This window comes from Thrips palmi, unplaced genomic scaffold, assembly GCF_012932325.1.
Source record: "Thrips palmi isolate BJ-2018 unplaced genomic scaffold, TpBJ-2018v1 HiC_scaffold_10, whole genome shotgun sequence".
NCBI classification, from domain to species: Eukaryota; Metazoa; Arthropoda; class Insecta; order Thysanoptera; family Thripidae; genus Thrips; species Thrips palmi.
The window spans coordinates 16,734,784-16,870,661 of NW_023144621.1; the positions used below are offsets into that span (position 1 = coordinate 16,734,784).

The window sequence follows — 135,878 nt, forward strand, 5'->3', positions numbered from 1 at the left end:
GGATGCAGCCCCGGCTTCGGCCCGTCACCCACCGCCAAGAGTGAGTACAAGACCTCCAGGACTTTGTTCCTCAGAGAGGATATCCTTTACAAGCGCGCGGTCGGTCCGCCCCGGAGGCCGGGGACCCGCCGGGGAAGGGGTGTTTGCAGAGGACTCAGTCGCTCTCTGTAGTATTGACACCCCCCACCCCGGGGCGGGCCGCACCGCCGCGCGCCGCCCCGCGCCGCCCCGCGCCGTGCTGACATGGTGGCCCGCGCCGTGGCCCTTGCAGAGGACGTGCAGGTGGAGGTCGCCGACAAGGGCTACAAGTCTTACGTGGTGCCGACGCCGTCGCCGGACGAGCTGACGGGCTCCGAGGACAGCGACGACACCGCCGCCGAGGACGACGCCGTCCTGGACGTCCTGGACACGACGCCGGCCGCCGTGGCCGCCACCGCCTGCCCGGGCGGCGCGGGCGGCGGCAGTGGCGGTGGCGGCGGCGGCAGCGCGGTCGTCAGAAAAAAGCGCAAGAAGCACAAGAAGGCGCGGAAGGAGGTGGTAGTGGCGCAGACGCCGTTCCAACCCGCCCTGGACCCCGAGAGGGAGACCTGGGGCCGCAACGCCGACTTCCTCCTGTCCATCATCGGCTTCGCCGTGGACCTCGCCAACGTGTGGCGGTTTCCCTACCTGTGCTACCGGAACGGGGGCGGTAAGCACAAAACCACAAAAAATGTCCTGGGGATTTGAACCCGCGGCTGAACCTTCATTCCCTTTCTCCAGGCGCGTTCCTAGTGCCATACACCCTAATGCTGGTGTTCGGCGCCGTGCCGCTCTTCTACATGGAGCTCATCCTCGGACAGTACAACCGCCAGGGGCCCATCAGCGTCTGGAGAGTGTGTCCGCTCTTCAAGGGTGAGTTCCTATGGTTCAGCACCACGCCAGTGCCACTTTTTTTTTTTTAAAAAATTGTTTTATATTGTTTAGGGGTTTGTCTACGGGATTGTCCTTTTTTCAGGTGTCGGCTTCTGCGCCGTCATGGTGGCCTTCTACGTGTCCTTCTACTACAACGTCATCATCGGCTGGGCGCTGTACTTCATGGCCGCCAGCGCGGCGGTGGAGCTGCCGTGGCTGCACTGCAACAACACCTGGAACACGGAGTGGTGCTGGGAGTCGGGCACCGCGCCGGCCAACACCTCCAACCTCACCGGCCTGGTCGTCGGCAACCTCAGCAGTTCAAAGTCAGTGCGGGCTAAAACCTCACTTTACCTCAAGTCAGCTCGTCTGAGTTCGCCTTACCTCCCTTGAGTTGACCTAACCTCACCTGACCCCGTCGCTGCAGGCTGCACCACTCGCCGGCCGCCGAGTACTTCCACCGCGGCGTCCTGGAGATGCAGTGGAGCGAGGGCCTGCACGACGTGGGCTCCCCGAAGTGGCAGCTGGTGGTGTGCGTGGGGCTGGTGTACTGCATGCTGTACCTGTCGCTCTTCAAGGGCGTCAAGTCCTCGGGGCTGGTGGTGTGGGTCACCGCCACCATGCCCTACGTCGTGCTCACCATCCTGCTCATCCGCGGCCTCATGCTGCCCGGCGCCCTCACCGGCATCCAGTACTACCTGCAGCCCGAGCTGGCCCGTCTGCAGGACACGCAGGTGAGGGTTCGACTCCCGCCGGTGCCGTTGTTTTTCCGCTGGTTTTCACTGCCGCCTCCGCGCCTTGCGGCGATTGGGATCATCGAAGGGCATTAAATTTTAACTTTTAATTGAACAAAAACTTGGCGGGGCTTTACCGCCGCGTCGAATGCCTCGTTCTCGTTACGATGCAAATGGACCGGCCGGGATTATCTCGACCGTCTTGCTTCATTTCCCTCGCTTTTTATTTTTATTTTTTTTATTCCGTCGGTTTCCCGCCTTTTCTTCCCTTCATTGTGTTGCGATGCCTCGGCTCGCGCTTCCGCAGTGTCGCCACTTCTCGCTGATTGCGCGTCGCCTCATGAGGAAGACTGAGACGAAGACGGAGAGGAAGACGAAGACGAAGACGGACATGAAGGCGAAGACGGAGAGGAAGGCGAGGACGAAGACAGGCTCGTGGAGGCAAAGTCGGTGCGGCAAAGCCGGTGCGGCGGTTCGCACCCGTGCCGGGCCGTGTCGGGGATGGGGAGGCTCGTGTGACGAGTGAGTGATATTCGATGTAGTGGGCGGAGTGCAGCCCGCTCAGGGAGGCTCTGGTCTATCCGCCCGTCCCCGCCCCTACACTACTCACCACGAGAGTCCCCCCCCCCCTCCTCCACCAATTGACTACGCCCTCACTTTCGCTCTCCATCAGCAGCAGAGCGACGGCAGCGCGACCGACAAAGTGATCCGCTAATTAAAATTCACCTCGTCGACACAATCGCGGTGGCGGGCCATGGGCCGCACCGCAGACTCGTTCCGGTCGCTCTGTCTCTCTCGCACCTACACGGCACGTCCCATGAGTGCGAGAGAGACGCAGCGAGGAAAAGGACGCTCTGAATCCGACTCCTGGCTGTTCCAGAAAGCGACCCACTAGTTTGCTACCTGTCGGTTTGGCCAGCGGGCGCGCTGCAATGACTCGATCTTTGCGAGTTCCACTGCCCCAAACTGGATTCCAATGGGGAACGTGGAGATAATACCAGTGTGCTGCCCTTGCCCTTCGGACGAGGAAGTGCCCTCATGTGCTCGACGCGGGCCCGTCTGGCTGGGCGGCACACGAATACAACACAAGGGTACCTCCGGACTGCCCTCCGAACGAGGAATCCATCAGTGCCCTCACACGTTGTATTTAGTCCCTTTAAGGACTGCGCAGCTCAAAGCGCGAGTCAGCCAAAGGGCCGCGGAGGGGCAAAGGCGGGCAAAGGCGGGCAAAGGGCATGGCGGAGCGAAGGGCCGAAGGGCAGCACAATGGCCTGTTGCTGGCCTCGGTCTTGATGGGGGTGCTTGTCAGGGCTCTGTCTCTCTCGCACCCCTGCGGGCTCTGGGCCCCGCTCCATGCGTGTGACAGAGACAGTAGCGACAACCAGTCTGCGGGACGCGGCGACGCGGCGTGCAATCAGGCGAGGCGTGACAGTCCGGAGGTTCAACTCCCGCTTCCGGACAAATATTTTGTAGTGTCGCTGCCGTTGTGCCCCTTTCAAAGACGGGCTTTGTGGCCGTTTGCCCGCGCAGAAACCACGTCACGCCGCAGTGGCGGATCCAACGACGGCCTGAAGGGAGTGGGTCCAAGTAGCACTTTTTGCTTACTTACAGGAGCAAAGTGTTGCTTTTTGACCCGTCCCGTGTGCGAGGACTTCCCGTGGTCCGATCTTCACCAAATTTGGTATGCAGCCTCCTTGGGTGACCCTAAGAACCCCTATAGGGGTATTTTTGGAATCAGGGCGGCGAGACAAATCCAACGGTGCCATTTTCGATCGAATCGGAGAAGTTTCGCTCAAATCCCAGTGGGGTATATTTTGGACATTCTTTTTATTCAAGTTTTTGCATTGTTGTTGTTGTTTCTGGGGCGCTGGTTACCAAATTAACATCTATTTTGACCCCAGACTCAGGTTCATATCCCGTTCGGGTTAAACACAGGCGAAATTCGCACATTTCTAGATGTACTGGACGGGCCAAAGTTGCCGATGTATATCGCCACTTTTCCTGTTTGGCTACCTTTCAGGCGGCTATCAAGGGATCAAGATAGGGGCAAGTGTCCTTTTGCCGCCCCCCCCCCCCCCGATCCGCGCTTGTCTCGCCCACGTGGGCTCCTCGGCCCAGCTCGAATCCACTGCACTGGATTCCTCATACTGCTCTTAATGTCAGCGCTGCGGACAGGCAATAACACGGCAGCAGTCGCGCTGTCTCTGTCGCACTCGCGGGGCGCCCTGTAGGACCTGTGGGAGGTGCGAGAGAGACAGCGCAACGAAGCTCGGTCAGTCTGTTTACCTGGCCTGGCCTCTGCCGCCACTCCAGTGGCACGGAAGTCCCCCCCCTCTCGTCACCACCACTGCCATTGTGTTCTTGACCGAGAAATTCGTTTTCTTCCGCGCAGACCGAACACGGCGCACGTGGGCAGGGAGGGAGGGGGTAGCGACGGCTGAGTGCCGCCACGTGCGCATTTGGCGATACTCCACGTTTATATCTGATGGATGTCCGTCCGTCCGCAGCGCGGCGATACTCCACGTTCGTTGCGCGTCCGATCCTCCGTCCGCAGCGCGGCGATACTCAACGTTTGTTGCGCGGGCGAACCTCCGTCTGCAGCGCGGCGATACTCCACGTTGGTTGTGCAGGCCATCCACCATCCGCAGCGCGGCGATACTCCACGTTGGTTGCGCGGGCGATCCTCCGTCCGCAGTGCGGCGATACTCCACGCGATTCTTCCGACGCGCACTGAAGGGACGGGGACAGGCCTTCGCCTTTGTGGAACCTCGTGCCAGCCGTCTTGAAGCATCTTTGAGTGTTCCGTCTCTGTCGCTCTGCGGCGCGACTGCGCGACTGCGCGGCCCCGACGTACAGCGCTGCCAACTTGACAGTTCTTTTGTCTAGTCTCTGCAGAGCTCAAGTCAGGAGGGGAATCCGCCACGGCCCGCCGCAAAGTTTTGTTTTACAGATATCTATCAGCGTGGCAGCCCTGGTGGGATGACGGCCGGGGCAGGCCGAGGGACCGGGAAAAGCTTTTCCCGCTTCCCATAGCTTCAGCAGCTTGGATTCCCGCGCTTTTTTTGTAGTGTTGCGGTACCTGGTTCGAGGGGCTGGTCCGCCCGGTTCACCGCGTCGCAGCGCCTTTTCAAGCCGAACTACACCGTATTGGTGACCGCCGCCTTTCAGCCCCGGAATAAAAGATATTGCTTCGCTCCAAACAAAAACAACAACAACAAACAACAAGAAAAGCGTCGTGGCCTGGCCGACTGGCCCGTATTGGCGGCGGCCGCCAAAAAGGGTCCAACACGGTAGAAGCAACTTAGGTAGGGGGCTGTCTTTGGAATCTCTCATAACCGAGGGGCAGGCCGTCGACGGCAGAGGCAGCCTTGACCGGCACGACATTCGACCTCGGTCAGGTCAGGTCCGTTCGGTGCGGCACGATGGGCCAGAAGACCAGTGGAGGCGGCCGAAATTCTAGACGCGTGTTGAGCTCCGCTCCAGAGTCGCTAAATGACCCCACCAATCGATTCCTCGTGCGGACAGCAATCCATAGGTGGGGTCACACGTTCGGTTCGAGTCCCATGTAGCGACTCTGGAGCTACAAACACGTTCGGGATTTTGACCGCCTCCACCGGTCTTCTGGTCCACTGTGCGGGGCTTCGTCCGCCGATTCATGAGATGAGCAGCGGGGCGGCCTTCCTGGCCTTTCAGGCCGACACCCGGACCAGCCAGAGGGGAGGGAGATGAAGAAAGAAGTAGCGGCGCCGGGGATCGAACCCGCCGAAGGCCGAGGATAAGTTTCGAAAGTGACGGCGGGCGCGTCTGCGCACCGCGCGCCCGCAGACCGGCGGGTAGGCCAGCCCGCCGCGCTCCGCTGTCCGCCGGCGGCCTGCCTCGCATTACCATTACCATTACGGGCTACAGTTGATCGCGTGCCGTTTCAGCCTCCCTGCCCGAGCAGCCAGATTCCGCTGTCTCTCTCGCACCCGGGCGGGACACCCCATGAGTGCGAAAGAGGCAGAGCGACAAAAAATGAATCAGTCTGCTGTCCGACTCCTGGAGGAAGAAACCGACCGCGCTTTCACCGCCCACCGGAACAATGGCGCTTTCAAGCTTTCAAGCTTTTCGAGCATTCAAGCTTTCGCGCCTTGCCGCGCACAACAGTTGGAGGCGGCTAATCACGTCATCGCGTCACCCGGCCCACTGGCCCGCGTCATCGGCTGCCACTAGTGCTGCCGCCCCGCCGCCCGCCCCCGCCGCCCCGCCGCCCGATCGGCGCGCCCTGCAGACTGAGAGTCGCGTTCGTCGCGCTGCCCCCGCCCCCACCCGCCCCCGGCGAACGCGCCACGCTGTTTGCGGACGGAAGGGGGGCCAGAGCGACGAAAGCGACTCTCTGCCGGCAGCACGCCAGATTAAACCCCGGCGCCAAACGGACGGAACGCGGCGGGCCGGACTAAACAGCCGGCGGGTCGTGGCTTGGTCTAAATTTTGCGAAATTTTATCGTTTTTCGTAAACGGCAGGCGCGACGAGTGTCACGAACAGGGCGCAAAAGTCAAGAAAGGGTGTCTCGAAAACGAGTAGTCGAATGCGCCGTCGAGAGCGGCCTGGTTTTCGAGATGCAGACGCTTTAAGTGTTTGTTAAGTTGGCACACCCGGGAGTCCCTGCAGACTGATTCCGAGAGTTCGTCACTCTCTCTCTCTCTCTCTCTCTCTCTCTCTCTCTCTCTCTCTCTCTCTCTCTCGCATAACGGGGACTCCCCGCCGTGAGTGCGAGAGAGACAGAGCGACGAACTCTCGGAATGTGGACGGATGCCTAATTGCTGGGCTGCGTCGGGCGGGACTTGCGCAGACTTGCGGTGACCGCGCACACTACACTGTGCGCCGCTGTGCGCCCTTTGATGTGACAACAACGACGCGTGCGGCCATAAACAACCAACTATACACTTAGACCGCCTGCTCCGTGAAAAAACCGTGAGGCTGTCTTACGCAGCTCCCTGATTGGTCGGAATACTACACGCTCCCCCCCGCACCCACAAAAAAGTGAACGGCAAACAAAAAACCGTATACGGCAAATCAAAAACCGTATACGGCAAACAAAAAACCGTATACGGCAAACAAAACCGTATACGGCAAACAAAATCCGTATACGGCAATCAAAAAACCGTATACGGCAAACAAAAAACCGTATACGGCAAATCAGTTGGTTGTCTATAGCGCGGCAGTGCGGCGCCCCTCCACGAGTTCCACGTGTTCCAGGTGTGGGTCGACGCGGCGGTGCAGATCTTCTACTCGGTGGGCGCGGGCTTCGGCGTGCACCTGTCCTACGCCTCGTACAACCGCTTCGACAACAACTGCTACAAGTAAGTGCAGTGCGCAGTGGGCCAAGGCCGATTGAGGCGGCCGCAATTGGCGGCTCCAGAGTGGCCGAACAGGACTCGTACCGAACGTGTGGCCCCACCAATGGATTCCTCGTTCAGAGAGCAATCCATTGGTTGGGTCACACGTTCGATCTGAGTCCCATTTAGCGACTCTGGATAATATGGGCGAACACTGCACCATCGCTCTGCTTGACGTTCCTCAGCGACTGCCTCATCACCACCGCCGTCAACTGCTTCACGTCCTTCTTCTCCGGCTTCGTCATCTTCACCTACCTGGGCTTCATGTCGCACAAGCAGGGCATCCCCATCAGCAACGTGGCCACGGAGGGTGAGCCAAAACACGCGTTTTGAGCTCCAGAGTCGCTAGGACTCGAGTCCTCGAACCGAACGTGTGACCCCACCGATGGATTCCTCCCTTGGAGAGCAGTCCATTGGTGGGGTCACACATTCGGTTCGAGTCCCATTTAGCGACACTGAAGCTCAAAACCCATCCGGCATTTTAACTGCCGCCACCGGTCTTCTGTGGATCTCTGTCCGACTGATGCCTGCGTGCCGCTGCGTGCCCACAGGCCCCGGCCTGGTGTTCCAAGTCTACCCCGAGGCGGTGGCCACGCTGCCCGGCTCGCACTTCTGGTCCATCCTGTTCTTCTTCATGCTCATCATGCTGGGCCTCGACAGCGCGGTAAGTGCTGAGATAGCCGTGAGGTCAGGGCTCCGCGCCGGCGAGGGTAGGGATGGAAGTTCGATTCCCTGTGGTTACTCTATTTTTTCAGATGGGCGGCATGGAGTGCGTAATCACGGGGCTGATGGACGAGTTCCACGACTTCTTCCACGGCCGGCGCTACGCGCGGGAGGTCTTCACCTTCTGCGCCATCTGCGTCAGCTTCTGCGTGGCGCTCATCAACGTCACGCCCGGCGGCATCTACATGTTCCACCTGTTCGACAACTACTCCGCCGGCATCTCCCTGCTCTGCTCCGCGCTCTTCGAGGCCATCGCCGTGTCCTGGTTCTACGGTGCGTCCTGGCAATTCTTGCCTACATGCGTGCGGCAACGCACTGTGGATCAGAAGGCTGGTGGAGGCGCGTTTTGAGCTCCAGAGTCGCTAAACAGGGCTCGAACCGAGCGTGTGACCCCAGCAATGGGTTCCTCGTTCGGAGAGCAATCCATTGCTCACACGTTCGGTTCGAGTCCCATTTAGCGACTCTGGAGCTCAAAACGCGTCCAAGTTTTGGCCGCCTCCACCGGTCTTCTGGCCCACTGCGCAACGCTGCCGCAAAAGGCCAGCCACCCCTCCTGCTTTCTGGCTTGGATAGGTAATATCAAGTCACAATCGCCCACAGGCCTGGAGCGGTTCTCCCAGGACGTCCACGCCATGCTGGGGTTCACGCCGGGCCTCTACTGGCGCATCTGCTGGAAGTTCATCAGCCCGCTCTTCATCATCGTAAGTGCACTCCATACCAACCTCGCCGAGCGAAACTACGCTGCAACTTGGTGCCTTGCGTGCGTTGCAGGGCGTCGTCATGTTCGGGCTGCTGTACCACCAGCCGCTGCAGTACAACGAGTACCACTACCCGGCCTGGGCCGAGCTGCTGGGCTGGGGCCTGGCCATGTCGTCCATCATCATGATCCCCCTCGTCGCCACCCTGCAGATCGTCAAGACGCCCGGCACCTTCAAGGAGGTCAGCCAAGTTCTTGTTCTTAATGTTTTTCTTTTTTTCCCTTTTTTTAAAGTTGGCTGCATTTTTGTGCCCCTTGCAGCGGATCGCCATCAACATCTCGCCGGTGGAAGAGCACGAGCACATCCGGCGGACCAAGGAGGTGACGCGCTTCAAGGCGAGGCACTGGTTGTACGTGTGAGCGACGAGAGCGCTGCGAGCGGACAGCGGCGGGCAGCCGAGGCCGCATATTCACTGCATTCACGTCGTTCAAACCGGCCGAGGCAGGCAGCCAGGCGGCCAGGCTCAGCCCTGCTCAGCCTGAGGTTCCGGCCGTTCCGGCACCCCGTGCAGAGGTAGCAGGTCTGCCAACGCACGGCGCGGAACCCACCAACCGGCCGCACTCAATGTAGGCGTGCGATACAAAGTTTCGCCACAGAGTCGTTTATTTAGTCGTAAATGTGTGCTTTATGTTCTGGCCGACTTTGCTTTGGGTTTGAGAGACGCTAGGCGGTGCTATATTGTGTTTGCTTTGTTATTTGGCTCCCTTCAGGTAAGGACAATCAGTCATATCAATGAAAGGGTATCGAAGGCTCGGAACGATTTGAGATGCAAGTCGAAAACTGTTTTGGAGTTACGGGTGTGGTATACAGGCAAAGTTCTCTCGTTGACTTAACTTTGTACATAATCAAGCGCTGTCAGAAGTCAAGCCCAAACTTCGTCAAATGCCGCATTGTTGGGGTTATCCCATCTTTTGGCGAACTTTGGACTAAATTTTTAGCAGTGCAGTTCTTTATGAAATCGAGGGATGTAGGACCGGATCTCATATGTAATAATAATAATATAATAATAATAATAATAATAATAATAATAATAATAATAATAATAATAATAATAATAATAATAATAGTGTGGAAAATGAAAGAATTGGCGTGTGGCAAGGGCCCTCAAAGGAAAGAAGAGCAGCCACTTTCATTTATAAAGTAATAGGAAAAGTTGATTTCATTCCAGAGTGACTTAGGCTAAAAAAATCTGTTATGTTAGGGACGGGTGTATGTTTGATCCCCTGCAGGTAGGTTTGTCCATTGCCACTGCTTAACGGGTTCAATTGAATGAAAATAAATATTTTGATGTTTGCTCCGCTGCGGTGGTGGTGTTTGAGGTGGTGGTGGTTGTGGGCAAACCTGTCCTGCAACGGGCTTTCCGCCGCTGTAAGTACTCGGGATTTAGCAAAGCCATTTAGACCAGTTCCCTTTCCGCAAAACATAAATAAATAAAATAGAAGTAACTGTAGAGCTTCGATGTACCGCAGTCGTACTTTGAATTCGCTTGTAGAGTCGTAGAGGTGGCCCCCCTGCGGGCCCTGCGAGGGAATACCAGCCTAGGAAGACTTGCTAGCCGCTAGCGCCACCAGCGTCGCGGGCGCGAAGTACGTCAGAAAGTCGAGTCGAATGGGTTGCCTACCTTCTGGGCTGCGGGCAGCATGAGGAGCTGGCCTTCTTTCGTGGTACGGCTGTCTCAGAGACGATGTCGTGAATTTTGTCAATGTTGATGAAATCCCTCACTTCCAAGATGTAATAGAGCGTAATTTTTCGTTTTTCCTGGGGGTGAGTTGGGCTTTGGTTTTCCAGAGATGGCAGTAGGGAAGGCGCGTGCACGCGTGCACCTGGATGCCCCTCTCCCTCCGCCCCTTCCCATTCTCCCCATCGCTTGCCCCTTCACTCTCTGTTCTGGTCTTACTCACCTGCACTTCCTCAAAATGCTTCAGTTGTACAACTATTTTTTTCGTAATTTCTATTTTTTCTCTTTTCTATAAAAAAATAATTAGAAGCAAATGAAATTTGACATTACCTCTTTGTGGTGAAATGAATCAGAGGGGCTAAAGTTATGTTTTAATGAATTGTACCTGATGCAAACATATTAATAATGAAGCGTTTTAATTGATAGCTCTATTTTGTTTCTGGTAGAAAGAGTATCGTCATGTGAGAGCAAAAGGCACCAACAGATTACCTTATTAAGTTTGTGCCCACATTTTTGTAGCAAAGAAAAATGCTCTGACTTGATAAACCAACTTAAAATCGAAACAGGCTATGTGCGGTAATCTAAGTGAATGATATGAATAAACTTGAGAACTAGAAACCTGCTCAATAAAGAATGGCCAATATAGTTTCTAATGTGCTTGGTGCTCCATGCTGTGTCCACAGCCTAATATTTGAATTTTGTTTTAGTTAGTCTGCCGGATATGCTCATGAGCGTGGTGCGTCTGTATACTAAGAGACCAAAGTGTAGGCCATCACATATCACTATTTTTCAAATACGTACCCGCTCATCTCTTTCGCTTGATATGCTGCGTGCCAAATTTAGAGTTGATTGTCTAATCTGTTACCTAAATTTCCAAAATCAAAATCTTTTGTCATCTGTGAGGGTCTCTAGCAAATGATAGGACTTTGAGCCTACCCATTTCTCTACATACTCCTCTAAAATATGATGCAATAGTATTTTTTCTGAGTAAATGTGTCATTATTGCATTAGACTCTCAAATTTTCTACAAATACAGATGTATACAAATGCTACGAAGCTTTTCACAAGATGTTAGTAAATTATTTATTGTCAAAAGAGGTTAAGTTAGAACAGCTAGAAAATGTTGCCTAGGTTTTAGGAAAGAGAAATGCCAGCCCACTGGACAATAAAGGAGAAACAAAACAGACCCTTAGTTGTTTAAGTTAAAAATTGTTTGGTTTTTTTTACTCTATTGCCTTTTGTTCTCCCCCCACCCCTTTTCCCCTACTGCCGCCTACTGCAAAAAGAAGAAATTTCCAAGTAGTGAAGACACAGTGATGGACAGGTATGCTGATTTAAATGTGCACTAGTACAGTGGAGAACCGAAATTAGCATTTATTTTTCTGTGGATAGTACATTTAATTAACAGCTAAGATGGTAAACTGCAAACAAGTTTTAGGTCTTAACAAATGTTAAAAATTTAACACAAAAATAGTTTGATAGAGACAACACGTTGTCTATTTAGAGGAGCCAAATGATGCAATGAAGAAAGAGCTAGTAAGTTAAAATGGAAAGGAGATGTAAACAATGATGTTCACATCTCAGGCATGAAAACCAAGGGAAAGGAAGGAGGGGAAAAGGTGAACTTGTTAATATAAGAGACTAACGTTTTTGTATCTGAAGGTACCTCACATCAATCCTCAGCCATCTCATTTAGCAATGCAATCATCCTTGTTTTGTTTCTCTCCTATTCAGAAGGACATGCAAATTAATAGAAAACAAGGGAATACTACAAGCATAACAGCACCAAAAAAAAATCTAATACTAAACCAAAAGATTTTGTGCTTTGTCTTGAGCCTTGGTAAAGTCTGCACAAACAGACAGAAGAGACCTGTAGACAGTATCCTTGGAGAGGCTCGGATAATATTATTGGTGGAGTTAGCCTCTTACTTTTGAGCAAACAATTTTCCCGAAACTCTAGATGCTTGATTCTTTTTCATAGAAGATGGTACTTTAGACTCACAGGAAAGAAGAGATTAACACCTTCAAAACGGGCACAGATTTTTTTTTAACAACATGAAAAGAAAAATTTTAATTCTAGGCAATATTAAAAAGGGCTACATGCACCAGGGCACCTCATATTTTCAATATTCTTAGGGTAATAAATTCATACATTAATAAGTGACTAGAACCTTGACAAAACCTTTGTTAAATGTACACAGTAGAGAGACAATGTTTGGTGTAACTTATGAACAACAAAACGGATCTGGAAACAAACAGTTAGCAAATTAGTCTTGCAGACTCAAGTGCCCACCTTGTTTAACTCAAATAGAAACCTAATATTGCTGACAAAATTTTTGATGAACCAGAAACAAAAATTTGATTCAAGGTAATTTCAAAACCTAATGTTAATTTTGAAGAGAAAAAAAAAACACATCAAAGGTATGCCTCCATTTTTAACGGGTTAAAGTCAATCTTGGACAACACTTCGCATGTTCACTGAGAAATACACCTCTTCAAACCAGAGCCTCTAAAAATCTGCTTTTCATTAATCTTTCTCTTGTATGTAAAATAAGCTCTGAAAACTACTTGTCGCTCCAGCCAGCTTAACTGTTCATCATACCGAAAATATATCATAGCCTGCAGCAAAACAACTAGATGTTTATACTGATGATTTTAACATAAAATCTTTTAATTATAAAATGAAATAGATACACAAATATCTTGGAAGCTAATTTGAGCTTACAAATAAATAATAATAATAGTGTAACAAAAAAATAACTTAAAAGTCTGGCATACACTTAGCACATATCCTCACAATATATCACATAATACTTCAAAAGAGACCATTTAAAGGGGTTCATTAAAAATTGGCTCCAGTCACTTTCTTCTCCAACAACATTCCGGACATAACAGTCAACCCTCCATTGCAGAATTTAACACTTTAAATGCACTGTAAATCCGTTCTACCACAAAATACAAACGGAAAAATTAGATGGTAAACTAGTAACTTGCCATTAGCCCTGCTGATGGCTCCCTGACTTTACATTGTTCTTTTGGAAGTTCTCTGAGCTAAATAAATATGATAGGCATTACATGACAGAAACATTAGAAAAGTAACAAAACAGTTCTCATTAATATCTATCTGCATACTTCTTGTGGATGGACTTAAGAAACCAGCATTTAATAAAGAGGAGCTGGTTTTTTATTCTGCAGAAACAGTGTGCCTTTATTCACACACCTTACTGTTAACTAAGTGAGACATTGAACTTTTTTTAGGAAGAAATTTCAAAACAATGATGACAGACCGATTTTGTATATTATATGAATTTATAATACATCATTCAAAAATTAGTCCAAACAACCCCAAGATACTACCATTATTCAAGAACATATCCCTTAATTTCCTACCACATATCTTTCCTAGCATAAGCTGAGATGCTGCCATTAGATGGTCTTTAGTTGCCCAGCCTCAGCATCCTCAAATTACTTAAACCAGAACACACAAAGTAGTGTTTGGTAGTTTAGGACTGAAAAAGCACCTGCATGAGTAAAAACAAAGAAGATTTCCATCAAGGGTGATGTAGAAGCAAAACTTACTCAGCACACTCACTAAAAAAATACCATGACTATTTTGTTGTATTATTGAGATCTTTAACACTATATTTGCTGTTCTAAAAATCCAGAGATCAGAAATGAAGACTGTTTCAAATCCATATCCAATAAAACAAATAACACTGAGGCGAAACAAGGAACAAATGAGTTGCCAGAAGCAAGCTGAGATTTCTTGCATCACTGTCCAACAATTTTCTTATTTTAATGGCAGGTTTAAAACAAAATCCTAGGGACACCTTTGCTACAAACATGTAACACTTCAATGCATAAAATTACAAATAACACAATGCTTAACAATTTCCACCAAATTTTAAAAAGGGAAAGAAACTAAGAACTTCACTTTTCACACAAATCAAATGACCCTGGATTGAATGCAAAATTCAATTGATCGAAGGCAGAGATGAAAGTGAGAATGATGGTTTCTACAGACTGAAACGGATCCTATATAACAATAGAGGACATGTGACTGCTGAGTTGGATTGATTAGAAGTCAACTCATGGAAGTGAAATAGAAAAGCAAATACTTATGGAATTGTGAGTCACTCCTTGATTTTAACAATTGGTTCATTAGTTCGGAATAATACTGTACAGAGTCCAACCACCGGGTTAGATATGCATAGAATCTTTAAAGCATACAGATTCCCAGCTACATTCAGATATGAACATGAAATACAGAGATATGGAGACTAGGAATAATAATAATAATAAGGATATGGATAGACACCTTGCATCATCATATACTGGCTACATTCTTCACATGGGCATATCATGGGTTGCGCCACATGCGTATAATAATAAGGTATACTTCCAAAATAAGGTGTCTCTGTCATAAGTTGATATGGGTTTGGATCGGAAACATACTGAACATTGGTGGATTCGAACGAGGGAGAATGTGTACTCAGAGGTGGCTGCAGCTCCCAGTTAATGTGGTTTGGTCCATTTTCTGGCATTGGGGGGTCCTGATATGTGAAATTTGTGTCCATTTGGTATTGTGACTGCATTGCTGAACAATCAAAGCATTCCACTTCATCAGATCTTTCACAATCAATTGAAGACCCTTGGCACCACTCATAATCATCATTCTTTGGAACCATACTCTTAATAAATTGGATATTTTCCTCCAATGTGGAGCCCGGTGGACTGTAAGCATAATTATCACTTGCACACAATGGGTAAGTTCCACAATGAACGTCATCATATGGAGAGTATCGGTCTGCAAAATATGGGTAATTATCAGAGAAATAAACAGATGGTACAGAATGCCATTTCCTCACAGAATCAACATCAATTGGGTTGCCAGGCTCTTGATTGTCTGATGAAAGCTGGTGGTGTTCATTACTGATGTGTGGATGTGTGTGGGATTCATTGTAGTAGTGCCAGGCACTCTCAGGTAACGAATCAACAGTTATGCACAATGGTGTGTTCATTCTCAAATAGTATTCCAAATACTCGGAAACAGGTCTTCGACGGCGAAATTGAGTGGCATTCGAGCTAGGCAATCTTGGTCTAGGTGTTCTAGACCGAATATTACTAGTCATGTGACGAAAAACAGCATACCCAGGAGCTTGTGAACAATAATTTAACATACTATTACCAGTAACAAACTGTTCAAATGTAAAATTAGCAAGTGATGTGTCAATAAAGAGAGGACTCAACTCTAGGCCTGGACCAATTGCAGGGTGGGCACTGAAGGATGCTTCGGCATCATCATTGTCAAGGTCAAGAGAGATGACTGTTTGTGGAGAAATTGAAGGATTCGAGCTTGTCTCAGAGTTCGAGTCATCTTCACACGCATACGGTAATTCACATTTATTAACATCTATGTCCATATTTGAAATTTCACTTATATCACTTCTGGGAGAAAGCAAATTGTTCTTTTCTCCAGAGAGACTAGTGGGATTTTCACTTTCTGCCACCTGGCAGTTGAACAAACTAGCAGTCTTTGGAGAACACTGAGCACTTTCTGAAAGATTCTCTTGATGGGCACCAAGTACCAATTGATTTCCATTGTCCTGGTATGCCTTAATATCATGTTTTTCATCGGAGATTCGATCAGACGGTTCAGGGTAGGCCGTACAGGACTGGAAGAGCTCGCAATCCAGATCTTCGCAGCATCAGGAGGTCCTCATCACCTGCATAAACAAATAAAGAGGAACATATTAGTGACTATAGCAAATCTTCCCCAAAACTACATAAACTGAAAAATTAAAAAAAAAAAAATACAATAACACAACTAATAATATGACATTCTATTCTAAAGAGGAGAAATTTAAGCTTGATTGAAATACTATTTCTGCACACTCAGGTTGAATTTGCATTCACTCTTACAAGAAAGAAAACAAATTTTGTCTTCCAATGTGGTACAATCAGAAATATGGAAGAAATGAGCCACCACCACTATACAGTAAAATCTGATCAAAGCACCAGTGGTTCCATTTGCCATCAACAGATGATGCTTTCAGCAAATTTTACTGTGGTTCATTCTCCTTAAGTTTATTGCCAAACAAGGATTAGAAATAGTAAAACAACAAAGACAAAACTAAGCACATTTAGCACATAATCAACATTGAGATGCAACAAATCAGAAACAAGCCAGAGCTTGGAGTAATGCAGTTTCTGTAAGGAAGAATGAGATAAAGATCAGGGATGGCAGCGGCCTTGTGGATAGAAGCAAATACACCTCGTCAAAGAAAGGGATCGGATCAAAGAAGGTTTACTGCTATGACCCAAACATACAGTAAGAGTTTCGAAATAAAAGTATGTACCCATCAGTTCAAACAATGTCTACAACAATAATTAAGAGCCAAGCACCAAATACATGCGTTAAAAAAACTGATTGGCTTATGTTTAAGAAACAGAAAGCACATCAGAAATGGCTGAGAAAACAAACAAGCATGAAAGTATGTCAGAAATTTATGACAGATTATGGAAAAACTCATGAAATAGCGAATTGGGTATGAGAACACAAATCCTGCCACATTGAACCAAATGAATGTGATGGAAAGCATATGAATTGATCAAATAGGTTTCAATCAGCTTAATAATCCATGACAAAGAAACTAGAGTAGTATCTATGTCTCTTGAAAAAATGAATGATGGTCCATGAAATATTGTATGTTATGAAACATTGAATCTAAACTAACACCATCACTTTATGAAACAGAAAGCAACACACACCCATGGAAACCCATTAGGTGCACTTACCGCTGGAGGCTTTGAGTAAGCATTGAAATCCCTTCCAACAAAAGGACCTCGAGCAGGGCTTCTTGCTTGTGGGCTGCCGTCCAAAAAACAGCAGTCATAAGCATGCCCTAATGCAACTACAATTCATTTTTCCTAATTTTTTTGCATTTTCACTGTGATATTATCACAGGATTACCTTGAAGTTTGGGAAGTTTTAGACTTTAAAATCCACCTGAGAGGTATTATACTGTACTTATGCAGACTTTGTTTAAGCATTCTTGCAGTTATTCTGCCTATTCACAGTTGGATGTACTGTACTTCCCATCTTTGCAGCTATCAAAGGACTCAATTCCTACATACACTACAAGCTCTAATCTGGTAATACGGTACTGGCTCTAATTTAATTTACAGAAGGAAAAACATCAACTCAGGGTTGTCGGAGCAACAAATTTTCCTTCACTATTAAATTTGAATAAAATTAAGAAAGCTTTTCCTACTACTATTATACCCATTACAACGGAAGTACATACTTGAACAAATTTTTAAAACAACGTGGGGTAGTATGAGAGCGGATGCGTGTATGCATGTTTACTTGTGCACCCCTACAGTAAAAATCAAGCTGTGATTGAAGTACAATTGAAGTTTGCAGAAAAGCATGCCAGGGTTCCTGCACCACTTTTTAACCCCTAGCAGAAGAAATATTTGTAAAGAATCCTGGTGGGCATGGGAATGGTAAGGAATACTGAACAACTCCGATTACAAGAAATTGCAATCGTGGAGGACAGCATAAACCGAAAACTAACGAGTAGAACAAGTAGAGGAAAAAAGCTCTACCTAAGTCTGAAATATAAATGGGCCAAGTGTTAAAAAAAATAATTTAAAAAAAAGTTCTGCCAGCGAACCAGCTGCACGAAGTTTTCAGTGTGACTGAAGCCAATGCCAATCTGGTGAAAGCGACCTGGAAATAGAGAGCTTTGCACCTTCAGCTGCTATATCTCAATGGTTAGAACAATATCTTGCAAAGTACCTACAGTCATCATCTGTAAGGCATTGCAACCATTGGCAACTATGGAAACTGAGCGTATTCAAAAGCCAGAAGGCTACCCATTAAGGGCACCACTAGTACGATTAGCTCTTATACACTCAAACACCAAATTCTATCAAAGAAACCGATGAAGATAATGGCTCTCTAATAAGGGACAGCAATCTGAGCAACCATGCTTTCTGCCTCACCAAACAGACTCATGTTAGTTGAACCACAAACCATAGCTCATGAGTAAAAGATTGTTTGGGGGCAATCAGCATCCGGTATTGCATTCACACAGTACACTGTCAAAATAACCTGTGACACTTACGTTGGCTTCCGCACTCTAGGTGGCCGAGTTAAACCTAGGGCCTCCCCTGAGGGTTGGCTGTGTGGTCGAGGGTAGTAAGAAGTTTGGAAGGGACGAATAGCTCGATGATAGGAATTGGTAGGTATGGAAAATGGAAGGCGCCCTGCCATATACCTCATGTCACCTGGCAAACAAAGTTGTATACATAGTTAATGTGGGATGGTTTAGTGATATTTGAAGCACTAGATTGTGGCACTTATTCATTCCTCAATGCAGCAGATAGAATTGAAAGAGCACTAAGTTTTCTAAGAGAGTCTCACAGTGCCAACTGGAATCACTTTACAAACCTGTCGACATGTATCTTGAGGCGGCTAAATTGTACATAGGCATTGAATATGGCTGAGAAAAGCGAATATTATCCCCTGATCCACCATGGTCCTTTCGAGTCCCTGGACTTTGTCCTCGAGGAAAGCCTTTGGGTCCGGCAGTTCTCGGAGGAGGGCTAGACTGTAAGACATAATCAAATCAAATAAGTTTCATATAAATATGAAAAAATTTAATCAAACAAGAGAATTTTAAAAAATAATTTACCAAATTGGGACGCATCATTCTTTGGATCATAGGTGACTGGTGCGGTGCAACATTAGGGTAAGTGGCAGGCGATGTCGGACCACCAGGCCCATTAGCAGTTTGTGAATACATGCCATATACATATGGATGGACGCCATAGGAGGTCTATGAAAAAAAATTAGTTAAGAAGAAACACAGAGAAGGTAAAACTGAGTGTGAGAGGAAACCTTACTTGAGTGATAGGGGGAGTGCCTGGTGCAGGCATGTAACCTTGAGGACCAGCATAGGGGTTCATTGGCACCAGGGGTTGTCCTTGCGGCTGGCCTGGCGCCTGCGAAGGACCATCCCCAGCCCCTTGGTAATATGCTAAAGCTCCTGGCGGTGCGCCACTGCCACTCATAGCTACATTGGCATTAGAGTATACAGACGGTTGATAAGACTGCGTTGGCACGCTAGAAGATGAAATTCATACAAATTAGACATTCCCTTGGGCAGGGTGGAACACCTCCTTCCAAATTTTCAGAACTACTCACGTGCTGGTATGCATGGAAGATACAGTGTAGACAACTTGCTGCTGTGGAGGGGCGACTCCTACACAGTCATTTGGATATCCTGGTAAATGATACTATGTTAGTCTCAGATTGAAGGGACCAAGAGGGATCACAGAAGGAAAACAAAAATGACCCACCATTAATCACAGTTCGATCTTGAGTTTGTGGAGCCACACCCATGTTTGGCATTGAGTATGCTGGAGGCTGGAAGATAGCTGCACCTTTTGCATAGCTTGCAGCCACGTTACGACTGTAGCTGTTGCGATTGTTATTTCCAGGTGAACTTGATGAAGTAGAGCCAGTTGAATTTGAGCTGTTCTTATTATTACTGTTTTCTCTAGAATTAGTCTGTGGGCTTGTGCCTCTGTTGTAATTGGAATTACTATTGCTGCCCGAAGCAGGTGCAGACCCAGCTGCCACTCCAGTGGGATTCTGTGGACTCGTCACGTTGTTAGGAGGGTAATAATACATGACAGTGGGTGGGTAACCCTAAAATTTAAAGAAACAGAAAAAGATGGGAAAACAGAACAAATTAATAGGAAGAACCAAAAATATGGGTAAACAGGGACAGTGAGAGTGAGACGGCAAGCAAGGCAAAACAAAAGGCTTTGGCAAAACAACATAAAAAATGTGTAAAGGTCTGCAGACTGACCTGGTTCTGACTAGAAATCTGAGGTCCCCAGTAGTATGAGCCGTTGCCAGCCACCATGATGTGGGGTGTGGGGGGGCCTCCAGGCCCAGGTCCTTGGAGAGGGCTTTGCCCATCATTGCGTGCAGAGCCAGGGCCTGCATCACCACCGGCCCGCTGGTCAACCACGGGCCCGCCTGGGTTCCCGTTCAAGGACATGCCTATCATGTAGCCCGTCACCTCGTTCACCGCTTGGCCGGTCACATCCTGCAAAGCAAAGACCACCATTTATTTCTCGCTGTCAACTTTTTCTTCCCATGTTGCTTCGATGTGAGTGGGCAACTGACCGAGCCACGGTGGTCGTAGCCGCTGTGGGGGCCGGGGGGCGGCGGGCCTGCTGTGGGGGCGGCGTACATGCACGGGTACCCCGGCAAGCAGCAGGGTGGCGGGGCCGGCCCCACGGGGGGCGGCTGTCCCGCGGGCGGCGGGGGCTGCTGTGCCTGCTGGGGCTGCGCCACGTACGACCCCGTGGCGGGGTCCAGCGCGTACCCGCACCCGCCCACGTACGGCACGCCGGGCACGCCGGGCACGGCGCCGCCGTAGTACGCCTGGCCATCCCCGGGCGGCGCGGCGGCGTAGGTGTAGCTGCCGTTGGGGTAGTGGGGCGGCTGCACCGGCTGCACCGGATACGCCACCATGGGCAGCGGGTAGGTGCCGGCCTGCGGCTGCGGCGGGGGCGGCACGGCTCCCCCGGGGGCGGCGGCAGCGCCTGGGGCACCCACGACGAGGGGCAGGGGCAGCGGCAGGGGCCGCTGCGGGCTGGGGGCGGCGTTGGAGGCGGTGCTGGAGGCGGCCACCAGCATGGGGGACGTGGCCGTGTTGGTGACGGAGCGCTCTGGCACGCTCAGGCTGGAGGACGACGACGATGACGTCGACGAGGTGGTCGTACTCGTGCTGGTGCTCTCGCCCTTGCTGCCCTGGTTGCCGCGGTGGTCCTCTCGTTCGCGCGCCTGGTTGTTGTTGTAGTAACTGCGCTTCTCCTGCTGGTTTTGGCTCGTCTTGGACTGGTCGCTCGCGCTGGCCGCCTTGTCTGTTTGGGGCTTGTCAAACTGTGATGCTGGTTTGTGCGGCGGCTGCTGGAACCCTGGCTTGCTTGCTTCTAACTTTGGAGAGGGTGTGTTTGATGTCTGTGTCACTTTGGGAGATTGTGATGACTGGTTGGCCCAACTGGTCTCTTGTTCAGGAGTATTACCTGCAATGAGGATTATAAAAATACAAAAGCTGCGTGCAAATTACTTAACAAGATATATTTCATTTTATTAAATAGTCCTTCAGGGAAAACCTACTTTTAGCACAGTCATCACTTAGCCTACCAGACTGGCTGGTTGGCGGTGACTTTGCAGTGCCCTCCGCTGGAACATGAAGAGTCAGTGGATTCTCAGGGTCATATCGATAAACTGACCCATCCGCATTACATATGGGTTGACCAGTCTGTAACAATAATTAACAATTATTACTACAAGCGCCATGTTGAGAGACGATATACATGTGTGAGGCTAATTACACACCGCTGGATTGATGAGTACACTCCCAGGGGGAATATTGCCCATGGAGGTCATGGGCCAAATCACAGGCGGCTCTGGAGAAAGGGTATCTTGACTTCCTTGGCTCGACATCTAAGGTGAAAGTTATGTTAGACAAAACCAAAATAGTTGCACAATCACCATAAGAAATATTTGAGGCATAAAGATTCCTACAGGCAAAAGTGAAAGCGGAGTCGCTGTAGGAGAAGGTGTTGCAGAGAGTGTTGCATCCGACTGTTGTGACTGAGATTTGTAACCAGAGCTTGAAGGACTCAATCTAGATGATACACTGCTCCCAGAATCTACAAGAAAAAAAAAAGAACCATTCAGTACACTGAAAATTGAAAGGATAATAGCCACACAGCCACAGATGTGCACCTTGCTTGGCCAACACGCGGGACCCTGCACTGAGTGAAGATGCATTGCTGTCGCCTCTGGGTAATGCAGCGAAACTTTGTCCATGACTAGGGCTGGGGCCTAGCCGACCATTTGATGAACCATTTCCAGTGTACCCACCAAAACTGTAGGACTTTGATACAGCAGATCTTGACGAATTAGATCTCGAGGTGTCTCTGCTCTCATAAGATTCTGTTTTCATCAGACGACCAGGCCTGTAAATTTTTTAAATTTTTTTTTTTTAAAGCGATAAAGGAAGAAAATAGGGGGGAGGGGGCTGAACAGAAGACGGCTCTACTCACTCACCGATCATTAGGTCGTAGATATCTGCCTGGAGGCTCAGGCTCATCACATGGCCACGTCGCACACTCACTCCAACGGACGTCTTCCATGCTGTCTTGATTGGACTCACTTCTTTGGCAGCTTTCCGTACTGTCCTGAAAATTAAGAAAGAGAAAGGGTAAATAAAGGTGTGCGTGGGATACATTAAAACTATGCCAAGCAATCAGAAACAAAAAAGTTTTGTTTGTAATCTTTCATAAATAAATAATGTAGCAGAATATGAGTGGATGAGTTTATTCACCATGCGTTGTTAGCGCAGGCAAAGTAAGAAAAGATTATGTAAGCATAAGTGGTTGAATTATCTATAGGTAACAACTTGTGCAAAATGGCAACGGAGAATTATATTAAATCCACTATGAAGCTATTCATCTAACTAAAATTAAGGTGAATTCTACATAGTCTTACACCTAGAGTAAAATGAGGTGAAGGCTTGTGACAAAATTAAGATCAATGATTGTTCATTGCACCTGTTCATGGTTAGTGGGAGAGAACAAACACGTGATTGACGCTAATGGTGAAGCAGTGTGGGAATGTCACTAGAGGTAAACATGCAGGCATCAAAAAGAAAAAGAGAACTTAACAAAACACAGTTTTATTTATTTAATTCATAATGTTGAAAAATAAAAGAAGCAAAACTAAAACGCATACAATGGCACACAAACACAAATCAGGAGAACAAAGGAAAACAAAAGAAAACAATGCAGTGAACTGGCAGTATATACAGCATGAAATCAAACAGCCATTCATTTCATTCAGTCATTCCCACTTTTCTTTGGCGTACTCACATCCCGGCTAAAGATGCGTCTCCTTGCCCTTTCATATTCCTCCTCCCTTTCTTCAAAACTCTTACTGCGACGCGATTCCAAACTCAGCTGTTTTTCATCTGACTGCAAAAGCCAAACAGACGCGTTTCTATCTTTTGCCCTTTTTCCTTTTCTTTTCAGTAGGGTATCAATGTATAAAGTTACATGCATGGAAGCATCAAGCAGGCCTCATCACCCCCTTTCCCCTTCCCTTATATCCATTCAGAAAGTTTTCCTTTCTCATCTTGCAAGCCAAACTTTGAGGCAATTTCCTACATAACTATAAATACAGTATAGCATAAAAAATTGCCAAATACATATAGGTAACAGTAAGAAGCCTCATCACACAAATAAATCATTCCTCTGGTTGTTCTGTAATATTTCCACCAAGAAGAGTGTCATCAAGGTAAGAAATACACATTTTTTAAAAGGAGATGAGAGAGGAGATTACTACATGATGCACATTGCATTAGAAGAAAAAAGGGAAAAAAAGGTTGAGGAGAAATCCTTAAAATCCGCGAGTGTCAAACAAACTGACTGTAATCATAGCACTGAGCGACAAAATATCAATGGTTGGCTAAAGCAGTTTTCCAAAGCACTGATGATGACCTAAACTGCATGAAGCAAACTACAAATTGAAAATCCAATCCTGGCAAAACTACAGTCTTCAAAACGCAGTATTCAATTTGAATTTGAAAAGACTCCTGTCTTTACTAAATGCTTATTCAAAATGGCATTCTTTAAAATGCAATTACTGAGGGGGATTTGGAAGTTTGTCTTAGCACAAGTAAAAGATTAACAGTATCACTGTCTGTTCCAAAAAAAAAAAAGGACTATTCCTACCTTAAATTGATTGTCCTCGAATGAAGCATAGTCCCGTTTCAGAATGGACTTGCGAGGCTCTTCACTTGAATATGCTCTGGCACTGAGACCCTTCATGTCTTTCATGACTTGAAAAAAGGTCCTCTCAGGCATTCTGGTGCTTTTATTGCGATTCACAATAACACAGGTTCCAGATGCATCCAAGTTGTGGTCCATTTGAAAGTATGTGGCTGCCCTATGGACGAGCATTCGATGAAATGAAGTCATTTGAGGAAATCTGAAGAATATAGGCCTGGAAGAAGGATTTAAATATTTAAATTGTGGCTGGAGTGCGAGGCTCAGTCACTTTTTTTCCTGACATTTAATATGAAGGATTTTCCAACCTTTGATCTTGAACAAGTTGTTTAAGTTCTTCCTCCACTCTTAGGAGAAGGGGTCGATTCTTGGTAGTCATTTGAGCGGCAATAAAACCAAGTAAATCTGCTTTGGCTGCATCTTGACACTGTAAGGTAGTGCTATAGTCCTGACTTAACAGACCACCCCAAGCTTCTTGTGGGGAGCTTATGTAAATATAGTTCTTGTTCTGTGGAGCTCGATGATTACTAGGTCTATTTGAAGAAATATTCTGATCCTTGCTAATTTTGTTGTTGCCATTTTTGTTTTTGAAATTGTTGTTATTGCTTGTGTGGTGGTGATGGTTACTGCCACTATGGTGGTTGTTGTTGTTGTTGTTAGCTTTACTTGCCTGGCCATTACTTTTGCCATTGGTGGTATTGACTACTGATGCAGGGGTAGATTGTTGGTTGCTGGTCGTTGACGCCACCTGTGTGGCGGCTGTACTTGAGGCTGATGAAGACATTTGAGCCATTGCTGCAGGATCAGGAGGCGGGCTTGTTGCTTCTCGCATTGCATGACTTCTCGTCAGCATTTTCATTTTAGCATTTGACTGAAACAAAGTTGATAATTTTGCTACAAACAACAACTACTATGGTAAGAACATTTTAACAAGTTAGAAGCTAGCTTACTCTAGATCGAGAAAGCTGAGGTTGAGGGCCATTGACAGCTTTATCAACATCTTCACTTCTTGAATTTGTCCCTCCAGGACTGCCTGGTTTACAACTAGCTCCACCCCCTGATGAAACATCCGCTTTGGTCTGACTGATGTTGCTACAACTCGAAGTGCTGTTTGTGGGACCTGGACCACCGGAATCAGACTTTGAATGGTGGTGATGAATGCAGCCGCCTGCTATTGCCTCTCCATCATCAATAGATGATTTCTGAAAGAAACCAAGCATCAACTTCAAGCTTTCTACAGGCCGCTGACAAACTTAGGTAAAATTCATTTAAATTTTATATTAGATGGGCAGGTGACAAAACAAAAAGCCTTTTACCTGTTTGCGCAATTGAGGTGTCTGTCTAGCGGTACGTTCCATGCTTACGCCAGGTACACTTGGTGATCCACTATGGACAACTATGCTCGGAACTGCCAACACACAAAGATGCTGATATAACAGAGCTTCAAGCAAACAACTGGCTCCAGCAAATTCAGCATGTGTGATTGACTAGCAGCATGAGCATATTACACTATCTAAATTTGCAGTTGAAAGTCATAACAAAGCAACCACAAACAGAATTACCACTAATTTTTTCCAAAAATTTAAAAGAAATCAAAATAATCAAGCATTTTAAAAAAGGGGTAAAGGGGTTTTTACATCAAGTTAACAAAAATGTAGAAATCAGTGTATGATAAAAGAGGGTGTAGACACACGTAGGGTATACGTTGATGTGACATGCTTTAAGCGCTTTTTTCTCCACAAAATTTTACAAGCCATACAACGAGTAACAGAAACAAATGCCGCTGCTACAGTACAAATTTGAAAGAAAACTTCAATGAATAGGATTTGATGAGAGCAATTCAATTTAAATTCAGGAAAACCAATGAAAAAAATGATACTTCCATATTGTAGCTTTGCAGTGATAGACAAAATCAGTGTAGTAAAGGTGAAGTAGATCTAGTCAACAGCCTCATGTTATGCCCATTGCGAAAGGACTGCAGTGATCTAACGAAATGCCACCAAACTGACTACCAATCAATGCCAGTCAATATACTCACTTTCCAGTTTGGCCATGCTCAGGAGCGGCACACACAGCTACAATATTATCCCAAGGAACCAAATGTGTTCCTTAACAAAGCCTGTCTGTCCGCAAACTCAGTAGGACATCCTAAGACCATCTTGACCATGGCCAGTGGGGGATGGTATCTAATAGCAATCAGAAAAAAAAGGCGGATGCATTTCAGTCAAATTGCCAAATTAATTACAACAATGACTCAAACTGACTATAGTACTTATGAGGAATTAATTCTTTTTTGAAACATCACAATTCATAACCGAACTGAGCAATAAGAAATGAGTATGTATACACCGCAGAATGAGATAGGTCGAGGAGGGGGTGCGGGCGAAAGGGTTGGTGGACTCAGGGCACGCGGAGAGAGAGAGACAGACTGGGAAACAAAGGGACGAGGTCAGTAAACCCAGCTTTACAGTCTGCCAACATCATCTCATGCACTATGAAAACGGAGAGAGGGGGCAAAGGGGGAGGGTTGTGACTTGCAGTGGCGCCCACCCACCCGCCCTCCAACCCCTTCCCTTCCCTTCCCTGAACGAGGAATCAATTCTCCAGCATCCACCATCCAGCAGCACACGCCGCACGCTACGCCACGCCACTGTAGGGCTCTACGCCACGCTACGCCACGCGAGCCGCGCTTGGCGTGGAAGGGCAGGGTGGGTAGGGCAGGGGGGCGGGGCCGTCGGTGTTGGCCTAGGGTTGGCTTGGCAGCCAAGCCTAGGGTCTCTAGGAGCACGGCGAGTCGTTTCGTCGCTCCCTCTCTGTCGCACTCACGGAGCTCTCCATAAGGGCGCGAAAGAGTCAGAGCGACAAACTGGGTCGCTCGGCAGACCGGCCACGCGGCGCACACTGGATTTGCCAGAAGACCGGTGGCGGCGGCCAAACCTCTAGACGCGCTTTGAGCTCAAGAGTCGCTAAATGGGACTCGAATCGATCGTGTGACCCCACCAATGGATTGCTCTCCGAATGAGGAGAGGTGGGGTCACACGTTCGGTTCTAGTGCTGTTTGGTGACTCGAGCTCAAAACGCGTGTAGAGTTTTGGCCGCTTCCACCGGTCTTCTGGCCCACTGTGCGGCGCCCCCTGCCCTCCACCTCTCCAGTCTCTCCACCTTGCTTTAGTACCACGAGGACGGAGAGTAATGCATCGCACTCTGGACCGGAAGGTCCGCGGTGTGGGTGGCCCCGAAGTAGGGCACGGCGGCACGGCGCAGGGGGGCGGGCCTGGCGTAGCCAGCGTAGCCCGGTCGTCGTCTGATCCACAGCCTCACGCCGTAGTACGCTACCGCCCCCGCCCCCCGGGTGGACGGCAACCAGCTACGCGCCCCCGCGCCCCACGACCCCCAGCCCTGCCAGCCCCCAGCAGCAGCCAGCGGCGGGCGGCGGGCGCAGGCGCGGGGGGTAGAGGGTCGGGTTTTGATGGGGTAGGACCACAGAGCGTAGTACTACGTTCGGGGGGCGTTCGGCGCGTGGAACGCGTAACGCGCGGCGTAACGGTAGGGTAGGGTACGGGCGCTCCCCTGACCGCGGTGTATAGCACTACGATCGGGGGGCGAGCGAGTGCCTCGCTGGGGGAGGAGGAGGGTGGGGGCGCTCGGCTCTCCTTGCCACGGATACCAGCACTCTGTTCTGAGAGCGGTGTGCCACCATGGTGCCACCATGGTGCAACTCGGGACGCTGGGGCACTACGTAGTGGGCCTACGCGGCTCTCTCACTGGGTGACGATGACGATAGAGAAACCGCGCCAAACTTGCTTCTGGCCGGGTCTCTCTAAGGTCTCTCTACGCCGACCACAGTGTACCGCGAGGAATTTTCCGCCGGCCGACGCATCTCGGAGGCCCTCGGGGCCTCGACCTAAGGACCGAGGAACATGCTGATCCCTTTCTCGGAAAATGGGGCCACGTCGGCCGCGCACCTCAAGGCCACGCTGCCGCTCTGCCCGCCCAGCATTGTTGCCAGACGTCACAAATGCATCTCGGCGTCTCGGGACAATTTATTGGCCACTTCTCGGCCAATTCTTAGAGAGTTTCGGATGGGTTTTGTGACCTCACAGGTTGACTACGCGTTTAGAGGGCGGTTTAAAGCGACGGCCCATAGGCGTCAGTCGACACCATGCTAGAGTCTTACATCTGGCAACCCTGAAGACTCTTGCCCCCCTCAAGCTACCCCTACCCCCCACCTGACCCGCCAGTTCGGCCTAGTTCGGCCTCGGCCTCTCCTTCCCCACAACCACGACACAACACAAGCTCTCAGTCCAGTCTCCACGGTCCAGTCCTCGCCTCAGCTTCGAAGTCAGTGCCGCCACAGAGCAACCCCGAGTGACCGGCACAGCACCGAGTAAAATCTCAAGGTGGGTATTTACTTCGTTTTCCTTACGCTGATGCGAGATACCTGGTACCATGGTAAAATATCGAGACCTCTCCAAATCTTTAGCGAGCGGCATGTCGCCCAGCATGTCCCCCAGCAAGGCCCCTGAACCGGCTTGTGAACCGACGGCTTCGGCTTCAAACTCGCCACTGCACAAAGTGTTCGGCAAGAGCGGGAAGGTGGGAAAACGACAACAGTTGAAGAGAAAACTTTACTCTTGGATTAGAGAGCAAAGATTGGAGGTATGTAATTACTGCAATTGAAAACACTTACTGCTTTCAAGTGCCTTATCTGTTATATGAATTAAAGGACACGCTGTACCTTGTCATGTCTGTACCTCTGTAAAAAGAGGTACAAAAAAAAACTAAAAAAATAATGTCTCCATGTGTGTACAGGGAATCCCTCTGAATGACATGGTGGTTGAACGTAAAGCGTCTGAGATGAAAGAAGAAATGAAAATAAAAGACTTGGAGCTTGGTTGGCTGACCACATTCAAGCAAGAATACAATGTTAAACTGGTCACGAGTTGTGAAGAGCTGGAAGAGCAACTCATCACCTGGATTACAGATCAAAGGTCAAAGGTAAATGGTTATTTTTTAAACATTCAAAGCAATTTTCATACTTAGATAATAATAAGAAATGAACATACAATTGTAAATAGAAGTTACTTTGCTTTCATTTGTGAAGGGACTCCTCCTGAGTGACAAGATAGTTCAAGATAGAGCTTTGGCCTTGAAGGAAAGCTTGAACGCTCCTTCTTTCAATGCAAGTGCCAAATGGCTGCTGGACTACAAGAGGAGGTATGGCCTCAAACTGGTTGTCAGTTGCGAGGAGTTGGAGGAGCAGCTATTTTCTTGGATTACGCATCAAAAGTCCGAGGTATGTACCAATAATGTAATTCTTGAAGCTTTGCAAGTTTTAAAAGTGTCACATGAAGTGAGCAGAAGATAATTTACTTTGTTGTTCTTAACTCTATTTTTTTTTCTTTTTAATTTTCCTGCAGGGAGTAACTTTGAAATTTACAGATATTCAAAAAAAGGTGACAGAGTTACAGAAGACATTGAACTCTCCCCCATTTGATGCAAACCAGATATGGTTCAGTGAATTTAAAAAAAGGTACAGAGTCAGCCTGAACTTTAAGGTCAAAGAATTGGAAGATATACTTCATTCCTGGATTGTGGGGAGACGCTTACAGGTTTGTACAGTAGTTATTATTACTATTGTTGTTATTAATAATGGTCCCAGAGTAAGATGTAAGAAAAGGAACATACTGTGGATACACACAAGTAAAACATTGTGGCTCTTTTTTTTTTGTTTTGCACAGGGAGACGTCCTGACTGACCAATCAGTAACCAACAAAATGTTGGACTTAATTGGAAACCTGAAAGTTTCCCTTCCTAAACCTGTTCCACAGTGGCTGAAAGAATTCAAGAAAAATTATGGCATAAGACTGGTTGCAAGTTTTGTAGAACTGGAGGAGCAGCTGTATGCCTGGATCATTCAGCAGAAATCACTGGTAAGTACCGTTATTGTTATTTTTCTACACTAAGGAAACTACCAGATCTAAGCCTATCTAACCAAGATAGTTTTCTTTGATGATAATAAATAAAGTGCTCAAAAAATTGCTTTGTTTGCTTTTAGGGTACATCTCTTAATGATGCACAAGTTCAAGCTGAGGCTCTTACGTTACACCAAAGATTGAACACTCCTGCCCCCTTTGAAGCAACCCACGAATGGCTGACCGACTTTTACCAACGGTACAGCGTCACCCTGGCCTTTGATTGCAAAGAATTGAAGGACAGACTCCACTCCTGGATTGTAAAGCAACGATTGGATGTACGTAATGCATATTAACTTTTATTACACAATATTTATTTAAATTGGGTCGTAAACACAGAAAAATGAAACAACAAGAATACAGTACCCATACAAAAATATAATTATTTCTTTTAATGGCGCATTTGCAGGGGGTCCCTCTGAGCCAGAAGATGGTACACGACAAAGCAATCCAGCTTAACAGTGACCTAAAAATTAATTCTCCTTCAGTTGATACTCCACAATGGCTGTCTGATTTCATAATTCAGTACAGCATCAGAATGACAGTCAGTTGTGAAGAGCTGGAGGAGCAGCTCTATTCCCTGATCGTCAAGGAAAAATTGAAGGTAGGTACAGTAATAGAAATTCTTTGGCAAAACCACAATTAAAAAGAGATAGATAAAAAAAAACTTCTTTTCTCTTTTGCAGGGCAACAGTCTGAGTGACGATGATATTTATGATAAAGCACTGGACTTGAATTACTTCTTAAACACTCCTCTCCTTGCAAGCGACGAATGGGTGGCTGACTTCAAGAGAAGGTATGGACTGGTCGACAGCGTCGAGGCCGAGAGTATCAGTAGTTTCAGTGACAGCAGTTTCAGTGACAGCAAAGAAAGCGACTTCAGTGACGTCGATGAAGACAACAAGGCTGATCTGATCTGACGAAGTACCTAGGGCTCTAATCTGACATGATTGATTCCTCCTCTATTTTGTTTTCTTTGGTGAATTAAAACAAATACGTACAAACTATTGTTGCCTTTGAGTCTTCAAGTTCCCATTCTCTACCTGTCAGTAGCAGCAAATTCACATCCAAAATCAAAAACACCACGCTGCTGGCGGCTCGCTCCCTCTTTCTCTCTCTCTCTCTCTCTCCAGGGGTTCCCCCCCCCCTTTTAAAAAGTTTTTATATCTTTCTAGATGCCATATACATATACACTCTTCCCATGCTAGAATAATTCTATATCACCCCCTGGCCTTATTTTATTTCATTATTCTCGTTTGTTCGACGATCCCTCAGCCTGCACAAGCGCCCGCCGGGTCGGGCATAGGCCACGCGCCGCGCACGCGTGCCGGAGGGTTGCCTGCTGCCCGGGCGGCCCTGGCGGGGCTGGCGGGGCTGGCAGCCAGCGAGGCTGGACAAGTGGCCGGACTCCAGAGCAACAGAGGGACGGCGGGGACGGCGGGGACGCCTGGAGCTGACCGGATGACCTATATACGGCACGGGAGCCGAGAGACGTAGCGGCGTAGCGGCGTAGCGGCGCGGAGGGACGGACGACTCCGAATCAATAGTACGGCAGCACGGCCAGCGCCGCGAGGAGTGCACTCGGCGACCGCCTGCAGAGCGCTCCAGAGCCTGCAGCCCCTCCGTCTCTCTCGCACCACCGGGCGGGGCGGGACGGGGCGCCCCACGACGGCGAGAGAGAGAGAGAGAGAGAGAGAGAGAGAGAGAGAGGCGCTGTTCGAAGGATTTATTTGGCTGGTTCCCGATTCCGGAGCGCAGCACGCTTCCAGCGGGCCGGGGGTCTCAAGCAAACGGCTTGCAATCCGTTCGCGGGGTTGGGAAAGGGGGGGGGGGGCTGCACGTGCCCCGGGCACTCGGCACTCGAGTCTGGAGGGGCTGCACGGGCTGCACGGGCCGCGGGGGCTGGAGGGAGGGAGGGGGTTGCAAACGGACGCGCTGCGGCGTGTGCATAGAGTGCGCGCGCAGCAACCAGCCGGATTCAAGATTCAAGCCGAGCAGAGCCCAACTGGAACTAACCGCTTCCGCCGGCGGGGGAAAGTTTTCTTGGCACGACTCAGTCCAGACGGCACGACGACGCGCAGTGGGCCAGAAGACCGGTGGGGCGGCCGAAATCCAGCACGCGTTTTGAGCTCCAGAGTCGCTAAATGGGACTGGAACCGGACGCGTGACCCCACCAATGGACTGTTCTACGAACGGGGGATCCATTGGTGGGGTCACACGTTCAGTTCGAGTCCTGTTTTGGACTCTGGAGCTCAAAACGCGTCTAGAGTTTCGGCCGCCTCCACCGTTCGTCTGGCCCACTGTGCGACGCCGTGGGAGGAGGGGGTGTTGGCAACGGCCAGCGCCGCCGCGTGTGGTATACTCATTGCAGAGGGTCGTCCGCATTGCAAATGACCCCTTCACCGCACTGCCCTGCTTGGCCTGCTACCTGGCCGCCGTTGAGGGAGGTTAGGGAGGGTGTGGACCCCCCCCCCCTTCCCCCCGCGGGGTCGGCCGGTTCGGTCCAGACTGGCACTGCGAGAAGGGGGCGGGGCGGGGCGCGGTCGATAGGGTCCATATGGACCGAGCCAGGCCAGCCTGCACGGCCTGCACACTAGGAACAAAACCGGCCTCCCCCTCTCCCCTCACTAGTGACCTAGATTTAGAGCGATGCGCCGGCGTCGCCAACGCTCGCACCGCGCCAACCCCCCTGGAGGCAGCCACGCCGCGCCGCCCCAGCCGCCCCTCCAGACGCGCTGCACCACCTGGACCGCGCAAGGCACCGCCCCCCGCCCCGCCCCAGGCGCAGCCCCCTCTGCCCCCTCCGCCGCCGCCCCCTGTGACCCCGTTCCGTTCCGCCTCACAGCAGCCGTGCCCCGCCAGCATCCACGTCGAGATCTCCATTTTCTTTTCTGTTATCACAACAATCTCGCTACGGTGCACCCCCCGGGGCCTCGGGGGCCTCCAGTGCCTCCAGCAGACTGAATCCGAGCGTCGTCTTCGTCGCTCTGTCTCTCTCGCACTCATGGGGCGGCCCCTATGGGTGCGAGAGAGACAGAGCGACGTGAACGACGCTCGGGTTCAGTCTGGCAGGGCTCCGCCGGGCCCAAGTACTTCCCAAGGCCGGAAGGAACCAAACACGGGCAGTCGCCGTGGTTTACAGAACCGCGCTCAGCCGAAAGATTTTACGCGATGAGGCAAACCGAATACTCGGCGACAAAAATACAAAAATGAAAAATAATCACGAACGCCGCATTCCTGACCAAATCGCACACTGACGTGCAAAGCCAGGATAACATAAGACACCAAAAACACGCACACACTCACACCAAGAAAAAAATGCGTAATCCATTCAATTAAGTAAAAAGGTAAAAAAAAACACATCGAAAGCAAGGGACTGTAACCACAGGAAATAAATTGCGAACACCGAGATAAAATAAATCTTACCATTTAAAAAAAACAGCAACAAAAAAAACAGCCGAATTCCAAAAGTCAACGCGACAAAAAAAAAACAACTTATGAGAAAAAGATCCCGGAGTGTTTGCGATTGGTTTATTAACCACTGGCCGGTCGGTACTGCGTGGTAAAAGGCTGAAAGAGAAAGGCTGCATTAGGGAAAACTCGTACCGGGGTTCGCGTGGCAGGTCGCGGCCGAGGCATGGCGGCAGAAGGGTGGCCCGCCTGGACGTCCTGGGAGCCCTGGGCACGCGCGGGCCGGGCCGGGCGCGCGGGGGCGCAGCCTGGAACAGAGAGGCCACACGCGTGAGTCGCGGGTTCAAAACCCCAACACCAGACACTTTTTCACGTTTACAAAGCAAAGCCAGCAGCGCAGCCGTTGCGGGGCCGCAAGCCACACCACAAGCTTGCCTTCGAGCCTGAAAAACGTCAACAAAGTTCAAATCTCAGGTTTTTTGTTTTTGTTTTTTTATGTAAGAGGGTACTGGGCTTTTCGACGTGTCCCTTCGATGTGGCGCTCGATACGCAGTGCGCCGCGCCGACATCGTTTGTCCCGTACTCCTGACCCCATTCGCTGCTCTCCAGGCTGAGGCGGCCTGGGGTGGCGCCACGCCGCGCCACGCCGCGCCACGCCACGCCACGCCACGCCCGCCACGCCGGGAGCAGCCAGGAGGCCAAACAAAGACAATCTGTTATTTGATAACAATGTCGCCAGAGCAGCTACAGCAAGCAGCGCCAACGGCGGCCAACGGTACGTATAGGGCCAGCAGCCTGATTCGTTCGTCGCTCTGTCTCTCTCGCACTCATGGGGCGTTCCGCATAGGTGCGAGAGAGACAGGGCGACGAAAACGACTCGCGGAATCAGGCTGCAGGGCGCCATAGGGCCAGGGCCAGAGGGTGGCGGCGCCCAGGGACTTGTTGCTGGGGGCGCACAAGCAGACTCATTCCGAGGGGCGTTATCGTCGCTCCGTCTCTCTCGCCCTCGGGGTGCGTCCTGTTTGGGTGCGAGAGAGACGCAGCGACGACTTTCGGAGGTCTGGGCCAGGGACAGGATCGGGGGCAGGATCGCGCAGGACTGGGGAAGGACCAGGGAAAGGAAGCAGGGCGTCGAGTGCCGCCGCATTTTCCAACTCAAGGGCATTTCCAGCATTTCCCGAACTATTTCTAATGAATTTCCAGGCTTTCCAGGATCGCTCCACACCCTGCGAAGGGGACGAAGGTCCTGTCAGTGCAGGGTGCAGGGCTCGAGTCGGTGCGACACGCGGACCGGTTAACGAGCCAGTTAAAAATCGGTGGCGTAGTTCCCGCCATAAACATTCAAGGACCTCCCCCTCCCCCCACGAAGGGAACGCTGCCTGTCATCGGGATCGGCCCGGCCCACACCGTGTGGCTCACAGTGCCGTGCCCACACCGACGTGTGGGGCACAGTGTGGGGCACAGTGTGGGCCCGGCGTCGTTAAGGCTTTTACAGCCGCTTTTTGCCCGAGTGAAAAACGAAAGGGGGTTCGTCGAGGGCGTGGGGGATGATGGGCCGTTCAGGCCCCTCAGGCCCTTCAGGCCCCTCAGGCCTTCGCGCCAAAGGTCAGGGGGAGGGGGGCCGCTCGCCGTGCCTGCCAAGCTCGCCGAGCGAGCGGCAAAATGTCAAACCCGCGCCGATGCACCTGTCGACGACAGGCAAAAACAAAACCACTTTGTCTTCCCGTCTTTCGAAAAAGTCAGTGCCAGACTGTTCGCAAAGCCGGGGCCGAGTCCTGTCCGCCGCACAGTGGGCCGGGCGACCGGTGGAGGCGGCGCGTTTTAAGCTCCGGAGTCGCCAATTTTGACTCGAACCGAACGTGTGACCCAACCAATGGATTGCTTTCCGAACGAGAAATCCATTGGTGGGGGTCACACGTTCGGTTCGAGTCCCACTTAAGCGACTCTACAAGCTCAAAACGCGTCCAGAGTTTTGGCTCGAGTTTCGGCCGCCTCCGCCGGTCTTCTGGCGCACTGTGGGGCGGACGGACGGTCGGGCGATCCTGTCAAAAGCAAGGGCAAGCGTTCCAGGAAGCCACTGCTGCAATGCGAGATGCGCCGCGCCACCACACCGCAGAACAGGTGGCAGGCCTGCCCGGGGGGAGGGGGGGGGGAGGGGGCGACGCAAGGGCGCCCCAAGGCCGGCACGCGAGCGGGGCGGCGCGGCGCGGTGACGTACAAAAAGTTTCAAATCAAAACAACAACAACAAGAGCCGTATTCCCAGTGCCGCCGTCGGCTGCCGTCCGAATTCGTGTCGTACACAAATCGGGGCGATCGGAGTTGTTGGCACGCCACGGCGCAGTCCGCAGTCATGCCAACCACCAGCACAGCACGTGCCGCCGCACAGTGGGTTTGCCAGAAGACCGGTGGAGGCGGCCAAAATTCTAGACGCGCTTTGGGCTCCAGAGTCGCTAAACAGGACTCGAACCGAATTACGTGTGACCCCACCAATGGATTCCTCGTTCGGAGAGCAATCCGTTGGTGGGGTCACATCGAGTCACATACGTTCGGTTCGAGTCCTGTTTAGCGACTCTGGAGCTCAAAACGCGTCGAGTTTTGGCCGCCGGCGCCGGTCTTCTGGCGCACAGTGTGCTGGTTCCAATTAGCGCCGTGTTGTTGGCGGCGCTGCTATCGCCGCCCCGGGGCGCCGCGTCGCTGGGGACGCCACCACGGACTCGGCGGGGGGTCATCACCGTGGCCATGCACGGCGCGCTGGATTGCCCGCCGTGACGGCGTCGTGGACGGCCAGGCCTCGGGCAGGCGGCCCCTGCAGACAGCCCTCCGTCTCTCTCGCGCTCACGGCGCGCCCCCTGCCGCCGTGCGGGTGCGACAGAGACAGCGACCCAGCATGGAGCCCCGGGGGGCATGGCCACGCCCCGTGCGTGCGAGAGAGACAGAGCGACGACGGCGACTCTCGGAATCAGCCGCCAAGGAGGCTCGGACACCATTTCCGGGAGCCACAACACGTACGACCGAGTACGACGGCCACAAGGGCTCGGGAAACGGTGCGGATATAGGGTTGCCGCCGAGCAACGCCGCGGCTAGGGCTGCCACCCACCCTCCGCAGCCCCGGGCAGAAACCGGGTTTTACTAGCACCGCGTTAATCTCGAAACCGCCGTTCGAAGGGTTGACGCGGAGCGCCGCGCCCGGCCGCGCCACAACCGCGGTCGCCCAGCCCGGCCCAGCCCCTGCAGACCGAACCCCTAAATCTCGTCGCTCTGTCTCTCTCGCCCCTGACGAGACGCCCAGCGAGCGCGACAGAGACGACAAAAACCACTCTCGGAATCAGTCTAACGGCAAGCTCCGCGCTTCGCACCCTTCCAGGCCTTCCAGGCAGCCGCCCCAGTCGCGTTTAACTATCGCCGTATTGCGGGCTATTTTTGCACCGAGCCTTTACGCCTGGCGGGGCGTGGCGGGGCGGGGCGTGGCGGGGTGGGGCGGGGCGGCGTTCGCACGCGATGCTTGTCGGCGAATCAAGCGGCAACGCCAAGGCTAAGGGCAGACTCGGGCCTTGGGTGGCGCGGTTGCGCGCGGCAGGGCCCCACCGGGCCCACCGGGCCCCACCCCCACAAACCCCACACCGCATCGCGCCGCGCCCCCCAGCATGCCCCAGCACCGACCGGCCCCTCCAAAAAAACAAACAAATAATACAAAAATAAAAATAACAACAATACGGCCTAAGCGTGAAAAGGGAAAAACCGACCGCGCCTCCAGGAAGACTCGAACCCGCGTCGAACTCGGTACAAGCGCTCGGAAATATCCGCCCAGAATAGACCTGCATCGGGACAACGAGGGCCGCGTCGCTTCCCTTCCGCGGCCGACACGGGCCGGCAGTGCGAGCGAGACAGAGAGAGAGCGACCGGGGTATAAATACTCCAGCGGGGACCAGGCGGGGACCTTGCGCCATTGGGGCGGGCCGGGCCGCCTCCAAAATACTAGCAGCCACTCTTCCTTTCGGCCGGGACAGCGCGGCGGAAGGAACGAGCGAGAGGGAGAGAGGGAGAGAGGAGGAGGAAGATAGGCGCAAGAAGGAGAGCGAGGAAGAGCGACGAAGGCGAGAAGAGGCGCAAGAGGAGCGAGAAAGAGCGACGAAGGAGGAGAAAGAAGAGAAGTGAAAGCAGAACGAGAGGGAGAGAGAGAGAGAGAGAACGGAATGGGATGCGCGACACCCCCGCAGCCTAGGCCAGCCCAGGCAATTAGCGCGGGCATCCGGCACCCCGGCACGCAAGGGCCGTGCACTTAACACGTAACACCTGCCGCTCCGTGCACGGTGCATGCCTGGCCCGTGCACACAAAAAACCGTATGCAGCAAATCAAAACCCGTATGAGGCAGACCAAAAGCCGTATACGGCAAACAAAAAACCGTATGCGGCAAATCAAAAACCGTATGAGGCAGACCAAAAGCCGTATACGGCAAACAAAAACCGTATGCGGCAAATCAAAAACCGTATGAGGCAGACCAAAAGCCGTATACGGCAAACAAAAAACCGTATGCGGCAAATCAAAAACCGTATGAGGCAGACCAAAAGCCGTATACGGCAAACAAAAAACCGTATGCGGCAAATCAAAAACCGTATGAGGCAAATCAAAAACCGTATGAGGCAGACCAAAAGCCGTATGCGGCAAATCAAAAACCGTATGAGGCAGACCAAAAGCCGTATACGGCAAACAAAAAACCGTATGCGGCAAATCAAAAACCGTATGAGGCAGACCAAAAGCCGTGTACGGCAAACAAAAAACCGTATGCGGCAAATCAAAAACCGTATGAGGCAGACCAAAAGCCGTATACGGCAAACAAAAAACCGTATGCGGCAAATCAAAAACCGTATGAGGCAGACCAAAAGCCGTATGCGGCAAATCAAAAACCGTATGCGGCAAATCAAAAACCGTATGAGGCAGACCAAAAGCCGTATACGGCAAACAAAAAACCGTATGCGGCAAATCAAAAACCGTATGAGGCAGACCAAAAGCCGTGTACGGCAAACAAAAAACCGTATGCGGCAAATCAAAAACCGTATGAGGCAGACCAAAAGCCGTATACGGCAAACAAAAAACCGTATGCGGCAAATCAAAAACCGTATGAGGCAGACCAAAAGCCGTATACGGCAAACAAAAACCGTACGCAAACAAAAACCGTATGAGGCAGACCAAACCGAAACCCAAACAAAACCTGCGGCAAATCAAAAACCGTATGAGGCAGACCAAAAGCCGTATACGGCAAACAAAAAACCGTATGCGGCAAATCAAAAACCGTATGAGGCAGACCAAAAGCCGTATACGGCAAACAAAAAACCGTATGCGGCAAATCAAAAACCGTATGAGGCAAATCAAAAACCGTATGAGGCAGACCAAAAGCCGTATGCGGCAGCACACACGTGCCTGCAGGCCTGCACTGCACCCGTCTCTCTCGCACTCGTTCGGCAGTGTATAAGGAGCGACGGCCAAAGACGCGTTTTGAGCTCCAGAGTCGCTAAATGGGACTCGAACCGAACGTGTGACCCCACCAATGGATTGCTCTCCGCACGAGGAATCCATTGGTGGGGTCACACGGTCGGCTCGAGTTCCCATTTAGCGACTCTGGAGCCCAAAACGCGTCTAGAGTTCAGGCCGCGCCTCCACCGCACCGGTCTTCTGGCCCATCGTACCTTCGGCGCCGGTGCGAGAGAGACAGACCGACGGCCGCATTGTGCGGGATCTGTCGACGGGGCGCCGTCAAGGACGTGACGCCGGCGTCGAGGCCGCCGCCACGGGCCAGTGACATCTCCACCCTCGCTTTCGCCGCTGTCGCCACACCAGAAGGGGGTGTCTAGGTGTGCACGGGCCTCCCTCTGGCCTGCTCATGGCCTGCCCACGGCCTGGCCCGCGTGACGTGGTCGACGAAATGTCAAAGCCACTCCAAGCGGAGGGGGTGGGGACGTAATGGGTGAACTTGGCCAGGGACGGGGGTGGTGTAGGCTCGGGTGAGGGTAGCGGGTGGAGGGCAGTTTGGCGAGGGGGGGCGTAGGTTAGGCAGTTTCACTGGGGTACGATCCAGGTGATTTCTTTAGTTTTCGCATAGGTTTGTGAGAGGGTAGGGGCTGGGGGTGGAGGCGGCTGGAGTGGGGAGCAGGGCTGGGGGTGGTGCGGGGGCAGTGTTTGGGCAATGTCACCCAACAGAGGGAAACGGGAAGAGGGGGGGGGGGCGTGGACTTCCCAACCCGGCCGTGAGTCAGAAACGGCAAACGCCCCAACCCCCGTTGCACGCTCCGCGCTGCCCCGCGCTGCTCCGCCAGGGACACTGACAAAAAAACGAAATTCCCTTTTCTTTCCTTCCCGCGGATGTCGGCTCGATCACAGAGTCGTCTTTGAACCGGAAACGGCAACGGCGCGACGGCCGCCTCCACGCCTTGCTCAACGCCGTGGAGCCGCGGACGGCAGCGGCCGCCACGCCCTCCTTCGTGCCGGGGCGCCATCACGGCGCCATCGGGGTGCTCCAATCCCACTGATAGAAACCAACAAGTTTGGAGCGGCGCGGGGACTCGAACCGGCGACCTCGCGGTCCGAAAGCGGACGCCCCGTCCCCCTGCGCCACGCGGCCACGCGGAGGCCCGGCCCGCCTCAGGCCTGCCGCCCTCATCAATCCGACAAACCTCTCCCTCTTTTATCGGATTCCCTCCGACCGGCCGCCCCGCGCCGCCCGCGCCTTCACAATGCAAGTCAGTGGGATTCCCCCCAGCGGCAGCCCGCCCCGCCCCGCCCCCCGGCCGCGCGCGCTGCCTACCTACAAGGAGGCCGAGGACAAGCCAAGCCGCCTCGCGACCAGCCTTTCATTTATTCATCCCGAGCGGATCCCTCGTGCATCGGCATCAAGGCGGGCGCACGCCGCGCACGCCGCGCACGCTTGCTCGCCCTCTCTCTCCCACACTGGTGGGGCGTCGCGTCCCGCACGGGTTCGAGAGAGAGAGAGAGGCCGAATCAGCCAGCCTTGTATCGGGGCCAATGTCTGGCCGCCTAGCGCCGCGGATGCAACAGCTGCAGCGCCAGTGCACGCCAGTGCAGTGCAGCGGGCTGACTTACAGTGGGGCGGGGCGGGGCGAGCAGTCCGCCGCCATCCGGCGCGTCCCAAATATACCGATACACCACCGAGACCGGCTGGGCCGTACTGCACTGCAAGGCACAGCCACGCACAGCCACCACTAAGCTAAACCGAGCGCTGACCTTCCACTACTAACCTGCCCTGGCCGCGGCGTGCGGCGCACAGTGGGCCGGAAGACCGGTGCAGGCGGCCAAAACTCTAGACGCGTTTTGAGCTCCAGAGTCGCTTAGATGGGACTCGAATCGAACGTGTGACCCCACCAATGGATTGCTCTCCAAACGAGGAATCTGTTGGAGGGGTCATACGCTCCGTTCGAGTCCCATCTAGCGACTCTAGGGCTAAAAACGCGTCTAGGATTTTGTCCACCTGCGCCGGTCTTCCGGCCCACTGTGCGTTCGTGCTGCGTGGTGCACTCGCATTGCCGGCACGCGCTTTGCACCCCTCCCCTCCCCCTTTCCCTCTCATCAATTATTCGCACGTCGTTAACTCGGCGCCGCCGTTATTCGCAGTCTTTCCCGTCCGAATTAACGACCGCCAGTGCAACGCTCGGCCCGCGGGGTTCTGTCTCGCTCGCACGACTCGCGCGCCCCGCCCCGCGGCGAACATACTGCACACGGCCACGACGCGGCCGAAGTTCGGCCTGCATCAGCGAAGCATCAGCCCTCCGCGGGGCCAGGGTCGCCAGGGTTCGACTGCTGCTCGCGCGGCGCCTTTGTTTTGTTTGGAAACAAAGCGGGGGGAGGCTCCGCGCCGCGGGTTGCCTTCGTGCCTACACGAGGCCCACTATGCCTACCCACGCACGACGGATCGAACACCTTCCACAAGCCGCCCACTTCCATTTCCAAAAACAAAAGCACGACTTCGAAACAACAACAAGGGGCTGTCGGTGCATCCCGGTGCACTCCCTGGGACTCACCCCGGCACGGGGAGCAACCCCTGCTCCAGGTCAACAAGCTCGCCGGCTGCGCTGGGCCAAGGTGTGGCCTTGGACTGGGCCTCGGCGCCCTCGGCTGGGCCTGCACGGTGCACGCTAGAGCACGCTGGAGACCACCACTGCAGGGACACTGTAGGGACGCGGCAGCCTCGGCGCCGTGCAACCCGCGGACTACGACTACTCCATGCACGCCACCGCGCTGGCTGGGCTGGGCAGGCTGGGCCGCCGAGCTCCTGGACGGGGAGGGGGCGGCCCGGGGGCGGGCTGGGGGCGGCGCGAGGCGCGAGGCGGCGGTGCCCCCGCCCCCACCCCCGTACGGCGCAAGGGGTCGCAGCCCCGTCCACCGGGCCCCTGCCGCCCCCGCCGCCTCAACAGACGCCCCGCAGCCCACTGACCCAATTTCGACAGGCGTCCCCGCCGCCCAGGCAGCCCGCCACGGGGACTAGGGCACGGGACTGGTCGGGTCGGGGTGGCCTGGTCCGGGCGGCCTGGTCCGGGCGGCCTGGTCCGGGCGGCCTGGTCCGGGCGGCCCGATTCCGGGCAGGTCGGCCAGGAGGGTACGGACTGCGGACAGCACCCCGGGTGGGGTACCCGCGAGGCGGGGTGGCGGGCTGGCGGTGGGTGGGGGCGCCACGAGTACCAGCGTGTAACTCGTGGCCGCGCCGCCCCTGGCCGCCCTGCCCCAGAAGTGGCACTGGCTCAGGGGGCGGCACACCAACTTGCCCACTGCTTCGGGGACCTCGGGGCCAAGGAGTGGCAGCACTGCTCTGGGGACGGCAACACTCGCAGCTTCCAGAAGAGGGTCTCGATCTCGATTCGAGACTGTGGGGCTGGGTCCGTCAGGGAAGCCCAGGGAAGACCTCGGCGTCGGCGTCCCGCGGGACGGGGGCCTGGGGGGCCTGGCCACCAGACCGCCGCGCACCAGCGCACACTCACTGAACCCACCTGACAAGCATCAGACTAGCTGACCACTGGGAATGCTAAGGCCCAGCGCATCAAGCCCAGTTCAACATTTTTGGGATTCCGAAGCAAATTTGGAAATGTACTCGTAAACTCATTCATAGTTGTCCCCTTAAGAGAAAAGAACCCCAATATTCCACCCGAGCAAAATTTTCAGTAATTTGATTTAATGGTATAGCAATGCATTGCTGTCTGAAGACTCCTGCCGAGGTCGTATAGCCCACGGGACGGGGTATTCCCTCCATGCCCACAACAAGGCCGCCAATTGCAATAAAAACATGGAAACAAGCGGTTGGAAGCTGATGAAAGCCCCTGGACCTGAATGACTCCCTCGTCAGATAGTCTCCCATGCTTTTATGCAAAGTATACAGATGGTTTTCAAATCGTTTTCCTGCTAAAAGGACTCGTGTTCTATAAAAGTAAGAGGAACTCACCTACAGGCTGCAGAATGGTAAGCAATGCAGCTTCAGCACCAATTACATCTGAAAGAGAAAGGAGGAATATTATTATAACAATAAAGCCAAAGCAGCAAATAGAAAAGAAAAAAAATTGTCACTTCATTCATTTTTGACGCATTCATTCGTCCATTCATTCATTCACTCATTCAGCAAATGTTCAGTAAACATTCTGGGGACAACGTCAGTAACTACAAAATAAAAGGGAATTGCAAAAATAATCATCAAACGCTATAGGAGTTCGTATAAATAAAATGATGTACTGTACTAGTCGTTGGCAAGGTTTCTTCGTACATGACAACAATGACAATTTAAACATAATCGTGATATTAGTAAAATGGGTAGTGAAAAGCCATAACGAACCAAACAGAGTTAAACGCTCAATGGAACTGAGGGAATGGTAAACAATGACCACCTCATCCAGACGACAAACACAAATGATATTTTGGTCCCATCACAGAGTTTGACAGCGTAACCTATCAACCCCCACTGGAAACAAACCCATCTGCGTCTCGACTATCCAGTCACAGCTGATTCATGCAATCAGAGCAGTAGAGACGGGATCGAAGACCGGGGAGAAGCCAGCCGAAGAGGAAAACTTTGGGCAATGATGCCACAAACCCGCACTGACAGGGGGTGGGACTTGGCGACGGTTCGCGGCCCAATGTCATGGAGTTGCCGAGCCGCGCGGCTGCTTGTTTGGCTCCGGGGCGGACGGTCCGGCCGAAACGAACAGCAGACGCTGCTCGCTTTGAGTTTGGAGGTAGCCATGTTCAATCCGATGGCCAGGTAGGCGGGTAGGCTGGCTTGGGCCCCTTACCTTCCCGTGTCGGCGATCCAGCCAGCCCCAGCGATGTCCCCGCGACCGCCAACTCAATCGAACAGCCCGGAGCGTCCGCACTTCCACAAAGTCTTCAACAAAAACACCAACGTTATTCTCCCACACAGCCAAGTGCGAGCGGGCTTGCAGAGCAACGGCCGCAACAGAGCTAATTTTAACTACAAACTCAAATCACCTTTCCCTACCTGATCGGCAAGTGTTTTTGTTTCTAGTTCTCCCTGCGGCCGCACGGGGGTGCTGATTCCAGCCCTGTTCAGTGAACGAAGCGCCAAGTTTGACCAGCAGCGACCGGCGAAGATATTTTGCCTAGGCCCGTCAGCTTCGTCTCTGCATTGGCTGGCAGCGGGGCTGCCTAGGCTAGACAAACAGATCTAGGCTAGACAGGTTTCAGCTGGACATGCCCTGCTCCGATTGGTTGTCTGCGGCGTCGTCTGTCTTCTGTTTTGATTCGGCTGAGTTGAAAGTTGGGGTGTTGGATGGCTGATGCTGATGACGTACGTTGCCTCCTGAAAGCTGTCACTGAAGGTAAACTCCTTGCAATTTCTTTCCCCGTATGTTTGTGTTTCTAGCCGTTTGGGGTGTGGGTGAAAGGGACCAGCTGGGCTTCCATAACTTCACTGAGGAAGATGTGTGCCATCTGGATCCTGTGACCTCCGTCAGTTTAGCCCAATCAAGGACCTTTTGCTTTCGAATATTAATGCCTGCTTGGCGAAATCATTGGGGGTCATTGCTTAAGTCCGTAATTCTGCATATAACTGCGCTGTCGCTTCTTCTATTCGGCACAAAACCTTTGACAAATTTGCTGGACACTCTCAACTTGGCTAGGTTATGTTTGTCTTTTCATTGCATCATGAATGTTTACTCTGACATGGAGGGGGCATTAACTTCTCCATGACGTTTGGTCATTCATGTCTGTTCATTGGAAATATATTATCGGGTTGCCCTCTAAATGTTCTCACGGTTGGTGTTTCAGGTTCTAGGCCATCAGCTGTTCATATGAACCAATGACGGCAAGACGTCGCAGAGGGGGCTCAGAATCGGAACAGGCCCCACTTATTGTAACAGGAAGTGCCTCCTATGCTAACGGTGGATCCGGATTCTCCTCCTCGACATTTACTCAGCATTCAGCCCATCATGTGGAAGATTCAGGCTACGGCCTAGACAGTGCTCCTTTTGGAAACGGAACTGTACCTGCATTTAACCCAGCCATGACGTCACGTGATAGAAGTAATGAGTTTGCCAGTGCGGTCAGGTCTCTGCAGGGACGCCAAATCATCCAGGCATCTCAAGCCAGAGATCCAAGGAAAGCACGACACATTCAGAGCTATGCAGAGTTTATGATGATTGCTCGGACCATTGGTAAAAACATTAGCAGTACCTACTCAAAGTTGGAAAAGCTAACCCTGCGTAAGTATAAACTAATTGTCTACTGTCTAGGCAAGTTTGCTTGCCCCTGTGCTTGCTTATCACTTGCTTAACTCATGCTCTTTTCTGACATTTTTCAGTTGCCAAACGTAGATCACTTTTCAATGACAGGCCTACAGAGATACAAGAGCTGACTTACATTATCAAAGAAGATCTGGGCAGTCTGAATGGACAGATTGCAAGACTGCAAGAGGTGGCCCGCAACCAGCGAAGATCCCAACAATCAGGGAGAGACCATCTCTTATCGCACTCATCAAGTGTGGTCTTAGCTCTGCAGTCCAAACTCGCATCCATGTCTTCAGATTTCAAAAATGTTTTAGAAGTTAGAACCGAGGTATGTCAAACTTTAACAGTTCTGAAAAACAAAAGAAGAAACAATGTTCTTGACAGAAATGACCAAGTTAAATTTAATTTATTTTCAGAACCTGAAGCAGCAAAAAACCAGAAGAGACCAATTTTCTCAAGGCCCATTATCAAGCTCTCTCCCACCCTCCGCACTTTCTGGACATCATCATGGCTCTGTTCTTTTATCTGAAGAACAAGTTTCAATCGACATGGAAGAGGGAAGTCCGTTACTCCCTCCGACTCAAAAGCAGGCTATGATTTATGATGAAACGGTATGTGCGAATGATTGTTCTCTTAAGTGGTTTCATATTGCTTGAAAAAAATCAGCTAATGATTATCTGGATTGCAATGGTTTCAGGACAACTACCTTCAAAGCAGAGCAGAAACAATGCAGAACATTGAATCAACCATAGTAGAATTAGGAGGAATTTTCACACAGCTTGCTACAATGGTGAAAGAGCAGGAAGAAATGGTTGAAAGGTAACTTTGATTTGATCAGGTTGCTGTAGTTGTTCTCAACTCAAACCCTAATAATTTATTTCTCTTTTTCCAGAATTGATACCAATGTACAAGATGCTGAACTCAATGTTGAGGCAGCTCATGGAGAAATTCTGAGATACTTCCAATCAGTCACATCAAATCGCTGGTTAATGATAAAAATATTTGCAGTTCTTATATTTTTCTTTATCTTCTTTGTTGTATTTTTGGCATAAATTATCCTCTCTTGTCTGTTTGTCAAACATGCCGTGGTTTCAGTGCAGCAAAAGAAGTTATCACTGATCAGTTACCAATAGATAGTTGTCTCTTTATTTGGTCATCACAGGTCTGTGGAAGCAATGGTTGTTTAAAGCATGATAAGCAGTACTCCAATTCAAAGTTCAATATATTTTTCTCACTTTTCCAATTTTTAAGAGTATTGCTGTCTGAATATTGTTTATCAAGGCACAGATATTTATACCTTGAGTATGACACAATAAATTTGATGTTAATGTTGCTGCTCACTTTTGAAATTTTAAAACCTAAAACATAATTAATGTATGAGTAAGACTTTGCAGACTTGTCAGACTTGTACTGTGCAAGAAATTTGTGTGATTATTGTAATTTGACAGCATCCTGGATGTCTTTACAAGATCTTTATATTTTGTACATGTTATATGGTAATTGTACAATCTGAATAGAGTTGGTAGACTTCCAATGTTTTACTCTTTCTATATCATATGCTATGAATACTAGTAGGTATATTTTTTTAAACCTGAATATTATCTTTTATTTACTAAGAACCAAACATCTTTGTTTGACTTGCCTGTGGTTATGTTTTCTCCTTTTATATAGAACTTCAATATATTATTATTGTTTGTTGTTTATAAAGTTCCAATTTATGCAAACAGCAGTTTCAGTTTTTATGCTGCTTTGATATTCTTTGCAATAACATTCAATTTCCTTAGTGCAAGGTCTCCTCTCTCTTCTTGGTTGTCCATACTCTGGATCTTTGCTAGTTGTTAGTGCACTTCACATACCGTTTGTGGTTGGCCACTGCAGGTCTCTGGTCCTTCCATCAGGAACTTTAGTAAATGATTACTGCCCTTTTATGATCATTCCATATCTGTTGAATGTTCATGTGTAGAATAAACTGTTGCCTTTATCATTTTGATTGTTGTGGATTTTTTGTACATAGTGCAACATCTCAGTTTGGAAACTGAAATGAGTATCAATGAGTTGTGTCCTCAACTACCCCCTCCCCTTTCCAGCCGTGTAGCTATCCTATTTCTTGTATTGTGTTTAAATGTGTTCCAGTCTTTTGATAGAATTTTGTGTTATCATTCCTACAACTTTTTTTGGGTCTAGTATTTGTAACGTGATTTTTTGTTTTCATGCCTCACATACTAAGTGTGCCAAGAAAGTCTGATTATGGTGAATTTCTGAAGCCTCACTCAATGTACTATATGTTAAGTACAGGTACAGTGATATTGCACTATTGAAGACTGAAATGCATGGCCCATCATCTTTGATCCAGCAAAATTTATAAAATTGTGTCATTCGAATTGGGCAGAGAAGGTTGTGGAAGAAGACTGTCATGCGGTACAGATTTTAAATTGTACAGTAGCTTGAGAGCTGTTTGTTATTTGTTTACTCAGCTGGGCTGAACTCTTATGGATATCTGTACCTCACTCGAATCCTACATGTTTGAAACAACTTTGAATCATGGAAGTGCCTACTATCTGTATTTGTATTGCTATTTTACTTACATAATGAATGAAGTGTTATTTGGTCCTGAAAGATGATACCATGATTTCATGGGAAAGTGTTACCGTCAAATAAATAGCACATACAAGTTGATTGATTGTGTTAAATGCATTTATTAGTGCCACCCTGCAAAAAAAAAAAAAATCCTTTCTCTCTCTCTTCATTCAGTTTTAATTTTTAAAACAATGTGGCATGATATGTTCTGCCACACAATCAGTCACAGTTTGTTTGAGGCACAACTGTTGTGGAAACAGCAATATTTGCCATGACAATTTGTAAGTAATATTAGAATATGGCAAATGACGTAACATTTTAATTTCAGAACACTAAACAGTAAACTTATTGGCCATTGATACACAAGATACAAATTTTGTACAAGTAGTATGTGCTTGCATTACAAGCATTAGGGCATGAAATTTCACATCCTTCCCTAAATATAAACTAGTCACCATTTAATTTTCTTACTAAAGAGAGTTCATGAAATTTTGAGAAGATTATGGAAACTCGAGTCCTGAATGAGAGCATGATGTTTTGGGGGAAACTCTGCAGCTGCAGTCTTAATCTGACAAAATCTTTTACTTCTACATGAAAAAATATGCCAAGAAAATAACATGAGATGAAAGTGAAAGTTACTGCCCCAAGATCCCCTGTGTGTTTTACATGCACATATTAGAAATTTACTTTCTGTTCCAAAACCACCTACTAATATTTACAAGGAAAAACAGCATTTATTCTTAAAAACTAAACTGAGTGGGTTGAGAGTGTTTCTGATCACCTACTCTGACTCACCTGTACATCGGAATTTACAAATTGAAAAGTATTCCTATTGTCATTTTTTTTCCTGAAGGAGTACCATTTTCAGTGAATACATCAGAATCAAATCAAGTGATATGAAACTGAAAATTTTTGGATAAACCTTGAGAGGAGGGCGCCCTCCTCTCAAGGATAAACTTTGCCTCATACAGGATGTTTTACTTCCAATTTAATATCTACAATGTCTTTGAAATTTTATACAAAACAGATACAACATTAAAGCTAGTGGAACGAATAACAGGTCTTTGCTAAATTACAAAATTAGTTACATATCATTCAGTCAATTGGGAAGAATTCCACAGTTTAAGAGGAACGCCAAGTCTACAAACTATCCTCTTGAATAAAATGAAACACCTCGGTCAGGTTCTCCAGAAAACACATCATCTCTGTATGAGTGGGGTAACTTGGTCTTAAAGTTAGGATCTTAATCTTGAACGCGTAGATACAGGGTGGAGCTTGGGAATAAGGAGCTTAACCGATTTGTGACATAGCTTTGTTACATGTACAGAGCAGAACACAACAGCACTTAAGTCACAGGTGACACCGTCTGGCTTGGTGGCTTTCTCAGGTATGTAAGTAAGAGGGAGTTTATTCGCCAAGGAAAACAGATGGCGCAACCGAGTGACATTCGACCCTGGCTGGTTTGGGGCAGACATGAACTTAGCTCGCGCTCCACCACGGATCGCTCACTCCATTTAGAAACGCATTCCCCGTCCAGTGCGTCGCTGTGTCGCCACACCAATCCACACAAAGCAATCACCGCCAGTCAAATCCGGAGGGATCTCCTAGACATGTCAAACCGAAACCAGTCTCATCGCACAATCAAGAAAATGCACTTCTCTGAGTGGAACTGGGACTCCCTGTCCTACCCAGGGAAGCCCCTCACAGGTACATCCCGTTGACCAGGTAGTCGGCGTCGTGGGCGTACTGCGACTGTCCGCCGCGCCGCAGCATCCTTCGCTTGATGACGCGCACCCGGCAGACGATCACCACCAGCATGAGGGACGTCAGGATCATGCCTGGAACACGGTCGAGTTCAAGACAACGTGAGGACGCTGCGGAGTGAGGCCATGGCGGGGCGGGCCCGAAAGGCAGAAGATCAAAGGCAGACGTTAATCGCAATAGCATCGCATGGCGGCACGAACGCCGTGCGGGCAGGCCGTCCCGCCGGCAGGCCTGCCTGCGGGACGGCCTACTCGCACGGCTCCGTAGTGGGCCAGAAGACGACGGCGGCCGTAACTCTACACGCGTATTGAGCTCCAGAGTCGCTAAACAGGACTCTCCTCGTTCGGAGAGCAATCCATTGGTGGGGTCACACGTTCGGTTCGAGTCCCATTTAGCGACTCTGGAGCTCAAAACGCGTCCGGGATTCTGGCCACCTCCACCGGCCTTCTGGCTCACTGAGCGCCGCCATTCTCTTCCCTCACCGAGAACGAGGGAGATGATGGCGCCCTTGGGGCTGACGGTAGGCCCGTCCACCACGTCCGACAGCATGGCCATCTCGGCGCGCACCGCCTGCTCGTCCGCGTCGCCCTCGCCGTCGCCGCCCTTCTTGGCGCCGCTCCGCAACGCGGGCTTCGACGCCGTGCCTGTCTTGTTAGACGCCGCGGGTTGACCTGTCAACAAAATTATGTTAAACATTTTAAATTTACTGTCTAAAATATCCTTGGTTGAGGCCTTTACCTACCCGCTGTCTGGTTGGTGACTGCAGCGGCCGGTGGCAGCGTCGTCACCTTCGCAAGTTCCAGCTGCTTTTTGACGGAGTTGGCCTTGTCGGCAGGCCGCGGCCGCGGCGTGGGGGCGGGCGAGGGCGCGGGGGCGGCGGAGGCGAAGGCGGAGGCGTTGTTCGCGGGGGCGGCCGGCGCGGGCGTGGGGGCGGCGGGACGCTGGAAGGCGGGCGGCGCGGCGCCTCCCCCTTGGCCGCCCCCTTGGCCGCCGCCCTGGCCCTGTTGCCGCGGGGGCTGCTTCTCGTAGGGCACCGAAGTCAAGTCCGCCTCCAGCCTCCGGCTGCCGTCCTCCCCCTGTAGTCCCTGGACGAAAATGATAAAGTGGCGATGGTGGGATTCGAACCCTCGCACAATGGGCTAGAAGACCGGTAGAGGTGGTCAAAACTCTAGACGCGTTTTGAGCTCCAGCGTCGCTAAAAGAGACTCGAACTGATCGTGTGACCCCACCAATGAATTGCTCTCCGAACGAGGAATCCACTGGTGGGGGTCACACGTTCGGTTCGAGTCCTGTTAAGCGACTCTGAAGCTCAAAACGCGTCCAGAGTTTTGGCCGCCTCCACGGGCCGGGCCACGGCCTCGGCGACGGCACTCACCGCGCGCGCCGGGTTGCCCATCTGCAGGCGGCTCTCGGCGCCTTGGCTGCCGCCGTCCTCGTAGAAGTAGTCGTTGCCGCCGTACTGGCCGCCGTACGACGGGGAGCCGCGCAGTGGACCCGCCGGACCCGCCTGCCCCGCCTGGCCGGCACCGGCGCGGAGCGGCGTGTAGTCGTCTGCAAGAGCGACAAGCATGAGACACCGCTTCACTCTCAGCCGCACGCATGGTGTCACGACATTTGCAGACGTTGAGTGGCCGCAGCCTCCAATCTGGCTGTGGCTTGGGCGCCCAAGGCCTCCCCCAACGCACCTGACTGACGCCCCGGTCCGCCCTGCTGGTTGTAGTATGGGTTGTTCTGCCCGGGGCCCAGCATCGAGTCTCCGTAGCCCGCTCCGCTGTGCGACAGTGTAGGGCACGCGTTAGAGAGACAAAAACGGGCTGCGCACTTTGTACTGTACCGCTGTAATGGGCCAGAAGACCGGCGGAGGCGCACAAAACTCCAGACGCGTCTGGAGCTCCAGAATCGCTGAATAGGACACAAATTGAACGTGTGACTTCATCAATGGATTGCTCATTCGGAAGCGATCCATTGGTGGGGTCACACGTCCGACTTGAGTCCTATTCAGCGATTCTGGAGCTCCAGACGCGTCTGGATTTTTGACCGACTCCACCGGTCTTCTGGCCCACTGCGGTACGCGTAGTGCACGACTTGGTACCTGTTCTGGAGCTCCTCGCCGCCGTACACCTGGTGTGGGTGGTTGTGCATGCGGTAGTGGTCGCTGTCCAGGACGCCTCCTTTGTGGGTAAAGATGTGGCTGTTGTGTTCTGCAAAATTCAGGGTTTGCCTAAGTTACTTGAAAAAAGTAAAATAATTCCTAACAAAAAAAAGCACAACTTTTTTTTTCTCTTTTTAATTTGGTATTTGAGTGTTGGAGCGTACCTCCTGCTCGGTAAGGGTTGGCGCCGCTGTCCCACTGGTTGACCTGGTTGACGCCCACCCTGGCCACGGTGCCGGTCCGCTGGAACAGGGGGATCTGCTGCTGTTGTTGCTGCAGCTGCTGTTGTTGTTGTTGCTGCAGCAGCAGCTGCTGTTGCTGCAGGAGGAGTTGTTGCTGTTGCTGCAGCGCAGCCGCCATGTCCTGCTGCTGCTGTTGTTGTTGCTGCTGCTGTTGTTGTTGCTGCTGCTGCTGGGGCTGCTGCTGGACGGGCAGCTGCTGCTCCTGTTCAGGCTGGGAGGGAGCACGGGGAGGGGACGGCGGTTGCGGCCTCAGTGGCGTCTGTGACTGCACTGCAGTTGAATCTGCGACAGTTGGAACCAATACTCGTTGAACGATCTATCCTAACCAAGAATTTTCAGGAAATGAGTGGGCGATTTGGCGTAGTGACCTGTCTGGTGGGCCGCCGCCATGACCCCCTGCATCCTGCCGCCCTGTTGCTGCGGTAGCTGCGGTAGCTGCGGTAGCTGCGTGAGCTGCCCCAGCTGGTCGGACAGTGACATCTGGGGCGCCTCCACGCTCTGCTGCGGCTGCTGCTTCTGCTGCGGCTGCGCTTGCAACTGCTGCGCCTGCTTCTGCAGCTGCTGCTGCTGCTGCTGGGCCCAGGTCCAGGCGTTGTAGGCGTTCAGGGCCTGCTCCGTCTGCTGCGGGGCCGCGGCGTGCTGCTGCTGCAGTGGTAGGAGCTGTTGCTGCACCTGCTGGCAGAGTCGGGCATAGCCCCGTCTCGTTTACCTGTCTGCCCCGATTCGTCTATTTTCAATTATAGCGGGCTCACAGTGGGCCGGAAGACCGGCGCAGGCGGACAAAATCTGGACGCGTTTTGAGCTCTAAAGTCGCTGAACAGGACTCGAAGCGAACGTGCGACCCCATGGATTAATTCCTCATTCGGAGAGCAATCCATTGATGGGGCCACACGTTCGGCTCGAGTACTTTTTAGCGACTCTGGAGCTCAAAACGCGCCTAGAGTTTTGACCGCATCCACCGGTCCCCTGGCCCACTGTGGGGCTGCTGGACCGACCTTGAGGTCCGCCATGGAGAGCACGGGGTACTGCTGCCGCTGCTGGTCCCGCAGGTCCATCAACTCCTGGGCGTGGATGTGGGAGTCGCCAGCCGCCTCCTCCACCTAACAAAAAAGAATCATCATTGAACACATTGGGGACGGATTTGAACCTATAATAGTCAGATCCCGAAACAAGCGCGCTAGCCGCTCGGCTACGCGGCTACCTTAGCGTTGGCGCCGATCCTGCCGTTGGCGCCGACAGCGATACCGGTCATGACCCGGCTGGCGTCGGGCCTGCCGAAGGTCGAAGCATCCCCGCCGAGCAGGCCAGGTGAGGCCGGCGCTGTCGTGGAAAAGTCACAATTTGAATTTTAGAATATTGAAATTCGAATTTGTAAACCAATACAGTTTTAGAAATTTAATATCACTACCATTCAGGCTCGGACTGGCCCCCAAAAGGCCCCAGCGGATAAGACCGCTAAAGGCCCCCGATCATCATTATGTTTTTACCCTTCATGACCAACTTTGTGAGGCTACCGCTCCCAAACTAGTTGCGGTCAATAGCCTTCCCGATACAGGGCATGAAAGCGTAGGGTCTTAAGAATACTAGGGCGTCGAGGGAAGCCTTTTACGGCAACTACATTGGACATAGTGGCCGCCCAAAGTCAGCAAAATCGGCAAATTTCCGAGATTCGACCACTTTTTGACCAACTTGGTCGGAAAATCGTTGCGGTCAAAGCCAAAATCGTTGTGGTCAACGTCTTCCCGATACAGGGCATGAAAGAGTAGGGTCTTAAGAATACTAGGACGTCGAGGGAGGCCTTTTACGGCGACTAGATTGGACACAGTGGCCACCCAAACTCAGCAAAATCGGCAAATTTCCGAGATTCGACCACTTTTTGACCAACTTGGTCGGAAAATCGTTGCGGTCAAAGCCAAAATCGTTGTGGTCAACGTCTTCCCGATACAGGGCATGAAAGAGTAGGGTCTTAAAAATACTAGGACGTCGAGGGAGGCCTTTTACGGCGACTAGATTGGACACAGTGGCCACCCAAAGTCAGCAAAATCGGCAAATTTCCGAGATTCGACCACTTTTTGACCAACTTGGTCGGAAAATCGTTGCGGTCAAAGCCAAAATCGTTGTGGTCAACGTCTTCCCGATACAGGGCATGAAAGAGTAGGGTCTTAAGAATACTAGGACGTCGAGGGAGGCCTTTTACGGCGACTAGATCGGACGCAGTGGCCGCCCAAAATCAGCGAAAACGGCTACTTTCGGAGGTTCAGTCACCCTTTTTTTGACCAACTTTGAGACGTTACTGGTCCCAAACCCGAAGGCCCCGGCAGATTTTTCTGCCTGTCTGCCCTGGCCAGCCCGAGCCTGCTACCATTTTATAAATGTAAATCAAGTTCAACAGAAAACTGGAAAACAGTCAAATGATGCACACCCACAGGAAAGAAAACAAAGAAGGGGCGGTATTCGAACCCGCGCCAGACTCACCCTGCGTGACGGGGCAGTTGAGCTCGTCGGAGCCGTCGCTACACTGGGGGATGCCGTCGCACTGGTTGTACACGGCGATGCACTCCATGGAGGCGGTGCGGCAGCGGAACTGGATGGTCGACGGGCAGGGCGCGGGCACGCCGACGACGCCGGGGCCGCCGGCCACGCCCAGCGCCGGGGCCGCGCCGCCCTGGACGCCGCCCTGGACGCCGCCCTGGACGCCGCCCTGGCCCGCCAGGCCTGCAACACAACGGAGCGCGTTCCCTCGAGGCTTCAGCTTTTCTGGAGAATAGAGGCGGACGGGACGGATCCGCGTGCCCATTTCCATTTAAGAGACTCCTCAGTGGGCCAGAATGCCGGTGGAGGCGGCCAAAACTCTGGACGCGTTTTGAGCTCTAGAGTCGCTAAGCAGCGTGTGGCCCCACCAATGGATTCCTCGTTCGGAGAGCAATCCACTGGTGGGGTCACACGTTCGGTTCGAGTGCCATTTAGCGACTCTGGAGCTCAAAACGCGTCTGGGATTTTGACCGCCTCCACCGGTTCTGGCCCACTGTGCAGCGCGCTTGCTGCCTTGTCTTGTTTTCGTCGGGCACGGCGCGGCGGTGCGGCGGTACGGCACGCCGCGAGACCGCGCGGCCACGTGACCCCATTTGCCTGTTCCCGCGGGCTTGCTGAGCCTTGCTCCCCGCGGCCGCGCGGCCCGCTCCAGCATGAGAGGCTCCAGCATGCCGGCCGAGAGCCGTTTTCGTCGCTCTGTCCCTCTCGCACTCGCGGGCGTCGCGTATGGGCGCGAGAGAGGCAGAGCGGCGAAGACGACTCTCGGTATCATCCTTCAGGACACGCCCCGGCCGAGCCTCCACAGCCGAAGCTCCAAGTAGAACCATTCTCAACTACCAAAAAAAAAAAGTTGTTGGCAGTGGTGAGTCCTTCCAGCTCTCCAGTAAGGCTCCAGGCTCTCCGACTCTCCTCGGCGATCTGCAAGTCTGCCTGGCAGGACTCTCCGGCATGATGCCGAACCTCCGGAACCATGACTGCGGCATTCTCCAGCATCGCTCCAGCAGTCTGATTCCGAGTCGTATTCGTCGCTCTGCCTCTCTCGCACCTACACGGGACGCCCATGAGAGCGAGAGAGACAGAGCGACGGAAAGGACTCTCGGAATCCGTCTGCTGGCTGCCTCCAGGCTGCCTCCAGGCTGCAGTGCGCTTTCCAGCACAGCCCGCTCCAGGTCCTCCAGGCCCTCCAGGCCGCAGATTTGAACGTCAGGCCCCATCTGCGCCCTCATCTCGCGCACGACCTCAGCCGCCAGCGGCCGCCAGGTTGGCTGTCCGTCTCCCTCGCACGCTCGGGGCGGCACGGGGCGGCACGGGGCGGCACGGGCGGCACGGGGCGGCCCGCAGGGGCGCGAGAGAGACAGAGCGACTCAGCCAGCAGCGCATTCCGAATCCAGACATGTCTCTCGCGGAAACTGGAACAGCAACAAGAGTCTCTCCCGCGCTCCACGTCCGCCGCACGTCCGCGGCCACGGCGTCCACGACGGTGACCTTCACGGCGGCGGCTGGGATAATACGCGGGGCGGCCCTTTCCAAAGGGTGGCTTCAATTAAGCCAGATTCTGCCGTCGTGCCGGGCTCGCCGCTCGGACCGGCGCGGCACGGCACGGCGCGGCACGGCGCGGCACGGCGCCCCCGCAGTCGCGTGCAGCGGCGTGGGACCGCGAGGCCGAGGCGGGCCGCCGCGAGGCCTTGGTCAACCTGCCAGTGGCTCCGTCAAGCGATTCGGGGCTCCGGGAGAGAGAGAGAGAAGGCTAGAGGTGAACGGGCACCGCATCATTACAGTGTCAGTGGTGCCAACTGTTTAGCGGCAATTAAAACAGATAGCAGCCGTACGCCAACTGGGGCAGTCGGGCTGGGGTGGTCCAGCCTGACTGATGGTGAGCAGTCGGACAGACAGACAGAGAGACAGGCAGACCGTGTGTGTGTTTGTTTTCGAGAGAGCCGGGTGCAATCGTGATCCGAAAGTAAAACCTTTGTCGAGCCGCACAAGGGGATTATCCTGGTGGAGCTGGCGCGTGTCGCCGTCCGTCGAATCGCGTGCCCGGAGCCCCGGAGTTTCCGGAGGAAGTCTCGTCGCCTCCCGGCGCGGGCGGCGGAGCCCTCCATGCCTCCATGCCGGCAGCTGTCGCATCCGGAGACTGCAGGACGCCTGCAGGACGCCTGCAGGACGCTTCCAGGACGCGACCTCCTCCCCCCCCTCCCCCGCCACGCTCTGGTCACCCCACCCTGTGTTTGCCCTTCCGCCATCGGCCTGTCTTTCTTTCCCGCATTTCCTTCAAATTGGAGGAACAAAATTTTTCATAAAAAAAATCGCGAGTCATAACCCTCTTTTTTTCCGGCCCCGGTTACAGCAGTTTCCCGCCTTGCCGGTGGCTGTCGCCGCGATTCTGGTGTTGTTTTTGTCCGTCTTCCCGAATCCGGGCCGGCCGGGCCGCCGCAGTGAGTTCACAGGTCACGGCGTCGCGGCTGCCGCGACTGACAATAAGGCCGTTTCGTGGAAGTAGCGGCTTCTTTGCGGAGGTACACTCCGTTAGAAAAACAAAAAAACAAAAAACCGGCTTTGTTTCAGTTTTCCCATAGTGGGCGCGCGGGAATATGCGATGTCGTATCTTTTAATCGCTTCCGCCTAAATTAGGAAAATTCGGACCAGAAGCATTTTTCTGCCGAAAGCATTTTTATTTACCAAGTGCATTTTGTTTTTATTCTGTTTTTCCAACAGAGGACACCACAGCAACAGTGGGCCTTAAGACCTTCCCGAGGTACGGCATGAAAGAGTAGGGTCTTAGGAATACAAGGGCGTTAAGCGAGGCCTTCGACGGCCACTAGATTGGACGCGCTGGCTGCCCAGCGCCCAAAGTCGGCAAAAATTTGTGGGCGCGTTGCTACAGGACAACCGAGCTCCTAATTGAGTCACGTCGTCGTCCATCGTGGTGCTGCACTCCTACAAGCGCTACAAGCGTGCCGCCGTCCTCCTGTTACAGTGTCACAGTAGGACGCGTACACAAAGTACGTGACGCGTCATCTCTGCAGGGTCATCGCTCCAGCGCTCCAGGCCAGGACAGTGCCGGCACACACTGGAGGAGACACTGCACAGTGGGCCAGAAGACCGGTGGAGGCGGCCAAAACTCTAGACGCATTTTGAGCTCCAGAGTCGCTATAAGTCGCAAACCGTACGTGTGACCCCACCAATGGATTCCTCGTTCGGAGAGCGATCCATTGGTGGGGTCACACGTTAGGTTCGAGTCCCATTTAGCAACTCTGAAGCTCAAAACGCGTCCGGTATTTTTGACCGGAGCCTGCTGATGACACGAGCGTCCAAGTTTCCAAGTGCCACTCGACAGGCGCGAGCGTGCCCTGCTGCGATCTTTGCACACCCCTACATTGGGACAAGAAAGTTTTCCGACGGTCTGTCACTGCTGTCCGCACTCCACTTTTACCGTGCGAGAGAGATGACGAGGCTCCGCGTCCCTGAATGGGAATGGGCACCTGCCGGGGCCCGGCCGCTCGCCGTCTGTCTCCGTCCCCGTATCACCGTGACAACGCGTTGCCTGTCGCCGCGACTAACGGACTTCTTGCGTGGCTTATTCCCGAAAAAACAACATAAACAACAACACGACGAGAATGGTGTGTGAGTGCGCGCGGCTCCAGTGGGCCAGGCGGCGAGGCAAGGCGGTGCGCGGCCTAGGCCCGCAGCCCACCCCCGCGGCCGCGGAGTCCGCGCGGAGTCCCCGCTACGTGGGCAGGTACTGCAGGCGGGTTCCGAACGGCGTCGCCCCGTCTCCCTCGCACCAGCCTGGCTGCACGCGGGCCGCCGCCGCCGCGCGCGAGTGCGAGGGAGACGGGGGACGGCGGCGCGCCCGCACAGCCCGCACAGCCCGCGCAGCCCGCCGCGTCCGCGGCCAGGACCGGCGGCCGGGCCAGGACTGCCAGGACCAGTTCGTCCTCGGCACTTGCGCCCGTAGGTCGTCGACTCCGTGTTCGCTCAGCGCCGCTCGCTCGGGACCACTCGGGACTCGAGCTTTCGGTCCGCGCGTCGTCAGTGTGTGTCAGTGTGAGTGAGGGAGTGCGTGTGTGTGTCTGTGACGGCGTCGCCATGACGTCCAAGCTGCGGCGTGCCCCGCTGTTCACGTACAACGACATGGGGACCCGCTGCCTGGCCGCGTCCTTCGCCGGCGGCGCGCCGCCCCCGCGCACCCCGGTGGACACCACCCCGGTGGACACCACCCCGGCGCGCCGGCGCCCGGACCGCACCCCGGCCAGCACCCCGGACACCACCAGGCTGGATACGGACAGCACGGATACAGGGAGGCCCCGCCGCCCCCGCTGCCTTACAAGGTACTCGTCGACAGTGGGCCGGAAACCGGTGGAGGCGGCCAAAACTCTAGACGCGTTTTGAGCTCCAGAGTCGCTACAGGACTCGAACCGAACGTGTGACCCCACCAATGGATTGCTCTCCCAACGAGGATGGTCTATTTTCAAAAAGTTACACGTCAAATCGACTGAAAATATTAGTTCAATTTGGGCTTAATTTTCATTGGAAGCTCTCCTACTAAAAGAAAAAAACAGAACCAAGAAAATCAATCAAATTATGGTAAATTTGACTCAACAACTTTTTACAGTTTAGATACGTTGGTCTCGGTAGAGACTGTAAACAAAACTCGAATCCGACTCATGGCGGTAATGGGCGTTATGAAGAATGGCGTTTTCGAAAGGCGTTCTTGCGCCGCCGGGCATGCCCTGCAGGCTTCGGGCTGGTCAGGCTGCATCACGCTGGGGTGCGAGAGAGACAGAGCGAGGCAGCGCGGCGTGACAATTGCAACAGCGCGTCGAAGCCTAATGGTCTAATGGGGGTCCAGCACGGTCCAGGCTCCGGCCAGGCACAGCCAGGCAGAGCCGCAAGGCTGCAGCGCGGCGTGGCCCCAGGCCCTACGCCCCAGGCATCAGCCTGGAGAAAAGAAAGCTTTCGCAGTAGTGAGCGCCGCACAGTGGGCCAGAGGACCGGTGGAGGCGGCCAAAACTCTTGACGCGTTTTTGAGCTCCAGGGTCGCTGAACAGGACTCGAACCGAACGTGTGACCCCACCAATGGATTCCTCGTTCGGAGAGCAACCCATTGGTGGGGGGTCACACGTTCATTTCGAGCCCCGGTTAGCGACACTGGAGCTCAAAACGCGTCGAAAGTTTTGGCCGCCTCCACCGGTCTTCTGGCCCACTGTGCGCCATCCGGGCCCGGCGCTGCCCGGCACTGCCCGCCATGGCCCACACCAACTACTACTATATCCGACGCCTCACTCTCCTCCCCGCCTCTCGAATTGGAGCCCCGCTTCATTCGGCCAAGCCAACGACCCGGTCCCGGCGGCACCTGCTAACGATTCCGAGAGTCGTTTTCGTCGCTCTGTCTCTCTCGCACCCACACGGGACGCCCCAGGGATTGAGAGAGAGAGAGAGAGAGAGAGACAGAGCCACGAAAACGACTCGGATTCAGTCTGCTGGTGAGGATGCCGCTGGAGTGGCTGGAGGGACGTCAGTGACACCACGCGGCTGGACCCGACTGGAGTCGGCCGGTTCAATCAACTTTCCGCGGTAGGCCGCGGTTTTTTTTATAAAGAATCTTTTTAATAGCCGCCACTTCAGGGTGGGCGGTGCCCAAGGTCATCTGAAAGGTCATCGTAGAGCAAATTGTCCGAGTGCTTATCGTTGCCATCGCGGCGTGGGCGACAGTTTGCGGTGGCGGCGACGACGACGTTTCGAAAGGACACCGGTACACTCGGCGGGAAGCGAAGCACAGTGGGTTTGCCAGAAGACCGTTGGGGCGGTCAAAATCCCGGACGCGTTTTGAGATCCGTAGTCGCGAATGGGTGACCAACTGTACAAATGGATCGCTCTCGAACGAGGAATCATTGGTGGGGTCAAGTTGGTTCGAGAATTTTCCGACTTTTGAAGCTCAAAAGCACATGTGCGAGCAAACGGCCTGACTTGGGGATTGAAGCTCTGGCGCGCGGGCCCGCACGCTGAATGCAGGCGCGGGAATGTGGTCAAATTTTGTACAACGAATGTGGGAAGCTGTTCCCCCCTCGTCCGTAGTCGCTGAATGGGACTCGAACCGAACGTGTGACCCCATCAATGGATTACTCTCTAAACGAGGAACCCATTGGTGGGGTCACACGTTGGGTTCGAGTAGTATTTACCGACTCTGAAGCTCAAAACGCGAACCACTGTGCGAAGCCAGAAACGAAACGGCCGTGACTTTGGGGATTCGAACCCGCCTCCTGCGGCGCCGCGAGCCGGCACGCTGCCAATCAAGCCACGGGCGCGGCGAGTGTGATGAGCGCGGCGGGAAAGGAGGAAGCCATTGCGGCAACGAGGAAGAGCGCGGGCATGCGGCAGGGGCCGCGGAGGCCACGCCGGCGCATCTCCAGAAACAACGAAAAACCGCAAAAAAAGTCTCAGGCTCCTCCTCTCCTATTTGAGCGCCACAATGGTGCCACGGCACTGCCACGGGGCCGGCGCGCGCCGCGCACGCACTCGCTCTGTCTCTCTCGCACTACGGGGAGGGCCGCAGGCTGCCGCGGGTGTGCGAGAGAGACAGAGCGACGACTCTTCGGAACGCTGCGGTACCTTGGGCGGGAAAAGTCGCACGTGCATTCGCGGTGGCGCGAGGCGCGCGAGGCCCAACGGTGCGGCCCGCTGGAAGCAACAACAAATTCAAACTCAAATTCCTCCTCTCGCCGTCACGCAGTCACGGCAAAGCAGAGACTGCAGTCCTTGAAGGACACCAGAATGGCTACCCCGTTGACAGATTGCTGGTCCAGCCACCTCATTCGCGGGCGGGGCGGGGCGGGGCGGGCGACCCGCGCGCTACTGGGCCGAGTAACAGGACGGGAGAAACAATGAGTACATTTCGCTACCGCTTCCCGCACATGGAGTGTGCGGGTGCCGGCGGCGAGTGTGTGTGTAAAGAGGAAAAAAAGGCTTCTGGAAATATTTTTTTTAAACAAAAAAAGTGTTTCTTTGCCCCTTGGGAATTCAATTGCGTTATTATCCTTTCGTGAAGATTGGCAACTCTCGGTTGGTTCCTGCGTGCGTGCTCGCCCATACCTGCCGGACAGACGGACGGACGGGCAGACGGAGATATGGACCGTTACGCCAGTGAAGCGCAGAGAGGGCCGCAAGTGGTCCCGGGTTCATGTTTGTCACGTTTCTCTCTCTCTCTCTCTCTCTCTCTCTCTCTCTCTCTCTCTCTCTCTCTCTCTCTCTCTCTCTCTCTCCGGTCAGGGAAACGGAGGGTTATGGTCGTCCCTCAGTGACCGCGACCGCATGCACATTTGAAGCGGGTGTCCATTTTGAGGCGGAAGATTTCAGCGCGGCGTTTGCATGCCGTCCACACCGGCCCACAGAAGACCGGTGGAGGCGGCCAAAACTCTAGACGCGTTTTGAGCTCCAGAGCCGCTAAATGGGACTCGAACCGAACGTGTGACGGGGTCACACGCTCGGTTCGATCCCACTGAGCAACTCTAGAACTGAAAAGGCACCTAGAGTTTTGTCCGCCTCCACCGGCCTTCTACCTCAGCGTGCTGAAATCTGCCTTCAAACAGCCGCATTCACACCGCCCCAGCACCGCGGCGCCTTGCCGCGGACGTGTCAAAAAGAACGGGCTGCGCGCACCGCCGTGCACCGCGTGGGACCGCCACCACAACAAACAAAAAACCGCGTCGGCGTTTGGCCATTTTGTTATTTCGTTGCGCGCACCGAGGCACCAAGGCCGTGGGCGCAGCTCACCGCCTTGCCCACCGCCTTGGAAGGGCCCGACTTGGCCCGACTGCAGCGATGCACGCCAACAACATGAATGGAACAACAACAACAACAGGACCAGGTCATCCCCACCTCGCCAAGCTACCTGCAGTTAGGCCCCGGGCCGCCCCGTCCGCCCCGGGCGGACCGTCACGAACTGACCACTGAATAACGGGTGCCGGAGCGAGAGAGAGGGGCGGAGGGGGCGTGGAGCGGCCGGAGGAACCGGAGGGAGGGAGATGGGGAGCGGGCGGAGCGGCCGAGGCGCAATCAGGAAATTCGGTATTTTCGGAGTTTGTTTCTCATTTATTGGTCAGCCGTTTCCGGCAGGCTGAGAAAGTCGATCCCTTGAGGGGCTTCACGATGAACCACCATGCTGGCAGATTATTATTGGCAAGGCTCCTCGCGAACTCGAGGATTACGCTTCATGGGCGGGGACAGCATAATTACAGCATCATCATAAACCGACTGTACTCTGGAAAAAATAATGAAATCGGCTGAGAATTAGTATATTTCTCTAGGTGTTTCTGCCCTTGTGGTTAAGCCAATAATTGTAATTGGTTTAACTTGATTAATTTTTTGGGGGAGGGGGGGGGGGGCAGAAGGCGGATTTTGAAGCCTTTGACAAATGACTTCAGTCGATTTGACCTTTTTCTTGGACTACCAGTGCATGGGGCGTGGAGGGCTTTTACAATGATAACTGGAGTCGTTTTAAATTCATTATTTTATGACTTTACTTTTAATTTTTTTTTTGCGTGGGCGTGGATGGGTTCGACACGAGGTTCGACACGTGGAGGCGTCACGGTCCACGCTCCTCGTCTCCGCCCATCGGCCAGGCGCGTGCCAGCAGTGGTAAAAACAGACACAATGCTAAACCAATAATGGGAGGAAAGTCGGGCAGGGCACTGCCAGGGCACTGCCTGAACCGGAAGCGAAGGGAGTAAGGATCCATTGTGTCCACTGAACCCTGCAGGGCAAGACGCCTGTCCCATTCATTCAATCGCGCATTCATTCGTGCAATTGGACGCGCATTCATTCATTCATTCATTCATTCATTCATTCATTCATTCATTCATTCATTCATTCATTCATTCATTCATTCATTCATTCATTCATTCGTTCATTCGTTCGATCATTCATTCGTTTGGCCATTCATCCATTCGTTTATTAGCTGCATAATCAAATCAATAGCACATCATTGAGAATGCATTTCCGTTCGCCATATACAGAGAGCAGCAGGCCAACCCGAACTTCGTTGTCAATGCAAAGTGTAACGTCTCTTCTGCCCCCCCCTCTCTCTCTCTCTTTTCTTTATATTCCTTCCTCGTTTCTTCTTTTCCTCATACTTCTTCCCACACTTATTACACACCCAGACCTCGGGACACGCAGTGCAGTTTCACTTTCCCAAACCGATGAGCCACACAGACGCACACACGTACACAATCACACACACTCACACACACGCGCGCGCGCGCACGTACACACTTACTCACCAGGTTCAGCCCTCTGTTGCGCATGCCGCGCCCGCCAGGCCAGATGGCGGGAACTTTTTTTTATGATTTGAATTACACGCGTTTGTGTGTACTTGTGCACGCGCGCGCGCGCGCGCGCGTGTGTGTGTGTGTGTGTGTGTGTCTTATTGCCGTCATTTTCGGTGCGGCCTGACGCAGGGTGCTGCCGTTGCATGAACGCGCCATTCTCATCGGCAGGGAAACGGGAACGCAAAATGAACAGAGTAGCTGCTGCCAGTCTTGTTCAAAGCCCAAGGTTCAAGGTTCGAGACCGAGTCACGGCGGGCCAGGCGGGCGTGCCGACCCGTGGTCCACGGCCAGCCCTGTCGGCCCTGCGGGGCGTGGCCGGGCGTGGCGCTACCAAAGGATTATCGGCAGTATTACACAAGGCAACGAGGCGGCACCAAATAGCAGATCCTATCACCGTGGGGTGTTTAGGGATCCCCGATCACGGAGATTGAAACCAATTTTGCTTTAAGTTCATAGCGCACCCGACCACCTCGCCGAAAATGATGGTGAGAAGACGATAAGACGCGCCGTTGGGAAACGAAAAGTGAGCCGATCTGGATCAGGGCCAGTGCACTGCAGTGCCCGGGCAAGGTGAGCTCGAAGAAAGGTCGGTCGCCTTCGCAGTTTATTTACCCAGAAGAGGCGCTCGGAGGTAAACTCCTCCCTGCCGCACAGAAAGCCAGAAGGCCGGTGGAGGCGGCCAACACGCGTTTTGAGTTCTAGAGTCGCTACAGGACTGGAACCCAACCTGTGACCCCACCAACGGATTCCTCGTTTGTAGAGCAATCCATTGGTGGGGTCACACGTTCGGTTCAAGTCCCATTTAGCGACTCCTGGAGCTCAAAACGCGTCTTGAGTTTTGGCCACCTCCACCGGCCGTCTAGTCCACTGTGCGACCGCAGCAAGCAGCTGGCAAAAGGCGGGTAACAGAATCCTTTGTAAGGAAAAAAAAGGTCCTTAAGGATTTGTGCACGTGGCAATGAGAGGCGATATCAGCGACGACTGGTCGATCCGGTTCAGCGAGTACCTTCGGGTGGCTGAGCCTCCTCGTGTGCCTCCCAGGTGCCCTCCTCTCCCCCATCATGATCCCCTGCATCCCCGGCAGCGGTACATGAGATGCACTCACACACACACACACACACACACACACACACACACACACACACGCACACGCGCGCACACACAATGTTGTTGGGTTGTTGGCAGCCGAGCAGGTATTAATTAACTGTATTCCCTGTCGCAAAACAAGAGCTAGGGCCCCGCGGTCCCCGTCGGGGAAGCCTCGCAATGCAAATCGACCCCGCGGCCGTGCCAAGCCAATGCTGATGGCGGCTCTAAAGCCTGAAAGACGGAGCAATTGCAAAGTACCGCGGCAAAAAGAGAAGAGAGAAAAAGAGGTTTTACGTCATTAATGGTGTGGGGGCACACCACCACCACACTGCCGTGTCATGTGTCACAGTGGTGGATGCCCAGTCACGCTCCTCTTTGTGGTGTGCATTCGACGGCACGGCTCGCCCGTGACATTTGTGGGGCACGGCCTGGCCGCCCGGCCTGCCCGAAGAGCGAGCAACGAGTTCACAGAAATCATTTCGATTCGGAGGAAAATGGCCACACCGCCGCTCCAAACCACAGCCCTAGCAACACCAGTGCCCCCCAGTGCCCGCCAGTGCCACAACGGACGCAAAACACGACACACTTTGGCAGACGTCATCGGCATTCTTCCCGTTTTCGAGAGTTCTTCTCACGGTTCCCATTCGGTTCCCAGGCCGGAAGCGATCATGGCCATCGAGACGCGCGAAGAATTCAAAATGCAGGACGATAGTGCCCCCCCCCTCATTCCCCCGCGGCGGGGTCTCGGCTCCCTAGTTTCTCCAGAATGCACTCCAGCAGGACTCCGGCAGGACTCCAGCGGGAGTCCAGCGGGACCTCCTCCAGTCCCCCCTCTTCCTCATCACTCGCGGGCCAGGTGCGCAGCCCCCACTACGAGGTCACTGACTCGCCCTCCTCCTCCTCCTTCTCTTTAATCCGTGCGTCCATCTTGTTGTCGTCTCTCTTTATCTCTCTCTCTTCATTCCGCCGTTTTTGTTGCGTTCGCCCCCTGGCCGCCCCTGGCCAACTCTGGCGGCCTGCAGGCCCGTCGGCCGGCGCGGCCCGGCGAGGCGATTCAGGTGAGGAGAAATCAGAGCGCGTTCCGCATAGTCGCCGCCCGGCCGGGTCGCCCCGAGCGGCCCGCGCGGCCGGAGCCCCTTCCAGTGCAATTCATCCAAAAAGCAGCGACCCGCCCGCAGTTTCGCGCGGCCGGGTGTCATGAGGGACCCCAGCGGAGAGAAATCCCGCAGGGATCCCGGAAGAATCCTGGAGGAATCCTGGAAGGACGAAACCCTGGAGGAATCCTGGAGGAACCCTGTATGAATCCTAGATGAATCCTGGGGGAGTCTAGACGCAAAGCCACATCGCGCACGTGTAGCCCGCCCGTCGGTGCAGGTTGCCGGGTGTCATGAGGAATCCCAGCGGAGAGAAATCCCGCAGGAATCCTGGAGGAATCCTGGGGGAAATCCTGGACCACGGCCGCATCGTGCACGTGGGTGGCCGCATTGCCCGCTGCTGGAGAAAGGATACAACACTTTTTCCAGGTCCAGCTCCAGGCCGGGCCGGCGGGGACGAGGCGGGGCGTTGCAGGGGTCAACGCGAGAGGCCTTCGCTAAGGCACCGCGGGGCAGGCAGGCAGGCAGGCGGGCAGGCCTTCATGTGGTCCATCCGACTGCATCCGGCGGTGGGGCAACACCTTGCACGCCATCCTGCAGCCCGCTCGACCTTTCCCAAGACAGACGGCGTGTGTGTGTGTGTGTGTGTGTGTGTGTGCACGTACTGTTTTCCACACCTCCCTCTCTTGATTCGCGCGTTGTTTTGTTTTTGTTGGTCGTTTCCGCTCGGAGCGCCAGCAAAAATGCATCCCGGCCGTAATAAGCAATCTTTTTTGCTGTTGTTGTTGATGCTGCCGCTGCTGATGCAGTAGATTCGCGACCGCCGAAAAACGCTCCTTGGCAACAACCCAGAGTGTGCATTTCATCACCCACACACCCGCACACGAACGCACAGAGACCCGTCATTTCGGCGCGCAGCCCAGTCATTAGTTTCTATGGCATTCGTCGCAGTGGGGCGTTAGCAGCGTTAGCATGCTGATGAATCGATGATTTGCGTGGAGATGATGATGATTACGGTGATGAGGGCGGTGAAGCAGAAGAGGCGATGCAGGCAGAAATTTCTCATAGCGCTGCGCTCTGCGCGCTCTGCGGCGGCAAGGCGGTCGTGCTCCGGCGCCTCCAGGGTCGGACTACTTAGGCAAGATAAAGGCCGCATTTTCGTGTTTCACTCGCTTTTGCCGAGGACCTTCGTCGAGGTCTCCAGGTTTCTCTCAGGTCCTCCCTCGGCCACTCGCTGAGGCCGTGGACCAGGCCGTGGACGAGCCTGAGCGCCGAGGTCAGTAGTAAGAGAGGTCCATCCGAACGGACCGCCATGGGTCACCCTGCTTGCTACTGAGGTTTAGGACGAGGCGTTCGCTAGCCTATAGGCCCTGGACGAGGCTTTTGGCCGAGGTCAGTAGTAACGGAGGCCCATCCGGACGGACCGCCATGGGCGAGGCCATGGGCCTCCCTCAGCACCGAGGCCTCTGACGAGGCTATTTCCGACAAAGTGCAAAGTGATGCCGGTGATTGATGACGACAACGGCATCACGACGATCGAGGCGACGACGCGTCAGTCGGTTCGGCGTGCCGTTGCGTTCGGGAGTGAAATCGCAACGTCCAGATAATTAAACCGAAAAATACCGCCACTTTCGCTTCGGCCGCTGGACCGACTCCCAACTTGGAAACGGCGGCCTTGACGAGGAAATGGCGCTGGACACCACGCCGCGCCACCACGGCGCCGCCCCCGCGGTCGGGCGAGTCGGGCCCGTCGGCCGAGAGCCGGACCGCGAAAAGACGGCGCGGCGAGGCGTGGCGGCCAAGGCGCGGCCACGGCGCCCTAACTGAACGGGCCCCGGCCGGGAGTTGCCCGGTTCTGCAGACGACCCATACGGGGCGAGCGGCCCGCTGCGGCACGCTGCGGCACGCTGCGGCACGCTGCGGCACGCCGGAGAGGACGGGGCGCCCGCCGACTTGCCGACTGCGGGGGTCCACGGGGCCGCGGCCGCGCGCTTATGGGAAGTTACACCATCGTGCCGCAAGAGCGGCGCCCAAAAGGAGCGAAAACGGAGAGAAACAAATAAAAGTGGGGTTAGGGATGGACAGCGGGGGACGTAAAGACTAAGACGGGTCTCGTTTCTATTCGGTGTGTCGGTTTTGGAGGTTCCTACGTTGTCAGACAGTGAAGCGTGCAGTTGGACTTTGCATTTGGACTTGGGTTCAACTCCTATTGGTAGTGGCAAAATTAAGGTTAATCTTGACTTGTCTGATTTTTAGAAAAACGAGAGGTGGGGACGAACCTCGGGACAAACTTTTTGACACGTTTTGTGCAGCGACGCAGGATGGCCGAAGGTGTGTTTTCACTTGCTGTTTATGTAGGACAGCGGACTGGGCCGCGGAGAGGAAGCAAGTCGTTCGGCGGCGCATTTCTATCGGCCGGGAAGAAAAGGACCAATCGGGAGCGAGCGAGCGAGAGAGAAAGGACGTCCTGTTCCTTCACGCCCTGGATGAGTAAATCACCTTCTGTTTTCGAGCGCCACGCCGGCCACGCCCCTTGAGGAGAACAAGAGGGGGGAGCAGGAGGGCGGCGGCATGAGTAACGAGTCCCCATCTCTGTCACGTCCATTTCACGAGCAGTGTCCGTCCGTCGACACCGTCGGCACGCCACCGGCTCCGTACTTTTGGGCGGCCGCAAAGTCGGCGCAACAAAGACAACACACGAAAGCGGAGGTGCCACTTCTCGCGTCACCGTGTCGCCTCTGACTTCACTTTCCACTCGCGTATCATACGTGCCAATCATCAACAACAACAAGAGCCGCGTGGGCAGTCAAATGGAGCAGCGCGCTGTCCCGTTTGACTGTCCTCGTTGTCGCTGTCTGTTTTGGGGTGCCAGGCCGGGGTATCTAGCCCGCAAATTTGTTGTTGTTCTTGTCGGTTACTGTAGTGGTTGACTATGTGTTTTTCACCGGTACAAAGTAAAACCGCGCAAACAAAAACAAAAAACAGCTACAAGAAAATGCGCGCCAAGTGAGTCTGTCAATCACCTTCCGGCCTACGGGCGCCACTTTCGCTGCAGCGCAAAGCACGACGCTTTTGTTTTTGTTTTTATTGTTTTCATTGCGCAATGGTTAAAGCACACGACTCAACCCAGGTGACGAGTGCGATACCATCGCGTCGCGCGCGATTTCTCATAATTAAGAAGGAAAGCTGTGCAGCCACTTTTTTTTACGGCGAGCAATCATGCAGGAACGGGGCGCAGCGAGATTGAAGAAACGATGAGAGAAGGTGAACTGTGGCACGTGTGTCGTGTGTTTACGTTTTTGCATGTTGGCTGCTGCGGCCGTGCTGCGGTGCACCGGGGTAGTAGGCATCCCAACTAACGCCGCGCTCGCGGTCACCACACCGCAAAAAGAAAAGAAAAAACACAACAAAGATACACAGGTAGCAACACAACTGTTCATAAATATTTAATACAGAGACTTAAATCTACAACCTTAGAACACAAATAAATAGACGACGTACAGGGATAGAGCTACCAGGCTGTCTGCATTAATCACGGATGCCAACCTGAAGCTATCTCGAATGGCGTAATTACATAATTACAGGACTACGGGACGGGCCCTCTAGACAGGATGCTCATAGAACGGTACCCTCGTGGGTTAGCCGGCCCGGCCGGCTCTTCCGACAAGAACCGGATCCGCGACTGCACACGCCAGCGCGTCCGTCGCACAGCTGGAGGCTGTCTGCTGTCTCCCTCGCACCCCACCGGGTCGGCAGGGCCGGCGGGACGCCCCGTGAGTGCGAGGGAGACAGAGCGGCGTCGCCCGTGGCCGTGGACCAGCGGCGTCGGGAATACCCCACGCGCCGCGTCAGGCCGGCGATACCCCGCGCAGGGCCGCGCAGCCTTGGCGGAGTTCAAGAACGCCGCGTTGGCAATGCGGCTTGCGCGGCACACTGGATTTGCCAGGAGGCCGGTGGAGGCGGTCAAAACCCTGGGCGCGTTTCGAGCTCCAGAGTCGCTAAATGGGACTCGAACCGAACGTGTGACCCCATGGGTTGCTCTCCGAACGAGGAATCTATTGGTGGGGTCATACGTTCGCTTCGAGTCCTGTTTAGCGATTCTTGAGCTCAAAACGCGTCGAGAATTTTGGGCGCCTGCGTCGGCCTTCTGGCAGATCCACTGTGCGCGGGCCAGGGCATGTCGAGGCGTGGCGTCTCTGTTGCACACCGCCTGATACTAAGTACCGGTGGCACACACGCGTTTCTAATTGGGATAATAAATACTTAGGGCCTCTGTCTCACTCACAGTGTCGCAACGCGCCCCGCCCCACTCCACCTCGGCGCCTGCCGCTGTGTGGTCACTCCGATATTTTAGCGCGCCTAGCCGCAAACTCGCGTCGGGGGAGAAAGGAGGCTGATGTGGAGTATATGGAGCACTTTGGAGAGTTTTCCACACCGCGGGCCGCGGCGGGGAATCGAACCCGCAACCCGCCGCCCGCCGGCGCCACGCAATAACGAATTGGCTGGCAGCGACCAGCAGCGACACGCAGTCGCATCGCTCCACAAACAACAACAACACAACAGCAACTGCGCTGGACTAAAACGGCGCTGCCGTGCACTCATTGTCAGTACAGTCAACGCGAAAAGAGAATCGGAGAGGGCTTCACCGCGCGTGCCGGCCGGCGTGCTGGCCGTGCACCAGGTCGCTGAAGCGCGTCCCGGCGTGACCGTCCAGGCCGCCGTCCAGGCCGCCGTCCAGGCCGTGAGGGTCGCGCGGCAGCAGGCGGATGTTGAAGCCCTTGGGCAGGGTGAGGAAGATGTTGACGTCCGTCTGGGCCTCCACCTCGGCCATGGTGGCGCAGCCCTTGGCGGGGGCCACCTCGAAGCGGCGCAGCAGCGTGGCCAGCACCGCCTTCATCTGCAGCATGGCGTACTTCTGGCCGATGCAGTTGCGCGGCCCCGCGCTGAAGGGCAGGTAGCTGTAGGGGTGCCGGCCGGCGCAGCGCTCGGGCAGGAAGCGGTCGGGGTCGAAGCGGCCCGCGTGCTCCCACAGCGCGGGGTCGCGGTGCGTGTACACGGCCGCGACGGCGACGCAGCAGCCCGCCGGGACGGTGCCGTCCGTCAGGACGACGTCCTCCGTCACGTCCCTGGCGAAGACCGGCAGCACGGGGTACAGCCGCATCGTCTCCTTGAGCACGCGCTCCAGGAACTTGAGCCCCGTGAGCGACGAGAAGGACACGCCACCCTCGGCGCCCAGCTCCTCCACGGCCTCGGCCACGACACGCTGCTGCACCTGCGGGTGCAGCGCCAGCATCACCATCACGAAGGACATGATGGTGGCCGAGGTCTGCTGCACCGAGATGAAGGTGCGCAGCTCGCCGCGGATCTCGGCGTCGCTCAGCACCTGGTCGTCGTCCGCCTTCATCATGAGGTCGAGGAACGAGTTGCCGGCGGCGCGGTCGCGGTGCTGCTTCTTGTCCAGGATGACGCGGCCCGCGAACTCGTCGATCATGCGGTCGGCCTCCTTGAAGCGGCGCCCGTCGTCCGTCAGGTTGAACACCCAGTCCAGCAGCAGCCAGGGCTTGAGCACGCGCGTCTGCATCACCAGGAACGCGTCCTCCATGGCGTTCACGAAGGCCTGCCGCCGCTCCGGGTCCACGGCGCGGTTGGCGCTCTCGTCCAGGCCGAACGCCGTCTCGAAGATGGTGTCGTTGGTGGCGAACGCGAACGGCGGGAACACGTTGAAGCCGTCGCCGTTGACGCGCGCCTGCAGGCGGTCGGCCAGGGCGACGGCCTTCCGCTCGAACACGCCGACGTACTGCTCCAGGATCCGGAAGTGGAAGGCGGGCGTGAGGTGCTTGCGGTGGCCGCGCCACACGCTGCCGTTCAGGGTGGCCAGCCCCGTGCCGAAGAACGTCTCCACCGTGCCGTACAGGTGGCGCGGCTTGCCGATGAACTTGCCCATCACCACCTCGTAGTCCTCGGGCCGCGACAGCACCACGACGGGCAGCGGCCCCAGCCAGAGCCGCCAGGTGGGGCCGAAGCGCGCGAACATGGCCAGCCCGTTGGCCAGCAGGCGGCCCGGCGCCACCAGGTGCGGCAGGTCGCCGACGAGGGGCAGGCTGACGCCGAAGCCGGGCAGCGCGTTGAAGGCGGCGCGTCGACGCCGACCCGCGAACCGGCGCGCCGCGAAGGCCGCGAACCGCACCAGCAACAAGAAGACCGCGACCGCCGCCAGGCAGCTCAGCGCGGGGCCCATCGTGGCCAGGACGACGACGTGCACCGTGGCGGCCGGTGCATGCAGCAGAGCACAGCCAAATGGCCGCCGGGCGGAAGTAGTCCAGTCTTATAGGACGCCAGGACGCCCCGCCAGTGGCGTGCCGCGACCCGCCGCCGAGTGCAACGCCTGCCACGCCTGCCACGCCAGCAACGCCAGGCCGCGCCGCCCCGCCACGGCGACACGCCGACACGCAGCTGCGTGAGTGCGTGTGCAAGATATTGACCCGGTCGGCGCGGCGGGGCGGCGGCGCGGCACGACACACGGTGGTGGAGGCTGCGCGCCGCACCGTGCCGCACGCTCCGCGGCCTTGGGGCGGAGCGCATCGCGCGGCACGGCGGCCCGGCACGACGCCGACCCCGGGCCCCGGGCCCCGGGCCCCGCGCCCCGGACCACGTGGACTGTTGCGTCGCCGCCAAAGTCACCGCCAGCGGTGCCAGCCGACCTGCGAGTAGTGGACTTGCAGAGTGGCGGCCCGGTGGGGTGCGCGTCCACTATGTCGGCCTGGACTTGCGAATAACGCCATGGCCTCAGGTTGAAACGGACCTGCGGCAGGGGTTCCTTCGTTTTGGGGCGTCCTCTGCCTCTGGCGGCCCTTCGGTGACGCCCTGAACTCAACAACGATGACGACGACGACGACGTCACGGTGCCCCCGAGGCGCCGCTCTCGGGAAGTCCAGTTCATTGCTCTGCATGTCGTCCTCGAAGACGTGGAGGACGACCAGGAAGGGAACGCTGCCAGCCCACGCAAATAATGTCCGCTTTGGGAGTGCGTGCGTGCGGGCACGTGTTTGTGTGCGTGCGAGAGCGCGAGCGTGTGTGTGTGTGTGTGTGTGTGAGTGAGTGACTGTGGTCAAGCAGAGATATCAACAACCGGAGTCCGCTGCCCCCCCCCCTCTCTCTCTCTCTCTCTCTCTCTCTCTTACACACACACACACACACACACACACACACACACACACGACACGACACGTCCACCGCGCAGTGTCACCGATAGTGCATTCCAGTGATTTAACTTCCTTTCCGAGCCTTCCTTACAGTGAACTCGGCCGCAGGAATCTTCCGCCGGCAGTGCACTGGCTTGGCTACGCAGGCGTCAGGAACTCGCTGTGTGCGGTGACATACCTTGCGACGTTCTCTGTTAGGAACGGCGGCGTGCCTGTGGACGCCGTGGACGCCCTGCCTGCCGCGAGCTTCTAGCGCCTGACGACTCCGGGGTAGGCAACCCGGTGCGCGCGGCTGTGGGAGGGTTGCCTAGCCTCGGTAGCGCAGGCGCTTCGGGCCACGGCGCCGGGTAGGCAACCCGGTGCGCGCGGCTGTGGGAGGGTTGCCTACCCTCCGTAGCGCAGGCGCCTTGGCTTCTCGGTTTTAGGAGGCTGGACAACAATTGATCGCCTGCCATTTCGGGCCACGGCAGTCATTAGCAATGTGAGTGTTTGTTTTCAGTCTTTGCTTCCGACCGTACTGACGTCACTGCTTTACTTGAGGTGCCACGCCACTGCAGGCTGCCGACGCAGCGATGCACTCCGGGGCCCTGGGCAAGGCCCTGGGGGTCGAGGATCGGGAGACAAAAACCACGCCGAGGAAACCGATCTGATCGACGCAGTTCTTTTTTTGGCGCTCACCTTGCGACGTCAGCACGGCGGGTGCGGCGGCCTGGGCCGGCGCCACCAGGATGGGTCCCGTCTTGGCGGCGAGCAGGCGAGAGGCCAGCAGCGGCGACGGCGTGGGCTCCAGCAAGCTCCTGCAGCAACAAAGTCGGCATTGTTGGGACGTACAGTGGGTCAGAAGACCCTGAAAATCCTGGACGCGTTTTGAGCTCCAGAGTCGCTAAGGGAGTCGTATTGAACATGTGATCCCACCAATGGATTGCTCTCCGAATGAGGAATCCGATGGTGGGGTCACACGTTTGGATTGAGCCCTGCTTTGCGACTCTGGAGCTCCAAACGCGTCTAGAGTTTTGGCCGCTGCGCCTGTCTTTGGGCCAGGACGGCACTGGCAGCGCACCTGAGGCTGTTGAGGTCCTGCTCGTGCTGGTCCAGGATGCGGCGCGTCGTGTCCAGGATGCCCGTGGAGTAGCTCTCGTGCCGCGTGAACTTGCACCGGGAGTCCCCGGGAGGCCCGCAGTGGAACATGTAGCACGTCCCAGGACTCTGCAAAAAAACAACAACAACAAAAAACATAGAAAAAGAAGCACCTGCCTGCCAAACGGCAGTCTCGTTGCCGCTAGAGGCGGCTGCTATCAGTTTGACCATCGCGAGCGGCGCGGCGGCGCGGCGAGCGCGATGGTCATTGTCATGGAGAAAGGCAGACGGGTCCGCAGATGGCCCCGCAGATGCGACGCGCGGATGCGGACACTCTTAACGACGTTGGTATTACCGAGGCTCGCCGAGGCGGGACTTGACTTTCGCGTCATCAGCCGCGCAGCCGCGCTCTCTGTTCCCGGCTCAGCCGGCGAAGCAAAAACGCCACAATTTGCCGGTTCTTCTAAATATTAATATGGAAAAACTATCCGTTTTTTTTGGTGAGGCGGGAGCTGAAACGTGTCGGCTAACGAACGACTAAGCACAGCATCTCTTAATAACCATGTGGCAACGGCTGCGGAAATGCCGCAACCAGCGTAAGGTTTCAAAAGTTTTTGGGCCACTCTGCTGTGGAGTGGTCCGCAAGGAGCGTATTTCGTCGCCAGCCGTACAGTCGTCCGAATCCGAGCAGTGCTTCCAGACGCTCTGTCTCTCTCGCACGCTTACGGAGCGATCCACGAGTGCGAGAGAGACAGAGAGCCACGTGGAGGGACTCCGCGCAGTCCGTCTTCGCCTCTAGGCAAACAACGCGCGCCGATCGAAAAGCTTTCTTCTGTCCCTGCCTCCCCCTCCTTTATCACAATCACTACGGCAAACATGTGGAGGAGGAGTGATTGGGTGGCCCACTGCAACACGCTGCCCGCCTCTGCGATGTTGGCAGCGCGGCCGCGCGGTTAAAGGGGTCGTTCTCCGTCCGTGAGGTCGCAAGTTCAAACACCCGGTAATTAACTATGATTTTTTTTGGAGCGATAAACTTTACAGTAGTCTTATTTAGAGTGTCCTCGTAACATAGTGGCGCAGAACCGCCACCCGGCCCTGCAGTGCAATTTCCCAGGGGGGACGAAATTTGAACCCTGGACTAGGGACACCCCGCCCCGCCCCGCCCCGCTAGACGAGCCCCGAGGTGTTCCGTTCCGGAAGGCGCTTGGGCACTGCAAGACAACCTTGAACGGAACTCGACAACGCACCAAGCCGCCAAACAGGCTGATTCCGAAGACCCGTTTCGTCTCCTTGTCTCTGTCGCACGCACGGGGCCTTCTGTGTGAGTGCGAGAGAGACAGAGCGGCGAAACGATCCTTTCGGCATCGCTCGGACGTTCAGGAGCGCTGGCCGGGCGGCGAGCCCAACGGAAATTTCCCCCAGTGTCGCAGTGTTGCAGCGGTGGGAATCCCCCTGAGTGGCGGTTGGCCAGGTAACGGGCGTAAGACCCCGAGCAGCGCCTTAACGGCCAGCGGGGCTCTTATCACTGTTCGGCAGAGTGGCCAGCGCACATAGGGCCCGAACACCGGTAGAGGCAGTCAAAATACCGGACGTGTTTTGAGCTCCAGAGTTGCTAAATGGGACTTGAACCCAACGTGTGACCACCATCAATGGATTGCTCTTCGAACGAGGAATCCATTGGTGGGGTCACACGCTCGGTTCGAGTCCTGTTTAGCGCCTCTGGAGCTCAAAACGCGTCTAGAGCTTTTACCGCCTCCACTGGTCCTCTGGCCCACTGTGCAGCTTAGCCCATCCGCCTGATTCCGAGGGATCGTCTAATCGCTCCGTCTCTCTCGCACTCATGGGGCGCCCCTTAGGATTGCGAGTGAGAGAGAGCGACGAAACGATTCTTTCGGAATCAAGCAACAGCCTATCCAGCAGCCAGAAAACGGAAATGGAAGCGAGAGGCGATTGATACGAGAAACTCCTGCCGAGAGGGGTCGTCGCGGAGCGCGCATCCTGGCGCATCCTCGCACGGAGATCTCCCACAAGACAAAGTATGTGTTATTGTTGCGTCTGCGACTATCTGGCCGACATCTGGGCGTCCAGTTCTCATTAGACAGAGAGAAAGAAGGGGAGACTACAGAAGAGCAGAAAGAGGAGAGAGAGAGAGAGGGAGAGAGAGAGGGGGGGGGGCATGTACGCTGGAGTACAAACCCTACATCTCCTGGCAGTGTCCCCATGTGTATGCCATGATTTCCCCCGGGTGCCTACCCCTCTCTCTCCATTCGTCAACATCCATGATTAAACCGTTCCGGCCAAGTCGGGATTACTTTCTGTGTTTACCGGTGTGTTGTTGTCACAGCACATCTAGCACACCATGCCCACAAAGAATGCACGCCGAGAGATTCTGGTCGGTAACAGTGGCGCTAACGAGTTTCTCGCAGTGTAGCGAGCGAGCAACTGAGAGGCACAGGAAGAGGTTAGGACGGCCACTTCCTCGTCGCCACCGTCGCCACCAAGGTGTCGCCACCCACCCCCACTTGCTGGAATATAGGTTAGGGCGGCACTCGTAAAACACACAATGGCCGATGGGCTCGGCAAGGCTCGGCCCGTGTTTTGTCTCTGTGGCGAAAAACGTGGACCGACTCGCCCGACACGCGACCGGACCAGCGCCCAGGGCTAGACCGACTGTTCGCCACGTTTTCGCCCACCGAAGCCGAAACACTGTGGTTCCCTACGACGTCAAAACAACAACCCCCGTCGGCCGACCAGGTCTTTTTTTGCCGCCACTCGGCTGCCCACCTGCTTCTCCTCGAAGACGAACACGTCGCACTTGTCCGTCTCGCAGCACAGGCGCAGGCACTCCTCCCGGGTCAGCACGTCCTTGACGGCCAGGTTGACGGCGCCCATGCGCTTCGAGTCCTGGGTGCGGATGATCTGGTCGCGCTGCACGTCGAAGTTCTCGACGCAGGTCTGCAGGTCCAGGTCGTAGCGCTTCCGGAGGCGCAGCGGCCCCGACGGCGACCCCGGGGGGCTCGGGGGCAGCTCGCCTGGCGCGACGCCCGCGACGGCCGTGAGGGCGGCCAGCACGACGGGCGCGAGCACCGAGACCACGGACACGGCGGGCATGGCGACGGCCGACGCCAACCTCAGCGTCCGCACGGAGCGCACGGACGCCCTGTCGACGCACGAGTTTTTGTTGTTCGACGAGTCCGAAGTGACTCCAAGTGCTGCCAACCCTCGGCCGCGCTGGGCCTGCGCGGAGTTGCGCCCCAGCTGGCTCGGGAGGGCTGCGTGCGGGGCGGCAGGCCCTCCTCCCCTTCCGCACTGCGGGGCGCAGGGCAGCCCGCCGCGGTTCGGACGCGCCCGCCCCGCCAGGTGGAGGGGGTGGAGGGGCCGGGGGAAAATCAATAGCCGCAACCTATGCAGGCTGCCCGCCGTGTCTGTGTCACCGCCAAGCCGAAAAGCGAGCCTCTCCACGGTAACCATGCGCCATAAGAGCACCGCCACCTGCCCGGGTGCAGTGCACCAGGCCGTGGCTGTCGTTTCCACAGTGCAGCCGCAGCCCTGCGATGTGAGCCCTGCGCCCCCGGTGGCCTGCTGGACGTGCAGTGCGTCGCCAGCGCGGGGTAGCGCGCGGAGTATTCACAGCGAGCGCGTGTCGCCGCAGGGCCGCAGGCAAGGGGTATCGCCGCCAGCGCGCGCGCCACCTAGCGGCCGCGCCGCGAAGCGCTCGCGCGCGCGTCGTTCAAGCCAGACGGCGAAGCGGCGAGGCGAAGGGGAGGCGCCGGGGACGGGGACGGGGACGGGCGGGGGCGGGGTGCCTCTACACTGCTCTCCGCGCTCCGCCGCGCTGCGCTCCGCGGTCCGCAAAGGCACAGCCGGGCACAGCGCCGCGTCTGCCACCAGTCTGGCCGCCGCCCCGCCACGCGCACCAAGCCGTACCCGCGCGCCCCGAGCACCGCGACCGCGTGCCGCCGCGTAGCGACGCGTAGCGAGCCAGCAGCACCGACGTGCAGCCCGTCGGGGACGCGGACGAGTGTGACAGTGTAGTGGCCGTCCGCGCCTTGCCGTCGACGAGCCTTCTGGATTACCCCGCCGAGCAGCGCAGCAGCGTCGCCGCGACACTCCAGGAAGCCGGTGAGGATGGCGTTGGTTAGGCCTCCAGGGGTAGCAGGCGGCGGGCCAGGCGGCGGGCCAGGCGGCGGGCCTCCCCCAACCCGCATCGCGCCGCATCGCGCCGCATGGGATGCTGGAGGCACGCCTGGAGGGGCTGGAGGGGGCGCCCCCGCCCGGGTGGGGGTAGGTGGGGGTAACTAGCAGAAGGGGTGGCGAGGCTCGGTCCTCACGCTTTCCCTCTCTCTCTCTCTCTCGCTCTCGTGTGATGCAGCCCCGGCCCCTGCGGCACCCCCAGCCTCCGGACGCACAAGGTGGTCCCAACGACGTCCCTTTATTGGTCCCAATCGGTGGTTCTTCGCCAACAGCCGAGTGACAGTCTGGGGGAAAGCCTGGGGCAGGAAGGCCGGGGTGGGCCAACGCTCCATTCCTCGTGTTTGACCAAGTCAACGCACTTCACCATGCACGCGGGACAGTCGGCCGGGAGTTTATTGAACCACACCAATTACCAGTGCCTCCGACAGCACACTCTATTTTGACGGGAATAGGCGGCGCGCTTATCGGGGCCAATCGGGGCATCCCCTGCGGCGCCCCGCCCCGCCCCGCTGCCGCGACACTGTTGTCCCCGCCGCGTTGCCAGAGGAGCCAGGCCAGGCCAAGCCAAGCCAGGCCCGTCAACAAAGACGGACGCCTTTTCGGAGACGCAATCGATTGTTCGAGTCTGTGCGTGTTGGCAGCCCTGCTCGCAGCCCTGCCAATATCGGCCCGATCGTTCATTACAGTGCCACACGCGGTGCAGGGCCCCTAATTCGAGGGGCTACACAGTGTTGCCAACGGCGGCAGAGTCTCTCCCTCTCTCGCCCTCACGGGGCGTCCTCGAAGGGCGCGAGAGAGACAGCGACGAAACGACACTCGGAATCAGCCTGCAGGCGGCCAGGCCGGGCCAGGCCGTCCAGGGGGAGGCTGGCTGTTGGCACGGCCGGCACGGCCGGCACGGCCGAAGCCGTTAAGTGCCGCCAACCTAACGAGATTTTACGACGGACGAGCGCGGGGACAACGCACCCGGCCGCTGCAATGCCAAGGCAGTGCTGCAGAACAGAACGGGAGGACGCTCTGTGATCTGCGTGTCCCTGGGTGGCACCCCTGGGTGCCCCGCCGATGGGCAGCGCTCCATCTCGATCGCCTCTCCGCCGCCGCACAGTGGGCGAGAAGACTGGCGCAGGCGGACCTAGCCTAACCTAACCTAACCAGAGCCGCTGTATGAGACACGAACCGAACGTGTGACCCCACCGATGGATTCCTCGTTCGGAGATCAATCCATTGGTGGGGTCACACGTTCGGTTCGAGTCCCATTTAGCGACTCTGGAGCTCAAAACGTGTCCGGGATTTTGGCCGCCTCCACCGGTCTTCTGGCCCACTGTGCTCCGCAGACCACTTGACCTGAAACAGGACCGCGCCAAGGCTGCGCCAAGGCTGCGCCAAGGCTGCCAGGGTCGATTCATGCTTCAGGGACGAAGTACCACGAAGGCTGGCACGGCCCGAAGGCTCGAAGAAGCCAGCGGCCTATCTAGAGGCAGTTGGCCCGGGCTCTGTTTTGTGTTGTCTGTCCGACCCCAGCCACGTGCGGCTTCTTGCGGCAGGGGTGGCGCTACACGGCAAAAGGGGGGTGGGGGCTGGGTAGAGGTGAGAGGGAATAGGGAGGGGGGATCCTTTCACTCAGTGATTCCTCACGATCCGCTGCGCACCCCGCTGTCAGCTGTGGTCTGGAGCGCACTGGAACTCACTGGAGCCTGCCGGAACTCACTGGAGCCTGCCGCGAAGCCTGTTCGGACTCACTGCAGACCACTGGAAATCACTGGAGAGCTTACTGGAATTCACTGCAGACCACTGAAAACTCACTGCAGACCACTGGAAATCACTGGAGAGCTTACTGGAATTCACTGCAGACCACTGGAACTCACTGGAGAGCCTGCTGGAGAGCCTGTTGGGTCTCATCGGAGGTGGTCGATACAGTTTCTAAATAAACGAAGAGAAGCCCACTCCACTGGTGCGAGGAATTTCTCGGCAATCATATCGAGTTAGAAGATTCTCGGTCCTGATTTGATTTTCTGGCGAGACTGGACGTCCCCCCCCCCCTCTCCTCCCCAAGTCCCAGCCCCTGCTCAATCAGCCTGCGCAAACGTCGCGTTATCGGGAACCACTCTGGGCCTGCCTGCAGGGGTTAGTGGTGGGATGGGCCCCGAAAACGCGAATCGTTTTTTTGGACTGCACCCAAGTTGGAACCCGAGCGCTGCTGTCTGTCCCGACCTATCGGTGCGATGCGTGTGCAGGTCTGTGCGGGGGTCTCAGGGAGAGAGAGAGAGAGAGAGAGAGAGAGAGAGAGAGAGAGAGAGAGAGAGAGAGGACGCGTCTGCTTCAGCTTGGTCGAGACTCGACGATGACGCGCTCAAGTTAGTCGGAACAAAGTTTTGTGCCAAAATGCCGAAACGTCGGCCAAACTAATCCGAGCCGCTGGGACTCGAACCCGGGGCCAGCGCTCCCGCGGCCAGCCCTCACGAGATAACGCAGTTCAGAGGGCTAAAGTGCGCCACTCTGGGAGCCTAACGTGGTTATGCTGCTTTTACAACGCAAAATGTGCCCTGATTCCGTTTCCCGCGGGAAACTGCAAAACCGTGACGGACTAAAATATGCAGGGATGACGGTGTGCCCCCCGCACTCTCAGGCGTGGTCGGGTGTGTTACCGACAGCACCGGCCTCGACCACGCCGTCCTTGTCAAACCGGGGAGGCACCTTCGACGACAAACAGGCCTGCTAGTCTCATCCGAAGGGCAGCGCCTGGCGCAGTTTTTGAACAACATGGATTCAAAACAAGCCCTTAACCGCCCTTAACCTTTCAGAAAAACAAGCGCTAAAAAAATAAAGAACGAAAAAATAATAATTAAATGAAAATTACATGGCTCTGGGATGGTCCCCCGTGCTTTATGCTGTGAAGCCTCCATGGAGCCCTGCCGGGCCTGCCGGGCCCTGCCGTTAGAGCGTGACGCCACGACGCACGCGCGCTCGCTCGCGCACGCACACGGATGCACGCACACACGCGCAGCGCACGCACACGGACTCGCGCTCACGTACACAAATACAGCGCGCACACCTCGCGGGACCGCGTGCGTGCCGGCCAGAGGGGGAGAACTAGGATGATACTCATCCACGAAACAGGTGGCCAAGTAGAACAACACGTTATTTCATTTCCGTTTATCTGATTTTATGTGCATTTTTCTCGAATCCATTAGAAAACGCATTCTTAAAAAAATATGGAGCCGCGGCTTTCAGCGGGGCAATCAGCCTGCCATCACTTTCTATGCTAAGATGCGGCTCAAACGTTCCTCGGACGATTCTATAAGTTTGAACATGACTCTGTTTTGGTTTGAAATCGGAGACGCCCCCTGTTTGACGCGGCTTCGTGACACTACGCCGTTTTGTTCTGCCTATGTTGGTTTTTTGCTGTGTCGTAAATTGCTGCCAGCTCGTCCGATCCCACGACGAAACGCAGCAAAACGGAGCTTCGCGGCGGAATAATTTCCCCCTGCAGTCTGCGGTTCGCTCACACCCTACTTCACAGCGACCCTCCGGCCGACCTCCTTGTCTCAGACTTTGCTCCGCTCATTGAATGTGAATCTTGATACACGCAACAACACCAGCTGCACCGAGAGATAACCTCCCCGTCCGTATTGATATTGCGCTTCGGCCGGCGACTGTACTCGGGTTATTTCTGAACGGACGTTGGTTAGGCGCGTCACGGTAAAGCACTGCTTTAAAATCGGCTTTGCGGCCCTGGCGGCCCTGGCACCGCGCCCGCCCCGGCAGCATTATTTTCTGTTTCTTTCCCTCTGGAAGCGAGAAGGCTGGAAACGCGACCGCCGGGCCAACGGGGCCAACCCTTCGAATCATGCAAATTGCGCGGCCTTGGGCGCCGCAGCAGCGTCACACCATCGCGCCTCTCTGTCGCACCCGCGCCTCGACCCGCGCGCCGCGGGGCCGGCTTGGGACCGCCAGCAAGGGGGACAAGGACAGCGACAGGGCGGGGTGCTAAGCGGGCGGAAAAGGGGTGCTGATGGCAGCCAATGGCAGCGGAACCGGAAGGGAGGACCAGCAGTTGTTGTTTGTTGTTGTTGGGCGTGTTGATCATGATGTCCGAGGAGGCTGCTGCGTGTAGCTGGCTGTCAAATACACTTGTTTTCTCGGGGTTCCTTTCTTGGCTGCAGTGGGAAATTTGTTGAGGAAGCGCCTTACTACTGACAACAATGGGGCTACCTTGCTACTGTCTTAACAATGAGGCTGCCTGGGCTGCCTCCTGTTCCTGTAACAATAGGGCTACCATACTACTCGCGTTACGACGGGGCTACCTTACTACTCGCGTTACTCTGGGGCTACCATGCCACTCGCGTTACAGTGAGGCTACCATACTACTCGCGTTACTACGGGGCTACCTTACTACTCGCGTTACTCTGGGGCTACCATGCCACTCGCGTTACAGTGAGGCTACCATACTACTCGCGTTACTACGGGTCTTCCATACTACTCGCGTTACTACGAGGCTACCATACTACTCGCGTTACTACGGGGCTACCATACTACTCGCTTTACATTGGGGGCATCAGGGCATCTTACTGCTGCATTTTAATAAGAGTGTTCAAACATGTTCCACACTAATACTGGACGCGGCATATTCTATCCGCCGTCCTTTCCGGCCCGAACCACCGCCTTTCCCCGCTCTCGAGATCACGGTAATGTCAATAGTCATGCTCATTTCTCCGAACGACAATTTGGGCAAAAGACTTTCTCTCCTCCCGCGCCGCGTCATACTTTGGGGGACCCCCCTCTTCCCCCTTCTCTTTCGACCGCTTGGTCCGCGCGCGGCCTCGACATCAAGACGAAGCAAAGCAGTTTGTTGTTGTTGTGTGTGTGTGTGTGGGAAGGAAGCAAATATGGCCGGAACATGGGGAGGGGGAAGGGAGGTTCAAATTTGCTCTGCTCTGACCCTCTTTCCGGGCGCAGGGCGTGGCGGGGCGTGGCGCCGCGCGACTTCTCGCATCACAGGACCCGCCTAATCAGGATTCCATTAACGGATGCAGGACGCCGCATACACTGCCAGAAACAAAAATGAGTTTCCGTTGTTTGGAAAAACGGCGTCGGCTGTCCACGCGACCGGCAGCCTAAAAGCAACAGAAGAGTCCCATTGGTTCCGAACGGGCCTCCGGCAATTCATTTTTCGCCCATAGAAAACAGTTTACCAGGCATAGGGGGCGTCACAGGGCGGGAACGTTCCATTTTTCATTACGGATGCCGCGGCAAGTTCATTCACTGGAGAATTTGATGAGACAGGGGGGGGGGGAGAGACGCGCAATTCCCTGACGCATCTCATCCCAGGTCGGGAACCTCCGGGAACCTCCGGGAACCCCGTGTAATGAGCCAGCAGCACATCCCGTGCCCCCTCCCCCTTCCCCCTCCCCTCCCTCTCTCTCCCGTCCCACGCTTGGCCGAAAGCGCATCGGCCACTCCAGCAGCGCGAAGCCCGGCCAACAACAACAGCAGCAGGCAGCGCCTTGGGAAAATGTCGAGTTTAGCTCGTTACACGCGTTCCCGGTACACTGGCACGGCCAATATCCATATCCGTGCATGCCCCCAGCATGCGGGCTCTCCGGCACTCCGGCACGGCCGAGCCAAGCGGCCGAGCCAAGCGGCCATGCACAGAATCCAAATTACCGAGCGGGCCTCCGAGCCTAGACGCGTTTGGGAGCGAAGCGGGGCCAAGCGGGGGCAAGCGGGCCGAGTGGAAGTCGTAGTCGAGTGATTAAGCCGTTGCCCTGCCTGCTGGGCTCACCGGGCTCACCCGGCTGGCTGCCTGGCTGGCTAGCAGGCTGGCTGGCGCACAGTGGGCCAGAAGACCGGTGGAGGCGGACAAAACCCTAGACTGCGACTCCACCGGTCTTCTGGCCCACTGTGTGGCTGGCTGGCCGGCCGGCTGACTGGCTTGGGGACGGGGACGGGGCGACGACGGCGACGACGGCGTCGCCTCGGCCGGAGAGCGGGCAACGCGGGGCAACGGGATCGCACTTAGCCACCAGAATGACACGGTGACGGCGCGACTGCGCGACGCTGCTGCAGCAGTGCAGCAGACGGATTCCGAGAGCTCGTCTTCGTCTCTCTGTCTCCCTCGCACTCGTGGGGCGTTCCGTTCAGGCGCGAGAGGGGACGGAGCGACGACTCTCAGGCTGCAGCAGTGTGCCTGCAGCTGCAGTTTTGCATCATTGCAGTGCGGCGCTGCTCTGCGGATTAAGAGGAGCAGTCAGGGCCGTGGCGCCGTGGCGCAGTCTCGATGCTCGTCGGCCTGGAGTCGGGCCTGGAGTCGGGCCTGGAGTCGGGCCTGGAGTCGGGCCTGGAGTCGGGCCTGGAGTCGGGCCTGGAGTCGGGCCTGGAGTCGGGCCTGGAGTCGGGCCTGGAGTCGGGCCTGGAGTCGGGCCTGGAGTCGGGCCTGGCTGGAGGTGCACCGTTTCGGTGTTAATGGGTCTACCCAGCGTCTGAATGGAGGTCTTGAGGACCCAGTCTTACTCTCAGTCTCGACGCAGGTCCGAAGACGCAGTCTGAATGTTTGCCTTTATACTGTTCGCTTCGAATCGTGCCTTATGAGCCTTAAAAGTCTTGGGCGCTTTTTTTCAAAAGTCAAGCCTCCAGGTTGTGCAACACCCTCTAGTCAGCGAGGCGATCTAGATCACTCCCCAGAGAATGAATCCACAGAGTAGTAACACCCTTGCGGGCTGCGCATCGGCAGTGGCCGTGGCCGGGGCCGTGGCCGGGTGTGGCGGATGTGCGGGAGGTGTGCGGTACTGCGGTTCCCTTCGCTGCGGTGAAGTGCAGGCCGCGGTTGAGCGTCCGCTCGCCGGTCTGTCTGTCTGTCTGTCTGTCTGTCTGTCTGTCTGTCTGTCTGTCTGTCTGTCTGTCCGTCCGTCCATCTGTCGTGCTGTGCCATCCCCGCTTCGTGTCAATCTCCTCCCAATCTCCGTCCCATTTCCTTTTCCATAAATTCCGGAGTAAATCCCTAATGATTCCCAAGGATAAAAACTACGATTTCCCTATCCCCCTCTGTGTCTACTCCCAGCCCCCCCTCCCCCTCGTGAATGAGCGGCCCAATTCCACGGCCTTTCAGAATGGCGACCCCACTTCCACGCCGCGCTTCCGTTCGGAAGAAAGTCTTATTCGTCACCGGGCTGCAGACTGGGAGTCGGTTGCGCGTCGCTCTGTCTCTCTCGCGCTCGTGGGGCGTCCCGCATGGGTGCGAGAGAGACAGAGCGACGAGGGGCGATTTCGGCGAGGTGCTTTTCCTTTCCGCGGCTCCGAGGCCGTGTTCCCGCCCGTCCCCGTGACGTCCCACCGTGTCCCACGGCACGAGGCCCCCTGGATTCGACGCGGCCTGTTTGTCGTTATCAAATTCTGGCTTTATGGCGGGGTGACGCCGGCCGGGGCTTTACTCGTTTTACTGCCAATGAGGAAGACAAAGACAATGGCTGGCCGGGCGCAGCGAGGCGCAGCAGACTGAGAGTCGTCTTCGTCGCTCTGTCTCTCTCGCACTCGCCGGGGGCGCCCCATGTGAGCGACGAAGTCTGCAGCGCTATCGCAGCGCGGCTCTATCAGAACGCACCCTGCCCCGCTTTCGGCCGCTTTCGACCGGCGGCGCGGCTGGCGCGGCGAGGCACGCACTAAACTTATCGAAAAGGCTTCGACTCCGGATTCGGGAACGCACCCGCGCCCCGCGCCCGCGCTAGCGCCCGCGCCCAGAGTGGTCGCACAGAGTGGTCGGTTATCGTGAGGCGGCAGGTAGAGTTGTGGAACGCACCCGTCGGTGAGTCACTCGGCTAGACAATGCTATCGCCGGGCCGTCTGTGCAGTGGACGTGACTCCGTGACATTTACCTGCACGCGCCCCGCGCCCCGCCCACGCCGCCAACAAGAAACCAAATGATTGAACACACTGTTATTTCTATTTATTTTCTACCCCAAAAAATCAAAGCAGCGTCTTGTTTGTCTGCACGCACTTGTCAAGAAAAACAAGAAAATTAGAAAATCTTGAAAAAAAAATTGTGTCGATATGTGCGCTTTGATACGTGACATGCTCTTCGAAACTGTACCACAAAAAGTTGACTTCTTGGATCAAGAAGAAATTAACTTCTCTTGTATTTTTTTAAGAAAAATTTTCTTGATTTAAACTTGATTTTTCGTATGAAAAAAAATTCCTAGAGTCGAGTTTCTTTTTTACAAGAACCAAGAAATTAAAAATTAAGAAACCGTTTTTCTGGGTGTGCAACGGAGGCGCAAATGAAGAAACACTATTTTTTTCCAGGCCGAACCCCTAGACCCACATGTCGCTTCCGCCACGGGCATAACTGCGTGTTATCGGTCTCGTAACGAACGGGCCACCCGTCAGCGGCGGGGCTAGCGGCCGCTAGCGGTGCCGTGCCGGCTGCGGGCAGAATTAGCAGAAATCCTATTTTCTTTTTTTTTAATGACACGGTGTTGAAGGTTGGTTAGACCTGCTTTGCCTGCCATAGAGTTGCCTCCTCCTGCGCGTGTGGCAACCTTATCATCCTCCTTCCTAATCGCACGCGTGGCTTGCTGGCTCTCCAGCGCTGCAGCGGGTGCGAGAGAGACGGGCCGGCGTCCCATGGCGTGTTGCGCTGCTTGTGGTCGGAGACTAGAAAGGAGGGCACCCCTCCTTCTCCCTTCCAGCGCGCCGCGCCACGCCACGCAAGCGAAACGGCCGGAGGAAAAGCAGAAGCCTGGATCCCTGGAGTCCTTGGCCTTGGCCGAAGTCGCGACCTTGGCTTGACTTGACCTTGGCTGTGATCGGGCTGTGCTTTACAGCCGATCGGGTGCAGTGCGACGAACATCCAAAACTCTAGACGCGTTTTGAGCTCCAGAGTCGCTAATGCGGGACTCGAACCGAACGTGTGACCCCACCAACGGATTGCTCTCCGAACGAGGAATCCATTGGTGGGGTCACACGTTCGGTTCGAGTCCTGTTTAGCGACTCTGGAGCTCGAAACGCGTCTAGAGTTTTGGCCGCTGCGCCGGTCTTCTGGCCCACTGTGTGCCGTGTGCGGCCGTGTCCCCTTAACACCCGTCGTCGCCGAGGTGACGAGGCCGGACGCCGACAAGGGACGCCGCCAAGCAGACTGATTCCGAGGGGCGTTTTCGTCGCTCTGTCTCTCTCGCACTCATGGGGCGACCCGCGCAGGTGCGAGAGAGACATGAGCGACGAAAGCGACTCTCGGGCCGCCCCGTGTCGCGGGAATAGGGAATAAGGACCGAAGGGCCGGTGACTTATGAGAGGATGGATTTAGAACGCATTCCTGCGTCCGTTGCGCCACGGTGGCCCTGCGGTGGCCGGACCGCCGCCGGTGTCCCGCAGTCTGTCCTTGTCGCACTCACGGGGCGTCCCGGAGTGGACGCGAGAGAGACGCACCGTTGCCCGAAATGCATATTCACATTCACTTTGCCGCGGCGTGCGGAGGTGGGCTGTCAGCCCGGCCAATTCTAACTCACACACGCACGCACACAAGCGCACACAGACACACTCACACAACACGACACAAGCGCACACGCACGCACACACACGGCGGAAGTTGCAGGGGCCGGCCAGTCGAACATGTTCGGCGCAATCGGGCTATGGAGGCGGCACCGCCGCCACAAGTTGGGCTTTTTGAAGTTCCCGCCCCCTTCCAGCAGCCTTCCAGCCTTCCAGCCGGTGCTCGCTTATCGACGTGGACATGCAGCGCGCTATCTGCAGCGAGGAGGGGGGGGGGGGGGAAGAAGCTGCCCTGTTATTTCCAACTTTCCACCAACATCCTCTGCAACTTCCTCTCTGCGACCATTGTGGTACCCAACGCTGCCGGGCTGTCTCTGTATCTGCCTCTGTCTGTCTGTCTGTTCCTCTATTTTCACTAGGGTAAATCCACTCTGAAATTTTCAGAGTTTCTGAGACTCTGACTTTTTTCCAGAGTTATAAGAGACTCTGAACCAGAGACTCACGAAATTCGCGCCCCCCAAATTAAAAGGCCAGAGTGTAATCTAGAGTTCAGAGTCAGAGTGTTTTCCAGAGTTTCTGATGTCAGAGTGTTATCCAGAGTCCTTGTCAGGGTGCCAGCATTAAGTTCAGAGTCTTAAAATGATAGAATATCTTGAACAGTGCTTGGTTTTAGAACTGCCTTGGAAGTGTCCCTAGGGGCTAAAATCGAGTCCGAGCCGAATCTGCAATCCATTTTTTGCTACCATCAAATGTACCTCAGCATACCGGGGCCCAAAACTATCCGATCAGTTTAAATTAAAAATGTCCTAGTAAAATAGTCCATAGATGACACCTACCAATTTTCAATCAAAAATAACAAAAAATTCCCGAGTTATGGCTTCGTCAATTTGGAAATATCAACTCTGAAACTCAGACGAGGGCTCAAACTCAAAACTGTAAACCGGACCTGGAACTCTGGATTGAACACTTAACTCTAAAATAAAGGACTCCAAATCGCAACTCTGCGCTGCTCTAAAACTCGAGCGTAACTCGCAACCTGACGCTAAACTCTGAAACCTGACCGAACTCTGCAACTCTGATTTGAACTCTGAAACTCTGACCTGAATCTGAAACCTGAGCAAAACTCTGCAACTCTGACAAAACTCTAAAAATCCGAGTGGATTTCCCTATCTGTCAGCTCTGTCTGCTTCTCCGCCTGTTTCTATCCGTCATTGTTGGCTATCCACCTACGCGCGCCTGCCTTGCCTCACTCTTTGCCCCCTCGGCGATTCTGCTGCTTCTTCTGGGGCGCTCGGCCGGTATGCAGACGAGCCGGGCGGCGTTGCCACGGTCTTGGCCACGGTCTTGGCCTCGGCGTGGCCGGACAGCGGCACGGCGGCAGGCGGCACGGCGGCACGGCGGCACCCGGAGAGATTGGCCGAGTGTATCGCACGGGGAATCTGTGCCGGGGGCGTGTTTTTGAAAGTGTTTCTAGGTTCTGGAAGGCCTTCGCACCGCCTCGTCCGCGCTCGGTCCGTGCCGCCCGCGCCCACGGCGTGGTTACCTTCGTCGGTCTCTTTTGTTGCTTTTGTTGGCGTTTTGTTGTTCTTGATGGGCTTTTGTTGTTGCTGCTGCTGCCGCTGTACTGTTGCAAAGGCGACGACCCCAGAGCGAGTTCTGGCGCGCACGTGTGGGAAGCGCGCCTGCGCTATTTCGAATCCTTCGGGGTTCGTAATAAAGATAAGCATATAAAAGACGAATAAAAAACAGGACAGGAAAAGTCGTTGTCCGCCGGGGCTGCTCCTGTGATATGATTCGGGCCCATCCGGCGGCCGACGTCGTGGGACCGGAAATAGGAACGGACAAGCCTCGGAGGGACGACGGCGCAGAGTGGGCCAGAAGTCCGGCGGAGGCGGTCAAAACTCTTGCCGCGTGAGCTGCCGAGTCGCCAAATGGGACTCGAACCGAACGTGTGACCCCACCAATGGAATGCTCTCTGAACGAGAAATCCATTGGTGGGGGTCACACGTTCGGTTCGAGTCCTGTTTAGGACTCTGGAGCTCAAAACGCGCCTAGAGCTTTGGCCGCCTCCACCGTTCTTCTGGCTGATACTGTGCGGCGTAGTCGCAACTGGTCACGAGATGGTCGCAAGCCGGGAAGCAGGACGGTTGCGTTAATAGACACGCCCCGACGAAAACTGACAACTGAAACATTTGCAGCAAGGCGGGGCGGGGCGTGAGAACCGCAGTGATTAATATTCACAAGACGCAGGGCGGGGCGGGGCTCGGCGGGCGTGGGTGGATTGGCTCGGAATGTCTCTCACGTTGAGCGGACGGTGCAAGGCATCGTACCTGCGCCATGGAGTTACGCGTGGCCGTGTCGGCGCCTCGGACCTTCTTCTTTGCAAGCTATGCAGACAGACGGACGGACAGACAGACAGACAGACAGACGACGACAGACAGACAGACAGACAGACAGACAGACAGACAGACAGACAGACAGACAGACACGGCGCTGCAACGCGTCCATACGTTTTCTCGGTACTGCCCTGGTGTGCGTCTTGCCCGCGCCTTCCCCGCCCCACCGTAAACACCAGAGCATCTGTCAGGGAAGGCCCGCCCGCCTCGCGAGGTGTGATGGGGGTCGAGGTTTGTTTTGTTGAGGCCCAGGGGCTGCTGACTCTGCTGGAAATCATCAGCCAGCGCGACAAAACGCTCGACTAGAGTTCCTCGTGCTCCTCTGGTCTTGTAATCACACACTGCTGTCACAAGACCGTCCTCTAACTGCGTCTAATTTTTCTCGTGACCGACCAGACCGGACCAGACGGCTGGGCGCGCTTTGTTTAAGTCCGTTTCCACATAGCGAACGCTCATCAGTCCGCGTGCTTTGCACCAACACACTCTCGCGCCACGTGCTCACACACACACGTGAGCCGTACAGTAGTGTGTGAGTGTGTGTACAGTGAGTCCCTTTGGAGGCGCCGCTACGAAAGCCGCGTGGGTTCCAATCGGTATCACGAGTCTGTTTGTTTCCAATGTCCGTCTTTCCAACTCGGCGCGCCGCGACGCGCCAGTCCGTCCAAAAGGCAGCAGCTCTTGCGTAGTTTCGTGTGAAAAAAAATGACTCATCCCTCGTTTTAGCGAGATTTTTTTTGTTTGTTGAGAAAATGTTTGGTAAGGAAGCAAAGCAGTGTGGACAGGGCAAATCAATGTTGTGTGCCGAACGCTGCTCTCCTCTGCCCGCAGGAAAATCGAGGAAAATGAAGCAACTTTGGTAAACATTTTAAAGCCGCTCTTCTTTTTCGCAGTGTATTCCCCTCTAACCGACATAATGCGGAAGGGGAGTAAAGTATAAAAATATGGGAGGATTTTTTTTTGTAAGCTGCGGATCGCGGGGGTGGCGTCCAAATTTAGCCCGTTGATGGCGTTGCCCGGTACAGTACGCTGCTCCATACAGCACCCCAGAAATCATACTCTGGAAACAAAAAAAAAAAAAGGAACAAGAATCCTTTACCCGACCAAGCAAATAAATATGGCATCGCAGATATTTTTTTTCGCGCCGCTATTCTACCACCAATCTGCATCCTTGCCAAGTTTTTTCTTTCGCCCGCCGCTTTATATTTGCATACTGTATTGGCTGGCGGTTTGTCGGTCGAGTCTGCACTGCACTTTGTGCCCCCGTCTCTCTTTCTCTCTCTTTCTCCCTCTTTCGCTCTCTTTCTTTCTCTCTAACAAACGACCGCTAATGAGTCGGAATTAAGGCGGGCGATACACTGATTCGCGGCTCGCGCCTCCTGCACACCTCCGCGCGCCTATTTCGCCACGCGCGAGCCTGCTCCAGCGGCCTGGAAAAAGCTAGGGGGCTGGAAAGCTGGAGGGGAGACCGAGGAAAATAAAAACAGATACTCGTACTGGAGCCTCCAGCAGCCCAGGGCCTGAGGCGTATAGCTTCATGAGGTCCCGAGGTCCATCAGCCTTGAAAATAAAGACAGCTATTTTAAAAATTGATCGCAAAAAATTCTTCGGAAAAAAATTGCATTCCAAACCACGTGTTTTTGTTGCGTTTTTGTCTGCCAGTCTAACGATACCGTCATTTGTGCTTCCAGAAAAAGCCGCAGCCGCCGCTGCCGGTGTCGCAGCAGCAGCAGTCGGGCGTCCACTGCGTCCACGGCGCGCAGGCCGCGCACTCCGTGCACTCCGCGCACCAGATGGAGTGCGGCGTGGCGGGCGTGGCGGGCGTGGCGGGGTCCCTGGCGGCGTCCGGGGCGCCGTCCCCGCTGCTGGGGGCTTCCCTGGCGGACCGATCGCGGCCCGAGCGGTCGCCCGCCAAGCACGGCCTGCACGTCAACTTCACCGAGAAGGTGGAGGTCAAGGAGCGCAGGGAGAAGTTCCTCACCGCCAAGTACGGCTCCCACCAGATGGCCCTCATCCGGAAGCGGCTGGCCGTCGAGATGTGGCTGTACGACGAGCTGCAGAAGCTCTACGAGTCCACGGTGAGTCCCTCCACGCCAAAGCGGCGTGGCCGCGGCCGAAGGCGCGTTGATATTGCGCGCCCGGGGTTGCGGGTTCGAGTACCCGCCGGCGGTCAAAATTCTTGACGCGTTTAGAGCTCCAGAGTCGCTAAACAGGGCTCGAACCGAACGTGTGACCCCACCAATGGATTCCTCGTTCGGAGAGCATTCCATTGGTGGTGGTGGGGTCACACGTTCACTTCGAGTCCCATTCAGCGACTCTGGAGCTCAAAAAGCGTCTAGAGTTTTGGCCGCCTCCACCCGTCTTCTGGCCCACTGTGCGACGCCAGCTGAAAGCGACACGTCATAAAACCTCATCGCAGCAAATGTTTCACAGCCCGACTGACCGCTCTGAGTGATGTCGAACACCGCGTCACAAAGACGTCGAGGGACCTGCACTGTAATTTCCAGCCATATATATTTGGACTCGACACGCGCCAGGCCGGCCGACCAGCAAGCGGGAGGCGGAGGCCGCCTTCTCTAGACTCGGCTTGTTGCGTCCGACGCCTTTATGAAGGCATCATCCGCCCATGCCTCTCGGCCTTTCGGCGGAGCTGCTGGGCGCGGTGCCGCGATTTCCGAAAAGACAATAACGGACGGCTTGCGCGCTCGCGCCTCGAGGCCCCAACAACAACAAAGACGACAACAACAAAGACGACAACAACAACAACAAACAACAACAAAGCCAAACACCATAAAGCAAGGACGTTGTGACGTGGGCGGCGCTGCCAAAGGTCAGGGCGTGGCGTGCCGGCCGTTGCTCCGGGGAGTTCCCCAGGGAGCAGCGAAGCCAGCGAAGCCAGCGAAGCCAGCGAAGCTACCCCCAGCAGCAGGCCACCCCGGTACGCGGCGCCCGGTACCTCGCCCGGTACCCAGCAGACTGATTCCGAGAGTCGCTTTCGTCGTCGCTCTGCCTCTCTCGCACTCATGGGGCGTTACGTCCCGTACCGGTGCAAGCGAGACAGAACGACGAAAACGACTCTCGGAACCGAGCCACTGGTGCGCGGTGCCCGAAGCGTGGTACTCGACCCGAGACTCCACAGTGGACCAGAAGACCGGTGGAGGCGGCCAAAACTCGGGACGCGTTTTGAGCTCCAGGGTCGCTAAATGGTGCTCGAATCCAACGTGTGACCCCACCAATGGATTGCTCTCCGAACGAGGAATCCATTGGTGGGGTCACACGTTCGGTTCGAGTCCTGTTTAGCGACTCTGGAGCTCAAAAGGCGTCCAGAATCGGTCGCCTCCAGCGGCCTTCTGGCCCACTGTGCGCTCGGTGCCCGACGTCCAACTGGCTGCTAAGTCCTTGGCGGGGCGCGCTCTTCGCGGGGCAGTTAATTTGGCGTCGGGGCTCGCCAACTTGCAGCGCTAATGCACAGAGTTGCTGCAGGGAGTTGTTGCTCCAAACTTTCTTACACTCGATTCTTGCCTTTTTGCACGCCGGTAAACGTGCTTCTGCAACTCGACGCGTTTTCCTGTTGAGGCCAGGGCGGACCAGAGTCCCACTCCCAGGTACAAACTCGGTGACGGTGTTTTCGAACGGAGCTCTAATTTCCGTCTCCAATCGTGCTGCTAAAGAGCGATCAATCGGAATTGAGTTACATTTGCGGTCACGTGAAAGCTCGGATGAGGTCGCACGCCACCAAGTCGACGCAGTCAGTCACAATGCCCAGGGCATGCCCGGCACGGCATCTGCCATTCAGCGACCCCTTTTCGGCCTTCATGGGCCCAGCAGCGACTGAGAGTCGTTTTCGTCGCTCTCGCACTCAGGGGGCGTCCCGTGTAGGAGCGAGGGAGACACATCGACGAAAACGACTCTCGGAATCAGTCTGCTGGCCAGCCAGGCCCGGCCCGGCCGGTGACAGCCGCCCCGCGGGTCAAATGCGGCCGAGGGGGAGGGGAGGGGGTAGCGTGGGTGGCGTTCGACTCGTCCGACACGGAAGAGAAGAACTCGGCCGAACTCGGCCGAACTCGGCCACCTGCAGGCCGCAGCGCCTCGTGTCTCTCTCGCACCCCTGCGGGCCGCGCCTGCCGCGCCCTGAGTGCGAGAGAGACGGTGCGACCGGATAATTCATTTACGGGGCGCCGCGTCAACCCTTTCCTCCCCGCCGCCGCCCGCCGCCCCGCGGCTCGCATCGAGGGGCTTTGGTTTATCTCTCTCGCCCTCGTCTTTCCCCAGTCCTTATCGGGGCGATCCATTTTTCATAGCGACTCTGCTGTGAGCCTCGCGCCGCCCGCTTCATTTCTCATAGCAACAAATCGGCCCAATTGTGCGCCTCGTCCAATCGCTCTACGTCTCTCTCTCTCTCTCTCTCTCTCTCTCTCTCTCTCTCTCTCTCTCTCTCTCTCTCTCTCTCTCTCTCTCTCTCTCTCTCTCTCGCTGCAATATTCATTCCGGCTTCGTGCGGACGGACTACATGGGGGCGGGGGGCGCGTCTTAAATGACAAGCCCCCATGCCGACGGCAGGCGGACGGCAGCGCGGCCGCTGCGTGTTCCCGCACGGGACCTGCTCGGCCCAAGCCGAGGCCCAGGCCTTGCCTGTCAGGGTTTATATGGGGATCGTGCGTAGGGAGCCGAAAAAGGGAACCGCGGTCGATCGCCATCGCGAAGGTTCTGCTGCGTTCGCGTTATTTAGCCGCACGTTGCGGAAATTTTTCATATCCAGTGAGATTGACGCCACGGCGTTGGTATACTGTATAGAGCCCAATAGGCCCGCAAGGGGCATGCTTTGGGTATTGGCTGGGGGCCTGCAGATATCCCATCCTGAAGAGTTCGCCACTTTCAAGGTCACGGTGACAACCATGGTCACCTTCCCGTGGTGACGGCTAGATCACCTCCGTCGACGGTGACAGCCAGCTCACCACCGTTGCCATGGTGAAAGCTAGTTCACCATCGTCCACATTGTGACAGCCAGTTCACCACCGTCGCCTGATACATGACACTCGGCACGCGTGTCGGCAGTCGCGGCTCCCGGATCGCGTTTCGGCGTTCCGGTTCCTGCGGGAAAGGTTCCTGCGGGAAGCGCGTCCCTTCAAAGCAAGGTCGCGGATCGATGGCACGGCGTGGCACGGCGTGGTGCCCCCCCCCCCCTCCACTTTCCCCTCCCCCACAACAAAGACGCCGAGCGCGCCGTGCGTCGGGTCAAAGACACCTCAGGTGAATCATGAACTACTTAGGCCTCAAGGCGCATATTCTCGCATCCTGGCGGTGGGCAGCAGACCAGCGCCGCTCCATGCCAGGGCACCGCCAGGGCACTGCCAGGGCAGCACCCTGGCGAGGGAGGGCCTCCGGAAGCAGCTCACCAAGTGAGTCATGCACGCCGCGCGACGCCGCGCCTTTCTGCACCTGCCTAATGACACATTCTTTACTCGGAAACGCGAAAAGGGTTCTTTGCGTTTTGCGGCCGTCTCGGGGCGCTCCGCCATTCACATGATTTAATTCGTCCGAATGGCCCGGCAGCTTCCACGGCCCGGCCAGGGGCCGCCTTCATGAATGCCTCATCGGGCGGACCAATCAGGACCCGCCAGAATATTCCCCGGTCAAGGCTCTTGATCCTCGCGCTGCGAATACACACCGCCCAGAGTCCTCTCGAACCGCCTTTGTGTCCGCTTGCGTCCTCTGGCGAGCATCGCTCGTGGACCAGCCTAGACTCGCAACTCCGTCTCGCCTCGCCTTTGTCACGACACTGGAGAGACCCACGGCCCTCTAGAACCGAACGCGCTCGGCTGGGCCGGCTGGGCCCGTTCTTTATCTACGAGGTAGACGCGGCGGTGAATTTTAAATGCACTTCCGGGCCGCCGTGCGCGCCGTGCGCGCTGTGCGCTCGCTGAGGAGTTTATTTCACGTCGGGGACCGTCACGAAGGGGCAGCGCTCGTTGTTTATGAACGGACCCGCGGCAGAAGCGCTGTCCGCTGTTGTTGTTGTTTTGGTGCTTGAACAGGGTCGTCATTTTGTTGTCGTTGTTGTTGTTGGGGTGAGGGACCCGCGGGCTATCTAGGTAAAGGCATCGCTTCTCGCATCCCATTTAGCTATCTGCGAAAGCCATCTGCATTGTGGAACGATATGCAAGGAGGCGCCCTTTCGTCCTTTCGCCCTTTTGTTCTCGTCGTCGGAGTTTGTTCTCGTTTCGTCCGTCGATGATGGATGCGACATGCGCGCGCTCTCGCTGGATACGCTGTGCCCAAGCGTGGATTGGGGGGGGGGGGGCACAAAAGGACAATTCCCCCCTTTTTTGACCCCTAGATAGCAGCCTGAAAAGTAGGCAAAAGCAACACTTTGCCCCTGTAAGTAGGCAAAAAGTGCTACTTTGCCTGAGGCCGACTCTGGATCCGCCACTGGCTGTGCCACGCTGTGCCACGCTGTGCCACGCTGTGCCATTGTTGAGTCGATTGTGTTGACCCCTCTGGATCCTCTCGAACCGGCCGTGGTGGCGCCATCGGGCGGCCGTCGCGCCAATTACGGAGGCCGGATCGGTCCGTCGCTCTGTCTCTCTCGCACTCTTACGGAGGGCCCCAAGAGTGCGAGAGAGACCGAGCGACGGAACGAGTCCTCTGAATCTTCCTCGAACGGGACGAGAGCGAGACAGCCGCCGGTCGTGTGACTCAATACTCAATCAATAACAACAACATTATCCATCGGCAGCAACAATAATAGAGTGCGCGTCGAGCGGACAAAAGGGCGGAGTGACGGAGTGACGGCGCGAGTGACAAGGCGACACGCAGCGCGCCGTTTGACGACCTGACCGCAAGTCAAATGACTCATCCTCCCTCCGTCCGCCTGTTCTCGCATTGCGTAACGCGTTCGAACGCGCGGCGGGGCTCACTCCGTTCAGCGCGTCGCGCTATATGGGGCCGCGACACTGCGAAAAAGAGCGAGAGCGAGAGAGAGAGAGGAGAGAGAGAGAGAGAGAGAGAGAGAGAGCGAGAGCAAGAGAGAGAGAGAGAGAGAGAGAGAGAGAGAGAGAGAGGAGAGAGAGAGAGAGAGAGAGAGAGAGAGAGAGACGGAGATGAAAGGAGAGGTGTTGCCAGAAAAGGGTTCAGCACGAATCATTGAGAGAATCAGCAGTACGTTCGCTTACACTGCTCTTGCAGGGAATGAAGGTCCCTCTTTTTGTTGGTGCGCGGGCCCTTGCCGGGCCACAACGGTCACACCAGGCAAATTGATGGCAAGCTTTGGGGCGTGGGCCGCAGAGAGGGCGCAGTAGCCCGCTGGATAAACGAGTCCCGCCCCGAGAAATTAGAGCGAGCGGAAAAAAAGGGGAAAAGAGAAGAAAGACGAGATGCGGGGGTGGGGCGCGAACCCGAGCGAAACGCGTCCAGGCCGTCCAGGCGCCCTGCCGGCCCTGCCGGCCCTGCCGGCCCTGCCCGGCGGCGGCCAAGGCTTGCCAGGCTTGCCAACCATTGTTGCAGCCGCATTAATTTCCCTCTTTCATTATTTTCATCCGAAACAAAGTGTAGACGGCACGTTTCGGCCTTCCAGGCTAAAGTTACTCGGGACCAACTGGATATGCGTGTCTGTGTGTGTGCGGCAATAATAGAGCTCTGCCGCGTTGGAGTCCCGGAGCCCGGAACGGTTTACGACAGTTGCGAGACCGGGACTGTATCACGCGATCATATTCCCTCCCTCGCACAGTGGGCCAGACGAGCGGCGGACGCGGCAACAATTCGTCGACGCGTTTTGAGCTGCAGAGTCGCTAAATGGGGCTCGAACCGAACGTGTGACCCCACCAATGGATTGCTCTCCGAACGAGGAATCCATTGGTGGGGTCAAACGTTCGGGTCGAGGCCCATTTAGCGACTCTGGAGCTCAAAACGCGTCTGGAATTTTAGCCGCCTCCACCGGTCTTCTGGCCCACTGTGCCTCGTGGCCGGCGCTGTGGCTCGCTGTGGCTCGTGGCGTGCTGTGTACAATACTGTAGTGTAGTTGTACCGCCAAGGTCAACACTCAAACTACTTTGTCCCAAAAGGATTTGCCCACCACTTGGCGTTGCACCCCCCATTCTGTGGCTCAGTGGGTCAAACCCGACGGCACGCACCCCGGCCGGGAAAAAAGATGGCGGCGGAAGGGGGACGGGTCGTAAAATCCGCTCTAGCTGACGCGAGCGTACTCTGCGAGGAGACGTCGGAACTTTGAGATAAACGGGGAGGGTGTGTCCGAAGCTGGGGTTTGCAGGAGGGGGGGTCATCGCGGTCCCCGACGCCCTTGTGGTTCACCAACTCACGACGCTGGTCTTTCTTCAATGTTCCAGGAGAACAACAAGAACGACGAGGTGGATGTCGACATCGACGAGCTGCTGGACATGGATGACGACAACCAGAGAAGGATACACTTGCAGGTGAGTAATCTGGGCAGGTGTCTGGCTGCTGCCGGGGAGGCAGAGTGTGATCACTTCACAAGCAGAAACTCCAAATTTGGGTGTCTATATCTCGTAAACCGAGAGCGTTGGGTTCTTCATGCATAAAGAAATAACAAATTTAGGATATTCAAAAAGATGTATGCGTTACTTTAATTTCAATCTTCCTTTAAGAGACATAGACACCTGCAGGTGGCTCATTTTCCCTTTGCATTCAGGGCATCGTTAGCATCTCCCTGCTGCCTGTCTGTCTGTCTGTCTGTCTGTCTGTCTGTCTGTCTGTCTGTATGCCTGCCTGTCTGCCTGTCTGCCTGACTGTCTTTCTGTCTGTCTGCCCGTCCGTCTGTTCATCCGCTGGCCGGGATTAATTCCATAAATGCGGCGACGTGTCCTGGCGTGTCCTGGCGTGTCCTTGCATCGCCTCCATCGCCTCGGTATCGATTCACTTTGCTCTCTGCAGATGAATAATGGAACCGCGCTTCACGTGGCCTGGCCGCCTGGCCGTGTCCGAGGCGGCGCTGTGGCGGTCGACGGGGACGTGACGTGGTCGACGTGGTCCTCTGTGTCTTGGCCAGGCCTCGGCCGCGGCCTCGTCGCCCTGTAATGGGTGACTAATACGGGCTACCAATCCCACTGATGGTTGGCGGCCGCTTTTTATGATGAGGGAGGGAAGTTGCTTTTGGCGGCGTGCGATGCAATGAGACGGCAAAGTGTTTTTGCCCCCGCCCGCCTGCCCCTCGGCCTGCCCAGCCACTTGGCAGCGCGCCTTTCGCATCGACCAGAGCACCCGCGCTCACCCTCTCGGTTTGTGCGGGATGCTGGATACCGTTTGTTACGCACCCGGCGCGCTGGCTACACTGTGCCTACACTGTCGCTGCGCTTTACGCTGCACGGGCAGAGCCAGTAGAGCTAGCAGAGCCGGCGGAGCGCCTGGCGGGTAGGCAGCACCGGTGACGGCCGCGTCGGCGGACTGCCTAGCCTCTGTTGCGACGGCGTTCGCGACCATGTCCACGATGCATGAGTGTGTTTTGAGTTTCGAGTGTGGAGGGGGCAAAGTCGAGGCATCGTATTCCTGTTACTCTTTTTCAAAAAAATACAAAACAAAAATGCGTTTTTTTATGTTGTGCATTTCAAAGCGACTCCCCCCTCCCCTGCACACACTCTTTCATCTCTTTTTCTGGTGTGCCACACAAGACGTTAGCCCCTAGTGACTGGAGGGGCGTGGCCGTGGGGGCCGGCGTGGCTGCGAGGGGTTGGTAGGGGTGCCTCCTAGCTAGGGGTGCCAGCCGGCCCGGCCCGGCGGGGCTGGGACTCTAGGGGTGCCAAGGGGTTGGTAGGCTTGGCGGCGCGTGCCTAGTGGTGTAGTCCACGCCGAGCACTGGACCTGGGGGACACCAGAAAAGGGGGGGGGGGGGGTCTCTACCAGTCTCAACTCTCACGTAGTGGGGAGAAAATAAAACAAAAAGGCCAGCGTGCTGGGCACCAGTGGCAGAGCCGGGCAGAGCAGGGGTAAGGCGAGAATGAAAGGGATAAAAATGAGGCCGGATGAAAAGTGGGAAAGTGCACGGGGAGCCAGGGAGCAGGCAGGTCGTCGGCAGACGGTGAAACGGTCGCTGGAAGCGGGAAGGGGTGTGCGACGAGGAGACGGGGGCAGTTGACTGGGGCTGAGAGAGGGGAAGGGCAGGGGCCTGAATAATGTAGACAGCCATCTCCGCGTCATCCTCTTCCTCTCGCGAGTTGCGCGTGCATAGCCCGGCAGCCTGGCATAGCCGCAGCCACGACCTACCCCCGCCTCAGCCAAATGGTCTGCTTGAAATCTCGAAATCTTGCTCTAGGCTCCCCCCATGCATCTGGCCCCCCACCCCAACCCCTCCTTCTTTAAAACTCCCGCGCCGGCAGATCGACCCTCCCTGTCCCTCTCCGCGTAATCCTGTTCTTGTTCGTCGCTCTCTCCCTCTGTCTGTCCCTCCCTCTCTCTTCCTCTCCTCTTCCATCCCTCCTTCTGCAGAGGCAGGCAACCTGCATCACCCCCTACCTCCGCTTTCCCTCCCCCAACCCAAAATCTCCCTCAGCTTTGTGCTGCTTGGACGTCAAATAATGCCTTCCCTTTGTGTTTGTTGCAGAGGATTCTCGCAGATGCGAAGAAGTCTTCTCATGATGTCAAAGTAAGTATGTGTGTGAAAGTGTCACAAAAAGCAGTGGTCCTTTTCTGTCATACTAATAGTGTGTTTGTTCTCTTTGCAGAAATTTGTCGAAGATCTCCTGGAACGAACAAAGACTCTGTGAGGACTGCCATTGTCGAAGTGGTGCCACCACTCTCCCTTTTGTTACAGAGCTGTGCTTGCCACGCTTGGCAAGATTTATACCATGTACTGCAATTGATGAAATTTGAGCTGTGAAAAGCTTTTATATCAATGTATTCACAGTGCTCCACTGTGATAAATTGTATTTACGTGTAATAATTCATACATGTTAGTTTTAGAATGGTTCCCAGAATGTAAGTGGCAATGGTTTAGAAACAAACCTTATTGAGAATTGTGTTTTTTCACGTAATGAAAAGACATCTCCCCTTGTATGTCAAATTGACATTCTTCAAGATCTGAAAACATGGATGTTCAACTTTGCTTCTCAGTCGGAGAAGTAAAATTCTCCAAGGTGGAATAATTACAAATATTATAAATTTACTTTTGGTTTATTGAGTTAGTTTTATGTTCAACTTAGTATTACTTTTTGTTCTTTAAAATTTTTTTGTTGCATGCCTTGTCACTAAAGGACACATACTACGTGAAATATGCTGTATGTTCTTTTGTAGCTAACATGTCAGTTAGGAGTAACCAAAGATTTTTTTGGAGGTGTTTTTCCATAGAACACCAACGGTCCTATTGCACCTGTCTTGTTTTGTTTCCTTGCCTTAAGGAATCCTCAGCAGCTTTGTGAAAATTTGAAACTCAGCATTCCCTATCCATGTGGTGCGATCTTTGCATGGCTGGCCATGGCTTTGACGTGGTTTCAGGAGAATTTTACCCTCTCATTTGTGCTAAATGAAGACCAAATTTCAGACAATCGCTTATGTCTGGTTATTGAGACTTATACTCCCCCTGAAAGCAATGAGGATATGGTTATAGCTGTTTCAACTATAGAGATTTTTTTCCTGTGAACTTTGGGTTTAATATTAATCATTTTTAACAGTATAATATTGGAAAACTAGTGCGTAAGTGCTCTGCACATGAACTATCAATAACTCATGATTTCATGTGAAATAGACCATTGTAGAAATGTGATATTGGAGCGAATTGAGGCTGCTTTGTTAATTACACAGATTAACCATATACACAAGAACTTAAAATAATATTTGTTATGTTTTTGTAACATTTGCATAGATAATGCAAGGAATACCCTGCCATTCTGATCAGAAATTTCCCCGTAATGGAAAATTTTCTGGGAAAAAAAATCAAGAATGCTCACCGATAAATAAAAATCTTTGTGTTTCCTATAGTACAAGACTCTTCTTCATCTCACCTACTGAGGTTGCTGCAAATATCGGTCTATGCATAGATTGCCAAGTAGATCATTAACAGCTACAAATGAAGTACTTCCTTGTCCTATTATTTACAATGGTCCATATCCAACATACCCGAATTTAATTTCTGTAAGATAACAAACCAGGTAGTTTTATTCTGATTTTATCTTGACCTCTTTGGTCAAGACAATTGGTTAAGGTTGAGATTTAAAAATGATTTTTCATGATTTTATGGTCAACCTCCATTATTAATATTGTGAGCATCTGGTAGAAAACTGATGCAACCTTAAAGATGAAAGAAAAGGGTTAAGTTACAGTAGTAATGTAATTGGCTGCCGTTCATCTAGATAGCATGAGTTTGTTGTCAAGGAAATTCATAATGTATGTATGATCTCATTGCCTGAACTGAATTTAATGTGTCAACTTCAAAATAACCCAAATTTAACCCTGTTTATTCTATGCCACTCTTGGAAAAATGAAATAACATAGAAGCTTTTTCAAAAAGAAAATTTGTTTATTTCCTAAAGACCTCAATTGTATCTCCAAATTGTGAAATTCAAAGTTTCATTCACGTAACTTATAGAAGTAAAATTCTTATGCCAACTCCAAGGCAGAGAGCAGGAACTAATAAAATTGTTGCATGGATGCCAGACTTCATGGTTCAGGATTGGGTCTTATATACAAACAAGAGTGACCAGAACCCAAAGCATCGCAATGCCCCTTTTCTACTGTTCTTTTTCATGTTTCAGACTAGTACATCATAAGCATCAAAATAAAAATTTGTTAAGAATTTTATCAATGCAGAAGTGTACTAATTTAGTCCAGCAAAATTACACAATAGTACATAACAGGTCATAAATTATATCACAGCTCAAGTTTCAAACACAATTAAGGAATACAAAAATGGGATACAGTTGAGAAAAATAATGGGATGGAAAAGAACAAATGAATTAGTGTTCCGGGCAGACAAAACATATGGTCCAGAGCTCAAAATGAGTCTAGGCGCACAAATTCAGAGTAGCTGTTTCAGCTATACCGTAGTTTAATTACAGTACAGTATTTGTATTTTTTATGACAAAATAATTTTATTAACTGTACCCTAATGATGATAGAAACACCTATTTATATCATTGTGAGACGCTTTTTTTAAGTAGTACGGTAAAGTAGTTATAAAATATTATTTGTACCATGAAAAAAAAGGTTGTATGAGTGTCATTCTTTCAAAGAAGCCATGCAAGCAATTCTCTCATCTCTCAAGCAGTTTCTACAGCTTTTCCCACTTTTGTAAAGCAACATAAAGACACTTCATAATCATTACTGAGGTAACTTAAACCTATACAAATAACATTAAAGTTTTAAAAAGGTTGAAAATAAAACTCACTGTTGACGGACAGCTGTTTCAAACATAAGCCTTGATTGAGCCAATAGCAAAAAAGCGATAGCATCAGTCTGATAAACTTTGCACATATTTGGAAAAGTCACAAAATATGCATACAATAAAAAAATATTTTAAAAATTTGTTTGCACAGAAAAGCAAAAGAAAAACAAGTCAGCATCAGTTTCAGAAATACTTTTAAGTATTAAAATTCATATTAATGTTTGGTTCTATTTCATTTATTTAAAAAAAAAAAAAGGAAATTATCAAGAAACTGATAAACAAACTGAGAAAAAAAGTTGATTTTCAACGAGGCAACAAAGATTGCTAAGCGGCTATCTGAAGGCACAACAAAAACAGAAGACTAAAAAACAAGTAGTCTTAGGACCAACAATGAACAGGCACATGAAATGACAGGGGAAAGCACCTAATTCACCTACACAAAATACAAAAGGGCATCCATACCACCATCTTCATACTCAACAACAACTTCAAATTCATCGTCCTCTGAATCGTCATTATCGCTATCATCATCCACACCATGAAACAGCATCTGGAAGCATCCTGATGTTGGAGAATTGAAATGATTATATGGGTTGGAAGGGTTTAGCCTTGTTTGGCAGATCCAGCAGAAGAAAGTGTTGCACTTCCAGCAAATCATTTTGTTGCATCCATCAGATTTCTGTGGAGAAATAAGAGTTTGTAAACAACATTTTCGCAAACAAGACTATCACCACAGAATAATACACTGAGAGCAGTGCATTGTTGAGGTGCCGCAAATTAATTGTTTCAGTAAGAATCACAGTACCTCTATAGCAGCTGAGCAGTGGGGGCAGGCCTTGGAATTTCCTCGAATCCATTGCTCGGAGTAACTAGTTTCAATCATCTCTCTAATTGTTTTGCTTCCATATTTCTTTTCCAAAAAGCGTTTCCTTTCAGTTGATGCAGCCTCATACTCTGCAATCAATCCTGAACCTGCAGCAGTAAAATCAAGCAATGACACATGAATAATTGCCCTATACTTATACCTTACAATATTAGTTAAATCATAAACAAACTAGACATACTGTTTTTGAAGCGGCAGCGTTCTACTCCATGGTACGTCATGCGGCAGAGAGTACAAAAGGTGTAGGAGCAGTGAGCACAACGGGCCATTTGCTCTTCTCGCTCATATGTTACAGGGTACTGACAAGTTTTCCGAGGACAGTAAACTATATCTTCCATCTCATCAAGAGCTGAATTAAGGAGCAGTTCATCATATCTTGCAAAGAGCTCAGGACTGACTAATTCACTGATCTGTGAACCCAACACAAAAAAATGGGAGCAACATGATTAATTTGAATTTTTAAAAGCAAAATGAAGAATGAGATATACTGACCTGACTTTGAAGTGCTTCTGATTTGCAACCTTTTTCAGGACAAATTAATCCATGCACATTACCATCCTTGATGGTAACTTCAAAGAATGTACTAACACATTCTCGACAAAATATATGTCCACACCCCATGAACTCCATACACTGGCTTCCAGGTTTATCCTGTAACAAGAAATTAACACTCACAAACTGCTCTATGGGCGAGTTTAAGTTATAACAAACATGCAGTATCATCAAAGAGGGTACTGTACTTACATCAAAACAAATCTGACAAGTATATATGTTCCTTTGAAATTCTTTTTCAGATTGAGTTCTGTTGTACTCTAGAATATGACTAATAAGGGAAGTCTGAAGTGTTTCGCAAGACACAGCACGGAGATCAAATTTCTGTTTGTAATCTGCAGTTGGTGAACGTTTAAAGCCAAAAGGCTTTTTCCTACGCTCACTCACGGGGCAAGGTTCTTTCACTTTCACATTGGCCCCATTAGAGACACTCTGTTCCACAGGTACTGTGGGTACTGCAGGTACTGCAGCTGCTGCAGGTGCTGCAGGTACACTGGTGTGCATTGGAGGCTGCACTTCCCCTGGACTGGTTTCTGCACTCACACTACTAGGAGGACCAGGAAGACCAGGGCGGCAAGTTTTATCCTGGCATCTCATTTTTCCTCTGCCTCGCCCTCGACTTCTAGAAGGGCTTACACCTGCAGTCTTTTCATAAGGTGTCCAGTTCATGCCAGCACTAAAGCTCAAGCTAGGATTGGTGCTCGTGCCAGCATTGGAGCTTGAAGAGGAGGCCCCTTGAGTACTCAATGCATCAGGACTTGAGGCAGTTGTGGACAGTGTTGGGTTATTTGCTTCGCTTTGGAGTTTTTTCTTTCTTTCAAGCTGCACCATATTGAAGGAATACTGTTTGCTGAGGTTCAAGGTTGTGCCCAGCTCCAGAAAAGTGAACGATTCTTCCTTCAAGAATGAAAGCCATAAATATAATATTTCAAGGCCCTTATTTTCATTCCACAAGCTATCCAGCTTTTCACACAACTTAGAAAGCTGAAATGAGAATGAAAAGCAAAATGATTTCAAAACCATTTTGGGGACGGCTTGTAACAACATGGCAACAAGAAGTGTTGAGGAGAGGATTCATACCTGATTCCGCCCAAGCCAAGAGCAAATAAGGGTGAATCTGGGCGGAGAAGTTGATGGGTAGTCCGGAGGCAAAGTAAATGAAAGCTCAATTGCTGGCAAGTATTTAACGGATATGTGGTTCAATTCTCCGGCCTCCACAGTAGTGAAGCGATTCTTAAAAGGCAACAGTTGGTATTCAATTCTGATCTCTCCAGGTAATGAAACGAATGCGTAGAATTGGCCACAATATTCTCCATTATCTTTCTTGTAAGAGAACTCGTCCGAGTCGAATATACTTTCCAATGCCAGCATCTCATCATTTTGAGCATCTAAATCACTTGACATCTGAAAAACAAAATTAACAAAGTTTAAAAAGACCATTATTGATTGGAGCAGTGGATGTAACCTCATCACTCATACACGAAAAACATCACATTGACACTTTCATCGCTTACTAAATAACTATGAAGCATGAGAAAGATCACGCGCTTGTCGCATGACACATCGTCAAAATTAATAGTTCAAGGAAAAAATTGCATTGGGAGTGGACATGATGACTCCCACCTACCTTCACGGCGCAGCTTCCTCTCTCAAACAGCACGTTAACAGCCCCGCCAAGGGACCTTATCACCCGCGCTGGGATATGCCGACTCCTTCGTCGGAGGCAGATGCAACCCTTTCTCAATGAGAATTGGGTAATTTCGAGACGAAGGCCTGTACGACTATCCTGAAACGAGCGGCGGCGATGTATATTTGCAGTTGTTGTTGTTTTTGTTGCTGTCTTCGTGTAGACATGCGCCTTGTAAGAAAGTCGTAAGCGAGCCTGCAGAAAGAGCCGCAGTGGCGCTGCAGTCGCGTAAATAGCAGACGACGGAAAGCGACGGCATAACCTCCCTCAACCTTCGCCTCTGGGATTCGAAACTGTTCTGAATCTCACCTCTGGCTCTGGCTGTCGTGAAAAACTTGGATGTAACCTGTGTAAGTAGGCGTCTCAGTTTGCTGTAGCAGTTTGGTCTCTATGATCCGTTTCTGTCAAAGAAGTTTTACGGTGGCTGATGCAACTGTCTCAGGGTCTGCAGTTTGTGCGCCCGGTCCGTTCCAACGATACTTTTGTTGAACAGCGTGTTTTTATGGGAAGATAATTATTTTTATTTTTATTAGCATTTAATTCCTTTACTTGGTCGTTCTCGAACAACCCGTATTAGTCCCAGTCATCACATTAACCTGTGAATCGTGAACAAAATTTCACCAGGTTCAACGTCAAACTTTAATAAAATTTATCTACTCTAGAACTTACCTGGCACTGTCATTCCATGGGGCTACCAGTGTTTAACTGCTCCAATCCTAATATTTCTTACAGGCTGGGTGAAGTTGCTAACTTCTTCAATCGTTAAATTAGTTCACAATGTGGCGGTTGAAGCCTCTGTCGAGCTCAGTTAAAGTTTCCACAGTACTGGCCCCAAAATGTCAGTACCCTAAAGGGACAACTATTAGTCAAAAGCTACTTGTTCGTAATTTATGGAATGGGACAAAGAATTGCCAAGCCACCTCCCCAGCAGCTCAATTGAAGACGGATCATGTATTCAAAGAAGGACAAGAAATAGAAGGTTTTACTGTTACTGAAGTAAGTGTTTTGTAGGTAAAAGTCATCTTTATTACTTTTGTCTCAATCTTGTTCATCCAAGTCAGGGCTAATCTTATTTATTTTTAGGTTGGACACATTCCTGAGTACCACTTGACAGCTGTTCAACTTCTTCACAAGGAGACTGGTGCCAAATATTTGCACATAGATAGGAAGGATACAAACAATGTCTTTTCTATCAATCTTCGAACAACCCCTATGGACTCAACTGGTAAAACTTTTGAAACATCTGCATTGGAAGACATGACATCGGTGTCTCTTGTGTAACTTTTTATTAACTTGTAAATGGAATTTTCTTTTTATCAGGCTTACCTCATATTCTGGAGCACACAACATTGTGTGGGAGTGAACGGTTCCCTGTGAGGGACCCTTTCTTTAAGATGTTGGTTCGGTCTTTGGCTACGTTCATGAATGCCATGACCGGCCCTGATTATACCATATACCCATTTGCCACCCAAAACAAACAGGACTACTTCAACCTCATGTCTGTTTATCTAGATGCCGTATTTAGGTATGAATGGTTTCTTTTACTGCCTCCTAAACATTTTGAATTTTTTAATACCAATATTACACTAGGCCCTGGTTTATGATACAAATTCTGACAAGTGTCTTTTCTCTTTTCTATGCAGACCAAAGCTCTCAGAGCTGGACTTCAAGCAGGAAGGATGGAGGCTCGAGCATGAGGATGTGTCGTCCAAAACCTCACCCATTATCATCAAAGGAGTTGTTTTCAATGAGATGAAAGGAGTTCTCTCTGACAACACAAATATTTTCATGGAACGCTTCATGAATTCCATCCTGCCAAGTCACACTTACGCAATCAACTCAGGAGGAGACCCCTTAGTTATTCCAAATCTAACTCACAAAGATTTGGTTGCCTTCCACAAAAATTACTATCGTCCAGAGAATGCTAGGTTGTATTCTTATGGAACATTCCCGCTTCATGAAACTCTAAACTATGTCAGCTCATACCTTAAAAAAAGCCAGGGTAGGTTGTAATAGATTTTCCCCTCCTAAATTTCAATCTTTACAGATTTGTTTCAATTGCTCTGCTACATCATTATTTTTGTTGGTTTGTGTAGGTGAGAATGTAGACTCATCAGTTCCATCAGAGCCAAGATGGAAGGCCGAGAGGCGTGAGCATTACTCTTATCGACCAGATACTTTAGCTGCAGATCCAAAGAAGCAGTCGTCTATAGCTGTTGGCTGGCTCACTTCTGACATCAATAATGTCCAGGAAAACTTTGAACTATCGGTAGGTACATTGAATTTCCTTCATCTTCACCAAAAGAATCACATAATATTATTAATGTTTTCTACTTTTGTGCAGATTATAACAGAGCTCCTTATTAAGGGCCCGAATTCTCCCTTCTACCACACTCTGGTTGAACCCAACATTGGAGCTGGCTTGCACCCCATTACTGGCTTCACATCCCAAACCAGAGACACCATCTTTGCTGTTGGTTTGCAAGGAATGGACTCTGCAGATTTTGACAAAGTGGTCTCAATTATTGACAATACCGTAAGATATTTTGAATTCATATTTTATTGAGGTGCAAGGTATCTTCTTCTGTGTAATTTTTTCTTCCCATTTCCAATTTTAGTTGGCCGATGTGGTTAAAAATGGATTTGAACAAGAGAGAGTTGAAGAAGTTCTGCACAGTATTGAGTTGGGTATGAGGCACCAGTCATCCAACTTCGGTCTAAGTGTACTTTTTGGTTTGGCACCTCTGTGGAACCATGGTGTGAATGTTTTTGATGCACTTCGACAAGCTGATCAAATTGCTAAACTGAAAGCTAAGTTGTCACAATCTCCTACATACTTACAGGTACAAAATCGACATTTCTTTTGTTTTAAAATTATGGAGCACCAATGTTGCTATTCCTAACAAGATCCTTTGTTTATTTGTCTTGTTTGTAGGATAAGGTAAAAGAATGTTTGGTGAATAACTCTCACAAACTCATTCTAACAATGTCTCCAGACAATGATTATGTAGCAAAACAGGATAAAGCTGAAGCAGAAATCCTGGCAGAAAAACTGAAGAAGCTTTCAGAGGAACAAAAGGAATTGGTATGATTCTTTTGATTTAAAAAAAAAAATTACTTATTTGCACACTTTTCATATTGATCAATATCCATTTATCTCATTGCCAGGTATTCAAGCAAGGCCTCGAATTGAAAGAGGCTCAAGAGAAGAAAGATGATCTTTCTGTTCTCCCTACTCTACACATCAGTGATGTTAAAGATGACGTTGAACGCCATCAACTACAGCTGGTCAAGAGCAACAATGTCCCTATTCAATATGCTGCACAGCCAACCAATGGAATCACTTACTTCCGTGGGATAATTAACTCAGCACATCTTACAGAGGAGGAGAAGAATCTGTTTTCTGTGTTTTGCAGTGTTGCTGCAAAAATGGGAGTGAAAGACCACGACTTCCATGAATTTGACCATCTGGTAAGCGGATTAGTTTGGTGCTATTAAATTGTGACAATTTCCGTTCTTGTCTCATGAAAATCTCATTGTTTTTTTTCATCTTTCATTTAAGGTTCAAATGAAAACTGGGGGCCTTGGCATTGGCGTTCAAAGTGTCAATCATACGTCTGATGTGGCTGCCTACGAAGAAGGAATTTTGCTGAGTTCATATTGCCTGGAAAGGAACTTTGAAGCTATGCTTGACCTATGGAGGAAATTGTTATGCTCTGTCACATTTGAAGATAAGAACAGATTAGAGACTCTGGTCAATGACATGGCCTCAGACCTGGTGAATGGTTTGATTCATTCTGGACACAGATATGCTATGTTGAGTGCTGGTAGTCAAATAAGTCCACTAGCTCAGTACCAAGAAATTTCTGGAGGGGTCACTCACATAAATATTATGAAAAAGTTGGCAGGATCTGATGTAGAACCTTTACTCTCTAAGATGCAGGAAATCGCAAAGAAAGTTTTTGTGAAGGATAACCTTCGAATTGCTGTTAACTGTATGCCTGAAGTTCTCCAAGAAACAGAAGCTAAACTTGCGTCTTTCTTAGAAACCATTCCTGGAACTCCAAACTCACAGCCTAAGATTTGGACCAATAATGAACCTGTAAATGAAACCAATCAGCCTGGTATTCATCATGTACTTCCATTGCCTGTTAACTTTGCTGCCAAGTCAGTCTTGACTGTGCCCTACACTCATGAAGATCATGCTGTCCTTCAAGTACTTGGTAAATTAGTGTCTTCCAAATATCTTCATCCAAATATTAGAGAAAAGGGTGGTGCATATGGATCAGGCGTTGGAATAAACCAGTCTGGTCTGTTAAATTTCTTTTCATACCGTGATCCAAATACCACTGCAACTTTTGATATATTTGATAACTCTTATAATTGGGTCAAGAAAAATGAATTTTCTGACAAAGAAATTGATGAGTCAAAACTTGGGTTGTTCCAGGGGCTTGATGCTCCAGTGGCGCCCGGGTCAAGAGGAAATCTCAACTTTGTCAACCACATCACTTATGATATGCTGCAAAAATATAGGTTGAGTGTCAAAAATGTGACCCGGGATAGAATATTAGAAGTAGCAGCTAAGTTCCTTAATCCTGAAAGCAAGGTTATTGCATCACGCACTTTAATAGGACCTGAAAATAAGGATATTGCTTCTCGTCCAGGGGAATCTTGGAAATCTATGTCTTACGAAAACTAACCATCTGTTTTCCATTTCAATCCATCATTGTATTTGCATTTGAAACCAATTTTTGTATACAAGCTGTAAATGTTATGCAACTTTGTTGTATCCTGAATAAATTTTATGATTAGTATGAAGTTGTTACTCATTTGACCTGTGATTTTTTATTTCAGGCTATCTAAATATTTTAAACCGTTAAATCAAAGCACCCACAAATAAAACTTCTTTTTTTTTTTTTTTACAGTTTTGATGCTTAAATTTTTTTTTTAACGGTTGCTTTAGGATGGCAACGCCCTACCTGCCGCGCGGGTTCCACTCCAGAGAGGAGTACTTGGAGGCGGCGCTGCGGCTGCTCTGCCAGTACGAATGGCTCTTCAACTGGCCGGTGACGCAGATTCTGTCGTGCGGGATGCTGGATGAGCTCCCCTTGGAATGGTGGGAACCGCTGCAACGCCTGTCGCTGAAAAACCTGAACGAACTCCCGAGAGGCGTAAGCGTAGTTCCGGCTGCAGTGATCTCGATGGAATCAACAGACTGCTTCCGAGGGTCGTCCTCGTCGCTCTGCCTCTCACTCACGCCTCCACCGGATGCCCCATGAGTGCGAGAACGACAGGGCGACGAAAACGACTCGGAATCAGTCTGCAGACGCACAGTGGGCCAGAAGACCGGCGCGGGCGGCCAAAAGTCTGAATGAGTTTTGAGCTCCAGAGTCGCGAAACAGGACTCGAACCGAACTTGTGACCCCACCAATGGATTGCTCGTTCGGAGAGCATTCCATTGATGGGGCCACACGTTCGGTTCGAGTCCCATTTGGCGACTCTGGAGCTCAAAACGCGTCCGGGGTTCGGCCGCCTCCACCGGTCTTCTGGCCCACTGTGAGACGGAGCGGAGCGGTTGGTGTCGCTTCACTTCCCTGTCGGCTCGTGTCGGTGTTCCAGGTGTGCCACGACCGGTGGCCCGAGTCCCTGAAGAGGCTGGTGACCGCCTGCACCGCGCTGCGCCTCCCGGTCGCCGACCTGCCGTTGCCCATCGCCACGCACATGGAGGGCCGGCTGCGGCACGCGCTGCGCAAGGGCATGACCCCCAAGAAGGTGCACGAGGTCACCCACCTGGCCGCCGTCATCCACGAGCAGTGCGCTGCCGCCAACGTCAAGTGTATCGTCGACATGGGTTCTGGTCACGTGAGTAAGGCCGTGGGTTCAACTCCCGGCGACCCCTCGGGTTTTTCTGTTGTTTTCATTTTCTTTTGAATTTAATTTTGGTGAGTGACGAGTTGGTTGACCTGGCAGGGCTACCTGTGCGAGGTGCTGCACCACGCTTACGGCTACCGCGTGGTGGGCCTGGAGTCGGTGGCGGACAGGGTGGAGGAGTCGGCGCGTCGACACGAGGAGATCTGCCGCGCCATGGGGAAGCCAAGCGGCCGCGTGCGCTACGTCGAGTGCGACGTGTCGGCCGACAACCCGGGGCCCATCGCGGCGGCGCTCGCGCAGGTCGGGGTTCAACTCCCGTTCAAAACTTCTTTTAAAAAAAAATGTATTATTCAGTTACATTTTTGTTGACGGAATGTGACAGGAGGCCGACGAGGAGGGGCGGCCGCTGCCGTTCTGCCTGGTGGGGCTGCACTCCTGCGGCGACCTGACGCCCAGCGCCGTGCGGCTGTTCCAGAGCCTGGAGCAGATCAAGAGCATGGTGCTGGTGGCGTGTTGCTACCACCGCATGAGCCTCGCCCCCACGCCGGCCCACTGCCCGCCAGGTAACCGCTACCGCTCCACAGTGGGCCAGAAGACCGGTGGAGGCGGTCAAAATCCCCGACGCGTTTTGAACTCCAGAGCCGCTAACTGGGACTCGAACCGAACCTGTGACTCCATCATTGGATTGCTCTCCGAACGAGGAATCCGATGGTGGGGTCACACGGTTCGGTTCAAGTCCCATTTGGCGACACAAATTTAAAAATGAAAAATTTATTTTGCCCTTTAAGATGCGCTACAGCCCGTGAGCGGCAGAGTGGGAGAGCGACAGGGCAAGGTGGAGCGAGTGCTGCAGTGGCAGGTGCGGCGGTGGAGCCGCGAGCACCGCGATGACGTGCACGAGGACGACGAGGACCACGCCGAGGAGATCCGGCTGGCGGTCGAGTGGCTGGGGCCGCGGGGCCCGCTGCTCGCCGCCCGCGCTCCGCCCGCCAAGGAGCACTTCTTCAACTTCCCCCTGAGCGCCTCGCTGCGCCACCTCACACACTGCGGCCGCCCGCAGTCCTGGAGCGCGGTGTGCTCGACTGCGTCCTCGTCGGCCAGCACGACGGCGTCCTCGTCCTCGACGGTGTCGTCGACGGCGTCCTCGTCGGCCAGCACGACGGCGTCCTCGGCGTCCTCGTCCTCGACGGTGTCGTCGACGGCGTCCTCGTCGGCCAGCACGACGGCATCCTCGTCGACCAGCACGACGGCGTCCTCGTCGGCCAGCACGACGGCATCCTCATCGACCAGCACGACGGCGTCCTTGTCCTCGACGGCGGCCTCGATGTCAGCGTGCTCGTTCCTGCGGCGGCCCATGCTGCGCCTCGCCGCGCAGGAGACCGTGGAGCGCTGGGAGAAGATGTCGGTGGAGACGCACCAGCGCCACAGCCGCCACGTGATGGCGAGGGCCGTGTTCGAGCTCTACGCGTCGGCGAGTGAGTGTTCCGTGTTCGTCTCCAACGAATTGGCAGTACACAATGGGCCGGAGGACCGGCGGAGGCGGCCAAAGCTCCAGATGCGTTTTGAGCTCCATAGTCACTAAATGGGACTTGAACCGAACGTGTGACCCCACCAATGGATTGCTCTCCGAACGAGGAGTGCATTGGTGGGGTCACACGTTCGGTTCGAGTCACATTAGTGACTCCAGAGCTCGAAACGCGTCCGGGATTTTGACCGCCTCGACCGGTCTTCTGGCCCACTGTGCGGCGGCTTCCTGGCGCGTGTTGATGGCAGTGTGGTTGTTGCAGACGGCATCCAGCTGGCCCGGCGTGGCAGCCGCTGCCTGCGCGGCGCCGCGCTGTCCCTGGACGCGCGCGCCGTCCTGGAGGAGATGGTGCAGCGCCTGGTGGCGGGGGCGTCCGCCGAGGAGCTCGCCCAGCACAAGAAGGCCGTGTGCACGCTGTACGCGGCGCTGGAGCCGCTGCGGCCCCTGGTGGAGGCGCTGACGGCGCTGCAGAGCGCGTTGCAGAACGTCTGCGAGGGCCTTGTGCTGGTGGACCGCCTGGCGTGCCTCGCCGCGGGCACGGACCAGCACGCCGCCAACGCCGTCACCGTGCTCAAGGTGGCCGACCAGCTGCTGACGCCGAGGTGCTACGCCCTGGTCGCCACCAAGTAGTGCCTGGGCCTCAGTATGTTTTTTCGGGGAACCCCTGCCATGCGCTGCATAGGCAACCCGCGCGCAGTGCTGTGGAGCGGGTTGCCTATGCGCCGGTCTGCGGGCGCTTCCCTCTCTTTGTCTCTAATCTTTCCTCTGTCTCTGTTTTCACTCCTCCTATCTCTACATTCTCTCCTATCATTCCCATCTCTCCACCAGGCGGGGAGAGACTTACGTCAAGATTTGTGCGCTAAAGGCTCGTGACATTGTAGTTCAAAGTACGGTTTAAGGTTACCTCGCGTGGAAACGCCGCCATCGCATGTCTACTTGTAATGTAAATGTACGTGAAAAAAATAAAAGATTACGTTATATAACGAGCCTGTGCACGTGTCTTTCATATTAATTTCGAGCAAACAATTGTCTGTTTGAGACGGTGTCGGTCAGAGAAACCCTCCCAGTGTAGTGTCTCGCGACAGTTTACGCAAATCGCCGCCATTTGAATCCGGCCACCAACGTCTGAGAAACTTGGAAAGGCGCCAGCTGGTGGGCTGATGACGTCATACGGTTGTCAACGGCGCTGTGAAGGGTGAGGGAAGGGCGACCTGGAGGGGGTAGTTCCAGCCCTGCCAGCTCCGCCCTGGCGCGCAGCGCCCCGCGGCCGCTCGCCGAACTAACGCGACCGCCAACTTTTGAGTTTGGCATTCGCCGCGCGTTTCCAAATTGAAAGAAACGAGATATTCTTTAACAAAAAATTCAATTTACGTACAATTTAATGTGATTTCTCGTGTGTGTTTGTTAGTTTTGTTGCTGTCTAGGGTGTGGGGTGGTTGCGTGGAAAAAAACACTTGGGTTTCTATTGGGCATACACTTTATTGTAGTTATTACTAATTGATTAGTTCATATATCACACAGAAGGAGAAAAGATAAGATTATTTACAAGTAGTGCTCTATCCTAGATGCTGTAGATATATGAAAATATACGTATATACATTGTAGGTATAAAACATATAAGCAGAGGAACGAAAGTTATGTACACATTCAGTAAAGTCAGCATTCGAATCAACTCATCGAACAAAAGAGCAGCTTGCACGAGAACAACAGGAAACAATACAAACGACAAGAAGCTAGCCTCGCCTTATTGTTACAGACATCACATTATTTACGGCACATCACTTAGCAAACCCAACAACAACAATCACATCTCCTGCGACCGGAGGCTGGCGCCGCGCAAGGTACTGAAAAAAGACCTTTTTTTCGGTGCTACATTGTGTCGCCAGCCCCCGCTCGCCCTATCAGTCTAACTCTTTCGATCCACCAGGCGGCGGGTAACCCGCACAGCCCAGCGCGGTGGCCACCTGGGCCAGACCACCTGGCCATGTGGGCCATGTGGCCACCGGCACACACCCAGAAGCAGCAGGGCCTCGTGTCTCCCCGGCCACTCACAGACACATCGAGGCAATAAGGTAGCACAACAATGTTTTTTCGGAGGGGTGAAACGTCACAGGAAGACCGTTTCGTAAAAAGTCGATAGAACACAAGAAATCTGAAGCTGATATGAAGTCGGCGCAATAGTGGCCGTGTGAGAGAGGGGAAAAGGTTTATAAAAATGAGCGATAGAGTGGCACAAAACATCTCCGGTCATAGTACGAAGATTAATAGGATTAGGTCAGCTACGCGCTCACAACAAAGCATCGTATGGCGGAAGTGATTCGACCGCGAGAATCCAAGAAAGCTGATGATTGTTCTGTCGAAAATAAGTACAATTGACACGATTTTACGAAATGGCGGAAAATCTTCACCTCGTTTACCGTTCGAAGAGAGGCCGCCAAGAATACTGATGAGACTTAAAGATAACAACAAAGGCAAACAAAAGTTTAATTTGTACAAGTCAGTATTTCACTTAAAATTAAATTACACTCTTTGAATAGACACTTACTATCAACTCAAGTTAGTCACAGTCATTGTCAAGATATTCCCCATGAGGGGAGCTTTGGCATACACAACTGTTTAACTCTACTGATTCAGGTAACGCTCTCCTATTTTGCAAAGGTTAAACTTACCCATCTGCCAGGCCTTGTATCTCTAGATACAGTAATAATGAGAGGAAAAGAGCAGTCTTTATTTAGAACTTTTGAATTTTTACGTTTTTTTCCCAGCGGAGAGAGTGTGATACATTTTACTTTAAAAAAGCTCAAAACAAAGTTTTTTTTTCTTTTTTGAAGTTTCACTTGGAATGATATGCTGAGTCACAAAGCCTGTATGCTATTTCATCGTGAGTCACCACAACCGTGACTGCAACTGAATCTACGTTTCTTTTCTTCTCTAAAAACAAAATGAAAACTACTTGACCGGGGCTGCGAGCCAAACAAGTGTTGGCTCGACGAACACCGATGTGGTCAGCGTGTGCCAGACCCTCGTAATGTTTTAAATTAAATATCACTATGAGACGATTTTACACATACACTAAAACAGTGATTCGTCGCCCGCTTTTTACACGTTGGATAGTGATAATAAGAGCAGCAGTTGCTGCATAATCATGTAAATACTTTTTACACACCTCGCCGACAATATTTCCTGCCACGCCGCCGAACTGCGGCCAAAGTTGCTCTGCCTGCTCTTCCGTTGAAACTTTGGGAAACAGCGCACGCGAAAACAGAACACGTCTTTTGATTTTCGCGCTGACAAGATTTCGTCTCCGGAAAACGCTCTGCCGGGAGAGGAGCCCGCGGTGAACGCGCAAGGAGTATGGAGCCATGTCCGAAATACAAGAAAAGAGCGCGCAAACGACGAGAGCGGGAAATTTATAGACGGAGATGGGAGGTGCGAGAGGAATAGCGGCAAAGTCTCTACCAGTCTACAAGCTGTTCTTTTTTAACACAATGCGAAATTCACTTGCAAACACAACAAGCTCAGTGGCGACTTAAACGCATTCGAAATGCGAGACACAAATTTTAAAAGGAATCTTTGACGACTCGTTCGGTTTTTACCTCCTCCCAACGACACCCAGTAGCTAATCAGTCAGTTTCTCAAAGAATAAAGAAACGAAATGAAATACTTAACTAACTAAAACAGTCGCAAAACTGATAAGAACCAAATAAAAACAGCCAGAGCAAACATTTTGCTGTCCCAGCTCGGCTTGCTGGTACTGCCGACACAAAGTTTCAAGTAATTTACAACTTGAAGCAGTTGGTTATTGCTCGTCGCGTGTCCAGGACTGAGTCCACGCGACGAAAGAAACAGAGCTCTGCGCGTAAAGCGTCGGTGACGTCATGACGCAGCCAATCAGAGAAGCCGCACAATTATTAACGACTCTGAGAAAACTAACTAAGGCGATCTCACAACGTTGATGTTTGGTTTCGGAAGAGAGTTGCTGGAAACACTACGAAAAGAAAGAGAAGGGTCGCGACGCATCTTTCCTTTCCTGCTCTTTTTCCCTCTTCAGTCGGACTTCTTCTTGAGGGCGGACAGCTCCTCCACCAAGGAGCCCTCGTCAGCCACGATGGGCGCGCTGCGCTTGCTCACGGACGGCAGCAGCGACAGCAAGTCCTGTAACACAAAGGGACGCGGTTCAAATCCCCTGCGCAGTGTTTTTGCCAGAATGCCGTTGGAGGCGGAGAAAGCTCCGCACGCGTTTTGAGCTCCAGAGTCGCTAAAATACGACTCGAACAGAACATAGTGTGACCCCACCCCACCAATGGATTGCTCTCCGAATGAGGAATCTATTGGTGGGGTCACACGCTTGGTTTGAGTCCCCTTTAGCGACTCTGGAGCTCAAAACGCGTCTAGAATTCCGGCCTTTTTCTGCCCCTCCTTCGCATCAACGTGCGGTGGAGTGGGATAGGATAGGGGCAGCCTAGCGTGGCGGCTGTTGCGCAGTGTCTCCAAGTATCGAAATGGCGGGAGAATCGATAGGAAAAAATGTCGGCGATAGCGTATCTTGTTGACGTCATCGCAGAACATGTCAATAACTGTGCGCGTCGGTGGCCCTGGCCCACCTGTACGTCCGTCTGTCTGACTCTGTCTGTCTCTGCGCGTCACGAGGGTAAACCGCTTGTCAATTTTGGCTTGTGCTAGTTTTTCCAGTGTTGGGCTAAGTTGCTGCCCGTGAGTCCGTATTCAATGCCTCCGCGTGCGCGGCATCGAACGCGTGTGCCCGATCTCTCCTCGCGCACCTGGTTCGCCTGGCTCGCCTGGCTCGCGGTGCCGGAGGACGAAATCCCACAAAAGGGAGCAAAAGGGATCCATCAAAGCGAGCTCAGAGTTGGTGGTGGTGCTCTTCCCCGCGCGGATCGCCTCGTCCTCCACGCAGCAACAGCAGAGAGAGAGAGAGAGAGAGAGAAAGAAAGAGACGTCCCGGACGGCATGCGCTGCCCCGCCTTTGAGAACCCAGTGGGCGGATCGCACGCGCGGGGCTGGCGGGGCCGGCCGGTCAGGGTAGGCAACCCAGGACCAGCCAGGCACAGCTAGGGCCAGAACGAGGGGGAGGGGAAGTTCGGGCGGTGCCTTGGCGGGGCTGGCGGGGCTGGCGGGGCCTTGGCGGGCCGCGGCCGCGATGACGTCAGCACGCCGCTTGTGAATGAAGGGTCGGGCGCAGCCTGGCGCAGGGCCAAGTTGCGACTGTCTCTCTCTTTCTCTCTCTCTCTCTCGCACAGCCCGCTGTCCGAGGCGAAGGCCCTCGTGCCGGTCGTGCCGTGCGCCGTGCCGTCCGCCGTCCCGATCCACGAGTTAGAGAAGTCTCCGACGGCTGAAATTTTAACACCTCGGGGACTTGGGGTGTGCTGGTCCGGCCGACCGCCGCGCTATAGCGCCTCCACAAATAGCTCTGTCTCTCTCCTTCCAGGGGAGACGCCGGCGGCAGGGACCAGCAGGGACGCCGAAGATAAATAAAACGTGTTATCGATCGCGCGGTTCGGAGGGACCGTGGAGGGACCGTGGAGGGACCGTGGAAGGACCGTGGAGGGACTGTGGAGGGACCGTGGAGGGACCGTGGAGGGACCGCGAGGACCGTGAGGGACACTCGAAGCAGCAACGCGTCGAACCCCCTTGCGCGCTTGCGGATTCGGTTGGCCTCTGCCTACCCCTTTTGCAGTCTGTACGCGGCTTATGGGTGCTCGAACCCGCCCCGCCCCGCCCCACCCCTCCAACCCCAGCGCTGTGCTCGCCGCCCCCGCAGCCCGGGAAGTCTGTTGCGTGGGCGAGCCAGCGCGGGGGTGGGCCCTGCGGGGCCTGCGGGGCGGGGGGGGCGGCGGGGGCGGGCGGGGCTGAGTCGGGTTCTGCGGGGGCGTTGCAGCAAATGCGCAGACGAAGGGGTTGGGGTGGGGGAGGCCAGGCCCGGCCCGGCCAGCCCCCGCCCGGTGGAGGAAGGATGATGGAAAGTATAGGCATTCCAGGAAAGGATAATCCCTGGCGCTCTGCATGGTCTGCTTCCTGAGAATGGCATGCAGGCCTGAAGCCTGCAGTGCGAAGGCCTTCGTTAACGAGCCCCGCACTCGAACGCCAGCGGCCTGGAAGGCCTGGAAGGCCTGGAAGGGAAGCCTGCAATCCCCTCTAATCACGTGTGCGGCCCTGGGGCGGGGCGGGGCGGGCGGGGTGGAGGTAGGGGCCGCATGGGGGTGCTGGAGCGTCAGAGCCACGGTAGCGCTGTGGAGTGTCGTCTACCAACGCTCTGTGCACGTTGACGCTGTAGCGTTGCTGTCATGGTGCGGCTCCACGGTGACACCGTGGTGTCGCCGACGGCGTCCTGGTTGCTGACGCGCTGACGCCGACGCCAGCGCTGCTGGGGCGTGCAGTGTAGTGGCGGCAAATTAATTACTGGCGAAACGAAAGCTGTCGCTTTGGGCTTTGGCCGTGCCGCGGCGCCGAGGCCGTCAGGCCGTGCACGCGGATGCTGATGGAGTGAGGGAAAGGTCAGCCGTTCGCGACCCGTTTCCCCGACCCGCGGCACAGTGGGCCGAAGACCGGTGGACGCGGACAAAGCTCCAGACGCGCTTTGAGCTCCAGAGTAGCTAAATGGGACTCGAACCGTACGTGTGACCCCACCAATGGATTACTCGTTATGAGAGCAAGGCATTGGTGGGGCCACACGTTCGGTTCGAGTCCCATTTAGCGACTCAGGACCTCAAAACGCGTCTAGAATTAGCCGCCTCCTCCGGTCTTCTGGCCCACTGTGCGTTGGCCGTTCCCCAGCATCGTTTCAGATCAATTAAAAAACGGCGGCTCCGGCGACTCGACTCGACCCGGCCAAGGACGGCACGGCCATATTGAACCGCGCGGCGGCAAAAACGGGGACGCCGGCAAAACGCGGCCAAGCGGAACTATCCGATTGGCTGCGCAGCTGTGACGCGCTGGCGCCGCGGTGCTTCGTCGTCGTGCTCGTCGTGGTGGTCGTGGTGGTGGTCGTGGTGGTGGTCGTGGTGGTGGTCGTGGTGGTGGTCGTGGTGGTGGTCGTGGTGGTGGTCGTGGTGGTGGTCGTGGTGGTGGTCGTGGTGGTGGTCGTGGTATGGTCGTGGTCGTGGTGGTCGTGGTCCTCGTCGTCGTCCTCATTGTGGCCGCAAACAAAAGGGAAGCCGCTCGAGTGGCTGCTGGAGTACGGCGATAAGGGAAGCCGCGCGGGAATTCAGAGAAATTCGAAAACAATAAAAAAATAAAAAATGTGCCCCGTGGCGTCGGGCGTGTACTGCTTCGGCGCCACAGGCTGCCAGTGGCGTGGAGGCACTGGCTCGGCAGAGAGCAGGCGAGGCGTGACGTCACCTGCTTTATTTTAGCCTTCCGCACTCCTTTGATTCCTCTATGAGCTCGCTGCCTTTCCGGCGTACCACGCTGAATCTCGTCAGCCCGAAAGGAAATTACGGCGTGGGGTTCTCTCTCGCACCCCTGCGGGTCGGCCCGTGAGTGGGACAGAGACAGAAGAGCCCTTGTTGCACTGGCGGCGGGCGAGACACCCTACTTGTCCTCCAGCCGCGCGTGCCGTGTTCGTCCAAATTGGATTTTTGCGCCGAGAATGGCGCTGTGGCGCTTCGTGTTTCGCTCTCGCCCTCACCCTTTCGGCCTGCCGGCCTGCCGGCCACGCTTTTCCCTCCAATTTCGTCCGGCGCCCTCTTTGAAGCCCCCGAATAGGACGCCGGCTGATGACGTTAGGCAGAGAGGCGAAGTGTGCGAAGCTCAGTCTCGAGGGCTCCCTCATTGCCACCGAAAAATCAACGCGTTTTTCACAGTGTTGGTGGCGCAGCGTTGAAGTCTGTCGTAACTTCGGCACGGTCCAGCCGAAGCTTTTAGCCCCCCGCGAGGTTCCGCGAGGCGGGGCGGGGCGGGGCGGGGCGACTGAGTGGTCGTCGCGGGGGTGGTTAATGGTCAGAGAGGCTTGTCGTGTACTCACCGCATTCCTCGGCCCCATGGTGTCCTGGACTCGCAGCAGGTTCCGGATCTCGTCGACGCCGCCCTGGTGGTGGATGGCGGGGCGCTGGGAGGCGCCGCGCGGGGAGGACGCTACGGCGGCTCGGACGACGGGGCGCGGCCGGCTGCCCAGCTTGGCGGGCCGCAGCAGCGCCACCTCGGGCTGCCCGCTCCGCTGGCCGACGGAGAGCGTCCTCTTCATGGGGGGCGGTGTCGGCGGTGTTGCCTTGGCGGTCGTCGTGGTCGTCTTGGTGGTGGTGGAGGCCGGCGTCGTGGTGCGCGCGGCGGGCCGTTCGGTGGAGGCGGCGGCAGGGGCGGGCACGGGGACGGGGGCCTTGGTGGAGGCGGGGGCCTGCAGGTACTGGTACTGCGTCTTGCTCCTGGTGGCGCGCTGCGGCACGGCCTCGTCCACGCTGCCCATGTAGTACCCCTGCGAGCACATAGCATCCCGTCAGAACACCGCGCCGAGAAACGCATTCCCAGGAGACACAAAACACTCACGTTCCAGATGGGGTCGCGGCCGTTCCAGGGCTTGGGCTCCTGGCCGTGGTACATGTTGGAGAGGCCGCTCTTGGCGAACAGCTTCTCGAGGTCCTGGTCGAGCTGCTCACTGGCGTCGTCGGCGAACTCGACGCGCCGGTTCTGCTCCTCGCGGTCGCGGCGTCGGCCAAGCGCCGCCTTGATGAGCGCCTGCGTCTCCAGGTCCTGCAGCCGCTGCTCCTCCGTGCGCGACTTCTTGGCCAGCGCGTGAAGCTCGCGCACGTCGTCGTCGTCGTCCTCCTGTTGGCCGAGGCTCAGGGTTAGCTCGCGCTTGCACGGTGAGCCAGAAGACCGGTGGAGGCGGTCGAAATCCCAGACGCGTTTTGAATTCCAGAGTCACTAAATGGGAATCCAACCAAACGTGTGACCTCACCAATGGATTGCTCTCCGATCGAGGAATCCATTGGTGGGGGTCACACGCTCGGTTCGAGTCCTGTTTAGCGACTCTAGGGCTCAAAACGCGTCTAGAGTTTTAGCCGCCAGCTCCGGTCTTCTGGCCCACTGTGTATCTGTTTCTATAGTTCAAGGGAATGGACACGCTACCTGGTCGACGCGGTACTGGTAGCGTCCGTAGGCCGCGGGCTCATACGCGCGACCGCTGCTGGCCGCCCCGTTGGTGGTGCCCGCGTTCACGGACCCGAACACGTAGTCGTCGCTGTCGCGGTACCGCGGGTCCAAGTACCTCGGCGGCGCCGCGTAGGCCGGCAGCACGGCGGTCAGCCCGAGCTCCTGACCGAGGCCCTGGCCGAGGCCCATGCGGTCCAGCCGGTCGTTGAGCTGGTTGGCCTCCATGAGGTTCTGCAGGAAGGCGGCGTTGGCCGCCGTGTCCGTGGCCGCCGAGTCCCACCACTGCTCCTGGCTGTAGTCGGTGTCCTCGTCGTAGTCGTCCGGGTACAGGTAGGGCGAGGACGCCGCCCCCTGGGGCAGCCCTTGGGGGCGCTGCTGCTGGGGCTGCGGCTGCGCGTACAGCTCCGGGTAGTAGTTGTTGGAGCGGGTGGAGCGCGCCACCCGCCGCGCGCGCGCCGCCACCGCCGGGAAGCTGTCCACCAGCGCGGTGAACATCACCACGGCCAGGAGGGCCACTGCCAGCCCGTGGCGCGACATCTGCCAACAGAAACCAGCGACGCGTTAGCCGAGCGAGTAGCGACGTGGCGATGCAGACGGCCGTCGCGGGTTCGATTCCGACGAGGGTCTGATTTCTATTGATCGCTCGCGCGTCCCGGCGTCACTCGTGCGTCACTCGTGACGTCGCCGTCCGCGTCGCAGAGCCACGTGTCTGCGCGTCCCAGCGTCACGGCCAATCGAAGCCATCGAAGCACGAGGCGTCATAGGCCGCGGCGCCGTGGCACTGTAGCACGCACGCGGGATAGAAATAGAATTCGGGAAGGGTGGAGAGGAAGAGAGCGATAGAGCTCGAAAAGGGTGGAGGGGGGAGGGAGGGATAGGCGAACGGTAGGTGTCTAGGCGATGCCAACAGCCACCACGGCACGCGGCATGCGCAGGCCGCACAGTGGGCCAGGAGACCGTGGATGGAGGCGGCCAAAATCCCGGACGCGTTTTGGGCTCCACAGTCGCTAAATGGGACTCGAACCGAACGTGTGACCCCACCAATGGATTGCTCTCCGAACGAGAAATCCACTCGTGGGGTCACATGCAAAGTTCGTGTCCCATTTGGCGACTCTGGAGCTCCAAAACGCGTTCAGCAGCGTTTTGGCCGGTCTTCTGGCCCACTGTGGGCCGGACGGCGGAAAGATAATCGAGCAGGGATAGAGATAGAGCCACGCGTGCGGGGCGAGGTCAGCAGCTACCGCGGCACGGCAGAGTAGAAAGAGGCAGAAACGGGAATGAGGGATAGGCGCTGCAGCAGGTGTCGCGTCGATAACGCGGCCCTATTCACGGCCTCGTTGTAAACTGAAGCGGCTAGCGGGGCTGGCAGTATCGCCCGTAAAGCCAACCGCTCTCTCTCTCTCTCTTTCTCTCTCTCTCTCTCCCTCTCTTTCTCTCTTTCTGCCCACTCCCCGTCTCCCTCCTCTGCATTTTATGCCTCCGGTAAAAGTTCCCCAGCCAGGATGCTTCGTGATGGAGGCGCCAAGCGAGCTGGAGTTGTCAGAAATCCTTTCCGCTCCTCTCGGCTCCCTCCTCCATCCTCCCCTGCTTCACGGCAGGCAGGCAGGCAGGCAGGCAGGCAGGCAGGCAGGCAGGCAGGCAGGCAGGCAGGCAGGCTGGTAGGCCGCAGGCTCGCCAACTGTTGCTGCTCCCGTTAACGAGCGCCCAGCCTGCAGACTGATTCCGAGAGTCGTTTTCGTCGCCCTGTCTCTCTCGCACTCGTGGGACTTGCCCTGCAGCTGCGAGAGAGACAGGGCGACGAAAAAGACTCTCGGAATCAGTCCGCTGCCTGCCCGGCTGCCACATCGCGATTACAGGTGATGCGGTTGGCAAGCCTGCTGGCAACCCTGCGGACTGGTTCCGCTGCTTCTGTCTCTGTCGCAGCTGTGCTGCACTGTAACTGCCTTACGGTGAAAGGCTGCACCAACATATTATGGTGGAGATTTTCTCCATAATAGTACCAACGAAATTCGTCAAAATATCTATAAGAGACAGTGAATACTCGATGGTATGTTACGAAGTCAGCTGCACCACCATAATACGGAACATTTTCACCATAATATGGAGAATCTTCACGGTACAACATTTAGAGTGTGCTGCTAGGTGTTTCGGACGCCGCTGCCGAAAACCGGAGGCAGCTGCTGCCGGTTTTGAGCGCGGCAATCCGGATACCGTCACATCTAACAGAATCACGCGGCTCGGAAGCCGAGATTTTCCTTTACCGTGCAGTGCCGCGCAAACGCACGCCCACTCCGAGCGGGCGGCAGCCAATCCCTCAAATGGAAACTTATTGTGTTTGCTTCAACTCTCCCTCTGTCTGTCTCTCTCGCTCCGCTGTTTGCACAGAGAAGTAGTCGGCCGTGGGCTGTGCGCCGCTCTGTGCCATGCTCCGCGCTCCGCCTCACGCCTGGAGCCTGCAGACTGACCCGCGCGAGCCGTTCTGTCTCTCTCGCACTGACGGGGCGTCCTCTGTAGGTCGGGAGGGAAGGGAGACAGAGTGACAACAGCGACTCTCGGAATCACTCTGCCGGAGCCTGCAGGCCTGGGCGCGGCCGGCGCGGCTCTGACATTTCGGCCGCGTCGTCGTCTGACCTTTCGGGAGGCTGTGGACTCCGCCGACAGTGGCGTGCCCGGCGTGGCGTGGCGGCGGTGCATCAGGACCAATCCCATCATGCTAATCCCGTCGGCCATTGTCACAGAACCGCTACGCAAGCAATCAGGAGCTGTGCAGTCATTCGACTCGCTGTCTGTCTGTCTGTCTGTCTGTCTGTCTGTCTGCTTCCCGTCCGTCCGTCCCCACGCAAGCCCTCCGGGGGCCGCCCCCGCGTCGTCGCGGTGCATGGTGCCCGATGGTGCCTCGCCGTCAACAAGAGTGCCAGGGGAAGGGGGGGGGGGGGTTGCTCAGTGGCGCGTACCTCTGCCAGATCGAATTGACAGTGTCGCGTCACATGGCCGAGCGCAAAACAGGACTGAAAACCTAATAGGGTTGTCCGGGTGAGGCTCAGAGAGGAGGAGGAGGAGGAGGAGGAGGAGGAGGCGGAGGAGGAGGAGGAGGAGGGAGGAGGAGGAGGAGGAGGAGGAGGAGGAGGAGGAGGAGGAGGAGGAGGAGGAGGAGGAGGAGGAGGAGGAGGAGGAGGAGGAGAAAAAGAGAGCAGAGAAGAGGGAGGGAGGGAGAGAAATTCTAGAAGCAGGCGGCAGGCAGGAGCTGTGCTCTGCTGCTCTGTGAACCGGTGACCTTTTGAACAGACTCCGGCGAGGCGGCCTGGCCCAGCGGCCCAGCTAGCTCCTCTCAGCCGCGCCCCGCCTGCCTGCCTGCTCTGGAAAGAACGCGAGCAAGCCACCCTGTCATACGTCGGGGTTAGCCCAAAAATTTCAAAAATTTCATTTCGTCTTCGCGTTGCTACAAATTAATTGTCGCATTACTCCGCGCGGGAAACTAAATATAAATAGCGAGCTGCCTGCCCTGGCCGCTCGGCCGTGCCGACTTCACGGAGCCCCGCCAGGGCAGCCAGGGCCTGTCGGGTTCTCTGACCCGACCCCCGGCAGGCCTCCAGGCAGGCAGGCAGGCAGGCTGGCGAGGGCAGCGGAGGTCACCACTTATATTAGTCCTGGCACGGACAATTTAATGGGCCTCGCAGAAGCTCGATCGCGCCTTCTGATTGGCTGGATCGGCCGCCGACGTCGGAGTTCGGCCAATCACGGTGGCGCGCGCGTCGCGGGGCAGGTCATTGTCTGCGACTGCAGACTGATTCCGAGAGTCGTCGCTCTGTCTCTCTCTCGCACCTACGACTCAAGCGTGCGAGAGAGAGAGACAGAGCGACGACTCTCGGAATCAGTCTGCTGTGTGCACAGGCGTCGCCGTCCTGTTTTAAGGGGTTCGCGCCGCGTCAAGCCGCCCAAGCCCGCCCTGGCCACCCGCCCCGCGGAAGGGAAGGAGCCAGTTTGGGAACCGGATTAAGACGACATTTTTCCCCCGGCTGGCGGCGGAGTGGCGGGGAGCGTCCTTGGGTCCTCGACGACGTCCTCGACGTGGTCCTCGAGGCGCGACGAACAGCGGCGGGGGGAGAGCGGCGAAAACGGGTAAAAAGGAGAAAAAGGGGGCGGAATAATGTTTTTTTTTCGCGGGAAATCCTCTTTGCAGTTTAAATAACCGCCGGCTAATCTTTAGTGCACGCGGCTCGGGTACGGGAAGGGGAAGGGGGAAGGGGGGGGGGACATTAAGAGGAAGCCATTACCGCGGACCGCACGTGTGGGTGGTTGGTACCTGCACCAGGTGCCACCAACAGCCTCACCTCTAATTTTTTTCATTTTCATTTCTTTTTTCATCAAAAAGAAAAGAAGGGTTGAGGGTTGACGCTCCCTCGAGCGTCTGATTTGCAAGAGGAAAAGCCCCGCTGTTCACGACACTGGTTTCTGCGGCTCGGCTGGCTGCGAAGGCCCAAAGTTTTGTCAACTAGAGCGCGGCGGCGGCGGACGGCCGAGCTGGGGGTTGGTCAGCCCTGGGTCAGCCCCGGGTCAGCCTGACCACTATCGCTGGCGGCGACTAACTTCTGCCGCGGACGAACGGGAACGGGGACACGACGTGCGGACCGCATGGGAAAGGTGTCGGTCGGCACGATTCAATTATAAATAGAGCGGAGGAGGCGGCGAATTCGGACCCGGAGCTGTCACACAGTGGATTGACGCGTTTTCAGCTCCAGAGTCGCTGAACAGCACTCGAACCGAGCGTGTGACCCCACCAATGTATTCCTCCCTCACTCAGAGAGCAATCCATTGGTGGGATCACACGTTCGGATCGAGTCCCGTTTAGCGACTCTCGAGCTGAAAACGCGTCCGGTATTTCGACCGCCTCCACCGGTCTTCCGGCCGACCCACTGCGTGTCAGTCCCCAGAGCGCCCGCGAAGTCCAGGGTAGGCCACCCGCTGGACGGCTGCGGTCGGCGGGACTGCGGGACTGCGTTCTGCAGGCGGGCCACGCGAGCCAGGCTGGCCAGGCGGCGTCGCCGCGCCAAGCCGTCCACGTTTTTCTTCGCTCTGCCCTCGTCGCCACCAATGGACTGCCAGTGAGGGAGTGCGAGAGAGACAGACGACGTGACGTAACACGTGGATGAACCCCAAAGAAGTTGCTTGTTGCTTGGTCGATCAGCGGCCGCCTTCGCCATGCACAAGCCGCCCCTATTTCGAGTTCGCGTCCATATGCCGCGGCTTTTGCAATATGTAGAGCAACAACAACAACGGCGACGCCGTGGCGATCTACTTGTTGTTGTTGGCGGAGCCGTCGAAGTCAAGATGCCGCCGCGGCTGGCGAAACTTTTTGCTCGGCAAAACTTGATGTGGCCGTGTCTTTTCCAGCAGGCGCAGTTGACAGGTCGGAGACAGACGGACAGGCAGGCAGGCAGGCAGACAGACAGACAGACAGACAGACAGGCAGGCAGGCAGACAGACAGGCAGACAGGCAGACAGACAGACAGACAGACAGACAGACAGAGAGACATGTAAATTATCGGTCCCTGGTTCGATGCCAATGACAGGCATCTCATCCAATGCTTTTTAAATATTTTCTTTTTTGGTTGGAACGAGAGAAGTAAAGTCGGCCGCACTTCGTTCGCTGCCAGCGAGGACAGCGAGGAAAAAAGAGAGCGGAGGAAGAATTATCCGCAAACTCGCCCCGCTTCGAGTCAAGTACGCGCACTTCACTGCACTTGACTCGGCCGAGTCCCCGGGCTGGCCCGCCACCAGTGCAAGTTGGGATTGAATCCGGGGCCGGGTCGCTAGGGTCGTCGGGCCGACGGGTCACCGCGCGTCCCGGAGGGCCGCTTGCCTGCCGGGACTGCCGCCATGCCTCGCGCCATGCCTGGCCGGGGCCGAGGCCGGGGCCGTTTGATGGAATATGCTTTCCAACTCGCTGACGCGGCCACGCGGCCACACCGCCGCCACACCGCCGCCACGCCACCGCGCGCGGGGAACTTTGATGAACCGCGCGGACACCACTCCCCACCCACGTCCCCCGCGACCCTCTCGGCGATGACATCAAAACTTTGGGGCGGCTCGGCGGGGGCAGGACTGGGGGCAGGGCCGCCGGGAGCAGGGCCGGGGGCAGGGCCAGGGCACTGCTAATTGGATACGTCAGCGCATCAGAAGGAGCACTCACTGAAGACGAAGACGGACAGCGGCAGGTGGGGGCGCATGCACTCACACGCACGCACCTTCACACACACACACATACACACACACACACACACACACACACACACACACACTCGCACACACACACAATCGCACACACACACACACACACACACACTCGCACACACAGACAGAGACATGAAACATGGCACGCAACAAGTCTCATATGGTTTACAACCACAAGCCTCGTAGACATGAGTCCCTCCGCAGCACTATTGATACCAAGCCGCTTCGGAAAACGGTGAGAGCAGTGTTCCCCGGGTATTTGAACCCTCGGCCGCGCCGTCTCCTCGGCGGCGCGCGTGCGTGCCGCGTGGGTCGGGGCAGTCGGGGGTCGGGCCGCCATGCGGGCCGCGCTGGGCCGCGCTGGGCTGCCCGGGGTCAGGGCACTGGGGGAGCGAGGCGCCGGGGGTCGAACCCAGGACCCGGGTCGGGACAGGTCGCAGGAGCCGAGTTCTGTACTCACCATCTGGTGCGCTGTCAGTGCGGTGTATCCAAAGGGCCCAAAGGGTCGACGCGACGCTTCGCCTGGCCTCGTCTGCCTACCTCGCGGGCGCACTGCACACAGTGGAGTGGAGGGGCGCGGGCAGCAGCCTCTATATATAGCCGAGGGCCCCCCACCACCGTCGGCCGGGCCGCTGTTCCTGAATGGAAGGCCCCCGCCTGGCCCCGGCGTGGTGGGGGCGGGTCGATCCTACGCGCGAGGGCCCCGCCGGGGGCTGGGGGCTGGGGGCGGGGCGGGGGGCTCCCTTACCGTTGTGCCGCCTCTGTATATTTCATGCCGTGTCGCGGCAACAGAGGCATCGTTTTTATGCGCAGGACGCGGCAGGACGCGGTGATGGGCCACACCGGACTTTGTAGTGTGGTCACCGAGGCGCTCGCGGCAACAGGTCATACACTATACACTTGCCGAGGGCGAGCCAGAGCGCTGCACAGTGAGCCAGAAGACCGGAGGCTAAATAGGACTCGAACCGAACGTGTGACCCCCACCAACGGATTGCTCTCCGAACGAAGCATCCATTGGTGGGGCCACACGTTCGGTTCGAGTCCTGTTTAGCGACTCTGGAGCTCAAAACGCGTCCAAAATTTCGACCGCCTCCAACCGGTCTTCTGGCAAATCCACTGTGCGCTAGTGCGCGGCACGAGTGGTGCGAGGTTCCTCGTCAGCACCACTTCACAGTGCAGTTTCTAGATTTAGATTGGCAAAGGAATCGAAGTGAGGATAACTGAATGCCCCCCACCCCCAGCCCCACCAGGCGAAGCGAAGATCTGCTCGCGCCTTTGCAGCCTCCGTGTGCTGCGAGCGATTCCCAACAATCGCTCTGTCCCTCTCGCACCCGCACGGCGAGCCCCGTGAGCGCGAGAGAGACAGAGCTACAAAGTGAATCGTCGGAAGCAGTCTGCCGGGTCGGCGGAACCCGGCTCTCGCGCCGCCTGCAGCATCGTATGAAAATTGCATTGCTGGTACCGAGAACGCGCAGTCTCTCTCGCACTCATGAGGCGCCCCGTGGGGCCCCGTGGGGGTGCGAGAGAGACAGAGCGACGGAACGATCCTTCATAATCAGGCGACTGGATAGGTTGACTCGGTTTCCAAGAATGGTGGGTTTCCCCCCCCCCCTTTCCCCCTTCCACGAAACTTGCCACGCCTACGCCGTACGCGATGCCCCGGCACTGTTTCCTGCTTCCCCGTCACAACAATGGACACACAGCTAGGCGCAGCCGAGCGACCCAGAAGAGTCGTTTCGTCGCTCTGTCTCTGTCGCACTCATGGGGCTCGCCACAAGGGCCATAAGGGTGCGAGGGAGACAGAGCGACAAACCGCTCGGCAGCCAGAACCTTCCAAATTGATCCACACTAGCCACCCTCGTCGCCCCTTGCCCGCGGATGGACAGGTATGTGTCGGAGCGCCGTTTGACCTTTAACACATTCTCTTCTTCTCTCTCTTCTCTCTCCTCTCTCTCTCTCTCTCTCTCTCTCTCTCTCGCACACACACTCACTCACTCACTCGCACCTGAGAGAGCGGCGCCAACATATTTCGGTCCGTGTTCCAGAGCCCGCCTGTCTTGTTTGCAGAGAGGCTTCGCTCCCCTTCGCCCACGTCGGTTCAAAACTCCGCAAACGAGATTCCGGGCTTTCTCTCTCTCTCACTCCTTCTGCCGGTCTCTCTAATCTCTCTCTCTCTCTTTCTTTCTCTCTCTCCTCTCTCTCTCTCTCTCTCTCCCTCTCTCTCTCTCTCCCTCTCTCTCTCTCTCTCTCTCTCTCTCTCTCTCTCTCTCTCTCTCTACCGCCGGTCTCTCTCAGTCTCTCTGTCGCCGGCCCGCGATGCCACTATCCGCGACGGCGAACATTTTTCTTTTGATTGGAAGTTATTGCGTCCGTGAGAAAGAGAGACAGAGAGAGAGAAAGAGAGACAGAGACAGAAAGAGAGAGAGAGAGAGTGCAGGACGTGGCGCTAAAACAATGAAAGATTCTCATATAACAAAACAATATCGCCGGACTCGACAGCTCGGCAATAAAAGACGCTGCAGAATGGTTCTGTCGCCCTGTCTCTCTCGCACTCACGTGGCGATCCGAGGGGAGAGAGCGAGAGGGAGGGGGAACGAGAGAGAGAGAGAGAGAGAGAGAGGAGAGAGAGAGAGAGAGAGAGAGAGAGAGAGAGAGAGAGAGAGACTTTGTGTTCTGCGGAATTGATTCCGTGGTGGTTGTTTACCTAAATCTGCTCGTCATTGTTCCGAGGGTTTGCCTCGGGGACGAAAACAGCACAGGCCCTGTGTGATTTCCTGGTTGCCCCGTGTCGCAGTGTACTAGCAGGCAAATTCGCGAGGACCGCGGCCGAGACACGGCAACGGCCCGTCGCGGCGGCGCGGCGGCTCGCTGACTCGGCCGCGGGTGAACCTGCCAGTGCCAGGGCACGCCTCACCCGAAAGAAAGTATGGTAGTGAGGTCCTCGACGTCCACCGGTGCCCTGTCCGGACTTGGCCCGGCGTGTGCCCCCAGCGTGTGCCCCAGCGGTACCCCAGACGCGTCACCGCCATCCTCATGCCGCCGTGACGTAATAGCTCCTGGTGACGTCATTGCAGCATCCCGGCGTCGCTCGCGTCGCTTCGGGCCTTCGGTAGGCGCTCGGGTCCCGCCGAAGCCGCCCGAAGAGCGCTTGGGTGCTCGGCCCCACTCGGCCCGGCCCGAACAGAGGACGGCGGAGACAGGCGGAGAGCGCTGAGCGGGGCCGAACCGGCTTGGGGGGGGGGGGGGGGGGCAGGGGGTAGCAGAGGTGCAGCAAAGGACAGAGGGCATGGGGCGCGCGCTGTGCGAGTCGCTGTGGCAGTGAGGCTGGCGCGCACACACACACACACGCTCACTCGGAATCCATGAGAGCCCAGTTTGCAGAGAGATTCTGCCACCCTTGCGGGACAGCCGACTATACCGACTCCCCGAGCGCTTCAGGCCAGCTCGGCTTAAGCCCTCAGCAGGAATGACAAAAAAGGAGAGAGAGGGAGAGGAGAGAGAGAGAGAGAGAGAGAGAGAGAGAGAGAGAGAGAGAGAAAAGAGAGAGGAGAGAGAGAGAGGAGGGGGAGAGGAGGAGGGAGAGGGGGAGAGAGGGGAGGTGAGATCGTCTGGAAGCTGGAAACGTGCTGGACGCAGCATTCCTGAAGCGTTCCAGCATTCCAGAAGCGGGCCCTCCGCCACCTCCCATTTCATTTCCCTTCTTCGCTTTTCCCTGTTTTACTTTCTTTCTATTATTCCCTTTTGGCTCTTTCCGCTGCGCCGTTACGTAACGCGGACAGCCCTTGCTTCTTGCTCGTTCATAATCAGTCGTCCCTCCTCGGTGTCGCTGTTTCTTGTTGTTTCTTCGACACGGCCGGGGCCTCGGCCGGGGCGGCGTCTCCGGTCATCGCTTTTTACACGACCCCCCCCCCCTCTCTCCCTCTCCCCTTTCCTCAAGCCAGGCCACCGTAATTTAGCGTGTGCGCGTGCCACGCGCGTAGCATCGCCAATGCGAAGGGGTAGTTTTGTTCTACCCCGTCTCTCCGGCCCCTACTCCGACTGACAGACCTCCGTTAACCCTGTGCCGTGCCGAAAAAGGGAAACAAAGAATCCGAAATAGAGAGGTGGACGATCGTGCCCTTTGGCGTTGGGTGCATTTATAACCACCCTAGCGCCTCGTATTAACTTTTACTAAAAAAAACGTTAGTAGATAAATAAAACAAGAAGTAAAAAAAAACAGTCTACGTTGGATTTGAACCCGCAAGCTGTGGTTTCAGAAACCGGGACCTTCTTCACTATAGTGGCCCACTTCTAGAGCAGTACGACATGGTAAAAACCGGTAAAAACGGTACCCAGCGATTTCCAGGAACCGTTTTTAATGTTAAAAAAAGTGGGGCAAAAGCGTGACTAAAATTCTGCAAACAAGAGACACCAACAGGGCGGATTTGAACCAGTAACCTTGCGGTTTCGGTCAGCGACCCACTTCTCCGGGTGGCTGGGACTGCCACGCCACTGCCACGCCACTCCGGTCGAGTTTGCCGCCGCGCGCCGCCTCATTCTGGGCGGCTTATTGGAGCCGCACTGATTCCGAGAGTCGTTTCGTCGCTCTGTCTCTCTCGCACTCATGGGGCGACCCGTAAGGGTGCGAGAGAGACGGGGTGAGGTTCTCGGAATCAGTGTGCTGGCTCGGGCAGGCTCCAGCAGGCTCCAGCGCCGCCCCTGGAGAGGCAAGCCGAGCCGGCTCCAGGTTTAAGTAGGTCAGCTCGTAATTAGGGCTAAGTAGAACGAGGCGGCAAGCACGTGTCCTGCCAATCTGCCTGACACCAATCCGCCCGACGCGGCCCGACGTCAGCGAGGCTGAGCGCCGCACAGTGGGCCAGAAGGCCGTTGGAGGCGGCCAGAACTCCAGACGCGTTTTGAGCTCCAGAGTCGCTAAATGGGACCCGAACGTGTGACCCCACCAATAAATTGCTCTCCGAACGAGGAATCCATTGGTGGGGTCACACTTTCGGTTCGAGTCCTGTTTACGGCGACTCTGGAGCTCAAAACGCGTCTGATGTTTCAACCTCCTCCACCGGTCTTCTGGCCCACTGTGCGCAGGGTGGATCCACGTGAGCCTGAGCTCCGTGCTCATGCCGCAGAGTCGGTGAGCCTCGGTACGGTACAAAGCAGCAATTGTTATCCGCCTGTCTCTCTTTGTCTGTCGGCCTCTCTCTCGCGGCAGGGCGATGGCCGAAACACGTGCCGCCCGCGCACGCCGACGTCGGCCCCTACCTGCCACTGCCGGTGAGGCAAAACAAGAACAAAACACCGCCAACAAGAACAAAAGGCCCTCTCGCCTCGGCAGGGTGTTGAACCGCGGACCTCGCGACGCGCTCCTTTTATTCCCATCTTTCTGCCCAGACGCAACACCGCCACTGTCTGCAAGCAGACAGCCGGCTCAGTTCCGTTAATAAAATGTTTTTTATTAAGGGATTTAAGTTTATAACTTTGTCAATGTTGTGGGACTTGTGTTCATTTTGTTAAGTGAGACAGACGTACAGGCGTAGGGACGGATAGACAGACAAACAGACAGACAGACAGGACACAGACTGGCAGTGGGCTGCATCTTTCACTAAGAGGCTGGGTCCAGGGTCCACCTCGGCGGCCGGCCTGAGGATTAATTATGCAAATGATAATGTGGTGAAAATATTTTGGGGCTCGCTTCGCCTCGCCTCTCGCCCCGCTCCGCCATGGCTCCGCTTAGCATTGCTAATGTCCGATCCCCGTTTGGCCACAGCCGCAGCCTTCAGGGTCGTATCGCCGCCTTGCTGTCCGCTACACTGCCAAAAGGCTGTCTTTCTTCTTCTTCTTCTTCTTCTTCTTCTTCTTCTTCTTCTTCTTCTTCTTCTTCTTCTTCTTCTTCTTCTTCTTCTTCTTCTTCTTCTTCTTCTTCTTCTTCTTCTTCTTCTTCTTCTTCTTCTTCTTCTTCTTCTTCTTCTTCTTCTTCCTCCTCCGCCTCCCCGATAGCACATCGATCTAGATGCTAGCGAGGCGTCCTTGAGACCGCCTGGCCCGGCCTGCCCGGCCCGGCCTCGCGCCACCTGGAGTTGCCCTCGAAGCCCCCTGGAGCGGCCCTGGAGCGGCCCTGGAGCGGCCCGGAAGCGGAGCAAGCGGAGTGCCACCTCCACTGGAGGGGCCTCGCTGGAATGCCGGCGCATGCCGGCCCACGTGGGGAATATTAGCCGCCACTGGAAGAATGCGGGCCAGGCCGGGCGAAGAGCGAGCTGGAGCGGGCCGAGCTGGCAGACTGATTCCGAGAGTCGTTTTCGTCGCTCTGTCTCTCTCGCATTCATGGCGGTCCCCCGCGTCGGCGCGAGAGAGACAGGGGCGACGAAAACGACTCTCGGAATCAGTCTGCCGGCCAAG

At 54.6% G+C, this 135,878-nt stretch overlaps 12 protein-coding genes and 1 long non-coding RNA gene across 14 annotated transcripts; 6 read left to right on the forward strand and 7 right to left on the reverse strand.

The window, feature by feature from the left end:
- The first annotated feature begins 469 nt into the window (after positions 1-469).
- Positions 470-8,986, forward strand: LOC117654087 (sodium-dependent noradrenaline transporter-like). The gene is made up of 11 exons (XM_034400259.1): positions 470-688; positions 760-891; positions 995-1,217; positions 1,319-1,625; positions 6,865-6,968; positions 7,190-7,314; positions 7,556-7,668; positions 7,760-8,000; positions 8,328-8,428; positions 8,499-8,666; positions 8,746-8,986. The coding sequence occupies exons 2-11, from the start codon at positions 786-788 to the stop codon at positions 8,842-8,844; spliced, it is 1,587 nt and encodes a 528-aa protein (XP_034256150.1). The 5' UTR covers positions 470-688; positions 760-785; the 3' UTR covers positions 8,845-8,986.
- Positions 8,987-15,584: 6,598 nt separating this feature from the next.
- LOC117645709 (trithorax group protein osa-like) lies at positions 15,585-43,900 on the reverse strand. Its single transcript, XM_034386048.1, is given in 24 exon segments — positions 15,585-15,889; positions 16,962-17,034; positions 18,296-18,458; positions 18,622-19,009; positions 19,077-19,296; positions 19,378-19,456; positions 19,533-19,884; positions 20,048-20,290; positions 20,371-20,766; positions 20,800-21,275; positions 21,370-21,514; positions 21,592-21,699; positions 21,781-21,908; positions 21,985-22,217; positions 22,309-22,439; positions 23,130-23,231; positions 23,991-24,261; positions 24,353-24,915; positions 24,995-25,246; positions 25,361-25,452; positions 26,083-26,230; positions 33,626-33,738; positions 42,875-42,922; positions 43,716-43,900. Coding segments are annotated over 21 exon segments (4,449 nt in total). The 5' UTR covers positions 26,099-26,230; positions 33,626-33,738; positions 42,875-42,922; positions 43,716-43,900; the 3' UTR covers positions 15,585-15,871.
- LOC117645717 lies at positions 28,494-30,964 on the forward strand. Its single transcript, XM_034386062.1, has 8 exons — positions 28,494-28,703; positions 28,857-29,042; positions 29,149-29,340; positions 29,465-29,656; positions 29,786-29,977; positions 30,103-30,297; positions 30,429-30,623; positions 30,706-30,964. Exons 1-8 carry the CDS (start codon positions 28,494-28,496, stop codon positions 30,937-30,939), a joined length of 1,596 nt encoding a protein of 531 aa, XP_034241953.1. The 3' UTR covers positions 30,940-30,964.
- A 180-nt stretch (positions 43,901-44,080) lies between the features above and the next one.
- Positions 44,081-47,843, forward strand: LOC117654088 (syntaxin-5). Of its 2 annotated transcripts, none has more exons than XM_034400260.1 (6): positions 44,081-44,261; positions 44,710-45,143; positions 45,242-45,495; positions 45,584-45,778; positions 45,865-45,986; positions 46,060-47,843. In XM_034400260.1, exons 2-6 carry the CDS (start codon positions 44,741-44,743, stop codon positions 46,217-46,219), a joined length of 1,134 nt encoding a protein of 377 aa, XP_034256151.1. In that variant the 5' UTR covers positions 44,081-44,261; positions 44,710-44,740; the 3' UTR covers positions 46,220-47,843. The 2 variants fall into 2 exon arrangements, with proteins under 2 accessions (XP_034256151.1, XP_034256152.1); XM_034400261.1 differs by lacking the exon at positions 44,081-44,261 and adding an exon at positions 44,368-44,391.
- A 1,602-nt stretch (positions 47,844-49,445) lies between these two features.
- LOC117645722 (nuclear transcription factor Y subunit beta) lies at positions 49,446-54,510 on the reverse strand. The gene is made up of 10 exons (XM_034386076.1): positions 54,378-54,510; positions 53,104-53,222; positions 52,898-53,002; positions 52,271-52,574; positions 51,825-52,184; positions 51,601-51,709; positions 51,194-51,279; positions 50,884-51,059; positions 50,509-50,593; positions 49,446-49,582 (listed from the first exon to the last, which is right to left on the reverse strand). The coding sequence occupies exons 1-10, from the start codon at positions 54,463-54,465 to the stop codon at positions 49,446-49,448; spliced, it is 1,569 nt and encodes a 522-aa protein (XP_034241967.1). The 5' UTR covers positions 54,466-54,510.
- An 8,096-nt stretch (positions 54,511-62,606) lies between these two features.
- Positions 62,607-72,181, reverse strand: LOC117645727 (cytochrome P450 4C1-like). Its single transcript, XM_034386089.1, has 2 exons — positions 70,698-72,181; positions 62,607-62,694 (listed from the first exon to the last, which is right to left on the reverse strand). The coding sequence occupies exons 1-2, from the start codon at positions 72,179-72,181 to the stop codon at positions 62,607-62,609; spliced, it is 1,572 nt and encodes a 523-aa protein (XP_034241980.1).
- A 1,487-nt stretch (positions 72,182-73,668) lies between these two features.
- On the reverse strand, positions 73,669-77,333 carry LOC117645736. Its single transcript, XM_034386101.1, has 3 exons — positions 77,007-77,333; positions 74,206-74,351; positions 73,669-73,942 (listed from the first exon to the last, which is right to left on the reverse strand). The coding sequence occupies exons 1-3, from the start codon at positions 77,331-77,333 to the stop codon at positions 73,669-73,671; spliced, it is 747 nt and encodes a 248-aa protein (XP_034241992.1).
- Positions 77,334-92,067: 14,734 nt separating this feature from the next.
- Positions 92,068-103,055, forward strand: LOC117647198 (protein phosphatase 1 regulatory subunit 14C). The gene is made up of 4 exons (XM_034388835.1): positions 92,068-92,367; positions 98,632-98,718; positions 100,860-100,901; positions 100,981-103,055. The coding sequence occupies exons 1-4, from the start codon at positions 92,083-92,085 to the stop codon at positions 101,020-101,022; spliced, it is 456 nt and encodes a 151-aa protein (XP_034244726.1). The 5' UTR covers positions 92,068-92,082; the 3' UTR covers positions 101,023-103,055.
- An 826-nt stretch (positions 103,056-103,881) lies between these two features.
- LOC117647191 (E3 ubiquitin-protein ligase RNF14-like) lies at positions 103,882-106,900 on the reverse strand. The gene is made up of 7 exons (XM_034388822.1): positions 106,697-106,900; positions 106,150-106,473; positions 105,262-106,053; positions 105,010-105,168; positions 104,699-104,927; positions 104,440-104,606; positions 103,882-104,313 (listed from the first exon to the last, which is right to left on the reverse strand). Exons 2-7 carry the CDS (start codon positions 106,471-106,473, stop codon positions 104,068-104,070), a joined length of 1,917 nt encoding a protein of 638 aa, XP_034244713.1. The 5' UTR covers positions 106,697-106,900; the 3' UTR covers positions 103,882-104,067.
- A 68-nt stretch (positions 106,901-106,968) lies between these two features.
- LOC117645741 lies at positions 106,969-116,998 on the forward strand. Its single transcript, XM_034386117.1, has 9 exons — positions 106,969-107,106; positions 111,720-111,927; positions 112,376-112,618; positions 112,727-112,927; positions 113,010-113,190; positions 113,416-113,744; positions 113,832-114,166; positions 116,690-116,786; positions 116,984-116,998. Exons 2-9 carry the CDS (start codon positions 111,721-111,723, stop codon positions 116,996-116,998), a joined length of 1,608 nt encoding a protein of 535 aa, XP_034242008.1. The 5' UTR covers positions 106,969-107,106; position 111,720.
- On the forward strand, positions 107,362-111,570 carry LOC117647183 (presequence protease, mitochondrial). Its single transcript, XM_034388810.1, has 11 exons — positions 107,362-107,380; positions 107,489-107,752; positions 107,840-107,981; positions 108,077-108,281; positions 108,400-108,758; positions 108,853-109,025; positions 109,101-109,292; positions 109,375-109,599; positions 109,692-109,841; positions 109,925-110,227; positions 110,319-111,570. Exons 2-11 carry the CDS (start codon positions 107,534-107,536, stop codon positions 111,453-111,455), a joined length of 3,105 nt encoding a protein of 1,034 aa, XP_034244701.1. The 5' UTR covers positions 107,362-107,380; positions 107,489-107,533; the 3' UTR covers positions 111,456-111,570.
- Positions 115,612-122,270, reverse strand: LOC117652914. The gene is made up of 2 exons (XR_004588193.1): positions 122,137-122,270; positions 115,612-118,307 (listed from the first exon to the last, which is right to left on the reverse strand). It is a non-coding gene; the product is annotated as an uncharacterized LOC117652914 (long non-coding RNA).
- On the reverse strand, positions 118,200-130,043 carry LOC117645745. The gene is made up of 5 exons (XM_034386131.1): positions 129,952-130,043; positions 123,237-123,797; positions 122,655-122,933; positions 122,251-122,583; positions 118,200-118,307 (listed from the first exon to the last, which is right to left on the reverse strand). Exons 1-5 carry the CDS (start codon positions 129,952-129,954, stop codon positions 118,200-118,202), a joined length of 1,284 nt encoding a protein of 427 aa, XP_034242022.1. The 5' UTR covers positions 129,955-130,043.
- Between the last annotated feature and the right edge of the window lie 5,835 nt (positions 130,044-135,878).

Bases quoted from the DNA above. Each gene is read 5' to 3' on its own strand.
- LOC117654087 (XM_034400259.1), top strand. From the start codon at position 786: ATGCTGGTGTTCGGCGCCGTGCCGCTCTTCTACATGGAGCTCATCCTC. The intron at 1,626-6,864 runs GTGAGGGTTCGA...CACGTGTTCCAG, and splicing joins CCCGTCTGCAGGACACGCAG to GTGTGGGTCGACGCGGCGGT. The intron at 8,667-8,745 runs GTCAGCCAAGTT...TGCCCCTTGCAG, and splicing joins CGCCCGGCACCTTCAAGGAG to CGGATCGCCATCAACATCTC.
- LOC117645717 (XM_034386062.1), top strand. From the start codon at position 28,494: ATGGTAAAATATCGAGACCTCTCCAAATCTTTAGCGAGCGGCATGTCG. The intron at 29,657-29,785 runs GTTTGTACAGTA...TGTTTTGCACAG, and splicing joins TTGTGGGGAGACGCTTACAG to GGAGACGTCCTGACTGACCA. The intron at 29,978-30,102 runs GTAAGTACCGTT...GTTTGCTTTTAG, and splicing joins TCATTCAGCAGAAATCACTG to GGTACATCTCTTAATGATGC.
- LOC117654088 (XM_034400260.1), top strand. From the start codon at position 44,741: ATGACGGCAAGACGTCGCAGAGGGGGCTCAGAATCGGAACAGGCCCCA. The intron at 45,144-45,241 runs GTAAGTATAAAC...GACATTTTTCAG, and splicing joins GTTGGAAAAGCTAACCCTGC to TTGCCAAACGTAGATCACTT. The intron at 45,987-46,059 runs GTAACTTTGATT...CTCTTTTTCCAG, and splicing joins CAGGAAGAAATGGTTGAAAG to AATTGATACCAATGTACAAG.
- LOC117645722 (XM_034386076.1), bottom strand. From the start codon at position 54,465: ATGGAGTGCATCGCCGTGTACAACCAGTGCGACGGCATCCCCCAGTGT. The intron at 53,223-54,377 runs GTGAGTCTGGCG...TTTCCACGACAG, and splicing joins CAACTGCCCCGTCACGCAGG to CGCCGGCCTCACCTGGCCTG. The intron at 52,575-52,897 runs GTCGGTCCAGCA...CTCTGCCAGCAG, and splicing joins TCTCCATGGCGGACCTCAAG to GTGCAGCAACAGCTCCTACC.
- LOC117645727 (XM_034386089.1), bottom strand. From the start codon at position 72,181: ATGGGCCCCGCGCTGAGCTGCCTGGCGGCGGTCGCGGTCTTCTTGTTG. The intron at 62,695-70,697 runs GCGCGACCCTCA...TATTTTTTCCAG, and splicing joins TTCAACATCCGCCTGCTGCC to AGTACAGTCGGTTTATGATG.
- LOC117645736 (XM_034386101.1), bottom strand. From the start codon at position 77,333: ATGCCCGCCGTGTCCGTGGTCTCGGTGCTCGCGCCCGTCGTGCTGGCC. The intron at 74,352-77,006 runs GTGGGCAGCCGA...GTTTTTTTGCAG, and splicing joins TCGTCTTCGAGGAGAAGCAG to AGTCCTGGGACGTGCTACAT. The intron at 73,943-74,205 runs GTGCGCTGCCAG...TTGTTGCTGCAG, and splicing joins CAGGACCTCAACAGCCTCAG to GAGCTTGCTGGAGCCCACGC.
- LOC117647198 (XM_034388835.1), top strand. From the start codon at position 92,083: ATGGAGTGCGGCGTGGCGGGCGTGGCGGGCGTGGCGGGGTCCCTGGCG. The intron at 92,368-98,631 runs GTGAGTCCCTCC...TCAATGTTCCAG, and splicing joins AGAAGCTCTACGAGTCCACG to GAGAACAACAAGAACGACGA. The intron at 98,719-100,859 runs GTGAGTAATCTG...TGTTTGTTGCAG, and splicing joins AGAGAAGGATACACTTGCAG to AGGATTCTCGCAGATGCGAA.
- LOC117647191 (XM_034388822.1), bottom strand. From the start codon at position 106,473: ATGTCAAGTGATTTAGATGCTCAAAATGATGAGATGCTGGCATTGGAA. The intron at 105,169-105,261 runs GTAAGTACAGTA...TTCTTGTTACAG, and splicing joins CTTGTCAGATTTGTTTTGAT to GATAAACCTGGAAGCCAGTG. The intron at 104,928-105,009 runs GTCAGTATATCT...TTGGGTTCACAG, and splicing joins CAGAAGCACTTCAAAGTCAG to ATCAGTGAATTAGTCAGTCC.
- LOC117647183 (XM_034388810.1), top strand. From the start codon at position 107,534: ATGTGGCGGTTGAAGCCTCTGTCGAGCTCAGTTAAAGTTTCCACAGTA. The intron at 107,753-107,839 runs GTAAGTGTTTTG...ATTTATTTTTAG, and splicing joins AAGGTTTTACTGTTACTGAA to GTTGGACACATTCCTGAGTA. The intron at 109,293-109,374 runs GTAAGATATTTT...TTCCAATTTTAG, and splicing joins TCTCAATTATTGACAATACC to TTGGCCGATGTGGTTAAAAA.
- LOC117645741 (XM_034386117.1), top strand. From the start codon at position 111,721: ATGGCAACGCCCTACCTGCCGCGCGGGTTCCACTCCAGAGAGGAGTAC. The intron at 112,619-112,726 runs GTGAGTAAGGCC...TTGACCTGGCAG, and splicing joins TCGACATGGGTTCTGGTCAC to GGCTACCTGTGCGAGGTGCT. The intron at 112,928-113,009 runs GTCGGGGTTCAA...GGAATGTGACAG, and splicing joins TCGCGGCGGCGCTCGCGCAG to GAGGCCGACGAGGAGGGGCG.
- LOC117645745 (XM_034386131.1), bottom strand. The intron at 122,934-123,236 runs GTAGCGTGTCCA...CTCGGCCAACAG, and splicing joins ACCAGTACCGCGTCGACCAG to GAGGACGACGACGACGACGT. The intron at 118,308-122,250 runs GTAGCGTCCTCC...TTTGTGTTACAG, and splicing joins GCCCCGTCGTCCGAGCCGCC to GACTTGCTGTCGCTGCTGCC.